This window comes from Podarcis pityusensis (genome assembly GCF_964106645.2).
Source record: "Podarcis pityusensis genome assembly, chromosome: 4".
NCBI classification, from domain to species: domain Eukaryota; kingdom Metazoa; phylum Chordata; class Lepidosauria; order Squamata; family Lacertidae; genus Podarcis; species Podarcis pityusensis.
Window position 1 is genome coordinate 21223876 of NC_138027.1, and position 142174 is coordinate 21366049.

A 142174-nucleotide genomic window follows, 5' to 3' on the forward strand; every position below is an offset into this window, starting at 1 on the left:
ATGGTGGTACGATAAAGGGGAATGTGGACCCAAGGACTCTGGAAGCAAGGTCAGTCGCTGCAGTTCGGGACCCGCTATTGTGTTCACGAGGGAGCTAATGTTCACGTAGGAATGGAAATAAATGAGCTATTGAACAGGCACCGCGCAGAAGGCGCTTATCCTTTCCCTCCCAACCCCAGGGGGGCAAGATGAAGTGGTCGCTTGGATTTGTAAACCCTGCATGAGAAATGCAACACATAGTCAAAGCATTAATTAAAGCCCTTCAACACCAGCTTCATCCCAGGCATGTCCCCAAATGCCAAACCCTTAACTTGCTTTTTAAAAAAAGATGCTCCGGTTTATACAAGGGCATGGTAGCACCTCAGTTATGGAGCACTCACTGAACATGCTTTTCTAAAAGGTCTTCTGTTGATGGACTTACATAGAATTGTAGAGTTAGAAGGGAGTCTGAGGATCATCTAGTCCAATGCAGGAATATACAGGGGTCAAGCCTGCAGCCTTGGGGTTATCAGCACCACGCTCTAACCAACTTGAACCACTTAGGTTCAGAATGGTCCTGTTGATCAGTTTTAGAAATGATTGCAAGATCTGCAGATTATATTGCATTGTGTTATATTTAATATACTGTAACCCTGATCATGTCTGGTGGACCTTCACCCCACCAACATCTGGCAGTACCTCCATGTCAACTTGACTCCTGCCACTCCACATTTTAAAAAGGAAGGCCATCTCTCTTGACGGTGTTTTGCAAATCTAACAAGTTTGGAGGCAGATTAAAATGTTACGTTCCTCGCCCATCCCACCCCCACCCACCCCCGCACAACATGAACAACATGGGAAGATGTTCATCCTACACCTGCCCAGCCATTAGTTGGAACATTGAATAATGCATCTTTAAATTAAACTATTTCAGCAACTGAACTCGGCGCTCATCATGGTGTGCGAATTCCACATAGCACAGAATAAAAAAAATTATGTCTTACTCTCAGCCCATTTTTTAATAAGTGTTTATTTCTACAGGCATGCCTGCATAAATTGCTTAATTAGGAGTATAGCAATGGGCGGTATAATGTCAAATCCTTTTTTAAAAAAGTCTAAAGTATTATGATGTACAATTACATGCATCTTTCTGAAATCCTGAAATGTCAAGTGTGCAGTCTCGCGTTCATGCCATTCGCTCATTCAAATCGGCAGTGAATTGTGGCCACACGAACTCACAGGATGGAAAGCCTCCACCAATTTGAAATGCTTACTTAACACTAAGATTAATGCCTTAAATTAAAAACATAATGGATTTTTAAAAAATTACGTATCTAACAATTTACCGCATCAGCACTGCAATCCCTTGGTGAGAAGAGGTCATAGCTCATTGGCAGAGCATCTCTTTTGCATGCAGAAGATCCCATGTTAAATCTCTGCCATGGTAGAACTAAGAGAGAGTCCTGTCTGAAACACCTGAGCACGGCCAGTCAGTGCAGAACACTGACCCAGGTGGACCAAGTCTGAATCAATACAAGGCCGCTTCCTCTGATATTAACAATAAGTACTTTAAACAACAACCCTGAGAGAACCAGGCAAGCCAGTGGTCCCGATCCAGAGCATGCTGCTACGCTTGTTTGTGGACTTGTGCAGATGCAGCGAGACTGTTCCCTGAATTTCCAATGTTCCAGGCCCCTCTCCCTCTCCACCATATTGCAAGTCCTTCCCAAACCAGGCAACTTTCTCCTTTAACAGTATAGTAGGAAGGCTGTTCTTCGTGAGGAAAGACTCATTTGTCTCCTAGCTCACATCCTACACGAGGCTCGGGAGCTGTGACAGGAAATTTGTTTGCCTGAATTTTAAAAAGTGATTTAAATGTAACGGACATTTAGCCTTTTATTTAACCAGCAGTTGGAAGACCGGTCTGGTGTGTTCTTTTCCAAATAAATATATCGGAGCATATTTATCCTAAAAGGAGCCATGCCATAGATCACTTAGGCTACTTAATGATCCTCTAACGACCCCATGTTCAGGCCACCATTAAACATCAAGTCGAGAGAGGATAGATATGCTTTATTGACGCTGCGGTTAATTGTGGTAGACTATTTCACCGCCGTTCATTACCGAGGGGCTAATTGCATCCGAAAGTATTGGTTAAGCACATGTAATCTTTCGTAGCATTTTGCTTCTAAAAACAAATTGTTTGCTTATATACGTATGTTTGTTTTGCAAGCCAGGGCAGGCCAATTATCTCGGAAGACGTTTGTCAGTGCCTGTCTTCCCCTCCTCCCTTTCCCCGTGTATTTCAATGAAGCCGTCGCTTATGCCTCTGTACTTGTACCGTACTGTTTTGTTTGTTTGCTCTCCGGCCGCCTGGCGCCTCTGATCTGACACGCACACCCCTTTTTGTTTCCCCAGGACAAGACGAGCGCCCTGAGTCTCAGCAATGTTGCGGGCGTCTTCTACATTCTGGTTGGAGGCCTGGGCCTGGCTATGCTGGTGGCTTTGATAGAGTTCTGTTACAAATCCAGGGCAGAGGCGAAGAGAATGAAGGTGGCAAAGAGTGCACAGACTTTTAATCCAACTTCCTCGCAGAATACCCAGAATTTAGCAACTTATAGAGAAGGTTACAACGTATATGGAACCGAGAGTGTTAAAATTTAGGGGTAGGACTTAGGGCCCTACTACAGTGAGTGGCTGGTGCATCATCATCTTGTCATGCGGTCTTGTGCCCTGTCTGTCCAGTGGTGGTAACTGCTTGCTTATCGAGAGAGCTTCCTCTTTTGGAAAAACAAACAAACGGTTCGGTTAATTTTGGCTGCAGATGTTTAGTATACTTTCCTATATGTTGCTAATAGACATCTGCATTGCAAGGGGTGGTTTTTTTGTGCTTTTTATTTTTAAAAAATGCATCAAGATATATATATATATAGATAGACAGAAATATATTGGATACAATGGGTTTTAAAAATATATATTTTAAAAATCTGCAGGGACGTCTACAGCCGCCCAGAGTGACTGGGGAAACCCAGCCAGATGGGCGGGGTATAAATAATAAATTATTATTATTATTATTATTATTATTTGAAATTTTAGATTTCATGGTGAACATTTATATTTCTGGAGGAAGGATGAGGCCAAGCAAGATCCTAGGCAGACATAAGAAAAGATGGCTTTTCAAAAAAAAAATCTAGGTGCTTTATATATGAAGGAGGATCAAGACTCAGGCTTGGTGCACCTGGTTTTGAGGAATTCGCTTTCTTCTGTTCTTGGATGTTCTCTGTAGATAGTCTGTTTAGTGAGTTCTGGCGCAATCCTTTCCCTACTTGTTTGGGAATACGTTCCATTGGAATACGTTTGTAACAAATTTGAGGCAGGTGATGCCTCAGGATGTGGTGACTGCCTCTTCATCGGATGGCTTTAAAAGATTAGGCAAATTCACAGAGGATAAATCTATCAAAGGCTACTGGTCAATAAGGCTGTATGCAGCCGCCAGGATCAGAGACAGCATGCCTCTGAAGACCAGCTGCTTGGGAGCAGCAACAGGAGAAGGCTAATGTCTTCATGCTGTGCTTGTACATATCCCAAGAGGCAACCGATTAATAAGGAAAATAGCAATGCTGGACTAAATGAACCTTTGCTCTGGTCCAGATGGACCATTGCTTTGATCCAGCAGGGCTTCACAATGTTTTTCTTTAAAAAAAACAAAAGCATCTCCTTAATAAATGTGGCTTACTTCTGAGTCTACATGCATATGATTGTGCTGCTAGTTAGTTTTCCTGCATTTGCAAGAAGACTTTCCCTCCAACGAGCTGAAACTGACGTGCCTTGCAGCATGCAGTTTGGAAGGCCACGGCAAAATTCTTCAGTACAGGGTGGCAAACAAAACTGCAGCTTTTGCTCATGGAAAAAGAGTGCCCTGTTTGTCACAAGCAGGAGAGCTACTCAGGGCTAAAGGAAAGAAAGTGGCTGCTCTTAGGAAAGCATACAGGTGCACTGATTGTCTTCTTTCTTATCCCCCTTCATCTTTGAGCCAGAAATATTTAGGATTGTCAAAACTGTAGTAAGGTACAAATGCTCAAATCCTACGTACACATTCAGCTGGAAATACGTTCCATTGAAGTCAATGGGGCTTACTTCTGAGTAGATGTGCATAGTAGGGTGATGATCATCAGCAGGTCCCAGGGCAGGTTACAACCATTTAAAATTCAGGATTAAAACAGTTAAAGCAAATCGCAGGAATAGGGTGGGTCCTAAAACACACACATCTCAGTAGAGTCATACCCCGGTTCCCAAACGCCTTGGGAGTTGAACGTTCCGGCTCCTGAACGCTTGAAAACTGGAAGTGATTGTTCTGGTTTTCGAACATTCTTTTGGAAGCCGGATATCCGACGGTGCTTCAGTGGCTTCCGATTGGCTGCAGGAGCTTCCTGCAGCCAATCAGAAGCTGCGCTTTGGAAGTCGAACATTTCGGAAGTCGAACGGACTTCCGGAAGGGATTCTCTTCGACTTCTGAGGTACGACTGTACACCTTAATAATACCCACAAGACCAGTAATATGGCAATTAAAAAACAAACAAACACAGAGCAAATAAAGCTTAGGTGTAAGCTTGTAAATGTTAAGCGTTTTATTTTGCCACCTCAAACTTTAAAAAGAAAGGCATTCTATTTATTATTTTTATTTTTATTCATGCAGTGCTGGCGCGCACGGCACTGCACAGCAGGCAAAGTGTGCCTGTCAAATAGCAGGCCCCTGCCCCAAGGAGAATGCAGTCAAAAGGCACAGCCGATACACAACAGAACCATACAATGCAGAACAAACACAGTATGACCAGAGATTGGCGTGTGGTCACTGTAGCTGGAAAGCACCGAGAAATAGGTGGGTTTCCAGGAGGGGGGTGAAGAAGACGTGGGAGGGGGCTTGGAGCACATGGAGTGGGAAAGTATAGATTCCCTTTCCAAAAAGGTTTCCTTGCCCATTTGTCTGTTACCTTTTGTTTCTGCCAGAAACAATTTAAGAGGGAACGTGGCTTTCAAAACCTTTCTGTGTTCTTGAAAGTTTCCTCTTTCTGTTTCTCCAGCAGCAGCTCCACTTGTGCAAGGTAAAGGTAAAAAGGGACCCCTGACCATTAGGTCCAGTCGTGACCGACTCTGGGGTTGCAGCGCTTATCTCACTTTATTGGCCGAGGGAGCCAGCATACAGCTTCCGGGTCATGTGGCCAGCATGACTAAGCCGCTTCTGGCAAACCAGAGCAGCGCACGGAAACGCCGTTTACCTTCCCACCGGAGCGGTACCTATTTATCTACTTGCACTTTGACGTGCTTTCGAATTGCTAGGTTGGCAGGAGCAGGCACCAAGCAACGGGAGCTCACCCCATTGCATGGGTTCGAACCGCCGACCTTCTGATTGGCAAGTCCTAGGCTTTGTGGTTTAACCCACAGCGCCACCCGCGTCCCATTTGTGCAAGGTGCTAAGCCATTTTTAACGCACGGCAGCAAAAAGCACACAAACTCACTTGGTGTGGGGGGGGAATTATGTGGCGAATCCCAGATATTTTTCATGAGGATTTTTACATAGAGGACACTGGGTAACGTAGTGAATGACATCCTTCATAACCATTTTACATGAAGGCTGTTCCAAAGGTAGCTTCTTAAGAGTAGTGAGACAGAAAGGCAGAGGGCAAATTGATTTTGGTCTTGCAAAACAAGCTGGCTTCTGCCCAAAATCAGACTTTTTGCAATAAGGAGAGTGACAGAGCACACTATCTAACCCTCCTGCAAACAGTTCAGAACAAATAACTCCATACAAAGACAATGTCTTCTAATCTCCCTACAAACCTCATCTAAACAATTCAGGAAGAATGCCCAATGAACAGGCTGTCCGGAAGCAACCTTTGTATCATATAACCTCTCTAATTAATGAAACAAAAAGCACTTTAAACCCCCCACCCATTGCTTCATCTATAACTAGGATTATGTAGAATTCACCTGTCCAGTAATGAATAAGGCGCCAATGGTTGGGTGGTTCCATCCTTTAGCAGAAACATTTCAGTTTCCTTAGCCTTTCCCTGGTTAGTAGCTCTCTATCTTTCCATGTTCCTTGTGATTTGGTGTTTCTGTTTTAAATGGCTTTTAATCTGTTTGCTTGTTTTCACCTTTGTACGCTTACTTTGAGATTTGTGTTGATGTAGGTGATTATAGAAACACCATAAAATGAATCTAATAAAGCTTTACTCAGGTCTCAGGCAAGAAAAGGGTGCATCTGCAGCCAGGTCCAGAGGTTCCCCTATCCCTCAAAAAGCAAAGAGATATGTCAGCCATGTTCCTTTTGTCCCACATTTTTGTCAACTATCTGTTTTTGCTATGTTCCATTTTTCAAGGTCGATTCAGGAGGCTTCCCCCAGAAGCTAAGCATTTCCCTCCAATGCGCTGCATACAAAGTCAAGGAGGGTCACTGGCCCATTTGTAGGCACCACCCAATGCAAAAAAACCCAAACCCTTATAGCTGGTGCTCTCGGGACAATCTCAGTGACTGCAGAGGGGTGGGATTGTCTTAATCCACCATAAATGTCCTGCTTTGGGCCTTTTATATGTGTGTGTGTGTGTGTGTGTGTGTGTGTGTGTTGCTCTTGTCCCATGGCATGCCACGTGTAGCCCAGATTATTGCCACGATTTCAGCAAACAAACTCATTTTATTGGAGAGTTTGGCCCTGGCCCAGCAAAACTTAGTGGTGCCAATGTCCCGTTTCAAATCAATGGGCCTTTAAAAAAAAAGAAAAAGAAATTGCAAAGAATGAGATGCTTCTTTCTAAAAGAAAGCCTGCCATGGATTTGGCATTCTGAAACCTCAAACCTCACCCCCAATAGGATTCCAGCCCTGGAGTGCAATTCTATGCATGTTTGCTCAGAAGTAAGACCCACTGAGTTCAGAGGAGGGCGTTTACTCCCAGGCAGGTCTAAACCATTTTTTTATTTAAACAGGCCTTTGAGACAGAGTTTGAATTATTAACATTATGTATATACCTTTTTTTTTTACAGCTGTTGTTTTTATTAGCCTTTTAAGTATTTGCAACTTGCCTTAATTTTAACTGAAAGGAAATCAAGGTAGAAGTGGAAAGGAAGGGAGGAAGAATTCGGCTAAAGTCAAACACTTTTAAGTCCCATTTATTTCTGTGGAGATAAGCATATATTTGGATTTTGTTTTCATTTAAATCAATGGGGCTAAAAGGGGCTTAACTTTGGCTGGATTTTCATTTAAATATACAGAAAGCCTGTAACTTTTTTTATTCAAAAAATGCAGTGAACTAGATGATATCAGCTTGACAAGACTTCAGATTTACGAGCGAATTTGTGAGAAAATTCCGAGCCTTACTGCTATCACATATACATGAAAATGGATTTGGAGGGGCGGGGAGGAACATGAGATTGATTCCTAGGAAAACTGGGCAACTGAGTAACATTTTACACTTGCCCACAGAGATTTGACTTTTACTAAATTTTAACAGAACAAGAACCTCCGGTTTGATCTCTTTTAGAGCATTGATTATTATTATTAATTTTTAAAAGAGTGTGTTAAATGCTCTTATATCTATATTATTATATAAACAGTTAACGTGATAATGCAGATGTCTACACCTAGATATTTTTGGTGTTTGCTGTGCACTGGTTTTATTGGGGAACAGAAATATTGTAACACTTCCTTTCTGCCTCCTCCCTTTCTTCTTCTCCCTCTCTCCCTTTCTGTCCTTTCTCCTGCCTCCCAGCTGACCTTTTCTGAAGCCATACGAAACAAAGCCAGATTATCCATCACAGGGAGCATGGGAGAAAACGGACGCATTCTGACTCCCGACTGCCCAAAGGCTGTACACAGTGGAACTGCAATTAGACAAAGTTCGGGATTGGCGGTAATTGCATCAGACCTACCATAAAAACCAAAAAAATATCCGAGTGCCTTAATTAAACTGTGTCAGTGACTGACGGGAATACAGCATGGACTGTAACACGACACGGGGAAATGTCATTGATGAACTTAGAAATGGGCTGAGCATGGGAAGGGCATCCTGGCATGCCAGACATCAGCAGCAGCAAATGTGTGTGCATGGTCTCAGCTCGGAAACCCAAACTCAGATTTTATATCAGGAAAAGAAAATCATAATTTAGTTTTGTTGGGGGGAGGCGGGGTTGGGACAGGAATATTAACAGTGACAAATTTCACTTGAGCGGACTTTAAAAAAACAAAACACCAACTAATAGGACTTGCCAATTTAGCGCATTAAAACTGTGAAGAATACACAAGAGGAAAAGGCTACCTTTTGGTCTTTGTCTAGGCAACGTGGAGAACCAACTGCTATAGAAGTCAATGAACATGCTTACCTGTGTTTCCCGACGATCAACATTATACAGTGGGAAGACTGTCCGGCTGTGGAAACAAGTCACTAAACTGTGATAAGAAAATAAATATGTAAATCCTGTGAAAAAATAAAAGAAAAGAAATTAATTACTTTTTTCTTTGGGGGAATAAAGAGGAATATTGAAACATGCTTGCTTTTTAACGGATGTAAATTCAGTAGAGGACAACACAATTCTTTTTTCTAACCATCTTAGGGAACAACTCATTGCAATAATTGATATAAAATGTCATCACTGTAATAAAATTCAGAGACTTTTTTTTATAAACATTGTTGGTCATCCTCATTCTGTCCCATCATTCCGTGTTCCATGGATTTGCATCTGTCTAACTACAAGAAACCAACAAATAAGTTTAGAGAACACCATCAGTCTGCAGTATAGAATCAAAAGAGACTACGGGTCACTCATGTTACTGATATTATTTATAATCTTGTTCTGTGTAAGAAACTGTGGTTTTTGTACCCACCAAAAAAGAATAAAACAACAACCGTTCTTTTAATACCTGCTGACCTGGAGTTGTTTTCTGACTATCAGGAATGCTGTTCCCAACAGGTCAATAGAGCTGAGGGCAAACTGTATTTGAGACAAATTTGCATTCTGACGCCAAGAAGTGTGGCCGGGCTTGAGTTTCTGGCCAGAGAAGCAATGGACTGTTCTTGACTTTGCTACTGGTTCACTCCAGCATAATAATCCTATGTACAGCAGGCAGGGATATATGTATCCTGTGCTTTAAAAATAAATCTCCTCTGAGGGAATCCAAATCCCGCAACAGCAAAAATGTGTGATTCTGTATCTTGCATACATTATGCAAGTTATGCTTGTGTGCTTGGTGACTCAACTATTGCATAGTCTATTCAGCTTTTTGCTTTCTGTTTTGCATAATATATTCTGCTTCTGCTTGTCATGGGGGAGGCTTTGTAAGGCACTGAAGCCCACCGCTGAGCACTGGAAACTATGTTCAGCAATTTCCCTGGCTTCTGAGATGTCATGAGGCACAGTCCACACCCTGCTGAGGATCTGGTCCCTAAACCACTTTCTTGACTTTTGGCTGCACATGTGCAGGATTTCATCATTTGCAAAGCCCCAAAATAAGGCAGGCAGTCACAAAGTAGGACTTCTAAATGGACTCTTGGTCTATTTAACCCAGTATTGTCTACACTGGCAGGCAGTAGCTCTCCAGGGTTTCAAGCACGGGTCTCTCCCAGCCTGGAGATGTCAGGGATTGAACCTGGAACCCAGGTGCTCTACGACTGAGCTGCGGCAGGCAGGTGGCAGCTACTAACAGCCAGGGACTGTTGTGAAATTTTGGATTTACGTAAAACATTCACAGTTGATGTGTGGCCCCTTGGTTGCTTCTATCCAAGACTCGGGGAAAAGAATTTTTCACTTTACTGAGCTATCTTTCTTTCTGGCCACACAGACACTGCTTATTAATGGAATGGGTTGGTTGTTTTTGTCATTTATCCCAAGACAAGCATGCATGCAAATTGGGACTGGATCCATATTTCCCCCTGCTACAGTTTGAGCTCAGCTTCCCTTGCTATCACAACCTACTTGATGGACATATTGGTCAGAGACTCCAATACTGATTTGGTAGTCTGTCTTGATTCCCTATGGTTCAGTAGGGCTACCTATCTTTTCTTTTTTAAAAAAGGACCAAAGGTACCTTGATTCAATTAAATGTGTATTCTGCAACTTATAAAAACACACACAGAGAGACTCTGTCTTAGGGAGGGAGAGGAAGATGGGTTAGTTGTCAGTCATTCAGCAATATGAGAAGCCAGATTTTGCTGGAAATTGAAAACTAGCTTCCCCTGACCCCAATCCAGGAAGGGAAATTGCACATCTAAACAACATGCACTTATGCGATGGATTTACTACTCAGTTTGTGTACATCTGCATGCACCGTTTTTGTGTTCTGTTTGTAACAGTTTCCCCCTCTTCTCACCAGCAAATCCGTAGCTTAAGTAAAGGCTGTTCTATGTCTCCTGACACAAAATGCAGGAACCACCTAATTCTCTTATTGGATTATTGGGGTAATATGAATGCCCTCTGCCCTTCCGATCCCTGCCTCCTGGTCTAGCAGAAAAAGAGCATGGGTTGAAGGGGATCCATGCCTTTCTTTCTTTTCCCTTTGTACAACCCAAGGAAGAACTGTGCTGTTAATAAATCCTGCATTGGGCTAGTAATTGATATATCCCTGCAAGAATAGTGGAATATGAAAAATGAACTCTGATGCCCAATTCAGGATCTCCCCACCCCTCTGCTTGAATTATATAGAACCAAGTTTCTTCGGAGACCCACATGGTTTTACATTTCCAATGCTAATTCTCCAAGACAACTAACAGCAAGTTCAGTCCTTACATCCAAGCCAAACCCCCCAGACATTTCTGCATGTCGTCGTTGGTACATCTCGTAACGTCCAAAGGGAAAAACTTGTGCAGACTGTAGGTCTTCATGCTGTTTGTGAAACCCTCTGCAGGTTGGAATGCTACGTTCCAGAATGCCAAAATGACAACACATTCAGCTAGCAGTACTTCTTGGAAGCTCCCAAAATTACTCCAAATTCTGTCATCCCAAAACATAAAGAAACATACAGCAGTTCTAACAAGGGACATGGAAAAACAAAACTTTGGGGCTGTGAAAAACTTTTAAAGGTGTAAGATTCCACCTCTCCAAGACCTCTTCTCCCTTCGCTTGCATGGATAGTTGTCTGGAGGCAGAACTACACCCTTACACCAAGCCAGGTTGGTCAGAGGGATGGGCTTCATTGAAGAAAAAAGCAGTTTGGGAAACAGATATGGAGAGCAGCATGATAGGTAGCACTACACAGTACAGGAGTGGAAGAACTTGATACAGGCGTGCCATTTTCAGGCTCCACGTAATAACCAACTGTTTTGGTAGCATCATTAATATATTTTTATTCAGATCACAAGATTGCAATGTCACACGAGCAAAGTCCATAGCAAGCCATCTTACAGACACAAAACTTTAGAAATTATGGTTATGATGTATTTCCATAATGGCAGTCCATTCAGGTAATTAGTTTTATTTTTACTCAACAAAATGTAAGTTTTCTTTCTTTCTCTCTCTCTCTCGCTCTCTCTCCCCACCCCACCCTCCCGTGGAAGCCCGTTCTGGAAAACATTTGTGGATGACAATAGTTCTTTCATGTTTTATTGTAAAGATGTATGAGAGTAACAAATGAGGCAGATCTTCTGCTGCTCTCAGCACAAATGCAGTGCCTCAAATGTTGTGGTATTAGCCCTCTAAGGCCACTGCTTGCAACATCTGAAAAAGCAAAACAGGACATGCTCTTATCAAAGTCTTTGGGTCAGAGAAACACTCCTCAAATCCATGCAGCTGCTGGTATGCACACATCAACAACTTTGGAATTAAAAACTGCTTCTGATGCTGCTATTTTGTGTTTCTGTACAGTGCTGCAAATTTATAACAAAAGTTGTTTCCATTTTGAGCTAAATCTTCCTCACCTTCTTAACACTGAAGGGTGAAAGGATATGCTATGAGATTCCTTGGAAAATGGGACTTTTCCATACTTTCTGTATTTGCATACTGCATTTGCAGTATAGGTCAAACATACAGTTGCTACCATTCTAGCTACTATTTGATTTTGATATAATATTAATAGTGTTCTAAAACCTCCCCGCAGAGCAGTCAAGTCCTTGTTTAGGAGACTTACAATCTGCATTAGACTGAAAAGAGATAGCAGTAGTTAGGGAATTACAAGTGCCAGGAAATATATTGCATGTACCACAGATATACTGTCCAAACTGGGGTAAAACTCTGTGGCAAATCCTTCCTTCCTGGTATAATAGTTGGGATCCTTTACCACTAGACGATCTGGGTCCATCAGCCGTTCCAGTTTGGTCCATGAGGCCATTTTTTTTCCACCTGTCAATCAGCTGAGGTTACTCCAATGAATGGGTGCTGTCAGCTGATGGGCTAAATTCAATTCTGTGTGGGCTGTGGATGCAGCCAAGGCAACAGGATTTAATCCCCCTCCACCCAGAGGGTTAAACCCTGCTCAGCTCAGCAGGAGTCAATACGAAACCTTTCCTAAATCAGAAAGCCCCTGACGCCAAAGGTTTCCCCACCCGTGCCTTATTCCATAGAGCAATTTATGGGATGTGAAATCTGTGGTCCTCCAAATGTTGCTGCACTACAACTCCCATCAGCACCACCCAGCATGTCCTGTAGTCCGGAATGATGGGAATTATAGTTCAAAAGCACAATCCCTGTTTAAAACCAGCTGCATTGGTTGCCAGTTGGTTTCTGGTTCAATTCAAGGTCCTCACCTTACTGCTTATAGCCCTAAGCAGCAGAGGAGACCCTCTTAGTAGTTCCACCTCCCTAAGAAGTTCAGGAGCAACATCCCTCTGTTAGAAGATGCAATGTGTAGCCTGGGTCCTGGGCGTGGTACAAAATAAGAGATATTATATAGTGGAGATATGGGGAAGATGAAGGAGAGTGACTCAACACAAGTGGATGAGGAAAAGATTGGGGAGGACGACTTGGGGGATAGATCTGGAGACACGCAGAGAACATCATGTCAAACATCACAAGATGCTTGTAGTTTGTCCAGCTTGTTTTATTTTCATTTTTCATTTGCTTTATTTGTATATATAATTTTGTGTATCTGTGCATTATAATATTTGTAACATATGTGTTCTGTCAAGCAATATGTATATATGGGAGATGTGATTTTGGGGTGGGTGGGGAGGAGAGGGCACAAGGCAGTCATTTCATTTCACTGCAGCAACATCCCTCCCCACAAAAGAAATGAGCAGTTTAACACATTTCAGGTCCTTATGCCACTACCTAGTTAATGACACAGACAGTGTGAAGTGGAGAAAGCTCCATGTCAGGATGTCAGGAACAAAGCCAAACTGAACGACACATTGCAGAGGCGAGACAGGTAAAACTCAAGGGCTACCATTTCCCCCCCCCCCAAAAAAAAATTTTTTTTATTGGTTTTCACAATATTATAAACAAACAAACACACAAGACAAACAAACATAAATCATAGCCTTATTGAAAATTACACTTATTAACTTTTTTAAGTGACTTCCTCGCTTCCCCTTGGTTGAATTTCATTGCATGTCCTTTTAACGGTTTTCCAAATCCCAATTCTTATGAAATTTAACTTAAACATGAACATCCTTAAATCTTCACATTATAGAATTAAACATATTAATTCATCACTTAACATAAATAAAATCCTAAACCAATTAAGTATCTGCAAGCTGTTTTCAGTTAACTTAACATATTTAACTAAATAATCATTAAATTTGATCCACTCTTCCTGATACTCCTCCTCCTTCGGGTTGCGGACTCTTCCGGTTAGGTTGGCTAGCTCCAAAAAATCAATCATCTTCATTTGCCATTCTTCTATCATTGGTAATTCTTGGGTTTTCCACTTTTTAGCTAACAAAATACGAGGAGCAGTTGTGGCATACAAAAATAATTTAACATCTTTCTTGGGCAATTCCAAACCTGTTATTCCAAGAAGAAAGGCCTCTGGTTTCTTTATAAATGTATATTTCAATATTTTTTGCAATTCATTATAAATCTTTTCAAGGGCTACCATTTTCAGTTAACTTCTAATGTTGACTCCTATATAATAATTTCCTCTCTTCCAAGGATTGCATGCTAGATTTAAACTTTTGGATAAATCCAAGCAGAGCCTGATAGAAAAAGGCTGCAAGCTGCTGCCTTGTTTCGAGCCTCTCTGGACAAGAGCTCTGTTCAGCTAAAAAGCCTGCTAGTTTAACACTACCGAGACAAGTGCTTATAATAAATAAGGTAAAAAAGTAAAGGTAAAGGACCCCTGGATGGTTAAGTCCAGTCAAAGGCAACTATGGGGTGCAGCACTCACCTCGCTTTTCAGGCCGAGGGAGCCGATGTTTGTCCGCAGACAGCTTTCTGGGTCATGTGGCCAGCATGACTAAACTGCTTCTTGTGCAGTGGGACACCATGACGGAAACCAGAGCGCACGGAAACACTGTTTGCCTTTCTGCCGTAGCAGTACCTATTTATCTACTTGCACTGGTAGGCTTTGAACTGCTAGGTTGGCAGGAGCTGGGACAGAGCAATGGGAGCTCACCCTGTCGTGGGGATTCTAATTGCCAACCTTACAATTGGCAAGCCCAACAGGCTGTAGTTTAGACCACAGCGCCACCCACATCCGCTAAATACAATAAATATAAAAAATACCACCATAGCGATATATTTGTATACAGATTTCTAGGGTGGCAGCAAGACAAGGACTGCTGTGTACGGTGCCCAGAGTTGAATTAATTTGGTTTTGGGGTAGAGGAAGTTTGCATTAAAGCAGAAGTGGACACATACATTGCCAATTGTCACGCTAAGTGAGAAGCAACATTTACCCAGGGAAAAACATTTTCTAAAACTAGGAACGGCTGTGAGGAGTTGGGATTTGCATCTGTTTAAAGTATTAATATTTTACATAGCAGTTCTTGCTTTAGAGAAATTCAGTTCCCCTAAAGGCTCTGGGATAAGTTAACCATTATGAAGGTATTGCATCAATTGGGCCTACTTTGTACTCACACAACGTTCACATCACACACTGCATATATACTGTGGGGTTGCCGTGTGTGCTACTGTATCTTTGGTTCATATATGCATGAACTCTTTCCATCCTACCCAGCATGAGTGGGTGTGCTAAATCAATATGCTGGATTCATAACTCGCTCAGGTGTAAATGTCATATTACATAGTCCTGCTCCAGATTGACATGGGTGCTTGAGATGTGAGTTTCTCCCACATTTCCTTAGACTTGAAAGGAAGCAGGCTGTCAGAATGCTGCAGACAAAATACCTCTGCTGTCAGCTATTCAAAGTCTGCTCTGTGAATAAATAGAGTGGTTCAGGCTCCAGGGCAATCTAAGACATCAGCATTCATTAGCAGCAAATATTAAAATGTAAAGACTTCTAAGATTGGCTCTCCAAGGTGATTTATTTTTCACCAAGATGAAAGGGCTTTGAAAGGGTTGATGTTTTCAGCAGGATTATAGACACCCGAGTTTTAAAACAAAAAATATAGCATAGCACATATCAGTTTAGCTCTTGGGCCCAATGTATGAAGCAAAATATTATCGGTGGTGAATTACCTCACTAAGGAGCTATTCTGACACACAGTAGTTCCATTATGTGGATAATCATCTAATGTGCTTCTAGCAGATAGTGTTTTGTGTTTTGCAACAATAAATACTGGAGACGATATGTATGCATTGCTTATATTTTTGTCCCATCCACTGGGGTTCAGGGGCTCGGGGTAGTGCAGATTCCCCCCCCCCCCCATTTTCTCTTCACATCCAAGAGATGAGGTCAAGAGATAGCAACTGGTCCAAGTTCACAAATAGAGATTCATGTTTCATGTTTCTGTTAGCAATAGGTGGGCTCCCATGTTGCAGAATGGCTCAGAGCAAACCAAGCTATTCCCCACCTCAAAAAATGGGGAAACAGCTCAACATAAGCCTATACAATCTAAATCAATTTGGACCCTGCCAAGCCAACAGACCCCACAGTCTGATGGACTTTAAAACTTATTCTGACTCGTTCTTTTCCCCTCCCACCCTCTTGCTTTGCTATTGTTCTGGTACCAAACAGGAGAAAGGAAAGAAGGAAAGTTGTTTCTCAGTTGGGCACCTGCAAGGTACAGAGAACTCCCTCCTTTTTGCTGTTTCCCACATACTATGCCAGAGCATCAATCTTGGGATATGGGTGTCTGGATGGTGGATAGCAGGAATTGTGTGATGAGTATATTAGAGAGAGAAGGAACTGCATTTTTCTCCAGCTTAGAGTCAGAGAATAATCAATGTTCACCTCTTTAAATGGTAAAAGTCCCTGAAATCAAAATTTCTGAGCCACAAAACACAAGTCTCAGCGGCATCTCAGCCTTCACTCTATCCATTACACCACACTGGCTTCCATTGATAACTGGTGGCATATAATTGCCAGTGTCCATATATGAAAATATTTGGGCATCACTGAATATCCCATCAACCATGGTAGTTATAACTACTATTAGCAAATTATTATTCATATAAGGCCTTAGTTCTTCATGGGTTCGAACTCTGTTTGCCTTCAAGTCATTGCTGGGTTTATCATGCCCTGGGAAATCCACTGCTTAATAATTTGCCTAGGGTGGTAAGAGAAAACAAGTTGCAGAGATCCATCCATCCATGCCTAGAGACAGATGTTTCCATCATTCTACTGGTAAGGATATATTCTGTTAATATAGAAATTATGATGTAAACTCACCCTGTACCACTCATTTGAAAAACAAGTACAATGGTACCTCTGGTTACATACGCTTCAGGTTACAGACTCCGCCACCCCTTGGGTTAAGAACTTTGCTTCAGGATGAGAACAAAAATCATGCTCCGGCGACATGGCAGCAGCAGGAGGCCCCATTAGCTAAAGTGGTGCTTCAGTTTAAGAACAGTTTCAGGTTAAGAACGGACCGCTGGAACGAATTAAGTACTTAACCTGAGGTACCACTGTAATGGCAATCAGCAGGCTCCAATGTAAACATCAGTGGAAATGCCCAAACTACTACAAAGGACCAGAAGCCTATGCACAAGCCTCATTGAATGGCCACTTCATGGCCAGATTATTTATCTGAACCTCCACTCCAAATGGGAGACTGTTGCAATCAGGTTGAAAATGTATGATGATCCTCAGCTAGGATTATATGGCTTGTTTGTGACAGAATGAATTGTGTTTCTATTAAATATGGATTTTCATTTGTGAAAATGATCACCTAACAGCACTCTTAACTAGAACTTTAAAACAGCTAAATTAACTTTTAGAGTGTGAAACTCTGGTAGTTCTTATTCCCTTAATCTTCTTATCCAGCAGATAACTATCCCACTGAAAAGCAGTGTTCAAACTCCTAAACAGAGGAATCAAATTAAAATTGTACTCGTTCCCCATCTCATTCTAGCTCTTCTGCTCTCCTTGATGGTGCTATCCATCAAGAGCAAGCTATCTCAGGATGGATCATAAGCCTTGTGTAATGTAATTACAGACTTTAAAGCATTGCATTACACAGCATGAAATGAATTGGCAACTCTACGCCTTATGATCCAACTGACTAATGATTGAGTAGTACAATTATAGGGTGGGGTGGGGAATGGAAACCAGGCACAGTATACCACAGCCCAGTTGCTCAAGGAAGTAAAGTGAGTTCAATGAGTAGCAAAGGCACTCAAGACAACAGTGGTAGTTCATGGAGGAGTGGTGTAATACACTGTCACACCAAGTAAAAACCGAGGGGCAGAGGAACCCTTTCACCATACCCCTATTCCAGCATGCATTGCTGGAAGGTAGAGTAACACCATCTCAGTGCACAATTGGTGAAATGTTGCCTGTGTGTGCAGCTTGTCATTCACCAATTGTGTGCCACTCCAGCAATCTTCAGCTTGTAAGGGTATGGGCACATCTTTCTCGTTGCTAATGACAGCAGCGAAGTACTACATTCCTTTAACACTACCCTGTTACCAGTGAGCAGTCATGGGTTTTTTGTTTGGATATAAACTTACCCAAAATAAACTAATGTTGGTTGCACCTACCAGAGCTCCCATCAGCACAGATCTAAGATGCCTCAGAAAAAAGAGCCCATCATCTTAAGGTTTTGAAGAGGATTGCTAAACCAATGGAATTTGTTGTCACTTGGAAAACTTGAGTTACATATGGGAACACTAGGATAAGTGGCTTCATATACTGAAGTATGACTTTATTTGGTAATACCTATGACATACAACTTTGGCTGATTAGTCCAATTCTTGTTGCCTTCACCTAGAACCCACTTTTAACCCAAATGTCTATTTGAAGACCCATTTCTTAATCTCTTGACATGATGACAGTGCGCCTGCTGTGACCCACCTTGAATCAGATTATGACCCACTAGTGGTTTCTGACTCATTAGCTGAAGGTCAGGAATACAGATGGCAGAAGCAACAGTGAAAAGCACACTGCCTCCGTCCCGCTCCTCATCCAGCTGTCAAACAAACTACACAGGTTTGCTTGTGTTTTGGTACTGGCCAAGCACCAGCCAGATGAAGTGGATGAGCTTTAATATTACCAAGACTCAAAGCCTTGATTCTTTAAAATGATTTGATTAATGGGGAATAGATTAATCTGCAACACACCCAATTGTCCTCCCACTGTAGAGTCACACACTTATTTCAGTAAGAAAAAATAACACTTTATTTGCAAAATAAAAGTAATTACATAGTGATATAAATAAACTGACATGTACAAATAATCTATGTAAATCCCACAAGATATATTTCTGCTCAAACACTTCAATGTCAAAGTGGGCCACCAAAGCTATCTACAGAAGCCAGAGGTTCTAAAGTCTGGCTTGGAAATAAATGGTGAAATCTGTGTTTTCATACATGAAGCTTCATTTATTCTTTTTTCTACTAACAAACATAGTTGAGTAGGAAAACTACTGAGAGCCTCAAAGTCTGACCTTTCAACATTTCTCTAGAGAAGAACACACCTCATTTTAAAGGCATTACTTTCATGGTTAACACTATGTAAAGCATAAGGCCTACTTTTAATCTCATTCCTTTAGATCAAATGCAAATTTGTGTTGAAAGCTCCTATGGATTTAGAATAACACTCTTAAGAAGGACAGGATACAGCTAAGCCTTGATGCTTAATGTGGAGGCAAATCTATACAACAGAGAATGCAAGAGGACATTTAACACTTCTCTTACACTGAAATGCAATTTCACACATAAGCTCCATTTACACAGGCACACTGACTTACTGAGCACCATTCCTTAGCTTCTTTTAAACTTGAACACATTAATGTTCAACTCTGGCAACAGAAAAAGAAGTACTGTCAAGATGTAAGCATCACAGTATCAAAGCAATGGAAAGCAGGATTCTCTTGGATGGTGAAATGCTTTGACAACCAGACTATCCAACACTTTTACTGAAACCAAGCTACCCTTTCAAAAAGAAAAAAGGGAGGAAGAACAAACAAAGCACAGCATTGTTAATCATGGTTTCTCCAAGTTCATTGCAGGTGCCCTTCTCTCTGAATTCGAAGGCGCTCCTTCTCCACTTGCAAACGTTCTTTTTCGATTTGCAATTTCTCTGATTCAAACTTCAAGAACTGCAGCCTCTCCTTCTCGAGCTGTAAGCGCTCCTTTTCAATTTTTAGTTTTTCAGTTTCTAGATCCAGAGGTTGCAAGGCAGGTTTTTCTGACTGGCTGGGGTCATTTTCCAGCACAGGTTTCTCAGCATGCAAAGCCTCAAGCCTCAGTTTCTCTCGCTCTATTTGTAACCTCTCCTTTTCCAGTTGAAGCCTCTCATGCTCCAGGTCAATGTGTCGTAACCGCTCTTTTTCGATCTGCAGGCGCTCCTTCTCCACTTGCAGGCGTTCTGCTTCTATATCCAGTCGCTGTTTCTCTAACTCCAGCTTCTGTTTTTCAAGGCTAATCAGCAGATGAGAATCTTCATAGGCCAGCCTAGCTTGAGCAGAGCTTAGATTGCCAAACTCTTCGATGTGAGTGAAATCAGGAAGGTCACTTTCCTTTTTAGAATCTGGCAACACTGAGGACAGAATCTCCTCTTCTTCCTCGATAGGAAACTAAGAAAATCAATTAGCAATTTAATGATGTTCTGCACTAGGTAAAGATACACCTATCAGCTGTAGGAAAGGCAAGGCAGAAACTTTATATAGCTTCTGAGAGAGGCCCTCAGACTAAGATTTTTGTGAGCCTTTGGAAGAGCACATTAAGATCTCACCTACATGTTTCATTGTTATCCAAACTTTGTGCAGATTGAGCAATGGACAGAGCAATCCTATCTTGGGGTGGGGCCCTGTGGTGTTCTGCTACTTCCTAAACCTGCTGGCCCTTTTTAGGGACAGGTCTAATGGACAAGAGGTCTGAGGATATTGCAGCTCTTTAGCTACCCTGACTTGCCCTGTTGAGGTCTCACCACTGGCATAAGACTGTTGGCATAACATCTATGCCTGCAGAGTTTTCCTCATGGGGGCTCCAATGCCATAAATGCCATCCTGCCAGCAGGCCTTTGAGTGGCACTTACACTGCTTCCAATGACCCATCAGAGGGCCTTCAGTCAGCTTTTAGTATAAGGTTACCAGATTTTTTTCAATGAACCCAGGGACACTTTTCAACTTCAATGGATTTTGTATGGGGACTGATTTGTAAATCCAGGGACTATCCCTGGGAACAGGGACGTCTGGTAACCTTATTTTAGTATTGCTCTGTAAAGGTGATTTCGCTTCAAATCTAGGAGACAACAGAGTGAGTTGTCACTAAGGATTGGAAATTATACAGTAGCTGAGCTAGGAAATCTTACAGAAGGGAAGCATACAAATAAAATATACTTACCATGCAGGAACTACTTACTTCAAAACTCTGTGGATCCTCCTCCTCTTCTTCCACTTTTATTTCTGTTAATGATCCACCTGCTTCTCTGAAGTCTGTAATATTCTGCCATTCAAAACCAGCTTCAGTTGGAAATCCAATTTTCTCATCAATATCTTCGTTGAGAGAATCATCCAAATCAGATGATGGAAGGTGAAAGCCAGCACCCACAAGCTTTATGTTGGTATTAAGTCGCTTCCGTTTCATAAGGGCCCTCCAATCGAGGTATCGCCTTTTGACTTCTGTCCCTGTCCTTTGCTCTCCTTCACCAACAGCATTAACACATTCTGCTATTTCCTCCCAAGCCTTCCGCTTCATCTCATTAATGGTTGTATTTAATTGTTTAGAAAAAAGCACTTCTCTCCTTTTTCGGATTTCTTTAAGTAGAGTTTGAGTTTCCTGAACACTAAAATTGCTTTTCCTTTTCCTTTTTAGCTGTTTCATCTTCTTCAGCTTTCAATGTACTTCTTCCTGTAGCAGACAAGAGATTAGTGATTTGCTATGTTCCTTAACAATCACCCCGCAATTCAGCTTGTTCCTGCAGTGAGATCTTGTTTCAGTAGTTCAGCTTTTCCTCTTATCTTTCATAAATGCAAAGAGCCAAGAAAGTAAATGCCATCGAGAAATATGCAAAGACTGAATTTTAACCAATGAACTAAAATCAGCTCAATTAAATAAAAATAAAAGCATCTAATAAAGGAACAAAAGGGGAGGAAACCTTAGAGGTTTAGACAAGACAACCAATTGGTAATAATATTTATTGAGATAGTATGGAAGATACTATTGGTTTCTCTTCGAAATAAGTGTTAGTGGGTGCTATTCGTAAAAAAGATATAGTACTTCAAAGACATCAGGCAATCAATTGTCTAATGTGAATCTTTGAGGTATCCAGTTTTTATTTATAGAATGCAAAAGCCACCAGATTTCACAAGATGTGGCAATGCTCACTGGCCTAGATGCCTTTAAAGGGGGATTAGTCAATATCAATGACAGGTTTATCAATGGCTTATTCACCACAACAACTAAGGGAAACTTCCAGGTAGCTTACTTTTAAATACCATTTGCTGTGGTATATAAATACCTGGTTTTGGGACAGTAGGGAAAGTCCATTGCCTTCATTACCTGGTTTTGGGCTTCCCAGAAGCACTTGGTAAAACACTGTAGAAAACAAGATGCTGGACTACATGGTTCTTTGGCTTTATCCCGAAAGGTTATTCTACTGTTCTTAACTTCCATATGCCAGTTGCAAATGTGGCAATAGCCTGCTCTGAAATGTGTACATTTGTGTGACTGTACAATTCAAGTTTGCTTCTTAAAAGCTCTTTCCCATTTTGACAATCACTGAGGAGAAAAATCTGTTTAAAAGCTAAGGACCAAATGATCTATGGGAAAAACTTTTATTTTTAAATTTATAAAACCTTTCTCCTGGTATTGTTATGCTTTCTTCCAAAAAAAATACCCATGCTTTTGATTTTTAGAAATTAAGAGAGGTTAATTCAGAAGCAGAGACAGATGCTGCATATATAGAGATGAGCTATTTCCACATCCTGTTGAAGCTTATTAGAATTCCACCCCCCGCCCCAAATGCAGCTCCTTGTATTCCATTTTCTATCATGAATTTTCTATCACAAGACCTTGGTGTCATAGTGGATAGTTCGAAGATGTTGACCTATTGTGCAGCAGCTGTGAAAAAGACAAATTCCATGCTAGGGATCATTAGGAAAGAAACTGAAAATAAAACTGCCAATGTAATGCTGTTATACAAATCTCTTGCACAAATGCATTTAGAATACTGTGCAGAGTTTTGGCTGCCTCAATCTTTTTTCTATCCATTCATGTTCTTCACTCTATCCTCTCTTTAATTGCAAAACTAAAGACTGACTTCACAGCCTTTCCTCAAAACCAAAATGTACCTTTTCCAGATCTACAACAGCCAATGAAAACTGAAAAGTCTGTACACACATTATGTAAAAGCTTTACATCTTTCCAAGGAGCTGTCCACAGCAATTCCAGCACCTCTCTCTTGGGTAGCAACAGCTAATATAGAACACAATGTTCTGTAAATATATCTGGTGTTCCTTTTCTAGTATAGTCCACCTGTCAATATTGAATGTCATCAACAAGTTTTATTTCCAACTTGTTTATGCTGCAAGATCCAACCATAATCTTCACAGTTTACCTTTATCCCACTACCAATAGTCTATTGATCAGTGTGCAAATACCAATAATTTATCCTGTACACTTACAGAGGGATGCATCAAAGAAACGTGAGAATAAACTGATGATGCCAATGAAGTCTGGCAATCCCAGATTTTAACCTTGGGTTTAGGGAAAGTGTAATTCATGGATCCATTTTGGATTGCATCTCAGATTGCCCTGGTCAAATCGGTTGAATTATTTTTTTTCCCAGACATCTAGAAGAGGGATGAGCAGTCTGTACCTCTTAGCTTCATTTAATGTGGCTGGCAAGAAGGTGGTAAATGGGGCTAACAGTGAGAGAGAAGTGTGGTACCTTGCCTACTTTGGGCTCCAGCTCCTTCACCCACATATAAACCACTCAGCCAATTACCCCCAAGGAATGTAGCCCTGAAGGTCATCAGCTGCAGGAGAACGCCTGACTGAGCAGGAAAATCTAGTGGCTCCATATGATTTCAGGAGTAGATTGTGGCAAAGGACTGCACCTTGTCCATGCACCTTCAGTGTTAACTACATCACACAGACTTCTTTGTAAACAGAACCAGGCAGGTTTTTCTTCTCTATGAGTTAATTTACTCTCCAAATGATTACAAGAGGCAGTAAGGGCTGCAGCTGATACTGTTGTGAAGAACACTGAATAACAGGTGATCAGCAATACTTTCCTATGTTGTGAATATGATCAGACAGGTGGGGAAAGCACATGATATATATTTTAAGTGCCTGAGGGGGAAGAGAAAGCACAACATCCATCCTGTATGAACTACCCTTCTTCGCCATACAATGCCTGGGCTTTGATCAGCTTATGTTCATATCATGTCCAGCACAATCCTAACCCCACTCAATAAGTCCCACTGAGATCAATTCCTGTTTCCTATGTTAGCTGACTGCATGACACTTATAAAGTGGTTTTTTTTCCTATATAAAAAAGAGATGCTGGAACTTTACCACCTTTTTTTAGGGGAAGCACCCAGCCAAAGTTGTTGAGCAACAGAGAGCCTTTGTATGACTGAAACAGGGTGCCCAGAGGAGAATGTTTTGAAAATAACTCTGGGTGCCATTGATCAGTTAGTTGCCACCTCACCATAGCCCTAATGGCCAACTTTCTCCATAAACTTGTGATGCAACCACTAAGTTTCAATCTACTTTTAAAGAACACCCTTTAAAAAAAAACCCACCTCATTGTAAGGAGAAAACAAGCACTGTGGGTGAGAGTTTGGCCCAGAACCTATTGTGCAATTTCCCATCTTGCAGCAGTTTACAAACAGGTATGTAGGAATAATTCGAAAAAAGGAATATGGGGGAGGAACAGGAAGATGAAAGAAGCAGATAAGGTATCAGAAGGCAACCCTCCCCAGCTGCCCTAGGAAATGAACTCTTGCTCTCCAGCGGGGATGTTGCTTTAGCTTTCGAGTAGGCAGTCCTTGGTGCAGCCACTGTGTTTTATACACGTCGCACACCACTCCAACGGCTCTGGTAGGAAGAATGGAGATTTAAATCCAACAAAACATCAAAAACACAACGACAAGAGAGACGGCAGCATCCCTCACCAGGAGCGGCGCGGCCCATTCTACCACCTCGGGGCTCCTTCGGGGGACGAGGGAAATGAGGGGCCGCCGCGGTTCACCTTCACACAAGACACACACACACACCCCGCCTTGAATTTGAACGTGTGGAGATGTTACGAAGCGTTGTCGGCGGCGAATATTCTCCTCGGTAGAGCGGGTGGGGCGCGGGGAGGCTGCGCACCTGGCGCCCCCCGGCCACGCCGCGCGATGGCGGAAGAGGGGAAGGAAGCCCGTGAGGGAAACAGCGGCGGCGCGTGAACGGAGGCAGGGGTGGGAGAAGGCGGAGGAAAAGAGCCGAGCTTCCCCCCCACATACACACACACCATAGCCAGGGAACTGGGATCTACCCCGGCGCTCCCTCACAGGCGGACGCGGCTCCTCCCCTTCCTTCCTTCCTCCCTCCCTCCTTCCCTCAGCAGCGCAAGAGCGACTCACCTGCGCGCACCGCTCCCCCTTCCAAACAGCCGGCCTTTTGACCCACCCCCACCCGCCTGCCGCGGCCGCCGGCGAGGCCGCCTGTCACTCACCCATCCACGCGGCGCTCCGATTGGACGGCGCCGCGCGCTCGCCACCCGCTCGCGCTCCCCAACGGTTCCAACCGCCTCCTTTCCCCAACTCGCGCAACTTTGCCCGCCACGCCCCTAGTGCCACGCCCCCACCCGCTCGCTCGCGCTCTCTCTCGCGTTCTGACCCGTCTCCCGCCTATTGGTCGCGGCGGCTGCTTGTCAACGAGCACGGCTTCCGTCATTGGTGGAGGAGGCGAAAAGAGGCGGTTCTTTTCGCGGCGCCTTCCGAGGAGAGGGAGAAAGGGCGGGTGAGGGGGCGCAGGCGAGGCGGCGCGTTGAGGAGGAGGGAGGGAAGTCGGTGGGCCTTCCCTAGGTACGGTCGCAGAGGCTAGTTCCAGATTATGAAAGGCCGGAGAGGAGTCGGTCTTCGCCCGTGTCAGTCCTCACCGAGATGGAAAGGGGCGGGCAAAAGGCGGTGGATCCCGTTTGCGATTTTTTAGGATAGCGCTGTGGAAAGGCTTGGATCACCTCAGAGCGTGCGCAAGTTGCGCACCCCTGCCCGCTGCGTTGCCGCCTACCTGAGCGGCGCAACGGGGAGGGTTGGGTGCGATCCCCACTTCTGCAGCTCCAAAGAGCTTTATAAATTATAAACATGCTTATAAATTAACAGCATTTTTTTTAAAAAAAATAATAGCTTCATGATGATTTCTTGGGTGCAAATATTTGTGTACACCACATTCGTAGTTTGCAAAGTAACCAGTTGTTGCTGGTGTTTGCATTTCCCTGCGCACATCTGCTTCCATTGCAGCACGCACACCCCATCCCATATTGGCCGATGACATTTGCCTCCTACGATCCTCCGATCCTCGGCAATGGAGAAGTCCCAAACCTTTGCAGCATGTGCCGTGTTCGGGTGTTCAGTTTGCTCGTGTGTAAACGATCACTCAATTCGGGAGAGTAGTGGCAGGGGCATGGAGGAGACAGGGAAGAGCATCTGTCTTGCAATACAGGAAGTCCCAAATTCAATCCCAGGTAGAATCTGGAGGGATTTCTTCTTGAAACTCTGGAGAGCTGCTGACAGTGAAGGAAGGTGAGGACAGGTGACCTCACCTAGGCCCGAAGTCACCCCCCACCAAAGCAGGCTCAAAGCTTCTCAAAACTTTTCAAAATCATTTTCTCAGCAGCTAAGCATCAAAAACATTCCGCTCTGCTGTAACAAAGGTAGAGAACAGTCCATTGTTTCTCAGGCCTTTCTCATGCCTTCTGGCCTTGCTAAAGAACCACATTGCAACTTACTTTCTGTCCGGGAACCATGCCAGAACAAGAGATTGAAACATCGGAACACTCTGAAACCCCTTTCCTGGGAAGGGCGCCAAGAGTCCAAAATAGTTCCAAGACAGCTTTCTGTTCATGCTCAGAGGAACTCATGGGTCAGGACTCTGGAAGGAGAAGAAAGGAGGAGGGAACTGGAATGGGTATATAAACTCTGTGCACGATTGTGAACTCGTGCATGCTTTTTGTGGCTTATCACACTTGCTCCTTCTACCAGTTAATGGATGGTAGAAATAAAAGCCTTTTCTCCGAAACTATTCCTTGAGTGTCTGTTGACTCCCACTTCCCTTTCCCAGGCGCAATATTTTTCCCACCCGAGGGCAAAGCCTCATAAGGCTACAACAGTGCTGAGCAACGTGGGCCAAAGGTCTGACTTGGCAGCTTTGCGATGTGCTGGCTGCGAGCTGGGAAGACAACATCTTGGAGCCCCCCACCCTTACTGTGGGCAAGGTAGTAGCAGCAGGCCCAGGGTTCTGCAAGTCACATCCTCCAGAAAAAGCACCAGAAAGAGGGAGGATGAACAAGTGGAGAATTCTCTGTAAAGAGCAATCACAATTTCTTCCTCTATTTCATCCTGGCCCAGCCCTCCTTACCCTGACAGCAACCTTGTACAAAGAGAAGGCAAGCAAGGGGTTGGTAGACCCACCCCCTCAGAGGGAGGAGGCAGGAAAGTCTGATTTTAACAGTATCCCAAGGGTTGAAAATGGGATGCAGGTGGTCTAAACCACAGAGCCTTGGGCTTGCCGATCAGAAGGTCGGTGGTTCGAATCCCGTTGTTCGGTCCCTGCTCTTGCCAACCTAGCAGTTCAAAAGCACGTCAAAGTGCAAGTAGATAAATAGGTACCGCTCCAGCGGGAAGGTAAACGGTGTTTCCGTGCGCTGCTCTGGTTCACCAGAAGTGGCTTAGTCTGCAGACAAACGCCAGCTCCCTTGGCCAGTAAAGCAAGATGAGTGCCGCAACCCCCGAGTCATCCGCGACTGGACTTAACGGTCAGGGGTCCCTTTACCATTGCCTAAGGGTTGAAACCACCTGGAGCAGGAACCAGCAAGCCACTCCAGTATCCCTGCCAAGAAAGCTCCATGGACAAAGGCAACAGGCATATAGAAGTTATGACGCTGGAAGATGAGCCCCTCAGGTCGGAAGGCATCCAATATGCTACTGAGTACATATTGTACAAGTAGATTCAGAGCTGATGAAGCGGCTGGGCCAAAGCCGAAAGGACGCTCAGTTGCGGATATGCCTGGAAGCGAAAGGATATTGCATAGGAACCTGGAATGTAAGAACCATGAACCTTGGTAAGTTGGATGTGGTCAAAAATGAGATGGCAAGAATAAATATTGACATCCTGGGCATCAGTGAACATCAGTGGACGGGAATGGGCGAATTCAGTTTGGATGACCATCATATCTACTACTGTGGGCAAGAATCCCGTAAAAGAAATGGAGTGGCCCTCATAGTCAACAAAAGAGTGGTGAAAGCTGTACTGGGATTCAATCTCAAAAATGAGAGAATGATCTCGATACGAGTCCAAGGCAGACCTTTTAACATCACAGTAATCCAAGTTTATGCACCAACCACTGGTGCTGAAGAAACTGAAATTGACCAATCCTATGAAGACTTACAATGCCTTATAGAAATGACACCAAAGAAGGATGTTCTTCTCATTATAGGGGATTGGAATGCTAAAGTAGGGAGTCAAGAGATAAAGGGAACAACTGGCAAGTTTGGCCTTGGAATTCAAAACGAAGCAGGGCAAAGGCTAATAGAGTTCTGCCAAGAGAACAAGCTGGTCATCACAAACACTCTTTTCCAACAACACAAGAGATGACTCTACACATGGACATCGCCAGATGGGCAGCATCGAAATCAGATTGATTATATTCTCTGCAGCCAAAGATGGAGAAGCTCTATACAGTCAGCAAAAACAAGACCTGGAGCTGACTGTGGCTCAGATCATTAGCTTCTTATAGCAAAATTCCAGCTTAAACTGAAGAAAGTAGGAAAAACCACTGGGCCAATAAGATACAATCTAAGTCAAATCCCTTATGAATACACAGTGGAAGTGAGGAACAGGTTTAAGGATTTAGATTTGGTGGCCAGAGTGCCTGAAGAACTATGGATGGAGGCAGCAACTAAAACCATCCCAATGAAAAGGAAATGCAAGAAAGCAAAGTGGCTGTCCAACGAGGCCTTACAAATAGCGGGGGAGAGAAGGCAAGCAAAATGCGAGGGAGATAGTGAAAGATACAGGAAATTGAATGCAGGTTTCAAAAAAATAGCAAGGAGAGACAAGAAGGCCTTCTTAAATGAGCAATGCAAAGAAATAGAGGAAAACAATAGAATGGGAAAAATGAGAGATCTGTTCAAGAAAATTGGAGATATGAAAGGAACATTTCGTACAAAGATTACGATAACAAAAGACAAAAGTGGAAAGGACCTAACAGAAGCGGAAGACATCAAGAAGAGGTGGCAAGAATACACAGAGGAACTATACCAGAAAGAAATGGATGTCTCGTACACCCCAGGTAGTGTGATTGCTGACCTTGAGCCAGACATCCTGGAGAGTGAAGTCAAATTGGCCTTCGAAAGCACTGCTAATAACAAGGCCAATGGAAGTGATGATATTCCAGCTGAACTATTTAAAATTTTAAAAGATGATGCTGTTAAGGTGCTACACTCAATATGCCAGCAAGTTTGGAAAACTCAGCAGTGGACAGAGGATTGGAGAAGATCAGTCTACATCCCAATCCCAAAGAAGGGCAGTGCCAAAGAATGCTCCAACTACCGCGCAATTGCACTCATTTCAAACGCTAGCAAGGTTATGCTTAAAATTCTACAAGGCAGGCTTAAGCAGTATGTGGACCGAGAACTCCCAAAAGTGCAAGCTGGATTTTGAAGGGGCAGAGGAACCAGAGACCAAATTGCAAACATGCGCTGGATTATGGAGAAAGCTAGAGAGTTCCAGAAAGACATCTACTTCTGCTTCATTGACTATGCAAAAGCCTTTGACTGTGTCGACCACAGCAAACTATGGCAAGTTCTTAAAGAAATGGGAGTGCCTGATCACCTCATCTGTCTCCTGAGAAATCTCTACGTGGGACAAGAAGCTACAGTTAGAACTGGATATGGAACAACTGACTCGTTCAAAATTGGGAAAGGAGTACGGCAAGGCTGCATATTGTCTCCCTGCTTATTTATCTTATATGCAGAATTCATCATGTGAAAGGCTGGGCTGGATGAATCCCAAGCCGGAATTATGATCGCCGGAAGAAATAACAACCTCAGATATGCAGATGACACAACCTTGATGGCAGAAAGTGAGGAGGAATTAAAGAACCTTTTAATGAGGGTGAAAGAGGAGAGCGCAAAATATGGTCTGAAGCTCAACATCAAAAAAACGAAGATCATGGCCACTGGGCCCATTACCTCCTGGCAAATAGAAGGGGAAGAAATGGAGGCAGTGAGAGATTTTACTTTCTTGGGCTCCATGATCACGGCAGATGGTGACAGCAGTCACAAAATTAAAAAACGCCTGCTCCTTGGGAGAAAGGCGATGACAAACCTAGACAGCATCTTAAAAAGCAGAGACATCACCTTGCCAACAAAGGTCCGTATAGTTAAAGCCATGGTTTTCCCAGTAGTGATGTATGGAAGTGAGAGCTGGACCATAAAGAAGGCTGATTGCCGAAGAATTGATGCTTTTGAATTATGGTGCTGGAGGAGACTCTTGAGAGTCCCATGGACTGCAAGAAGATCAAACCTATCCATTCTTAAGGAAATCAGCCCTGAGTGCTCACTGGAAGGACAGATCCTGAAGCTGAGGCTCCAATACTTTGGCCACCTCATGAGAAGAGAAGACTCCCTGGAAAAGATCCTGATGCTGGGAAAGATGGAGGGCACAAGGAGAAGGGGACGACAGAGGACGAGATGGTTGGACAGTGTTCTCGAAGCTACAAACATGAGTCTGACCAAACTGCGGGAGGCAGTGGAAGACAGGAGTGCCTGGTGTGCTCTAGTCCATGGGGTCACGAAGAGTCGAACACGGCTAAACGACTAAACAAACAAAACAAAGGGTCGAAAAGCATTTTATAAGTGATCAACACTATCACTTCACTCAATGCAGGCCAGAGATAGACGGTGAGCAAGCAGAGGGAGTGGCAGTGGCTGTCAAAGTTTCCTTATACTGGTCCTGGGCGTTAAATAGGAAGTTTTTAGAGTTCATACTTGTTTTGATGGTTCTATAGCTTTCCTAGGGTTTTAATGTAGATCTTTCACACTCCATTTGGGGCTAAGAAGTGGGAATGCCATCAGGCAACATTTCTATGACTTCCGGAGCTTATATTATTCTTTTGAACATTGATCATAACTATTTCTCACCTTAGATTTTTACACCCCAACCCCAAATACATTTTCTTGAAAGTTTTGATTACAACTGAACTTACTTTCAGGTAAGTGTTAAAACAAGAGCTTAATCATTTATTCAGAAGGAAATCTCTGCAGCATTCATTCTTCATTGTAAGGAAAATGCTAAATTTAGGTATATGGAGGTGGTTCTTCATTGTGAGATAGAGCAGAAGCTTAACATACTAGTTCGACTGCTCAGTGTTTTTATTATGCAGATTAATGAACATTCCAGCACTCACACATGTACAGACATATTTCTGTCACTTCAAGTGGCTTGTAGCACAGTTACAAATACTTTAAATATTATTTCCTTCTGCATATCAACGGCTAACCAGGGATGTCACTTCCTTCAGGGATTTTGGGGATAATTACAGTCAAATGAACAAGAGCACTCCTGTGTCAAAATAAAGCCTCCCCCCCCCCACCTTCCTGCCTCAAAATGGCAGGTGCCCAGGATCCCCCCCCCCCAAGAGTAATGAAGCTAAAGTGAACCCCAGTGACACCTGTTTCCTCTGGCAAAAAGTGAAGGCAACTGTGATTCAGATGATCCAGTAGGAAGCTCCAAGAGGTGGAGCAGAATCCAATGTGGCAGCAGGAAATTGCAGGAAGTTCAACAATTTTGCTCTGCACCCTAGAAACACCCTCACCCAACCTCAAAAACTGGGTGGAGTAAAAGTACCTCAGATGTAGAAGACTCAGAGCAGCAGCAGAAAGAGGTAGCAGCTAGTACTCTGGGAGCAGGGAGGAGTGCTTAGCAACATGTAGTGCTCAACTCTCAGGTGTGGTGGCCATTCTCTACCACTGATCAGTAGTGTTCAAGGAGGAGCAACAGGCACCGTTGCAGCAGGTGAGCTAGCTGGAAGGGACTGATCCTCTGCCTTCGTCTTCAGGGTGATAATACATGTCCCAAATTGAGGGGGTGGGCTGACGGGGACCCCTCACTTCAGGTGCCACAAGGGAGAAGGATAACAGTCCCACCTCCTCCAAGGACTGTAGATGGGGAGCTGGAATGTGCCTGAGTGCAATAATTTTGTGTGTGACAGCTCTCCAAATCACTGAGCCCTGGGTCTGCGAAGGGACTAAATATTTTGTCCCCGGGTGTGGGAATAGATTACAATTGCTAGGGTGCTGTGAGGAAAGCTATAATAATAGAACATGATTCAAACCACTTTGTGTAGATGTGCCCTTTCCTTTTCTATGTGCTACAGCAAAATCTCTTTGAATGTCAGTTATTTAGCAATCATCATTTTTTCTGCCTTATCTAACCCTTTTCCTCAGGGTAATACTAACGTTTCCGTTAACATTTTTACAGCAAGGAGAACTAGATTGACTGTTCTGATTCCAATACCTTTATAGGTAGCAGACTTGGTCATAGGTGCCGTCTCGCACTGAAGATTGCTCCAGTGGACCTGGCAGAGGAGTGTAAAAGTGAAAATAAAAACCACAATGTATAAAAACAATGCATTACATTTTGACACTGACATTTGTGATACAGTAAACTAGTGACCAGTTAACAATAGTTCAATCAGGAAAAAACTACATATATTAAATGTTCATTAGGTCATGCCATATTTTACCTTTACTGATAATACAATACCAGAATAATAGAACTGTTTTGGTGTGGTTACATTTTTAGTGCAAATAAATTCATATATATTGGCATGCAACTCCTTTCTACATTATAATGTAGGCTGGGATCCGAAGAACTGCAACACTAGTTTCTCATGTCCAGCACACCCTAGTGATTGTGTTTCTTGAACAATACATCTCCCCATGGCATACAGCAAATTACTTTTGAAACTTGAGTGGAGGGGACTTTCTAAAGCAGTTCGATATGTCATGAAGATCTTGATCTTCAAAGGTTGGAGGGAAGTAAAAATTCCACTAGACTTGCCCAAGTTCTTGGGCATGTCTAAAATACCTCTTTGGATCCCAGCCACTATCAGGTAAGACTACTAGATAATACGTACTCCTTAAAAGTGCATTTGTACAATTAATATTTTGGCCTCTAGTTTGTGTTTTGTGGTCCAGTTTTTGCAAGATGTTAAGCAAACACATCTTACAAAATGTTTACTCAGGAGTTAAGCCCCACTGAGCATGCATAGAAATGCAGCCTTAGAAAACTAGCTATATCCTTCTCTTATATCTAATGTATTGTAAGTACATGAGATGGATGACAGAAGTAGGTATGTGCAACTGGCATGCCCTTAATCAGCTTTATACAGATCATCAACCCAGTTGCAATTTAAGGAAGAATGAGGAAATGCAAAATTAGGATCCAAACAGTCATGAAAGATACTGCCTCAAAAATACAAGCTGTGCAGTATAATCCTTAACAGGTTCACTCTGGAGTAAATCTCACTGAATTCAAATGTACCTACTTCCAAGTAAATTTACACAGGCAATGAAACTTAATTTTAAATAAATATAAATTTTGGCCACCTTCCCCAATCTGGTTCCTCCAGAGATTTTGGGATCCAAACTCCCATCATCCCTAGTCAGCATGGGCAATGATCAGGGATGATGGGAGCTGTAGTCCAAAAAGATATGGAGGCATTCAAGTTGGGGAAATACAATTACACTGATCTATTATAATCCCTCTGATTTTACATCAGACTGACGAGATATAACCTGATGCAATAAGCACAAGTAAAACATTCCTATATTGCTTTGGACAAAGGAAATGAAAACATTGCTGCACACTTGCTACCACAAGCATAAGCATAAAGGTACTTTCTTGGGCTGTGTCTGTTACACAGACACAGAGAAAAGCACAGCCAACAGCATTGAAATGACAGACCAACTTAGGACCTATTAGTAACATCAACAAGCTACACCACTTGAGATACTGAATACTCAACTGAATCCACTACTATCTTTACTTAAGCCATTTTAATCTATCAGTGAGTGCAGTTTTTTGCCTACTCAAAAGTAAGTCCTATGAGTTCAATGAACATACTCCCAGGTGAACAGAGTATTGCAGCCCAAGTTAATAAAAGTTGTTTGTGAAAATTATTATGTGCAATGTTCCTATCAAAATAGTTGACATTTTATTTATTTATATCTAATAGAGAAAAATGCTAAATTAAGCTTAAAAAAAATTCAGAATTCAGTTACTTACAGCAAGCCTACACATTTTTACTCAGAAGCCCATCCCACTGAATTCAATGGGGTGTGCTCCCTGGTAAACAGTTAAGCTAACATTCAGAAATCAACTAAATTTCAGCCTATTTTACTTTACTACATATTATGGAAAACTTCAACTTTTAGCTCCATTTTTTTCTACTGGCAAAACTATGATTGATCCTGGTTACTCTTACTTTGGCCCTAAAAGTGCGTTAATCTGAAAACTTGGGCCAGGATATAAACTGCTCAATGTAATTTTTGACATTTTTTTTCTTTGACCAGTTGACCCCAAATCATACTATAAATTGCTTTTCAACATATTGTAGGGTTGACTGGGGGAAAGGGGTGAAAAACCCTCACATCATCTACATTACTCTTGAGTTCACAAAGCTTCTGATTCTAGTTGTGGTCAATCCCTTTGGGGGGGGGGGGGAATTGCTACTGAAATTTAAAAAGAGGTGTTTGAATATATTCAAACATTCAATCAAGCCCTGCTCCTTATTAAAATAAAAAGTGGCTGCAAACCATGTTAGCGTATTGGGCCTCTAATATATGTGGCTTTTTGGCAAATGAAAAGCAAACAAAACCATAAAACTTGTGCAGTTTCTTATAAGTGATATATTGGACTACACTGCTATTGCAAACAACCATGGGTCCCTATATTTATTAAACTTAATCACCTGACAATAGAACTCAGTTAGGGCTCTTGGCATGGGTGAAACCTCCTCCCATTCAGACCTACTGCTATGGTAGACTTGTACTTCGTCAGTGATTTCATCAGGAGCATAATCTCCACCAAGGATGTAAATTTTATCTTCTATTCCAACTGCTCCTGCATTAAAACCAGCACATTCAAAAGACCCTTCCCCTTTCCAGACATATGTCTCTGGGCAAAAACTATAAACCTTGTAGGTGGAAAGGTCACAGATGTACAATGTGCAGTTCACTGGAACAGCTTTGATTAAGGTGGCGTGAAAGAACTGCCCAAATTCTGCTACCAGCTCAGACCACTGATCAGTTGCAGCATTATATTTAAAGAAACAATCAAGAGATGGGTTAAAGGCATCAGTAATTTCTACTTCAGAACCAAGCACATAAATTATATTCTGACATGCACTTGCTTCTGGATAATAGATACCTCTTGGTAAGGGACTCACAGATTTCCATTCCCCAGAGAGAGGACTGTATGCCTCCACATCCAAAAGACTTTTGATATCCTTAGATGCCCTTGTCTTCCCCCCTATTACAAACAGTTGATTTAGGGTCACAACAGATGCATGCATTGTCCTTGGCTTCTTCATGGCTGATACCGATGAGAAGCTGTCCTTCACTGGACAATAACACCAAGTTTGGTCAGTGGCATCATGATACGTTTCAGCAATATGAAGTCTAATTGTCCGGAAACAGTTCCCTACACACCCGCCAGTTATAAATAGCTTTTCACCATAACTAGATAAACTTGATCCGGGCAGATCTGTTATGTGCGTCTGCATCAGTTCTTTCCATTGATCGGTTTTAATATTGTAACAAAACGTATGTCGATGTACTCCGTCTTCCTCAGTTTTGTGAACAAGTATGTACTGTTCTGTTGTTGAAGGGCGAGCGTCTGGAAACAAACCACTAAAAGTTTGCACACTTTTAATTGCCTCATTGATTATTACTAAGCAACCAGCACTTTCAAGTAGTTGTTCTTCGGAGTGCAATACTTCCTGCAACGTCTCCTCGGATAACTGATGTAACCGTATTTTTTTCATCAAGTGGGGAAGATGCTTCTGTCTTGTTTCTAAGTTATGTTTCGTCCACCAAAGGGCAGCTTTCAACACAGATTCCTCATCTGGGACGTTGAGCTCATCTGCTTCTATACATTTTAGCAGTATCTCGAAATTCATTTCCAGAAAATCATCTGACTGGAGCAGCAAGGAAAAATGGCGCTGGGCATATTTGAGGGTATGGTCAAACAACTGAGTGGACCCATAACTTTCGGAAATGGATAATAGCTGCAAACAGTTGACAAGATCAATGTTCTTAATTAGAAAGTCACTGCAAGCTTTCGAAAGAGTGGAAACTTGAAGAAAGGATGAAAGCTGAAATAACATTTCTACGTTATCGTTTGTTATCTCTGTTCTTCCAGTGTAGGCATAATCAAGAAATGCCTTCACTGCCTTGGGTGATAAATTACTAATAGTAACACTCCCATCATCTCTTTCTTTCATGTTAACTTCAAACATGGCCCTGCAGTTAAAATACAGAAGATGAACACACAATAAATCATCACTGATATCTGTTCCATCTGAATATAATGTAGAACCAAAACCACACAGCTTAAGGTGAAGGGAACTATTTTCAATAAACATCTTTTGGACATTTTAGGTAAATTATTTGTAGAGTGAATAAATGCAAAACTAATTTGACCAAACAGCGGGAGGCAGTGGAAGACAGAAGTGCCTGGCGTGCTCTGGTCCATGGGGTCACGAAGAGTCGGACACGACTAAACATCAACAACAACAATGCAGTATAAAGCACATTTAAGAAGAAGTAGGGTTTTTCTATGAGGTTTTCATTACTTTTAAATAGTTTGGCATGATAAATTCAGGCATCATTCCAATCAAGGTATGATGAGTGCATATCTTAAAACACAAATTAGATCAGTTCATAGAATAGGATCCAAACTACAGGCTTACCTAAGGCAAGTCCACTGGAATTTTTGGATTTGTTTTTTTTCTGTTAACAGCTACATCCACTCGCAGATTGAGATTGCTTAGAATCTTTAAATTCTTAAAAGCTCAGAGTGAGTAAAAGAGCATGATGTATTGCCATAGGATTTCTGTTTCTATACATCCAATTAGCCAATATGGAGCCCACCTGATGCTGTTGGGCTATAACTTCCATCACCCTTGACCAAGAAGTCAATGAGAGTTGCAGTTCCAACAACATAAGGTGGGCACAAACCAAGGTTCAATGGAAATGCAGCTCACCCTCCTGGAAGATAAGGGATACCCATATTAACAGTGTTCTTGTTTTCATATGCTGTAATTTCTATTATACCCAAAGTCTGGAATGTATTCCGGATGTATCTAGACCCGTTTTTGTTTCTGCTTCAACATCTTGTACCTGTTTTCTGTGATTGTTCTGTTTTATGCTTGAATTTGTATAATAAAATTAAAATTATTTGTACGTCTTCTCCGAGATCTTCAATACTCGACACTGTCAAACAGAGGATATGAGCCAAGCAATTTGATTTGAACTGCTATACTGTGTTGCATCAAACAACAACAAAAATACTCATTGAGAAACAGTTATTAAATATTCCTACAGATAAATAATTTTATTATCGATTAATGTAATCAATACATCCAGCAAAGGCGGTTTGCATACAGAAGTGGTATCTGTAGGTGCATGCCCTTCTGCATTGTGTTGAATTGGCTGCATATAACTTTTAAGGCAGATGGTAATGCACATCTCCACCTGAAACCTACATATGAAGTTGTACACAGTGAATGGGTTGAAGTCATGCTATCTAACAAAAACAAATAATTTTAAAATGATTTCACAGCTGACTGGATCTACTTATCTACTTTTGAAGGTCAACATAGGATGAGAATTACTTCTATGTTTTGAGTAGGGGGGTTGTGAATTGAATAGAAGAATGAATTAACTACATCACATATGTAACAGTGATTTATATATATATCTCCATGTTTATATCCATATATATCCATATCTATATCTATATATCTATGCACACAAGAACTACATCATAAATAGACTTACCTGAAAAAGTCACTACATGCTGCCAATACGCAACGGTGACATGGGATCACTTCATCTTTCACAAGTATTTTGAAGTCAAAAAAGTTGTTTTGATCTCTGAAGCTTTGCAGTACATTTAAGATTTGTTGGCCATGGCCTTCAGCCACCAAGGAGCTGGCTTTCTGCTCACGAGATGAAATTCCATTGCAAGTTGGGGTGCTAATGAAATCATATTGGTTGTCCATGGTATCTGCACTCTATTCTTATTGCTGAAGGAGATAATACAAATGTTAGACACACACCACAAAATTACTGACCAAAAATGACTTCATAGGTATGGTATGCTAGGTGTGGTGATCCAAGGAATCTTTATCCATATTGGGAAAGGTGTATAAATATTTTAAATAATAAAAATAGATAGAAATGCCTCCAAATAATACATCACAGGTTGGAATCTCATTGGTAACTTGCCACCGGGTACACTTTCAAAGCAAGTGATGAAGAAATCCATGCACAGAATGATGCTTGTATGCTGGTTTGCAGTGAATATATTTCACTGTAACCACCATGAGTTCCTAAGGCTTAAATGTTTTAAGTGACTTTGTTACTAAAAAAATAAAAATAATCTGTGGTATAAACTGTAACTATTACTGCATTGCTTTATTTGTTTTTTTGAGGGAAAACAAGGTCCCAAAGAATTATACCCAAACCTTGCTATATATATAACTGATTCATATATCCAAACAGCTAGAGTTTGCCCACTTTCTTACTTGTTTGTGTTTTGCTGGTCAATGGTAGCCATTTTGGGCAGAAACCATGGGGGGTAAGGAGAGAGATCGAACAAATCAGTTTTTCCTCTTTGGCTTTTGCTGATTGGCTGCAGCAGTTTCAGGCAAAAAGCATGGAGGGAGAAAGCCTGGATTAGAAATGTTCCCACAGGAAATGATAGAAATAATCTGCTCGTTATGCAAACTTGTTACTCTGAGTAAAGGTTGAATACCATCCTAACAAATGTATTATGATACAAGCTTTCATGGAATATACAGTATGATCACATCTTACACGGGGTTGCATTCTGGGGATAGCATGTAAAGCCAGAATACCATATGGTCAATACAACCCTTTAAAAACCAGGTAAATGGCCCATACAAAGCACCAGCATTTACCTGTGCACAATGACTGTGTTGCTTAGTCTTCCTCATCCTCTTCAGGGCTTGAGGTTGCTCCAGGAGATGATGGGCCAGACCTGAGCAACAGATTGCGAGTTGCAGGCAAAGGGGTTGGCTCTGTTTCAGCTTCAGAAGTTGATTGTGTGGGCTCACTTGCTACCGCTGCGTTTTTTGTGAGAAACATGGTGCTTGGCAACTGTTGCTGTTGTCTCTTGAGCTGTTCAAACATTTCTCGATACAGTCTCAAACTGTCTGTGATACCCTGTGTGATTTTGAGGCTTCGTTCCATAGAGGGATCAAACTCAGCGATCAAATCATTCAGGTGTTTTGCTGTTTGGAAGACTTGAGCAAACTTATGCAGATTCCAACTTGCTGGCTCATCCTGTTCATCCTCCTCCTCTTCATCATCTGTACTTGATCTTAGCAGTTCCTCCAGCTCTTCATTAGTCAACGTTCCTCCATGGCCATCAATTAACTCTTCAACTTCTTCCTCAATGAGGTCAACAAAGCCATCACCACCCACTTGTCTGGCCATCTGGACAATATGTTCCACTTCATTGTCAATGGTTGGGAAACCCTTAAAATCACCCACACATTCTTTCCACAACTTGCGCCAGCATGCATTCACCGATTCGGGCTTGATTGCATCGACTGCTTGCTTAATGTAAGTGATGCAAGTGGCCATGTTAAAGGACTTCCAGCACTCAATGACATCAGGGTTGGGATCAGTATCCATAGCGTTACGTATCCATGAGAAGGTTAGCCTTGTGTAAGTTGCCTTGAAGCACCGAATCACACCTTGGTCGAGAGGTTGGATGATGGAGGCCGTGTTGGGCGGGAGAAAGACAACTTCAACATCATTATGTGCAAAGCAGAGTGCCTCGGGGTGACCAGGAGCATTGTCCACAATCAGCAACACCTTAAAGTTCAGTTGTTTCTCTTCAAGGTACCGCTTAACTTCCGGAACAAAGCAATTGTGGAACCAATCTTGAAACGTTGCTGCAGTTACCCAAGCCTTTTTATTGGATTGCCAAAACACAGGCAGGAGATTTTTGTTCTTGCCTTTCAGGGCACAGGGGACTGCAGACCTGTACAGCAAGCCTGGCTTTATTAAGTGCCCAGCTGCACTGCCACAGAGCAACACAGTCACACGGTCGTTAGCTGCTTTGAAGCCAGGGGCTTGTTTTTCTGATTTGGAGATGTACGTCCGCTCAGGCATTTTTTTCCAGAACAGCCCCGTCTCAACAGCATTAAAAACTTGCTCAGGAAGGTATCCCTTTTCGTCTAGCAGTTCCTTTAATTGCTTGGGGTAGGCTTTTGCTGCCTCTTTGTCTGCAGGTGTAGACGCTTCACCAGTTGCGTGCACATTTTTCAGTTTGAAGCGCTTCCTAAAACTAGTAAGCCAACCGTGACTGGCTTTGAATTCCTTCACAGGCTGCCCATCCTCGGCAGAAGGTTTGAAGAGTGCATAGAGGCTGAGAGCTTTTTGCTGTAACATCACGCCATCAGTAGGCACGCGTTTGCGGTTCATGTCTTCAAGCCACAAGTTTAATGCCTTCTCAGTCTTTGCTAAAGCCTTGTCGTGCACCTGGCTTGTCACCTGAGCAGTTATTGGAGCACTTGCTGCCACAATGTCACGGATTTCTCTCTCTCGAACCTTGATGGCATGGACGCTCGATTCACTGTAACCATATTTGCGTGCCACACTAGAGACCGACATGCCATCTCTCAAACAGTCCAGCACCGCTACTTTTTCTTGCCGTGTTGGAACCAATCGTTGTTTCTTGTGTTGCACGCCAGCAGAGGGCCCTGGCTTGCGTTTGGGGGCCATGCTTTCTTAATCACCAAGGCTACTCTCAATCTCCAACTGCACCTCCACACATTCTCCAACGCTGCTCGCACTGACTCCACCTCAGCACCCTTTCCCAAGCTGTACAATGATGAGTGGGATGTCGATGAGGTTTTTTTCCCTTTCCCACCCCCCCCCGCCACGGACATAAATTTGGAAATTGCCTATGTTAAATGTGCATAAGCCGTGATCGTACTGCAACTCACTTCATCAGACGCATAAAGTACTGTCCTCATTTACAGATGCATGTGTATGTACTGGATCGGTTGTGGGTGGGTGTGATTGTAAAAGTTGAGGAGAACATGCAGAGTCACTTAGGTCAAAAGGAAGTGCAGCAAATTAATTAACAGCGGTAATGCAGAGCATGCTTGACGACACGAACACCTTGGCATCGGTAAGCCACTTAGGATCAAAGGAAGCTGCAGGCCGCTGGTAAAATCGAGCTTGCTAGAACAAGCAACAGCTCTCCAGGGTTTCAGCCAGAGGACATTCCAAGCCCTACCTGGAGATGCTGTGGACTGAACCCACGACCTTCCGAATGCAAAGCAGAAAATCTCACTGAACTACAGCCTTTCCTCTTCCACATAAAAGGGTTGGGGGGGATCCACTATAATTGAAACTCTCTGCTGCTTTTCCTGCAAAAGGCCAACAAAACTGCCCTTCGGGAAATAGCAGCACTTATTCCTAGCATCATTCAGCTTGAATATCATCGCCTTACTGTCTATAATAGCCCCGCCTTCGCAGCTGGGAGGAACGTCTGAGAACAACTAAGGGCACACGCTACGTAACAGCTTCAGTGGCTGTTCTGCGCATGCCCCGCGCGCATGCTCATCACCAGAGACGCCAATCTAAAACACGGCCCGTTCTATAGATCTTTCCCTTTTACCTCAGACAACCCAGTTCAAGCTGCCAGGCTGGCGAGTTTAACACCCCTCGTTAGGAATGCGCCGCCTATAACCCAGCGGAGGCCTTCCATTCCGTGGTTTCCCCCTCGGTGCGCGCCGCTAACCACCCACCTGCATCCAGCGCAGCCACTCGGAGACCATCCGCGACTCCCGACATCTGCAAAAGCCGACGCTGTCCTCCCATTGGCTCTTCCTGCTGCCCATCAATCGCGTCCTGTGTTATGAGTGGCGCAAGTCCGTGTCGCTAAAAAAGCGCAAAAGCCCGCCTCCTCGTAACAGCCGGTGCCGCCGACGTTGTCAAGAGCGGGGACCGCCCCCCACTCCCAAGAGTCCTGAGCTCGATGAAAACAAAGAGACACTTCAGGTTATCAATTGAAAGTGAGCGTCGGGGAGGGGGGAAGCAATGTTAATAATATAGGACAGGGCTCTATAAGGTATGTGGAGATGCAGATTCTCCCCCCGCTTCGTCCCCTATTCTATGCAATGCTGTTGTCTCGCATGCGGCTGCTGTGAAGCAGAACTCAGAATGAGCACCGCGCGCAAACTCCTTTTTCTTTCTTGTTATACCTCTATGTACTCTCCGGAGGGAGATGGTGATTGGTCTGCCGTGTTTTGCATTTGGCTCCCGATTGGCTGCTGCGTTTCCTCTCCCTCTCTAACCTCCGCGAGTCCCTCCCTCCCTCCTCTTTTTCGAACCTTCAGCAAAGCAGAGGAGAGAGTGAGCCGCGCGCACTGCGGAGCTTGCAGTTTATTGCTCCATTGCCCCTCAAGTTTTGCTGCTGCAGTTCTGCAGCGCGGACTGCTTCGCCTGATTACTCGGAAGCAAGCCCTGTTGAGTCCAACGGGGCTTCCTGCAGCCTTGCAGTCTCCTGGCTTAAAAAGTTTTGGGTGCAATCCTAAACCACGCCTATACTCTGAAGTAAGCCCCGTTGAATTCAGTGAGGCTTACTCCCAGGTAAGTGGGGTTAAGAATTGCAGCCATAGGCTAGAGCATCTCTACGCCCAGTGCCCAGCACTTCGGATGTTAGAGTCCAGCCAGCCCCGTTCCCTCCTGGAAGCAGCAGCGCTATTTCTCCCCAGGAGAGCAACGCGTTCTCCCCTCTCCTTAAAAAAAAAACCTGCCTCGATTGCTAGCAAAAGAAGGGAAACAATTTGTCTATTCGTGTACATTTTGGTGCATTGTCAGCTGCAATCTCTTTAAATAATAATAATAATAATAATAATAATAATAATTTATACCCCGCCCATCTGCTGGGTCCCCCCAGCCACTCTGGGGGGCTTCCAACAAAACACTAAAATACAATAGCCTATTAAACATTAAAAGCTTCCCTAAACAGGGCTGCCTTTAGATGTCTTCTCAAAGTTTGGTAGTTATTTTTCTCTTTGACATCTGGTGGGAGGGTGGTCCACAGGGCAGGCGCCACTACCGAGAAGGCCCTCTGCCTGTTTCCTTGTAACTTTAATGCCAAGAGGAGCAGGTTTTGAAAACTGCAAGGGGTCAGCTTGAAATCTAGTCCTTGAGAGAAGACTTTTGGGATGCATTTGCATTTAAATCCTTTCTTCCCTTTCCTCAGTAGTTCCTAATCCTAAACACACCTGATTGGAAGTAAGCCCCACTAAATTGAATGGGGCTTACAGAATTGCAAACTGGGCAGAGGAGGCATTTGTTTACTCTGGAGAAAAGACAGAGCATCGTTCTATTTATATGATTCTGATCCTGCCCCTTCCTTCAATGACCTCACATGCATTCACAACAACCCTGCGAGAGACTGAAAGATGGTCATTTACGCAACATCCTAACTTGAGTGGGGATTTGAACTCAGAACTCACTGGCCCAAGAGTTCTGTCAGCCTCCTATTTCTCTCCTCATTCTGCCACGTGTGTTCCCCTCGGGCTGACATTTTAAAACATATGTTCCGGTGTGCTGTGGCTTCCTTGGAGCGTCTTGCTATGGAAAGAGTACGTTGGGCCTTTTCCTATGGCACCTGGGTCCCTCGCCGTGAGGATTGGTTGCTGTCCATGTGCGTCGTACAGCCTGAAGAGAGAGAGCGCATCGAACAGTTTGTCTTCCGTCGCGATGCCAAGGCTGCAGTGGTATATACATATATTTATGCTCTTATTTTAAGATATACTTTGCTGAGATAAATATCTCTCATCTCCTAGTTGTTATTTTAGCATAAAGATGGTGTTTCTAGACAAAGACTTTTGCAAGTGAGAGATGCATTGAACCAATAGAGTCTGCCCAGTCTCCTATGCTGATAACTGCTATAATAATAATAATAATAATAATAATAATAATTTATTATTTATACCCCACCCATCTGGCTGAGTTTCCCCAGCCACTCTGGGCGGCTTCCAATCAAGTTTTAAAAACAATACAGCGTTAAATATTAAAAACTTCCCTGAACAGGGCTGCCTTCAGATGTCTTTTAAAGATAAGATAGCTGCTTATTTACTTCACATCTGAAGGGAGGGCATTCCACAGGGCGGGCGCCACTACCGAGAAGGCCCTCTGTCTGGTTCCCTGTAACCTCACTTCTCGCAATGAGGGAACCGCCAGAAGGCCCTTGGTGCTGGATCTCAGCGCCAAACTGCACATCAGCAAAGCGCTGGCTCCAGGGTTTGGGGCATTTGGGCCTTCATTGAGTTTCCTTAAATGGATGATTCTTTTAGCCTGCTTTTGATCTTCAATACTTGCAAAATGAAAATGACTGGATGGTGGGTCCTCTGTTGTCTATTGCCACTCTCTAGAGCAGGGGTTGGGAACTGTTTTCAGCCCCAAGGGCCACATTCGCTTATAAGCAGCTTTCTGGGGGCCGAAATCAGTGGTGACCAGGGCCAGAAGCAGATGCTGGCAGAGCAAAGAATGCTTAATTTTGCCTTCACACATAAAAGAGATCATGGAATTATAGTTGGAAGGGACCATCTAGTCCAAGCCCTTGCAACGCAGGAATCTTTTGCCCAACGTGGGGCTGGAACCCACAACTCTGAGATGGAGTCTCATGCTCTACTGACTGAGCTATCCAGTTTGCTAGTTTCTACAAAAACTGAAACACTCCTCTCTGTATCCTCCATCCAGACAAGCAGGAGCGAATATCAGAGTTCAAGGACGCATTCCAGCCTGGCAAAAATACTCAAGGAAGCAAGCCCAGTGAGGGCTTTGGCCTGGGGAAAGGGGTTTGGCCTGGAGAGCATTCTGAGGGCCAGATAGATCCCTGGAGGGCCACATTCAGCCCTTAAACTTAAGTTTCTCCAGCCCTGTCCCAGTGGCCAACCCCCACTTGGCTATATCAAAAGGATGCAGAAGAGACTAACCATCTCTTTCCATCATCATTTTTATTTTTTAAATTAAATTTGGTGGTCGATTTATCTTGCCCGGGGGCAGCACAAAGCGACTTACAACCCACCGACCAAACAGACGGGCAAACCCTCCCACAAAGGTATATTAAAATCAAGAGGAAATAGAAATACATTAAAAACACCCCACCCACTTCTAAAAGGCCACACCAATTCTTTTTTCTTTTTCCTTTCTCCTCCTGTGATGAGGCTGCATTTTAATATTTTATTTTTTCAATATTTTAATGTTGTATTTTAATCTTGTTTTCAAGTTGTATTCATTCAACTTGTTTTTATTATTGCTTGTTAGCCGCCCTGAGCCCAGCCTTGGCTGGGGAGGGCAGGGTATAAATAAAAATTATTATTATTATTATTATTAATTAAAGGCCAAAGGCCTGGTTATAAGGGTAATTTTTTGCGTAGAGATATATAATGATGGCTCCAGGGGAGCCTCATCTTGGCTGGGACCAGCTGTCATTTAGCTCCTCTCCTCCCAGAACTGCCCCTACAATGGTCTCCTGGTCGTTTTATAACTTTATTATGTAACGGAATAAAAGAGTTGAAAGGAGGAGGAGACGACGTAGATGCCAGGCTCTTCAGTGGCATCCATGCATGCCCTGTAAAGTCTAGTTCCAGCCGACGTTTTAAAATAAATGAAATGTAAATCGGCTTGAGTCACTGCAGAACTGTGTGGTATGATCCATTCTAATCAGCTCTGTAGGCAGATGTGAAAATGGGATTTCTGTTTGCTGCTTATATTATCTCCTGTGCTATAGGTGGTGCTGGTGCTCAGCGGAGAATATATGAGTGCAATCTTTCTAATACTTTTTTTAAATCATAAAAATAGCCCTGGGAGGGGTGTGTGGAGTGCAAACCCACTGCTAAATCATAGAGAGCAATGCCTATGAGTTCCTCATTAAATGCATCATTGGAAAATGTAATAAAAGTGAACCATTTCCTGACAAACTAAGGACCAGCCATTGGTTTCTCCTGCTCATGTGTATAGACAGTAAGTTCCATCATTGCTACCGTTCTATTTCAGTGTATTAATTAGAGCAGCTTTCCCAACCTTGTTCCCTCCAGATATTTCCATCATTCCCTGTCAGCATGGCTGTGGGAGTTGCAGTCCGAAGCATATGGGGGCTGGGTTGGAGGGTTTAGGATGGATGAGAGAGACATGGGTTTAAGCCAAGCCTACCTCTCAGGGTTGCTGTGAGTATAAAGTAGGACAGCCCCTGTTTCCATCTGTTTTGCAGGAAGAGTGGAATACACACACACACACACACACACACACACACACACAGTGGTACCTCGGGTTAGAAACGCTTCAGGTTACAAACTCCGCTAACCCAGAAATATTACCTCGGGTTAAGAACTTTGCTTCAGGATAAGAACAGAAATCATGTGGTGGTGGGAGGCCCCATTAGCTAAAGTGGTGCTTCAGGTTAAGAACGGACCTCCGGGGTTTCTGTTCTTATCCTGAAGCAAAGTTCTTAACCCGAGGTAATATTTCTGGGTTAGTGGAATCTGTAACCTGAAGTGTCTGTAACCTGAGGTACCACTGTGGGTGGGTGGGTGTATATATATATATATATATATATATATATATATATATACCTCTCAAATGTATATGTGTGTGTGTGCATTATTATTCTGTTCTGTTCTATTCTATTCTATATTCTATTATTATATTATAAAGTAGCTGTAATATTTGGCCCAACTTGTAGTAGTAGTAGTAGTAGTAGTAGTAATAAAATTTTATTTATATCCCGCCCTCCCCAGCCGAAGCCAGGCTCAGAGCGGCTAACAACAGTAAAAAAAACACAGTTTACATAAAATCACAATCAATTAATTGAAATCCATTATAAAATTAATTCATTCTAAAATCAATTCAGAATCAAATTAATGGCAACCATTGGGCTAGAGTTCTATGAGGATTACCAAAGGTGTGTTTTAATTCTGTTCTTAAAAGCATATATAGCATAGCTGTGCTCTATAATGAACTGTCAAAACATTTTTGAAGGCAAATGGTATCTTAATATATTCATCCCCCTCCCCCCCCCCTTTTACATAGAACAGTTACTTGCTGTGCGTTATTTGTTCATTTTGCCTCATAGGCTGGCCGGCTGCTGATAAGAAAATTAATTGCAGAGAAGCTGAAGATTCCTTGGAATGAAATAAAGTTACAAAGGACTTCAAAAGGCAAACCTGTCCTTGCAAATGACTTAAGCAGTGCCCATTCCAGCTTCAGCTTTAATGTCTCCCATCAAGGGAATTATGCTGTTCTTGCCGCCGAGCCTGACTGTCAAGCTGGCATTGACATTACGAAGACGAGCATGCCAGGTAGTGTACTATAGTCACTCTTAAAAAAATAATTAATAATTAATAATCTACAGTGTCCTAGGACAGGAAAGAGAAGCCACTTTGCTCATTTATTGCAACACACGCTGTAGAGGGATTTTTGAGGTGCCAGCAATTGGCTGAGCTTTCCTTCGTTCACAGTCTCTGACTGCCATTGGCTGAATTGTTCCAATCTTAGAAATGGAGGAATAATAATAATAATTTATATTTGTACCCCGCCCATCTGGCTGGGTTTCCCCAGCTACTCCCCACAAAGACCAAAAATACACTAAGATGTCAAACATTAAAAACTTCCCTGAACAGGGCTGCCTTCAGATGTCTCCTGAATGTCAGGTAGTTGTTTATCTCTTTGACATCTGATGGGAGAGCGTTCCACAGGGTGGGCGCCACTACTAAGAAGGCTCTCTGCCTGGTTCCCTGTAGCTTTGCTTCTCGCAGTGAGGGAACCGCCAGAAGGCCCTCAGCTCTGGACCTCAGCGTCCAGGCAGAACGATGGGGGTGGAGACGCTCCTTCAGGTATACTGGGCCGAGGCCATTTAGGTCAACACCAACACTTTGAATTGTGCTCGGAAACATACTGGGAGCCAATGTAGGTCTTTCAAGACTGGTGTTATGTGGTCTCGGCGGCCACCCCTAGTCACCAGTCTAGCTGCCGCATTCTGGATTAGTTGTAGTTTCCGGGTCACCTTCAAAGGTAGCCCCACGCAGTGCATTGCAGTAGTCCAAGCGGGAGATAACTAGAGCATGCACCACTCTGGCAAGACAGTCCACGGGCAGGTAGGGTCTCAGCCTGCGTATCAGGTGGAGTTGGTAGACAGCTGCCCGGATACAGAATTGACCTGCGCCTCCATGGACAGCTGTGAGTCCAAAATGACTCCCAGGCTGCGCACCTGGTCCTTCAGGGGCACGGTTACCCCATTCAGGATCAGGGAGTCTTCCACACCTGCCCGCCTCCTGTCCCCCCAAAACAGTACTTCTGTCTTGTCAGGATTCAACCTCAATCCATTAGCCTTGGTAAAAGGAAGCTGCCTTATACCAAGCCAGACCATCAGTTCATCTGGCTCAACATTGCCCACAACACTGTGTGGCAGTTGCTGTCCAAGGTTTCAGGAGGGAATCTTACCCAAGGAGATGCCAATGAGACCTTCGGCATGTTTCTAATTTTGTTTGATATGTTTTTATTGAATGTATGCATGTACGTATTGTTACAGAAGTTGGGCGCCACCCCCAGTGGGTTCCAGGCGCTCACCCAGGGTTTGTTCTGCTTTGGAGAATTGAAGATGTGGTGGAGATTATAGTAGCTTTAAGAAATATGATTTATTCACATATTCACACCTTCAGTCTGTGTGGAGGGAGTCCAGATCTTACAGCAGGCATCCCCAAACTCGGCCCTCCAGCTGTTTTGGGACTACAATCCCATCATCCCTGACCACTGATCCTGTTAGCTAGGGATGATGGGAGTTGTAGTCCCAAAACAGCTGGAGGGCCGAGTTTGGGGATGCCTGTCTTACAGCATGGTCATTTCAAGAGGGGCTGGTCCCCCACAGCCATGGAGTCAAAGGCATCTCTCCCACCCAGCCTGCAGCCAGCCTGCCCAAGATGGATCCCAGTCTTTGTTCGCCCCCTTCCTCTTCCCAGCACACCTTGCTCTAAAAACTCTCTTTTCTTGTCACCTCAAACACACACCCCATCACCATGGCAACCTCTGTCTGCCTAGGCCCAGTATTCCTCTCAGATGGGCCATCAACACTTTTTGTCACGTTAATACCTCTAACCTAGGTGAGGCCCTGGCTTGGAACAGAAGCTTAGCTTGTGTTTTTCCATTTGACTGCAATTTTCCCTTCAGTACTCCAAATATTCAAAATCCTGCCTTTTATAATTTCTAGGGTTTAGTCCCTAACAGTATTTATTTGCCCATTTAAGGTATTTCTACCTCACCTTTGAGCTGAAAAAGCTGGGGTGTGGCAAATATCAGTACTAAGACGGTCCCTGGCAACAGGCTTATAATCTAAAAAGACATGACAGATGAGAAAAAAAAAGAAATGGCAGTGAAAAGTAATCTCCATCACCAAGTTCTTAAAGTTCCTATAATACAGTTGTATGTACCCTGCCTTGGGCTAAGCAATTCATGTAAACAAACAACCAAACTATACCAATATGATTCTCTGGAAAATGAAAAGCTGGAGTGAAATCCCCCAATTCTGTGGAACGGTGTGTATGTGTCTTTTTCCTTCCAGAAAGGAAAGAGGCTTTATGTTCCAAAAACTAGAGTTACAAGGGATTTGTATTTTTCTTTATCTTAAGAGCAGCCACAGGGTGGCACTATTGATCTGTGGAAAATCTTTCCATCTGTTCCGATATTCCAATTGCAAAACATTAAGCACTTGCGGATGAAACCATCTGCAACATTTAAACCGCCACATTGAAAAGGGGATGCTCGTCATGATATGTGAAAACCATTTTGGCACCCAAATAACGCTATAATAACCAATCCATTTTCTCTTCTCTAAGAGCTGTATCTCTGTCAGGGAACGACTAGACATCTCTAACAGGAAATTCTCAGCACCTTTGCTATACTACAGCTCCCAGGATTCTTTGGGGCAAACCATGATAATCTAACTGGTATAGAGCAGGTATTTTTGTAGTGTAGATTTGTTCTTCAGACCAGGCAGCTTAATTACCGGTACTTAGTTTTGTCTTTACAGTGGTACCTCAGGTTAAGTACTTAATTTGTTCCGGAAGTCCGTACTTAACCTGAAACTGTTCTTAATCTGAAGCACCACTTTAGCTAATGGAGCCTCCTGCTGCCGCTGCGCTGCTGCTGCACGATTTCTGTTCTCATCCTGAAGCAAAGTTCTTAACCTGAAGCACTATTTCTGGGTTAGCGGAGTCTGTAACCTGAAGCGTATTTAACCTGAGGTACCACTGTATCTCTTTTTGGTGGGGGGTGGAGAAGTATAAGACATGCTAATTTTCCAGTGATTCTATACCGTTCTCGATGCCTCACCAACACTCAATAACTGCTTTTATTTACAGAGTGCTGGTAAGCTCCTGTGGAGATTGGTGATAATCTAGTTCCTTGCCTTATGCAAAGCTATAAGAAATCGAATCAGGAACCTAAAAATTCATTAAAAGTAAACTTTTTGGGTGAAACCCTCTAAAGCAGTATTTCCCAAATTTGGGTCTCCAGTTGTTTTTGAACTACAATTCCCATCATCCATGACCACTGGTCCTGCTAGCTAGGGATGATGGGAGTTGTAGTACCAAAACAGCTGGAGACCCAAGTTTGGGAAACACAGGTCTGAAGTAAGAGCTGCTTCATAATGTTTAAAAATCAGCAGGTACAGAAGACCACCAGGAAAGAGAAGCTTTAACTGCATTCTAAAAGGCAGGCTAAGATGGTGCAGAGATTTTTCCTGAATGGTCTGCGGCCATCAACTTCCAGCATCACCTTGAATGTTCCGGCTGCAGATGCAACACTATATCTCCCCTTCTGCAGAATTTTGGATTGCAGTCTAAAGGGATGAATGACCAAGGCCAGCTCTGATCATTAATGTCCTAGTCCCTGCCAGATTACTGTTACGTGCTGTCGGAGGGGCTGCCTTTGGTAACCTCAAAATCTGCTCTGCAAGGTTAGGTGAGATGGAGGCCCTGTGGATTTCTGTTGCAAAAGCAACTGTACGTCCCAAGCACTATTTGAGTCCTCTAAATTGTGGCGAGAGTTGAGCACGGGGGCTGCTTGCCTCCATTGAGACCAACGCAACTTAAAAGTAACTAACATGGAGAAAATAATGTAAATGGCTTTCCGGTGCTTAAATGTTGCTCCGTACAGAGAAGAGTTATCTGCATCTGTATATAATATGCATGCTGCCATTTCCATTCACTTTTTGATTAATGGGCTTTTCAAGGTTCTGCTGTGAAAAAGCTGATAATGGAAGCAGAAAGTATTTTCCTAGGGGAGAGAGAGAGAAAGAAATTTCGACTCAGCTCTAAACTGCTTGCTTATCTAGCATGCTACTGTTGTAATAGCATTGCCTAAGGAGCACAGGAAGCTGGCGTCATGCAAGCCAGTGTAAATTAAGCCGGAGTAAAGATAGGGATGCGGGTGGCACTGTGGGTTAAAACCACAGAGCCTAGGACTTGCTGATCAGAAGGTCGGCGGTTCAAATCCCCGCAACAGGGTGAGCTCCTGTTGCTCAATCCCAGCTCCTGCCCACCTAGCAGTTCAAAAGCATGTCAAGGTGCAAGTAGATAAATAGGTACCACTCCGGCAGGGAGGTAAACGGCATTTCCGTGTCTGACAGAAGCGGCTTAGTCATGCTGGCCACATGACCCGGAAGCTGTACGTCGGCTCCCTCAGCCAATAAAGCAAGTTGAGCGCCGCAACCCCAGAGTCGGCCACGACCGTCCCTAATGGGGTCCGTTTACCTTAAAGATAAACCAGAGCCAAATTCCGATCAGCAGTGAGGCTACAGCTGGATGAGCCAGCCTAAACGTGGCAGAGAGAAAGCAAGCCTTCAATATTGTGTTTGAGTTACACCACCCTTTTTGCCGGCTTAATTTATACCAGGTTGCCAGGTCATGTGACTCAGATGAACCAGTCTTAGGATCCATCTTAAGTCCTCCCCGCCATGGTCTCACCCCTGCTGCAACCCCCCCCCCCCTTTTCAATGCTTACACTGGGCTGAAGATTTGCTGGGCTCGGCTCAGCCAGCTAGGTCCTGGCTGAGCCAGGATGAGAGAGATATACCAGCCAAGGATGAGGGAGTTTCATCACTATAACCCAGCTGGATCCTAACCCATCCATCTTGCCAGATAGGATTGTTCCGTAAGTCCCTCTTTGGTGCAATTAAAGCATTTTACTTCCTAGGGCTACTGCTGCTTTTTTATCTTATTTTATTTTGCATCATGATCCCACCAGCATATTCCATCAGAGGTCTGACTGGAGTATGGTGAACTCTTCAGTCACAGCATGAGAACGTTTCCAGGTTGTTGGTTTTTTGCATTCATTTATGGGAATAATTGCATTAAGATTATTTTCTGTGAGTGGCAGGGCATACAGAATATTATTTTTAGCTGTGAAGTGTGGCATGATGGAAAGTTTCAGGCTAGTGCTTGTTATCCTGATAATATTCAGCTGAACTTAGTTGGGGCAGTGGAGCTTAAAGTGCTTTACTGTATAGATTTCGAGGGAGGCCTCCACTGATACCATGCAGAGATATTTTATATATATAGGAGTAGAGTAGAGAAAAGTGAACCTCAGGCTCAGGCTTCCCCATGGCTGCTGTTGGGAAGATGGGAATGCAGTAGTGAAACTCTATGCCTGTTGAATTTCTGCCTGTTGTGCACTTGGAAATACTGCAGGACACCTGTCAAAAGGGAGGGGGGAAATAGCAGTGTCATGCCCTATTGCTTCTCAAAACTGCTCATGAACACCACCCTACCTGTAAGAATAATGTGCTGACAGGTTCTGCAGTGATTTATAGAATTCATGGCTGCATGCTAAGGACTGATACCTGGAATGCTCTGGATGGTATTTCCTTTTCTAAGCACTTGAGACATAGATACCTTTTGTGGTGTGTGTGTTTTTAAGATGTACTTCTGAAATGTGGGCCTAGAGCAAACCAGAAACCACACATCCCTCTCTCGGTGCCTTCAAAATACTCTTCATTTTTAGCCGTCATTAACATTAATGTTATCATCCGTCCTCAGGGCTTATCCTACCCCGTCAGTTAACAGTTATCATCTATCCCTTGCCAGGGGAAATCAATTAAAAATAAGTTAAAACTAATTTTACAACTGCTGACGCAAAGCTGGATTGTCTGCTCCCTGAAATGAACACTCTAGAGAGGGAGCGAAGTTCAGATACGATTCATTCAGAAGGAAATTAGACATGAAGATTCTAGCAGCCAATTATTCTCTTCCCAGACAAATCCCGGGCATGAATACTTGAAAGTTAAGTTCTGCTGTTTCACTGGGTCTTGCTCCCAGGTACATGTGCCTAGGATTCCTCCATTTCAGAGATCTAAAGCCTTTATTTAGTGCCCCGGATGGTGATAATATTTGACTTATTCCCCCACCCCACATAAGAAAAAAAGCGTTTGTTGCTTTTCTGTTTGAGGGGAGATAAGATGAATTTTAACAGGGAGAAATGTAAAGTATTGCACTTGGGCAAAAAAAATGAGAGGCACAAATACAAGATGGGTGACACCTGGCTTGAGAGCAGTACATGTGAAAAGGATCTAGGAGTCTTGGTTGACCACAAACTTGGCATGAGCCAACAGTGTGACGCGGCAGCTAAAAAAGCCAATGCAATTCTGGGCTGCATCAATAGGAGTATAGCATCTAGATCAAGGGAAGTAATAGTGCCACTGTATTCTGCTCTGGTCAGACCTCACCTGGAGTACTGTGTCCAGTTCTGGCCACCACAGTTCAAGAAGGACACTGACAAACTGGAACGTGTCCAGAGGAGGGCAACCAAAATGGTCAAAGGCCTGGAAACGATGCCTTATGAGGAATGCTAAGGGAGCTGGGCATGTTTAGCCTGGAGAAGAGGAGGTTAAGGGGTGATATGATAGCCATGTTCAAATATATAAAAGGATGTCACATAGAGGAGGGAGAAAGGTTGTTTTCTGCTGCTCCAGAGAAGCGGACACGGAGCAATGGATCCAAACTACAAGAAAGAAGATTCCACCTAAACATTAGGAAGAACTTCCTGACAGTAAGAGCTGTTCGACAGTGGAATTTGCTGCCAAGGAGTGTGGTGGAGTCTCCTTCTTTGGAGGTCTTTAAGCAGAGGCTTGACAACCGTATGTCAGGAGTGCTCTGATGGTGTTTCCTGCTTGGCAGGGGGTTGGACTCGATGGCCCTTGTGGTCTCTTCCAACTCTATGATTCTATGATTCTATGATTCTAAGAAATTGTTGCTTTCAATTACGAACATAAGGAGTATGAGCTGCACAACAGCTTTTTTAATCTATTCATAACAGATAAAACATTAATTATGTTAATGTTGCTAATGAGATATTTAGCAGCACAGTTGCTGAAAAGAATTTTTTTCTGTCACTTCATCCCGTTTTATAAATAGGTACCTCATGCCTAGGTTTTTGTGACCCAGAAGTCTGTATCTAACCTGCAGGATAACAGATAAATATGTTTGTTTTTTTAAAAAAAGCCTCCACAGATAAATGTGTTAGCTTTTTATAAGTTTTATTTGAAATTAAAATAAAGCATTTATTATTCCCGGGAAGTTGCCTTCCCTCCCCCACTCTGTTGCCTCTGTAAAGAATGCAGTTCAGAATTTTGGCACTAGGGGGCAGGGCAGAGGGGCAGGCTGTGGTGCTGAGTCCCACTGGTGGGTCTCAGACCACTCTTTGAGAAATACTGAAATAGCCCCTAATGGACATTCCTCACTTTGAGGAAGCACATTTTCGGGATATCTTCCTTTGTTCAAACACTGCTTTCTCTGGAAATAAATATGACAGAGAAATCTAGTCTTGTTCTCTGTGAAGTATAATTGTTTAAGTGCACACTGTAAAGGAGAATGATGGTTCGTTGCTGAAAGGGTTTAACATTGGAAAATTCCATTTTAGTATATACTAAGCTACAAGACAGTTCTCTCTGAGCTTTAGTTGGATTGACCATTAGCTGTTGCTGTTCTCTGCTGGTTTACACGTAAGTGTTTAACCTTAGATCATGTGATTAAGGTATTCAATTGCAAATCTCCATTTTGAAGGAAGTTGCCTGTTAGTCTCTCTCTGGACGCCACAGAGAACAAAAGAATGTGATAACGAAGCCTCTCAAGGAGCTGCATAAATTTAGATTGAATGCAGGCTAATGCAAGCTATGGGAGAAGCAGAGATTTGATTTTTACTCTGATCATAATTACGTTATATATGTATTTAAGATGAACCTATGCTTGGATATGCATATGCCTTATGGAATTATCCGGCTGTATCGTTGATTGTTTTGTACTTGTTTTTGAAGAAGTTCTAGTTACTAAAGCTTTGAATAATAATTATGGGTCTGGACCATTTTGCTTCCAAAAGGAGTCAGCTTTTATGCATCTAGTATTAATATTTGCAATATTCTCATCCCATTTCCAAGAAAATCTATCACATTTGTAATGTAAAGATCTGCCAAAATTGTCAATATCCTTACTTTGAAACTGATGATGGCAGAACTTTGGGAGAACCTGTGGTCCTGTAGATATTGCTGGACTCCATCTCCCTCTATTCCTGACCATTGGCTATGCTCGCTGGGGTTGATGGGAGTTGGAGTCAGTCAGCATCTGGAGAGGTACATGTTTCTGCTGCAAGTTCTAATCTTTTACAAAATTTCATGGTATTTTATAGTTAATCAGATTCATTAACAAGGCAAGATGGCAAGAACTTGGCATTCCAAAGGAAAAGGTTGCTTCTGAAGTTGGCTTTTTAAATTCTCCTCTCTTTAAATGCAGTTGGTAGGATTGTAATTGCTGTTATTATTTTTTTTAAAAAGGAGAGAGATGTCTTTTTTTCCAGATAATGAGCTTGCTAATAATTTCCCAGCTGCTCAGCTTTGTAAGCTAAAACCAGAAATCTACAAGGCCTTGCTTAATAATGAGTATACAATGGTACCTTGGGTTACATACGCTTCAGATTACATACGCTTCAGGTTACAGACTCTGCTAACCCAGAAATAGTGCTTCAGGTTAAGAACTTTGCTTCAGGATGAGAATAGAAATCGTGCTCCGGCGGCGCGGCGGCAGCAGGAGGCCCCATTGGCTAAAGTGGTGCTTCAGGTTAAGAACAGTTTCAGGTTAAGAACGGACCTCCAGAACGAATTAAGTTCTTAATCCGAGGTACCACTGTATGCTATATGGTAATTTATGCACCTAATAGGTATCTGAAGCCATTTGCACATAACAAATAGGAGCCTATACAACATAAAACACTGTTGCTGTATATAGGTTTTATTATTTTTAATCTTTTTTATATGATTTTTATTACTTTTCCAATAAAGACAAATTTATAACATTATTAAACATTAAAAACTCATCACACATCATTTTTTCTTTTAGACTTCCATCAACATGCCTGATAATTTTCTGTAATTCACATTTCGTAATTTATATTGCACTATATATATCTTATCTTACCATGTTGTTTAAACAATATTTCTACCAAATCTTCTTACAGAGCTTCTTGAAAACTTACAAACGTTATATCATTATCACAAATATTTTTAATATATTCTGTAAATTTACTCCAGTCCTCAGTGAATCTTTGGTCTCGTCGGTTGCGAATCCTCCCTGTCAATCTGTCCAGTTCCGCGTAATCCATTAATTTCGATCTCCATTCTTCAATCGTAGGTATTTCTTCTTGTTTCCGTTTCTGGGCCAAAAGAGTTCTGGCTGCTGTTACTGCATACAGAAATACTTTCTGATCATTCCTTTTTATTTCACCACCTAATATTCCTAATAGAAATGCTTCTGGTTTTTTAACAAATGTATATTTCAGTATTTTCTTTATCTCATTATATATCATTTCCCAGAAGCACTTCATTTTTTTACATTCCCACCACATATGATAGAATGTCCCTTCTTTCTCCTTACATTTCCAACATTTATTACTCACCTTATACATCTTACTTAATTTAACTGGTGTTATATACCATCGATATATTATTTTCATAACATTTTCTTTAATTGTGGTACATGCCGTAAATCTCATCCCTTCCTTCCACAATTTTATCCAATCATCAAATTGAATGTTATATCCAAAGTCTTTGGCCCATTGAATCATAACTGATTTAACCTCTTCATCCTTCAAATGCCATTCTAATAATAATTTATACATCATAGATAATTTTTTAACTTCATTATTCAATACTTCTCGTTGAAACCTAGATTCTTTTTCAAAATAGCCTCTTTCTGCAACCTCTTTTCTAAACATTTCATTAATCTGAAAGTAATGCAGCCAATCGTTTACATATTCTTTCACTTCTTCATATGGTTTCATTTTCCACTTACTTCCCTCTTTCTCAATTAAACTCCCATATGTTATCCACCTCCCATTCATATTGATCTTTTTAACACTCATCACCTCTAATGGTGATAACCAGTGTGGTATTTTTGGTTCAAGTAGGTTTTTGTACCTACCCCATACCTCAATCAGAGATCCTCTAATAATATGATTTTCGAAACCTTTATGCACTTGTTTTTTTTCATACCATAAATATGCGTGCCAACCGAATCTATTATCATATCCTTCCAGCTCTAACAAATCTGTATTTTCTAATTTCATCCATTCTTTCAACCAACATGTGCACGATGCTTCATAATATAATCTCATCTCTGGCAGGGCGAAGCCTCCCCTCTCTTTTAAATCTGTTAACAACTTAAATTTTATTCTTGGCTTCTTGCCCTGCCAGATATATCTTGAAATCACTTTTTGCCACTCTTTAAATATTGCAACTCCTTTTGTCAGGGGTTCAGGAGCAGAGGCAAGGGCAAGGGAGGAAACAGAGAGCGAGGGGGAGGAGGCAGAAGAAAAGATGAGTGATGACGACGACCCGAGATCTCCGAGTCTTTCCAGTGAATCAGAAGATTCACAGAAAGGAGCACCAGTGGCCAGGGCAAGGGGGGAGCCTAGGGGGACACCCCAGGAAGATAGAGCCAGAGGGGACTCAGAGGGGAGCAGTTGGAAATCGGGACCAGCGTCACCGCCAGAGAGCAGGGAAGAGGAAGGGCGCCAGGGATCAAGCGCTGGCAGCTCACAACAGGGGGGAGGGCACGAGTCAGGAGTAGCCACACCTCCATTGGGGAGCGAAGAAACGGTCAGACGGAAGGTGGAAGGTTGGGCGCGCGTGCCAAGTTCAAATGCACAGGAAGGTGGCGCAGTAGGCAGCCCGGAAAGGGAGCCAGGTCCTAAAGCCCGCCGAAAGGAGGGAGAAGAGTCAGGGGGGTCAGCGTCAGCGTCAGAGGAATCCCGGAAGGAAGAGACCCCGGGGGGCAGAGGGACCCAGAGAAGAACAGTCAGGCGGAAAAGGTGGAGCAGGGCTAGGATATTAAGTTGGTGTACAAGGGGCGGAGACTCAGACGGAGCCCCGCCGATCTAACCATTAGACGTAGGGTTGCACGCAGCAGCTTGAGAATGGAAACTGTAACTCAATAAAGACTTTTATTTAATGATCGCTGGCTAGCGTGATCCTCTGTGAGCTCTGACACCTTTAATTATTGGAATTGCTTGGAACAATTCCGGCAGGCCCCATTAGCTAAATGCGGCAGGCCCCATTAGCTAAAGTGGTACCTCAGGTTAAGAACAGTTTCAGGTTAAGAACAGACCTCCAGAACGAATTAAGTTCTTAATCCGAGGTACCACTGTATGCTATATGGTAATTTATGCACCTAATAGGTATCTGAAGCCATTTGCACATAACAAATAGGAGCCTATACAACATAAAACACTGTTGCTGTATATAGGTTTTATTATTTGTTTTTAATCTTATATTTTGGAAATGTACATTGAGTTTGGGGGGGGGCAAGAGAGTGGGGCCCTAAACTATAGCTTGTTTAGCTTATACGTAAATCCAGCACTGTACTGAATAGAGCAGAAAGTGGGCTTAGAGGAGGTTTGTTCCCTGTGGTATGTACACACCTGTGACTTTATTTTGTCCCACAACTGCTTATCAAAAGACTTTCCCCCTCAAGCTTTAAACTGAAAGTTGGAACACGTGAAACGTTTTTTCGTGGTCAAAGTAGGATGGATTATCATTGGCAGCCATCCCTCTTCCAAATTGCTTTTTTATTTTCTGAAGGGGAAAAAGAACTGCTGAAAGCCTTAGCCTTCTATGTAAAAGGGAAACACTTTATTGAAATCTTTTGGCTTTTAGGGATAAGAAAGGTGACAATGTCATCAGCAATAAATTCCCCTTTGAATATGTGTCATCCTGTGATCTTGTGGGAAATCACTTGACCTTATGGCTATTGGCCTTTTTATTTATCCTTGTATAGAAAGCGCTTTTTAGTTGAGATCAAGGCTTCTTAAATGCTTTTTGTAAAAGCCGCCGCTCATACATTCACTGTAGCCCTTCCAAGAAGTTGCCTTTGTTGTCCTCTCCCCCCCCCCCCGGTTTACAGCTCTCAGTTAAAAGTGTCTCAACTTGGATGAAAAAGCATTATATATCAATTTGTGCCTTTAAAATATGACCTTCTGTCTCTCTTCCCGTCTCACTTGAAACAGGCATATCCAAGTGTGTTTGAATGCAGCACTTAAGGTTAAAAAATGCTGCTGGAAATATAAATGAGGGTCAGTTGAAAATTTGTACATTGTATTATAGTGCAACATTTCAGAGCTAAACATTTCAAAGCACCATTCACAGAATTAGACCACAACACCAGGCAAAGGGTTAAAACCCCTCAGTGATCTAGATAAGGTGCACCAGCAATTCATTAATTTTTTTAAAAAAACCATTCTCACAATCCCTTTTTAAAACAATAAGTTTTATTAGGCTTTCTAGAGAAAAATACAAAGGTTAATATCAAATCTCGTTTCCCATTTTTATCTGAACTAAGACTTTGATCTAAATTCCGTTTTAAAAAAACAAGCATGAAAAGGGGGGACAAAGGAGTAGAAAAAGAGAAAGAAAAAGAAAAAAGAGTAGCAAAGAGGTTAAAAGAGAAAGATAGAAAAATAAAATTCAGAAAATAAAGAACTTAAAATCCTTCATTTGTCCTCTATATCTAAACGATATGCGCTTTGTCCAATCCAACAAAGCCACTTTCTGCAAACAAACATCTTCAATCATCTAACCCAAATATCATTATTCCTTTTTTCTTTCTCATGCAAAAACTCCATGAGAGGTTTCCGTTCTTTAACAAACGTTAACAATGACTTTTCTGTAATTAAAGGTGTCAATTTCGTGAACTTGCCAAATTACTAAGGAGCAACGCAATTCCATTTAGGTGGGAATTCCCCCAAGGAATATCTTTTACCTTTAGAGGGAGAAAGGTCAAAATCAGAACATTGGAAGAGAGAGACAAATTTCTGTCTACACACGGAGAGGACCTTCAAAAAGGAATTGAACTACCTTCTGGGCCTGGGGCAACGCCAGCACCAACACCAGCACCTGGGGAACCTGAAGATCCAGTGAAGATACCACCCCTGGAGAAATAACCAGATCAATTCAGGATGTCTCTGCAACTGTTGAGTTGGAATATTAATGGTTGTAAGATTCCGGAAAAAAGGAAGAAAATATTTCATATATTAAAAAAAGAACAATTGGACATTATTTGTTTACAAGAAACCCATGTGACGAGGCTCCACAGAAAAGTATTAATAAATAAAAGACTGGGCCAGGAATTCGTATCGTCGGACAAAGTTAAGAAGAGAGGCGTGGTGATATATGCGAAAGAGAGCCTGTCACCTAAATTTTTATTTAAAGATGAACATGGAAGAATTTTGGCAATTGAGATACAACATCAAGGAGAGAAATTGTTGATATTAGGAATTTATGCACCTAATGAAGGGAAATCGGAATTTTACAAGAAGCTGCAGGAGACAATGCTGGATTATCTGGACTACAACAACATCATAATGATGGGAGATATGAATGGGGTCGTATCAACTAACATGGACAAGTCACAAAGTCAAAATGTTACAAAAGACGGCAGACTACCTAAAACCTTTTTTGAAATGACAGACAATATGGATTTGAGTGACATTTGGAGGACAAAGAACCCACTAGGAAGAGAGGGAACATTCTTTTCTGAAGCCCAACTGACCTGGACAAGAATCGACCAAATATGGATTTCTAGAGGCCTGGCACCTAAGGTCAGAAAAGTGGAAATCTGCCCAAAGACCTGTTCCGATCATAATGCAGTAAAGATGGATATGACACTACTACCAACTGGATCCTTTAGATGGAAGATGAATGACAATTTGTTTAGAGATCAGGAAATTACCAAGAAGGCCCAAAAAGTTTTGAAGGATTACTTTGAGATAAATATGAATACTACGGTGGAAAAAAGAATCGTCTGGGACGCAAGTAAAGCTGTAATGAGGGGATTCTTGATACAACAGAATGCAGTAAAGAAAAGAACACAAAATGAGAAAAAAGATAAGATCTTGGATAAAATAAAAGAATTAGAGAAGAAGTTAAGAGTGAATCCGAAGTCACAGCCAACTCTGAGAGAAATTAAACTTTATCAAACACAATATTCTAAACTGATAAACCAGGAAATCGAATGGAAGGTTAAACTAATGAAACAAAAAACGTTTGAGTCGGCGAATAAATGTGGAAAACTGCTAGCTTGGCAGTTGAAGAGAAGACAAAGATTAAATACGGTTACAAACTTAGAGATTGAAGGAAAAAACATTCAGAATCCAATGGACATCAGAAAGTGTTTCCAGAGATACTTCAAAAAACTATACACCCAAGGGCCGCAAGACGAAGTTGAGATTAAACAATTTTTGGCAAAAAATGGACTATCCAAATTGTCACAAGAAAATAGGACAATCCTGAATTCTAAAATAACACGACAGGAGATTGAACAAGCCATTCAGAACATGCAACTTGGCAAATCTCCAGGGCCAGATGGGCTGACCTCCAAGTACTATAAGACATTAAAAGACTATTTGATACAACCGTTGATGGAGGTCAGCAATGAAATTATGGAGGGGAATAGGGCACCGGAGTCGTGGAAGGAAGCGTTTATCACATTAATACCAAAGTCGGAAGCTGAAAAGACACAACTTAAGAACTACCGTCCCATCTCCCTTCTAAATGTGGATTACAAAATATTTGCAGACATTTTGGCAAGCAGATTTAAAAAAGTTTTGAATGAAGTAATCCATAAGGACCAGGCTGGCTTTCTCCCAGGTAGACATTTGTTTGCTAATACAAGGAACATTATTGACATTTTGGAACTTTTGCAAACAGATATAAATACAAAAGCAGTTTTAATTTTTATAGATGCGGAGAAGGCCTTTGACAATATCTCCTGGAAATTTATGATGGGAAATTTAAAAGAGATGGGAGTGGGACGGGGTTTTGAGAATGGGATTGAGGCGATATATTCAGAACAGAAAGCTAAATTGATAGTTAATAATGTGGTTACAGAAGAGTTTAAAATTGAAAAAGGGACACGACAAGGTTGCCCTATCTCCCCTTTGTTATTCATTTCGGTTCTGGAAGTGCTATTGAACATGATTAGAGGGGATCGGTTGGTGGAAGGAATTCAGGTCGGACAGAAACAATACAAATTAAAAGCTTTTGCAGATGACCTGGTTTTGACCCTGCAGAAGCCAGAGCCTAGTACGAAAAGAGTATTACAACTGATTAATGACTTTGGTCGGGTGGCTGGATTTAAATTAAATAAACAGAAAACTAAGGTTTTGGGAAAAAAATTGACTGATACAGAGTCAGAACGGTTTCAGAATGAGACGGAACTTAATGTGGTTAAAAAAGTAAAATACCTAGGGGTAAACATAACAGCAAAAAACCTAAGTCTATTTAAGGATAATTATGAAAAATGTTGGGTAGAAATTAAGAGAGACTTAGATAGTTGGTCAAAATTGAAACTTTCTTTGTTAGGCCGAATTGCTGCTATCAAGATGAATGTATTGCCAAGGATGTTGTTTTTATTTCAAACACTTCAGGTTTTGGACAAGACGGAGTGCTTTCAGAAGTGGCAGAGAGATATTTCTAAGTTTGTCTGGCAGGGCAAAAAGCCCAGAATTAAGTTTAAGATATTAACTGATGCAAAACAAAGAGGGGGCTTTGCCCTGCCAGACTTAAAGTTGTATTATGAAGCCGCAGCGTTCTGCTGGCTAAGAGACTTGCTACTTCTTGAAGACACTGATGTGTTGGACTTGGAAGGGTTTAACAATGCTTTCGGATGGCATGCATATTTGTGGTATGACAAGGTTAAAGCAAATAAGGCCTTTAAGAACCATATTGTCAGAAAATCACTGTTTAATGTCTGGCAAAATATAAAGACTTGCTGGAAAATAAAACCCCAAGGTGGCTTTCACCTTTGGAAGCTAAGGCCCGAAAAAGACCCAATATGGAGGCCAAATGGCCAAAATATTGGGAAATTCTAGAAAAAGATGGAGACAATTGGAAACTGCAGAGTTTGGAGAAAATGAAGGATAAAGTGCGAGATTGGTTACATTACGCTCAGATTAAAGAAGTTTTTAAAAATGACAAGAAATTAGGGTTCCAGGTGGAGAAATCGAAAATAGAAACAGAATTGTTAGAACCTAAGAGTAAGGTACTTTCAAGGATGTATAACTTGCTGTTAAAATGGAACACACAAGACGAAATGGTTAAATCGGCTATGATAAGGTGGGCGCAGGACATTGGGCATAACATTATGTTTGAGGACTGGGAAAGGTTGTGGAGTACTGGATTGAAATTTACTGCATGTAACGCTTTGAAAGAAAATGTAATGAAAATGATATATAGATGGTATATGACCCCAGTCAAACTTGCAAAAATTTACCACCTGACTGATAATAAGTGTTGGAAATGCAAAGAGTGTGAAGGAACATTCTTCCACCTCTGGTGGACTTGCCCTAAAGTGAAGGCGTTCTGGGAAATGATTTATAATGAACTGAAAAAGGTATTTAAATATACCTTCACTAAGAAACCAGAGGCCTTTCTTTTGGGTATTGTCGGCCAAGGGGTGGTAAAGAAGGACCAGACATTTTTTATGTATGCAACAACAGCAGCAAGGATACTACTTGCAAAGCATTGGAAAACTCAAGATCTACCCACACTGGAAGAATGGCAGATGCAACTGATAGACTACATGGAACTGGCCGAGATGACCGGCAGAATTCGAGACCTGGGAGAAGAGAGGACTGAGGAGGATTGGAAGAAATTTAAGAACTATTTACAAAAACATTGCAATTTGAGTGAATGCTAAACAGGACGCTAGATCAATATAACTGAGCACCACTAAACTTAGATGATTTTAAGAAAATAAGTGAGATTGAGAAAATATAACTCTTTTTGAGGAGTAGAAGATTATGAAACATAGAAGGGATATAAGATTGCAAATAAGATAATAAATTGCTGACAAAATGCTATAACGATGAAAGTGGGAGCGGGAGATGTGAGGAAGTCCAAAGAAAATGTGAAATTATGTCAAGATATATGTTACATTGTTTATTATGTGTATTGTTATTGTAAAACCCAATAAATTTCTATAAAAAAATAAAATAAAGGTGTCAATTTCGCCGTCTCTGCTAAGTTCATTCGTTTTAACAGCCGTTCTTCCTTTGTTGCTAATAATGAGCCCTTCCATCTTTGTGCATATAAAAGTCTCACAGCCATAATCATATATTGTAACAAAGTTCCATAGTCCTTTTCTAACTGTATATCCATAATCCTCAGCAGGAAGAGTTCTGGCTTCAGTTGAAAATTCCATCCTCACTGACCTTGGCTCTCCAGATTAACGTGCAATTGACCATATGTGTAATACTCTGAATTGCCCCATTCCTTCAGTATGTTTGATGTTGCCCTTGCCTGAATTTGCAACTCCTCACCTAAGACAAGGATCGGAAACCTGTGACCTTTCAGATGTTATTAGATTACAACAGGGGTCAGCAACATTTTTCAGCTGTGGGCCGGTCCACCGTCCTTCAGACCATGTGGGGGTTCGGACTATATTTTTTTTTTGGGGGGGTGAACGAATTCCTATGCCCCAGAAATAACCCAGAGATGCATTTCAATTGAAAGCACACATTCTACTCATGTAAAAAAACCAGGCAGGCCCCACAAATAACCCAGAGATGCATTTTAAATAAAAGGACACATTCTACTCATGTAAAAACATGCTGATTCCTGAACCGTCCACAGGCCGGATTGAGAAGGCGATTGGGCCGCATCCGGCCCCTGGGCCTTAGGTTGCCTACTCCTTGATTACAACTCCTATCATCTTTGGTGGTTGGCTTTGCTGGCTGGGGGGCTGTTGGGATTCGAAATCTAGCAGCATTAGGGCAGCCACGGTTGGCTTAAATTGTCTTTTTCTCCTCAATCTCCGTGGAAACACAACGAGCTGCCAGAGAGGGACAGAGCACAGAAGGTTCAGTCTCCACCATCTCTATTTTATATGATTTTTATTGGTTTTACATATAATCACCCCTCTTATTTTATCTCTTTGGCTCAACTGAGCCTAACGACTTCATTCCCTCCTGTCTGATGGTTTACAAAATTAAACTTTACATTTTTACATTCCACTTTACATTTCCTATCCTTGTTATATCATTACCTAAAATATTATATTACTCAGCCTGAATAGGTAGCAACTTCATCTTGCAAATCTTCAGATAAGCCTGCTAATGATGATAATTGCTTGCAGTTGTCTTTCAAATATCATATAAATTTGTTCCAGATCCCCACCATCTCTAGACAGGGTTGGGACAGTCTCCCTTTCGAAAATCCTGGAGAGCTACTGCCACTCTGTGTAGACAGTAAAGTGGTACCTCGTTTTACAGCCGCTTCAGGTTACAGACTCCACTAACCCAGAAATAGTACCTTGGGTTAAGAACTTTGCTTCAGGATGAGAACAGAAATTGTGTTCTGGTGGTGCGGCAGCAGTGGGAGGCCCCATTAGCTAAAGTGGTGCTTCAGGTTAAGAACAGTTTCAGGTTAAGAACGGACCTCCAGAACGAATTAAGTTCTTAACCTGAGGTACCACTGTACCTAAATGAACCAATGGTCTGGTTCAGAATAATCCCCACAGTCCCTAACAATCTCCCCCCCCCCCCGTCATTTTGCTTTCTAATTGCAGGGAGCGGATCAATTCCGGACTTCTTTCGAATTATGAAGCGGCAGTTTACAGAGGAAGAGTGGAGAGCAATCAAGTCCATGAACAGCGAATGGCTTCAGTTGGATATGTTTCATAGGCACTGGGTAACTGACCATTTTTATTTTTAACCGTTCATCCGTAGTCCAGTCAACACAGCCCCTCTTCAAATATTTGAGTGGCTTTGTTTTGAATAACTTTAATTGAATCGTTTATATATTTGCTTTGAAAGCCTACAAAGAAGAATCGGAGGAGGGTTTTGTTTGGCCTGCGTTTTGTAAAACAATTGTGTTTAAATGTATCAAATGTACAAAATGCCATAATGTTAATATATAACATAGAATGCACAATACAAATCTTAAATACTATAATGCACTATAATCATATTTCATACATCATTTCAATATTTGCTGCTATCATTAACAATCAGTCTTTATGTACCATCTCCTAAAATATATTTAATTAGTGGGGTGACATATTTTTCACTACTTCCAACACATCCATGGATTACATTTATCTTTCAGATTTCACACACCTCCTAATTTTAAATTACCGATCTCAACTTTAAAAAAATGTACCAAAGTGCATCGAAAGTAGTATTTTAGGATGAAATACATTTAGAAATGTGTTCACCAAGTTAAAATACTATTTTGTGATAAAATATGTATTTTCATATGTATTTCTTTTTTAAAAATTTTTTTAATTAACTTTCTTAAATTTCTTCATCAACTACATAAGTTTCATACAATATTTTTCACAATAATGGTCATAATACATGCATATCATAAATGAAGACACAAACATTATTCATACAAATACCCACTTATTAAACTGTCAGTAAATATTAAATATTTTATAATTCATTAATCTGCTCTTTTGAAATTCTCATTATTACATTAAATATTAAATAAGAGAATATGAATTCCCTCCATCTTCCATTATTCCTCCTTTCTTACATATTGCTCTGCTAATTTCCAGTCTTCCCATTTTCCTCTGTATCCCTCCACTTCTTTAATGTGATTGTTCATGTAATAATTGACATTTCTTCCCCTGTTTTTCTAGTTACTTTTTTTCCAAACACAGCTTACATTTTTCTTCAACATTTTAGCATTCACAATCCTTGTCAGGGTTGAATTATACAGTATCTTGAGTCCAGATTTATTTGCAATTCGGGGGGGGGGGGGGGGAATTCACATAGTTTGGGAGACATAATAGAAAATATTCAGTTATTATCTCCTTAATTTTTTCATTTATAACTATTAGCACCGTCCTCCAATATTGCTTCACCCTTGCACACTCGCACCATGAATGGATACAGTCTCTCTTAATGTTATTACAGAACCACCATTTCTTCCTGTAGGCAGGAATAATTCTTCAATTATTTGCTTTGTACAACATTGAAGCATTTCCCCTCTCATCTCTTCCCTGCCAAACAATTGATGGGCAGGTGGATTCCCCAATCCTGTTACAAGTCGCCTTGCACTTTCTCGTCCCAAGAAAAGGCCCATGTATTGAGGTTTCTGGCTGGGGTTCCATTCCGATGTCATATAACCCCTGTTTTATTTATTACTTCTTCTTATTTATTTATTTATCGGGTTTATATACCGCCATCCATCATAAAATCTCAGGGCGGTTCACAGAATAAAATACAGGATGAAAACAAGCAAATAAGTAGAACAAGACAACAAAACAATAACACACTCACCCCTTCCCACTGACACATTCAAAAGGCAGTAGAATATTAATCAGGTTTGGTTGAGGAAGAACGTTTTCACCTGGTGACTAACACACACACACACACACACACACATATTGTGTGTGTGTGTGTGTGTGTGTGTATATATATATATATATATATATATATATATATATATTATATATATAAAGGCACCCGGCGAACCTCCCTGGGGAGAGCATTCCACAGATGGGGAGCCACTGCAGAAAAGGCCTCAGACTATGAATGCAGAGTCTCGGACAGTTTATATGGGGAGAGGCTTTTTTTTCTAAAAAAATGTTTAGGGGTCCTCTTATTTTGACTTGAGAAAATCAAAATTTTATAGTTCAGTTTGGGAAAAGTAAATATAGTAAATGGACAAAAGGCCGCCATCGGGGGTAGCAATGGAACTGACAAGTCCCTGTGCTGGGGAAGAAACGATTTTTTTTTAAAAAAAAAATTCGTTTATTCTCCCATTAGATTCACAAAATGTTTAGGGGTATGTGTACCCCTGCACACGCACACCCCAGGAAAAAAGCACTGGGGAGAGGCATTGTGGTCCTGAGCTACACTGCTTGCCAGTTCATTTCCCGATTAAATTTGAGGTGTAAATTGGTGTTTAAAGCCCTAAGCATCTCTGGCTTGAAATATGTGAACAATCACCTCCTTCGCTACAAACCCTCTTGAATGCTGATATCGGCAGAGGTGACACTCTTGGTAGCTTTTCCGCACTCAGAGGTTTGGCCCAGGAGAGTGGCCTTCTCTCTGGTGGCCCCTAAGCTGTGGAACTCCCTCCCTACAGAGATGTGATTGGCATCTTCATTATACAGCTTCATTTTGATAGTAGAAGTGAATATTTTTAGAACCCATTTTATTTTCACGATTGCAAATTGTTTTAAACAGTTCTTAATGTTATGCTTTAACATTGTAACACCTGCCCTTGCACCCTTATAGTGAGGGGCAGGTAATTAATAAATAAATAAGAATAACATTTGATCAGTTAAATCATTCATTAAGCATAGAGAATGGCTTGATGGCACAATTCCACTGAAGCTAAACAAGGAAGATGCTTTGCAAGGTGCTATGGTGGGAGACTGCCTAAGAGCCATATATAAGCCACTTTGAGTTACTTGTAGGAAGAATAAACAGATAATCAATGAATTGAATGATCAGCTAAAACCTTCAGGTTTCGTGACCAGTTCTTATTAATGCAGTGGGCATTTTGACAACTCGGGTATCTGCAAGAAGTTTTCTGTGTTGTCCCATGCTTACTCCTGCCAATTGTACTCGCAAGATATAACCATGGAAATTCTCTATACATAACAGGCAGAAGAAAAAGACCTGGGATTTGGCCCTGGTTTAATCGTGTATAGGTGTGGAAGAATTTTAAATGTAAGTGGGGGACACACAATATAGAGTCTTGTGGTTCCTATTAGGCGGAGATTCAGAAAGCCACTCTGCATATAGTGATTGGAACCATACATGGGTTGACCACCTGCATTTTGATTTTTTCTTTCTTTTAGGCGCTAAAAGAGAGCTTTATAAAAGCCATTGGTGTTGGGATAGGTTTTGACCTTCAGAGGATTGAGTTTAATGTATCCCCACTGCAACTGGAAGTGGGGAAAACGTATAACGAGACAGTTATGCTCTTGGATGGCGAAGAAGAGAAGGAATGGAGTTTTGAGGTGAGGCTGCAACCTACAAACTTCTCCCTAAAGTTATACTATATACTGTCTTGAAATACCATAAGATGTTGGTGTAACGCTTAGATTGCCTACTCGTGAGCTCCTGCTTTCTTGAGATCCCTATTTGTGAGGGTGCAGGGGTAGGAGAAGAAAAGGAGCTTGCCTAGTCGGTGTTAGAATTCCTTCTCCGTGACTGAAGTCATGGGATTGTTGTCTATCACATGACGGTATATGTTTTGACTCCACAGAGTGGGAAGTGATGAAGACAGGATGTTTGTGTTACTGTGTTCCGTGAAGTGGGACTATTGTCCTTTGTTCTTTTTCTCTTTGCTGTCTGATGCTAGAGACAGAGGGAGCCATGTTGCAGTGCCCCGTGTGTGTTTATATGCAAATAAAGTAGATTAGCCAAAATGCTGTGTTACTGAGGTCTATCATGCGAACTGCGCAGACTCTGCAGATCCCTAAGTGTGCGGATGTCTGTTGGCATTGGTCGCTGTGATGTATGGGCTGAAGAAAGCTTATGAAGCTCCCGAACGATTGACTAGGAGGTAGAGAACATGCCAGTCGGGCATGTGTCTCTGCCAGAGTCCTACTCGAGTGTAGGCTGAACTCCTGACAGTCGGTTGCATGGACAGTGTTTCTGGGTCCCCTCGAAAATCCATTGGCCCGCAGGAGACCATCGTTTGTGCCTGATTGATTTTAAGGGCAGAGGGCAGACTCGAGGCAGAACTTCCTCCCTCAGGGAGATTTTTGTGTGCATTTTTTGGTGCCACCCTCTCCACCCACCAAAACCTCTCCCCTCCCCCCCCCCGCTTGGTATTTGTGCTGTGTCTCAAGGAGCAATCAAAACGACATTCACGTTTTGCCTTTAATGGCCAAATTTGCCCATGGCTTTCAGGAGCGATTGTGCTGTTGCTTTGTTGAACTCTCATAAAGAAATTTGCTGGTGTTTGCAGAGAAGAAGGAAAAAACCCACTTTGTCGACTAGCAATGCCGCACAACCTTATAATGCACCCAGTTGGAGCACCCATAAAGCTTTTAACGTCTGCAGTCTGGGGAGACCTCATGCCAATAGTGGCAGTAACTAACATTTAGACTCCTGTGTTTGCTTTTCGAAATGGGAAATGATGTTAATATTAAGTCACTGAGAAATAACCTCTTAACTTCACTTTGGGGAACTCAGTTTCTGCTTTGATAATATATGAAAGAGGGGGATGGGATCTAGTAGGTAAAAAAGAGACTTCTTTTTTTACCACCCACAGCGAACAGAGTAGAAATTGTCAAAGCACTGGTCTTCAAGCTGATGAGTTAGGACCTCACAGTAGGTCATGCGCTGACAACTAATGGCTCCATTGCTGTTTTCTTTGTTTTCTGTTTCCTTTAAAATAGGGAGAAAGACAATCCAAATGATGGGGTGGAAGAGGGTTAAAGGGTAACCAAAGGGTAGGCTACTCTTCTGTGGTTGTGTAGAAGACAATGCATTAACAGCTGTGACTTTTTTCAGCACCGCTTGACAGATTTGCAGCTACCAAAATCCTCATTTCTGTGGACAGAGGGGCCTGGTGGAGTGGATTTTGCCCCAAGACAGGAGGTTCCACACCCCTTATTAGTTGCTGCAAATATGCTCTAGAGCAGATCCACCTTTGCAATATTGCACACGTGGAACAGGAAGTGTTACACAAGAGGGTTGACAGGCCAACGGGTTAATTTACCTAGGCTGTCACATCACTGGACTTCCTGAAACATGGAGCAACAATGGGGAAATGTAGGCAGTTTTTCCTGTCCGTACTATCTAATCTTTTACTCTCCTACATTTGCTTGCTATTGGTGTTGGTAGTTATTCGGTACACTTTCCCCCCTTTTGCCATCTAGGAAACACGGCTAGATGATTGTCACCATGTTGCAGTTGCTCTGGGGAAACCAGGAGCCTTTGGAGAGAAGCCTGCTGCGGTAAGATGTTCGGGTAATTTTCAGTATCAAGCAGAATTGTTAGTAGTTTTGTGATATTTTGTCTTCTGCCTTGAGATGGCTCTATGCTAAATAGCTGTTGAATTTTTAAATACACAATAGCACTCTTGACTGGAATACAATTCCAAGCAGCTGTTAATAAAAACCTAGAGTAGAAAATACCGTCCACCTGTATTCAGTTCCTAGAATAAAGTAGAATACTTGGGATATGATATTGGAGATCATCTAGCCCAATCTGCTGCTCAGTCCAACAGTTCCTGGACCTGCTCCGCTCTGCCACCAGAAAACTCCATGGTGGGGCTCTCTGCTGGCTGCTGCTAGTAAAGAACTTGCTGGCAACATTTCCTCCCCCCTTCATTTTGGTGGGTGGAAGGGGGAGCTTCACAATAATATGAGAGCCTTATGGACCAGCCCAGTGGCCTGTCAGGGTTTCAGTCCCCGGCTTGATCACACAGTAAGCGTAGCTGATTAAAAAGGATGATTTTAATGTCAAAACAACAGATAGCTCCGGAGAGCTTAACACAGCTTCCGCCATCATCAATCAAGATGACCCTTCTGAAGATACCTTCCGGTTACAGAAGATATTGAACTTTCTCACTTTGCTTGCTTTGTTTCCGGTCTAACAGCCCTCCCCTTAGCCGACACTTAGGAGGGATTGGATCAGCTCCAATCTGTTCCCATTCTGACAAACTGCTTCCTTCTCTGTTCGTGCCAGTTTGCCCCTCCCAAGAGCGTTGTCTGGCTTCCTGCCAGCTCTCAGCCATTCCCTTATCTACTGGCATTCCAAGGAATGGGGGAGTTGGTACTGTTGTTGTTGTTTAGTTGTTTAGTTATGTCTGACTCTTCGTGACCCCATGAACCAGAGCACGCCAGGCACTCCTGTCTTCCACTGCCTCCTGCAGTTTGGTCAAACTTATGCTGGTAGCTTCGAGAACACTATCCAACCATCTCGTCCTCTGTCGTCCCCTTCTCCTTGTGTCTTCTCTTCTCTTGATGTGGCCAAAGTACTGGAGCCTCAGCTTCAGGATCTGTCCTTCCAGTGAGCACTCAGGGCTGATTTCCTTAAGAATGGATAGGTTTGATCTTCTTGCAGTCCATGGAACTCTCAAGAGTCTCCTCCAGCACCATAATTCAAAAGCATCAATTCTTCAGCCATCAGCCTTCTTGATGGTCCAGCTCTCACTTCCATACATCACTACTGGGAAAACCATAGCTTTAACTATACGGACCTTTGGCACTTTGGAGTTGGCACTAGCCGATGCTCATTGTGCCTGGCAGTTAACCCTCTCTGTTCCTGGCTGATTTCTTCAATTGTCTGCAAACCTTCCCTGAGAGCTGGCTGCAAGCCATCACTGGGAGCTGGCTCATTCATGACATGGCCCTTCTAACCCAGCATCCTGTTCTCCCCGAGGCTCGCCAGATCTTGCGGTGAAGTGATGCTGGTGTCACTCTACAGATGTCTAGCAGGAAGTGGCGTAACCCAGCAGGTCTGGGCAGAGGGACACCTCCTCCCAACCAACCCCACTCGCCCCAGCCTGATGTGAAGGGTGTTTGCATTGTGCTGTTAATAGTAAACACATAAAAAACAACAGAAAAGGGAGACTTAAAAATCGATATCCCACAGCTGACTTGCGTGGTTTTTAAAAAAACTAGCAATCAAATGCAAAGTTGCTAGAAAGGCTATGGTGCAGTTTGGGAAAAATGCAAACTTTGATGAATAGTACCTTAATAGGACTATTACGCATGGCATGCGGGTGGCGCTGTGGGTTAAACCACAGAGCCTAGGACTTGCCGATCAGAAGGTCGGCGGTCCGAATCCCTGCGACGGGGTGAGCTCCCATTCCTCGGTCCCTGCTCCTGCCAACCTAGCAGTTTGAAAACACGTCAAAGTGCAAGTAGATAAATAGGTACCAATCTGGCGGGAAGGTAAATGGCGTTTCCGTGCGCTGCTCTGGTTCGCCAGAAGTGGCTTAGTCATGCTGGCCACAAGACCCGGAAGCTGTACATCGGCTCCCTTGGCCAGTAAAGCGAGATGAGCGCTGCAACCCCAGCGTCATCCGCGACTGGACCTAATGGTCAGGGGTCCCTTTACCTTTCCCTTTACCATAAAAATATTATACTAAGTTTCAGAAGAATTTGGTTAGAAACCTAGAAAAGGTGAGATCCAACGTGGCCCGAGTGGGCGTCTGCTTATGTAATGGGGTGCTTCTTTCCTCTTCTACCTCCGTGTGCCTCCAAAATATGCTCCAGAGGGCTGGGGAACCACCCAAAGCAGATTTTGGTGGTGCATGGGGGACTGGAACAAGGAAGAGAGAAACCAGAAGTTCTGTTATGTAAAACAGATTTCTGTTGCACAAGCAAGTGGGCATCATTGGATGTTGGCCAATGTGAAAATATTAAAGCGGTTAAAGAACCGGGGGGGGGGGGGGGTAGCAAAAGCAGAATCAATTAACAATTATTTCAAATCAAATCAACTGAAGCAATTAATGTATAAATATCTGCTTTTCACAAAATCTATTAAAGGGAGCCATGAATCACAAATGTTTCCATATGCTTTCTCCCTCACACAACTGAATGTTCTCAGTTATTTTGGGCATTTCTTGATGTGATCACACAACAGCATGGATTCCGTTTTCTTCTCTCTCACTGAATCAGCATGCATATGCATTGGTGCATACATTATTATTATTATTATACTATTATTTAAATAATTAATATACTACCTTTAATCTAAAGAAGAAATACCAAGGCGGTTCACAATTGAATAAAAGCCAATAGCAAAATAACAAGAATAAACCCAGTTACAAAAATAAGACTACATTAAAACATCCATAATTAAAATATATAAAACTAAATCCGTTAAAACAGACATAGTAAATGCTTGTCTAAACTGGTGTGTCTTCAAGAGCTGGCGGAATGCCAATATTGATGGAGCTTCCCATATTTCAGCATATAAGATGGAGTGATGGACAGTTTTGTACCGAACAGTACAGAAAACTGCACGTGGCAGTTTCAGGCAGGGAAGAATGTGGGGCAAAGCAGACTGACGAAATGATAATGGACCAAAATGGGGAAAGTCTGATCCCCTTCACCATGGTCCTTCAGATTCCAGAACCTTGGGGTTTTGCTCAAATGTGAACATACTGGGTTGCCTTTCAAAATTAGAATTAGATCTATCTTTCTCTGCCTCTCCCGTCTGTAAAATAGGTGTGTGTGTGTTTTAATGTTACAAACAGGGAAAAATAATTACAACCTTGTTCTTCAATCATGGAAATACTGATCTGCATTTCTGTGAATTGAATTACCCTCCCCTTCTACTTCTCAGGTACTTTCTTCTGCTGCGACCCAGACTACATTTACAACACTGACTTTTGATGATTTAGTTGCCTCTGCTGTGCCTCTTGCACCTGAAGACCCTGCCTGCTGGGATAGCTTTTGTGCTAAGCAGGAATCGCCAACACGCCAGGGTTCCAATCCAAGATAAGAGAGGCTGCGTTTGCAAGAAGAGAAGCTGAAAGCACTCACAAAGGCCGCACACTGTTCTCCTTTCCAGCAGTTAATTTGTATGTTTGGTGGTCTGGGTGGTGGGAATGCTAAAATTGCCTTTTGTGTTCTAGTTTTTTGGCTGTTCCGTATCAAATGATTACATTTTTCATTGACCTTTTCCAGGAAGACTGGATTCAGAAGAGGAAAAACTGTTGGGTTTTCTGCTCTCTGGCTGAGTTCATATTATTATCAGCTGCTGAATCTTTGTATTTCATTTCTGCAAATACAATCAAGAGAGGGAAAGAAAGGAATGATGTTGGCCGACTTTTAAAATATTACATCAATCCTGATTTAAATGTTGTATTTTCCTATAGTGGAAGAGTTGGCGCATTTCTGTCTTTCCTCAAGTACCTTGTGTAATGTTTATCAGGAGGACTTCACGTGTGTGTCTCTTTATGCAATAACCTGATTAATGCAGTAGCACCACTACACCACCATTTGAAGACACAAATCATACAAACAGAACAATTATCCATTCAGCAGTACCTAAGAAGCCCCTGTGTAGTCATGGTAAGGACAAGGGCACATGGCCACCATCCCACCAAAGGGGAGGGCACACTTGTCCAGTAAAACATGAACCAGGTCTTTATTGTTTATTTTCCTGATAAGCCATTTGCCATTTCTGATTCCTAAAGTACTTGCAACGAGTAAGCCTGCAAAGTTAAAATGTGCATATGTAGAGTATTTGGCAAGAGATGCCTTGGTCAATGGAATAAAGCGGTACTAGGACAAAGGTCCAAATCGTTAAAGCTATGGTTTTCCCAGTAATGATGTATGGAAGTGAGAGCTGGACCATCAAGAAGGCTGATCGCCGAAGAATTGATGCTTTTGAATTAGGGTGCTGGAGGAGACTCTTGAGAGTCCCATGGACTGCAAGAAGATCAAACCTATCCATTCTTAAGGAAATCAGCCCTGAGTGCTCACTGGAAGGACAGATCATGAAGCTGAGGCTCCAATACTTTAGCCACCTCTTGAGAAGAGAAGACTCCCTGGAAAAGACCCTGATGTTAGGAAAGATGGAGGGCACAAGGAGAAGGGGACGACAGAGGAGGAGATGGTTGGATAGTGTTGTTGAAGCTACCAGCATGAGTTTGACCACTGCGGGAGGCAGTGGAAGACAGGAGTGCCTGACGTACTCTGGTCCATGGGGTCATGAAGAGTCGGACACGACTAAACGACTGAACAACAACAAAGTGTGGAGACCCTACAAATTTTAAAAGGGCAAGGGAACGACCACCTAAGTGATAGGTGGATGATCTAAAACTAACAGCAGGGTTTTATGTGGAACACTACTAAACCTTAGGTTACGTAAATACAGTCGTGGTAACGGCACACACAACGTAACAGCCCCTTTTTGACTATGTAACTTCTATTTCAAACACAATTCAACATACAATATCTCACAACGTGTAATTCCATAGATCAACACATCATGCAAACAGAACATATCAAGAAAATTAAAGTCCAATGGATGGTCAGGACATAAAGTCCATTCGGTTCCTAAACTGGCATACTGGTAATAACCACAATATGGTATTCTTATCTTATGATGTTCCACGTATTGCTGCTTTGAGGATTCTAACGTTCATTGTATGTAAATATCGGATCAGCTAGAAAACTTGAAGGTATGGCACATGTAGATATTGGATCAGATGGAAAATTTGAAGGTATGGCACGGCAAGGATTCCGGAATAATACCTTGTTTCGTCCAACCGGGCTTCGTCAGCCATGCATACTCTAAATTAAACAAACATGATATAACATGATCCTTATGCAAACTAAGTAACATAACATACTAATTAAACAACAAGTTTACATACCATATTCTTGTATGATGGAAACATGGAACAGAATAAATTCAGTTAATCCAATCACTGGCCAATGTTCCTTTTTAGACAGAGAGGCAGTATAGATTCTAACACAGGTGGCTACAATTTCTGTAAATGTTAATGAAAGAGACCATATTTTCATGTTTAAAGAAATTAATGATGTACCTTTAAGAATTAACACATAATGACTCGTGGATGTGAGATGCTGTAGAAGATTTTCTTGCATCTTCAGTTGCTACATGGCCGCTACCGCACTGACGATGAGAAAACAAGCGGGGAAAAGATAGTAAACCTTCATTCTTAGTGCATGGCAATGGTAAAAATGTCACCGATCACCAAGAAAATAAGGGGTCTCTAGTGGCACTAAGAAGCTGAAATAAACACAAGGAGATAACAATGGTGGTGATACATAAATTATGAATGGAATAGGCAGGTTCTGCTCAAAGTTTGGATATATGAATAGCAATTCATATCCAAAGTTTGGATACGTGAATAGCAAGAGTTTTCTGCACTAGAACCCCTGAACAGAAGCTGGGTTTACAAAAAATAAAATAAAAAATAGTTCTGCAATGCAGTACTTGAGCAGAAAGTGTAGCCTCACATGCTTATTTTGGCTTATAATGGACTGTATTTTTCCTGGTGCATTTTAACAACGATCAACATTTGTTCAAAGGTTTCGCCTCAGTGAACTGAAAATAGCACTCTCAAGGTAGCTATCCATATTGTATAGAATGCATTCTTTAATCATACGGTGTAAATATGAAAGCAAGGGGAGAAAATGTTCTCCAGTAACATTTGGTTCCCTGGAGTTGTTTTATTTCAAGGTTGTAGGCAGTGCTGCTCTTGTCTGGGCTTGAAGTGGCACCCTGGAAGTCTCCAGTTCTGGCAACGCCAAGCCCGAGTTGGGTGGAAGTGCATGCAGCAAGCAGCAGTGGCTGGTGCAGTAGAGCTGCCCTCCTAAACACTGGCATCAAAGTAGTTTATCTGGTCAAGGCTAAGTGGACACACTGGCAGAGCCAATCCAGCACTCCCACTGGTTCATCCACATAGCTGGATCTTTCCCGATCCAGGTAAGTTACAGTCAAACTAGCGACATTCCACCGCATCAGCTGCTACTGGCAGTTAGAGCAAATACTAAGCAGGAAGAGTCTGACCAGGTCCTATACCTGACACCTCCAGTTAAAAGGATCAGATACATGATGTGGATGTTGGGATGCGTCCTGGGAGACAGGGGCAATTGGCAGTCCCCCAGCTGGCTCCAGCCCACCAGCCGGCAGCTAGGCGAACTCCGGTTCTCGGAACAACATCAAAACTGCGACTCAAGCCTCAGAAACCTTTAGAGACTGAGCACACAAGCCAGCAGAGATAAGAACCTTTTGCAACGGAAGAGCGGGCAGAGGCATATGTAAGCATATTTATAAGCATTTTATTCAGCATCAGGACAAAGGAAAAACATGTCTGCTCCCCTTCGTGTTCAAGCATAAGCGAAAGCTGTACACAATGGAAGTTCCCAGCAGGCTGTGCTGGAAGTAAACAGACATGTGACATACAACAATCCACACATCTGTTTTAAGGTGGAACGGAACATCATAATCCTAACATCCTCCCCCTTTCTGTGTAACCTGTTTAACCTGTGGTTCAACCCAATTGCAACCGCTGTACATAAACCTTAAGTTGTTCTCTGTCAACAACCTTAGACAACAGATCTGCAGGAATTTCATTTCCTGGCATGTAGGACACGAAGTTCCCAGCAGGCTGTGCTGGAAGTAAACAGACATGTGACATACAACAATCCACACATCTGTTTTAGGGTGGAACGGAACATCATAATCCTAATGAAGGAATGGGTTTCTGTGCAGTCAGTTTGAAACTGACCCCAAATCCCCAAGAGTTGGTGACCTTCTTACCCCAAGATAAGAGTGCCGGAACAGGAATACCCTTGTATGGTCAAGAGTACAGGAAGAGGAACACCCTTTTATGGTTAAAAGTACCAGAGCAGGAACATCTGTGATGTCAACCTGCGTGTATAAGCTGACGTAGCTGGATTCCTGGGGAAGGGGGGAGAGGGTGCCTGGAGGATATATACTGCATGAAATTTTTCATTTCTTTGGACTTGCTGTGAACTGACCACGCAAGTGCCTTCTGCTATCCGGAGAGCAGAATAAACTCTCTGAATCAACCTTGGTGTCATTTGACTTCCTTTCTCCCTCCCGGGAGCAACGCAGACCCCACCAGTCGGTAAAGTCTAATAAGGCTACACTAACAGTGGAAAGCCCCTTCAGAGCCACAAAGTAGACCATCCTTCTCCAACCTGCTGCCCTTCATATGTTGTTGGACTCCCAAATCCCATCAGCCACAGCCAGCAAGGTCAATGGTTAGGGTTGATGGGGGTTGTGGTCCATCAACATCTGAAGAGGCATCATGTTTGGAAGGCTGGAGTCGACAATACTGGGCTAAATGGGCAAATAGCCTGAGCTTGAATGTGGCAGCAACTGTCTGGTCTTTTTGGCTTCAGCGCCCTGGACAGATCATAAAGAACAGATGATTTGTTCAGCAAGTCCAATTGAATTTACCAGGTAGGTTAGGCTGAGAGGTGGTGGCTGGTCCAATGACACCTAGTGAACTACATGGCTTGAGTGAGGATTTGAACACAGGCCTCTCAGGTCTTAGTCCAACACTCTAACCGTCACACCAAACTGGCTTTCATGAGAATGTCTTGCCAGGATTTCAAGTTAGCTATTTTTGTTTTCATTATTGCTGCCATGGTTATTGGAAAATCCTTAAGAAGTCCCTCTCCTGCTTCACACAATGAAGGCACTCGTTTAAAAGCACAAAGCGCTCAAGTTTTAAATCTTGCATTGTACTCTAGAGCAGCTAAGCTGGATGATTCAATAACTCTAAATTCAAGACTGCACAAAGGTACAACAGCCCTCATGAGATCTCTCAGTTTTACAATTCAGTGGAACCTCATTTATTCACAGTGAAGCATCACGCTTCTCTGAGGAAGCGACTTTTAGCACATGCCGCTAATTGACTTCATACCCTTAATGGCACCACATTGATTACCCAATACTAAGGGATGAAAAACATTGGAACTTCTATGGAAAGAGGTGGAAAAATTTCTTTATGGAATATTTGAAAACTCATTAGCTTTCCTCAACTTTTTAGTGGAACTGAACCATAGCACTAGTTTGAGCAGGGGAATCCTGGGGTTCTGTTGCAGCTGCTTTCTATGTTTGATAGAATATAATAGCACTGTATGTGGATTCATCTCTCAGACAGTGAGAGATTTTACTTTTTTGGGCTCCATGATCACTGCAGATGGTGACAGCAGTCACGAAATTAAAAGATGCCTGCTCCTTGGGAGAAAGGCGATGGCAAACCTAGACAGCATCTTAAAAAGTAGAGACATCACCTTGCCAACAAAGGTCCGTATAGTTAAAGCCATGGTTTTCCCAGTAGTGATGTATGAAAGTGAGAGCTGGACCATCAAGAAGGCTGATCGCCGAAGAATTGATGCTTTTGAATTAGGGGGCTGGAGGAAACTCTTGAGAGTCCCATGGACTGCAAGAAGATCAAACGTATCCATTCTTAAGGAAATCAGCCCTGAGTGCTCACTGGAAGGACAGATCGTGAAGCTGAGGCTCCAATACTTTGGCCACCTCATGAGAAGAGAAGACTCCCTGGAAAAGACCCTGATGTTGGGAAAGATGGAAGGCACAAGGAGAAGGGGACGACAGAGGATGAAATGGTTGAACAGTGTTGTTGAAGCTACCAGCATGAGTTTGACCAAACTGCGGGAGGCAGTGGAAGACAGGAGTGCCTGGCGTGCTCTGGTCCATGGGGTCACGAAGAGTCGGACACGACTAAACGACTAAACAACAACAACAATGTGGATTCAGGACTTACTTCTGAGTAATAACTAGGTCTTTATTCAGGCAATAAGACAGAAGCAACAAAGATGTCCCAACAAATTTTCCCACCCCTCCCACCAGCTTTAAAGATGTTATTGTGAGTTGTCACCCACCACAAAGTAATGTTGGAATTAGTCTTTAGGAAGTTTTGTTGCAATGTGAGCTGGGAGATGGGGTAGGGGTTAGAATTTATCTGCAAACATTTGCCTCCTGGCTTTTAATGCAATATATGGTAGTGAGAACCACAAATATAACTGCTAATATTCTCATTTGCATTTAGATAAACATTATAAATACTGTTTAGGTAATAAGGGTTCTCAGGCTTCCTAAATGGATGCTAATGGTAAAAACAAATTTCAGCTTACCTGAAATTAGCTGTTTATTTCTATGCATGATTAACTTGCTGACAGACATTTTGTCATTTCAATTACCATTCCAGCCACGCTTGGAAACGTAATATCACAACAGCACAATTCATGTGGAGCAGATTAAAGAAAAGGAAGGATTGTAAAAATTTCACTTGATCTTCATCTTTTCTGATTGCGTAGTCAGAGTAAAGAGGAGGAAGCTAAAAGCCAGGACCACCCACTCGACTGGTTGTAAGAAGGCAAGAAGAACAGAGCCTGACTTTCCCATCACCTGTTGTTGTTGTTTAGTCGTTTAGTCATGTCCGACTCTTCGTGACCCCATGGACCAGAGCACACCAGGCACTCCTGTCTTCCACTGCCTCCCGCAGTTTGGTCAAACTCATGCTGGTAGCTTCGAGAACAGTATCCAACCATCTCCTCCTCTGTCGTCCCCTTCTCCTTGTGCCCTCCATCTTTCCCAGCATCAGGGTCTTTTCCAGGAAGTCTTCTCATGAGGTGGCCAAAGTATTAGAGCCTCAGCTTCAGGATCTGTCCTTCCAGTGAGCACTCAGGGCTGATTTCCTTAGGAACCGGCAAGCCACTCCAGTATCCCTGCCAAGAAAACTCCATGGACAAAGACAACAGGCATCACCTGTTACCTGTTTTTAAAAAGAAGTAACTCTGGATATACTCAGAATTGAACCTGGACAATCTGTTTACAAAGGATGTGCATTACCACTAAGCTGCAGTCCTTTAGCTTGAGCTATGGTGCCTCTCCTGGCTGAGCTCTTTGGGCAGAACTGACACCCAAGGTTAGCATCTAGCCTTGAGTGAACCCAGCATCTATTGCATGGGTAGGCAAACTAAGACCCAGGGGCCGGATCTGGCCCAATCACCTTCTAAATCTGGCCCGCAGATGGTCCGGGAATCAGCATGTTTTTACATGAGTAGAATGTCCTTTTATTTAAAATGCATCTCTGGGTTATTTGTGGGGCCTGCCTGGTGTTTTTACGTGAGTAGAATGTGTGCTTTTATTTAAAATGCATCTCTGGGTTATTTGTGGGACATAGGAATTCGTTCATTCCCCCCCCCCAATATAGTCCAGCCCCCCACAAGGTATGAGGGACAGTGGACCGGTCTCCTGCTGAAAAGGTTTGTTGACCCCTGATCTATTGCTTCACCTGACAAGAATCCATTGAGCAGCATTTATTAGAACTAGTTAGTGAGTATTGCAGCTGTTTTTCATTTATCGGAATGGTAATTGGCTATGGCAAAAGAAAAGTATTTTCTGAGCCAAGTGAAAGTTTATTCATATACGGATGATATTTCTCAGATAACCCTCCCCTCAACAACAACAACAAAAATCACTAGTGATCACTTTTTGGTATAGTCATTATAATAAAGAACACCTTGTAAATTTAGAGAGACACATGAATGCAGCATCGGTTTCCAAAAAATGAATTTCTAAAATATCAAAGAACATATTCACCCATAATTGTAAGTGGCAGATGACTCCATATATACAGCTGAAGCTCAGTCTCTTCCATATTACCCTGAAACAATTTTTACTGCAGAATCCATGACACAGTGGAAATGAGCTAGCAGCTCTGATAAGCTATGAAAATCAGTCTCTTATAAATGAAAGCTTTGCCATTAGATGAAATGAGTGGAGGTTAGGCTCCAACTCAATTTTGCTCAGCTTTAATGAAGTTTATAACTGAATTTTCATCCACTGGCAAAATGACTTTCTCTGAGAAAACAGACCAGAAATCTGAAGAAGAACCATGTTAGTTTTTTGAAACAAAAACTATGTAGTTCTGCAATATGCTCCTTTGTTGAGCACATTTCTATCACGTCAAGTGCATGGAATGGCCAGTGAAGATATGTATTGTGTGTTGCCTTAGGACTTGCAGAATCAACTTTTTTCTTTTTCTTTTGTTTTGTTGAAAAGCGGCTCCATACAGAGAGCACTGCAACAATCTAATCCAGACTGTCACTAGTTTGAAGGATGGATTCAAGTGCACATCGTAAATCTAGGTTTGCACAATGAAAGTGGAATAAAATGCTTTGTAGCCCTTTGCAACAAATCCACCTTAAAAAACTAACAGGTGTTTTTGCAGTTAGGAAAGTGACAGGGAAATGAAAAGTGTGGGATGAACGAATATGAATGGGAAGACATAAGCATTCTACAAGCAAATCAATGTAAGTATTTATTGAATGTACATTGCTGGAAATTCAGACAGGAATGTTCTATACAGATTGGAAATAGTCTAGCCTCCATGGAAGCTTTTGTGGAAGCAAATCAGCCTGCAAAATGAGGGGGCTGTCTGGAGGAGCCCATGATATGAGATGCCATAAATAGGGATGGAGGAGAAATTTGATTCTGTTTGCATTTAAAAGTGAATCTTTCCATTTTGCATTTTCTGAAACAATATGCAAACTGAAACACAGCTGTCCTTCAAAACTCACACTTACCTGAATTTTGCAATGCCATTCTCCAACCAATCATTTTTTACAAAAATGCATATATTGGAGAAAGTGTCCATAAAAATGAGTGTATTCACGAAAATGTGCCAAAATTCATTGTACTGGGAGAAATTGCTTTCAAAAATGTGTACACTAGTCAAATCCTTATACAAAAATGTGGTTAACAGGAGAAATTTGCAGTGAAGTGCTGGTGAATTTGCATGAGGGTTCTTTTTAACAAAAATAAAGAAAATGACAAGTTGTTGCAGAAGTATGGAGAACTAAATTTAAGATGTGGAAAATGAGAAACAGAGAAACACCCCTACCCATAAATTAGTGTGCTAATCCTTGCTTCTTCATGAGCTAATTCAGGAAAGATGATGGCTAACTCATCCCATCAGATTAAAAGTCAAAAGGAAGCTAATTCAAGTTGTAGCTGGACACCTTCCAAAGAACTCTTCTAACCAAGCTGGCTCTAGATGTCTTGGCAATTAACTGAGCTTCTCCATATCACCAGCAAGCTCAAGAGAGGATTTAGATGCTGGGCAAGTCTGAGTCTTGCGAAAGGACACTGTATCCTTGCTTTCAGCTAGGAATGCTACAAGCCAATCATCTTGTGAAGATGGATGCTTGCCAGCTATGTTGTCCTGAGATAACTGCCATCCTCCTATTGAATGGCTACTTCTAGGAAGTCAACGCAATGATGGGTGTGAAAAGGGCAGTTGAAAACAAATTGTAGAATATGATTAAAAGTAATGCCTAATTTACCCAACCAAATTGAATTTGCTGACTTGTAAACAGGATTTGCATAATCCAATATAGGGGAAAAATTGCCTGTGAGGGTAGAATACTTCCTGGCTTTCTAACATCGTCAGCTTGTAAGAAACAATTTTCACATCGTAAAATGAAATGTAATGACAAACCACACGCAAAACAAAACAAGGGGGGAAAAAACCTCCAAATGAAACTATTTGCTTGCAAACAAAGAAAGGAAAATAAATCCAGCTATAGCAGCACAACAGTTCAAGGCTACATGTCCATGCATCAGTTTTCTTCCTGAACATTACTTACGTATAGGAAAATAATGATTTTTAGTAAGGAAAATGCATGGAATAACAAAATGACAAAAATAACGAAAAATATTGCACACCTCGATCTCGCAGTCTTGGCAGGCTCAACAAACAGATACAGCCCTCTCCTCTTCTGCCTGCTTTATTTTTTACATTCATACTAGTTGTCGGCTTAAAAAAAGCCCCATACTTGCCTGTGCTCCGGTAAATGGCAGGTTGTTAAAACTCTACAAATGCACAAATCCTATGCACGCGAAGCTGATGCAAAGCTCAAGTGAGCTTAATGGCTGAGTGAGAATTTGAACCCTAGCCTCCTAGGCCTTAGTTCAACACTCTAATCACTATGATACACTGTCCCTTCGTAAAAAGCAGAACAGAAAAAGAATCCTTAATGGGGGCGGGGGAGTGGTCAGTGGAATTTTGCAGCTAAGATAAGCAGAAGGAACAGCCTCATTTTCTCACAGCTTTTGTTTTTATTTTTTGTCTTCTTGCTTGTGAACTGCCTGGGTTCTTGCAGGGCAGAGGGGCATGTGGTTGTTTTTTTAAATGGACATGTTGCATTCCGCCTCGTAAAAATGCTCACAGTTTCCCATGGAAATCAAGCAATTTCCTTTTCAAATAAACGCCAAAATATAAGACTGCTGCAAGTGAATGAAAACTGACATTTCAGTTAATTCCGTTTGAAGCTGCCAAGCATTTGCTCATTCCATGGAAACGGCCTACAGACCCGTCGTTCATCAACTTGTAAGGAGATGACAGCACCTTATGCCAGAGTAACATATTACCTTTGATTGTTGAGATCAGGTGGTCTGTGAGGTTTGAGCTTCAGGTTTTTTGTTGGGTTTTTTTTAGGGTGGAGAAAGAAGGTGACGAAAAGACAGACATACTTCTTTCTAGAACTTCCCTCTGTTGTTTGAAGCATTTCTTCCCTACCTCATAAGCCTTTGTTTCTGATCACACTTCATCTAATTTAGTCCTATTCATCGTAGATGTTTTTCATTTATATTGCGAGCCTCTTTAGGGACTGAAATGGCCAAAGATAGGATCTGCCCATGCTATGCCCACCTGGTGGAAACACTAGCTCACATGGCCCTTAAATGTAAAAAGTATTATGATCTCCGCCAACAATTTCTAGACCATCTATGTATTCCAACATGGAAACCAGAGACAGAGGTTATACACTTCTTATTACAGGGGAGAGACCAGGAGCTCACCAAGACAGTAGCTAAGTTCCTCTATTTGATTTTTTGTCACCGAAGTACGCTACAGGATCCTGCCCTTGCTGGAGACCCACAGAGACGAAATAGATTGCTCGCCTCTTCTTCCCTTTGGCAAATGACTGTACTGTTGAAACGGTGACGAGATCGCACTGAATGTATTCTGAATGTTTCTATGTGATGCCAATAAAGGTTTGATGCTGCTGCTGCTGCTGAAATGGCCAAACAAAATGTTGTGTTAGTTTTGTACGCAGGATGTTTTGTTTTTTAAACACAAATTGCCAGTGTGGGGTGGCCTGATCCAGATCGGAATCCTAGCATGAGGGTTAAGAGGAGTTGTTGTTTTCAACCCTTTGCCCCCTGATATGGATCATAAAGGGTGGTTTGTGCCTCTACAAAACACCCATTCACTTCAATAGGGATTCTTTGCAAAGTGCAGGGGCAATTCACAGGATAAAAAGTTTTTAGTGCATCATGAGCGTAGCCAGGATTTATGTTGGGTCAGAGGCAGGACATCCATCTTTCATATTCCAGAACCAAGCTACCTGCAACACGATTGGTCAGATCGCGGAAGCCACACCTATCGCTCAATCGGTATCATCCATGTGACCTCAGCAAGCATTTCAATTCTGATTGTTTCTGCTTTTAGTTAAGTATTTTAAATTATTTACTTAATTGGAGGGGTAGCTGCCCCTCTGCCCCCTGGCTACACCCATACTCGGCACAGAGCGAAAGGGGGGGGGGGGAGAACCAGAGAGAGAGAGGACCATTCAATGAATCTCATGTGAATCAGGCCTCCACACTGGCAGTTTGTGTTTTAAGAAACCCGACACTTAAGGGCACAGAGATGCATCTAATGAACCATATAGTTTGTCCCTCTTTCTGTCCAGCCCATTGCCAAGACGGAATATCTGTTTCTTTTTTTCCTGGAAACTGCATGCAGTTTGTTCTGGTTTTGCTCTGTTTCCATGGTTAAAACACACACACACTCCTCCAAAAGTTTCAAAATCATCACTTCACCTGCATTGATGTGACTTTTGTTGTAAATATTGGGTGAGGAAACTAAGAGGCTGGAAAGGAAGAAGTAAAACAAAAATCAAAAATGTCCAAGTGCCTATTATGTTGCTTTGGGTCATGTTAGGTTGGGGCCCACAGCTGAATGGGGAAGCACATGCCCTCCAACATGATGGGGGGGGGGGACTGGGATGCCATCTTTCAGGGCCACATGACCCACAGAAGATTGCATACCCCCCCAAAAAAAAACTGCTTTGCTTATAGAAGATCACAGGTTCAAGTATTAGTATTTGCACTTAAAAGGATCAGGTGAGACCGCTGGGCATTTTAGATTGCTGCTGTCAATCAAAGCAAAGCATTTATTTTCTTGTTTCTTTCACCACAGAACCCAAGGCAATGTACATGACATTCCCAGGAGGAGCAATTCTGAAGGAGTTTGGAGAGTGGTCTGTGTCCCATGGTGGTCCTAAGAACTGCTAGACAACAGTGGACTAGATGGCCAAATAACCTAAACTGGTATAAGGCAGCTTTCTATCCACTTCTCACCTTGCGTGTCTCATTCATTTCCTCTGTTCCTTCTGAAAATTTGTGTTTACATATTAAATCTAAGGCCATGGGAAAGCATGATTAATTTACCCCGAGTTAATTTACAATGTTAACTTTTCCTTCCAAGTTTCCACCTTCCCCTCACACCTCTTTTGATGTTAATCTTCCTATTCAAGAGATCAAGGGATATTTCTCCTTGCCGATTCTCTGTATTTATCTCCGGTTGCATTTTGCAAATGCGTTGGGCACACATGGCAGAAGCCCGCTGTGCCTTTTGTTGGCTTAGAGAATTAGCCTGCAAAGTCCGCGCCTGTGTAATTCGTTGTGTAAATTAGATAGCGATGGTGGGAAATAGCTTTTTGTAGCGTTGCACAACTTCTGTAGCTGGATTAATTTGATTAAGTAGTTGTTTGCGGATGGAAACAAATGCAATCGCAATTGGAATAAACCTGGCAGGAGCATGAACAGTTCATCAAACCTAAATAAAGGCCCCCTAGATAAATCTCTTTGGTGAATTCTAGAAGAGTAACTATGTTAGTCGATACCAGCTGCAAAAAGACAATAATGTAGTGGCATCCAGTGGTGGCTAGTACCCATTGGGTCTGGCTGTTAAATATAATCATTTAATGTACATTGGAATGGAAAATAAATATATAATGTGCCTGCTGTGTTGTAGTGTTGAAGCATGACTGGAAATTTCCATTGAAGCTGAAGAAGAGCCTAACAGGTTAATCATTCATGGAGCTGTATCATGGGACTGTATCTCTGCTGGCTCTGTCACATGAAAGAGATTGTATTACAGGTCTACACACATGCTAATCCATAGGCCTCCATCTTGGGTGGGGCAAGAAATTTGTGCTAAAAGACTCTAAAAATTTGTGCTGAAACACTCAAATTTCCACGAAAAACCACATGTTGCCGTGAAAGTGTGGAGAAGAAGAAGAGGAAGAGTTTGGATTTGATATCTTGCTTTATCACTACCCGAAGGAGTCTCAAAGCGGCTAACATTCTCCTTTCCCTTCCTCCCCCACAACAAACACTCTGTGAGGTGAGTGGGGCTGAGAGACTTCAAAGAAGTGTGACTGGCCCAAGGTCACCCAGCAGCTGCATGTGGAGGAGCGGAGATGCGAACCTGGTTCCCCAGATTACCAGTCTACTGCTCTTAACCACTACACCACACCATACAACACAATATAAGAGTAGAAAAAGCAAGAAACAGAAAGAAATGGAAACTGAAAGATATGTCCATCTCTAATTAGAACCCACGTTTGTCCCATCCTGGCACAACACTCCGGCTACAGGCTAGCTTAGCAGACAGAGGTTGGGCCAGGTGGCACACCCACCTGGCCCAACCTCTGCCAGGTGGCACACCCAGATCTGTCTTCCACCAGAGAGGGAGAGCTACCAGGCTCAGGAGGAACAGCTGAGGGCTGTCGTGGCTGCCCTCCCCCCTGGCACCAACTGCTTGAGGCAGTTGCTTCACCCTGATTAATGGTAGGGCTGGCCTCGGCTTTTATAGTTCTTGAGCGAATAGTGCTCATCAGCTGCGCCAATCAAGAATATTTCCCATGCGCTCAGCCAGCACAGAGACGCTTGTATTCTTGTCACTGGGGAGGGTCTGTTTGGCTGACCTTGACATTCTTGGTGGTGGTGAGGTGCGGGGGGAGAGAGTTGTGGGGGACGTGCTGACAGAAAACAGGCTGGCTCTGAGATAATGTGCTGTCTCCAGAGGAAGATCGAGTTCATCAGTAATCTTTACAAGTTGCCGTTTTGTTTACCCTGGAAAATAGCCTTGGAGAGGGGTCTGAGTGCCTCAGTCATTCTCTTGGCCACTGAGCTGTGTGAGAGATTATATGTTGAGGGAGCGTGGGACCAGCAAGTGACAGGACGCATTAAAACAAGAGGGGAAGTGTGAGGGGTGGGGGTGCTTCTCTCTCTCTCTCTCTCTCTCTCTCTCTCTCCAAGCATTCAAGGGCAAGTCTGTCTGCCAGATGGAATACCAAGAGCAAACTGAAAGGAGTCAGTCCTTTCAGCATCCTTGGGTTTCTTCCTGTTTCCGACACACACACACTGCTGTCTAATCCCACCTTATGCCTCTTAGGAACATAGGAAACTGCCTTCTCCCAAGTCAGACCCAAAGGTCCATCAATCTCAGTGCTATCAACATTGACTGGCAGTGGGTCTCCAGGGTTTCAAATTTCCCCAGTCCTCCCCAGAGAAGCTGGGCACTGAGCCTGCAACCTTAGATATGCAAAGCAGATACTCTGCAACCGAGCCGGGGCCCTTCCCTGTCCTTCTGCTCTTCTCGAGTCTCTCTCCATCTCTGATCCAGGATGCTGGGGTGATCCTTGCTCCAACAGCTGGCCTGGGAAAGGAGATTTCTCCAGCTCTGGTGCTTGCTCAGTGGTCTGCATTGCGCAGGAAAAAGGGAGGCAATAATGGCCACACCCTTCCTCTCTCCTTAGATCAGAAGAGGGGAAACATTTTCAGCCTGAGGGCCGTATCCCCTCCTGGGCAACTTCCCAGGGGCCACAGAGGCAGAGGGACATTCTTCCAGGGGCCAGAGGTGGGCAAAGACAAAGGGGAAAGTGGGCAGAGTAACGTCTGTGAATTCTGCCTTTGTACTGTAGGCCACAGTCACAGCAGTCACAAAATTAAAAGACGCTTCTTGGGAGAAAAGCAATGACAAACCTAGACAGCATCTTAAAAAGCAGAGACATCACCTTGCCAACAAAGGTCCGTATAGTTAAAGCCATGGTTTTCCCTGTAGTGATGTATGGAAGTGAGAGCTGGACCATAAAGAAGGCTGATCGCCAAAGAATTGATGGTTTTGAATTCTGGTGCTGGAGGAGACTCTTGAGAGTCCCATGGACTGCAAGAAGATCAAACCTCTCCATTCTGAAGCAAATCAGCCCTGAGTGCTCACTGGAAGGACAGATCCTGAAGCTGAAACTCCAATACTTTGGCCACCTCATGAGAAGAGAAGACTCCCTGGAAAAGACCCTGATGTTGGGAAAGATGGAGGGCACAAGGAGAAGGGGACGACAGAGGATGAGATGGTTGGACAGTGTTCTTGAAGCTACGAACATGAGTTTGACCAAACTGCGGGAGGCAGTGGAAGACAGGAATGCCTGGCGTGCTCTGGTCCATGGGGTCACGAAGAGTCGGACTCAACTAAACGACTAAACAACAACAACAACACTGTAGGCCAGTTCCTACAGACGTTTGCAGATACCCCTCTTGATACTCCAGGCAACCAAGAGGCATTATAGGAATTCAAGGACACGGGCAAAAATGTGTCCCAAGGACCAGACCGAGAGGTCTGAAGGGGTGTAACTGCCCCACTCCCAGCCAGAAGTTCTTCATCCCTCTCCAGGACAGGAAGTTGTGTGTGTTCCCAGAACAGGGGTGGGGAAACTTCAGGCTCACGGCTCAAATGAAGCCCTCCAGCCCTCTTGGTCTGGTCCTTGGGACTCTCCCCAGGCCACACCCTCAGCCTTGCTTCACATCCTTCTTGAGTGTAGGGTCAAGAAGTCCTTGTCATGGACTGGCTGGATGCAGAAGTGTGGTGGGAGGCACCAGCTGGAAAACAAAACCCCAAGGGAACCCCCAGGGGAAGAAGGCTCAGAGCCAGGAGATTCCTGGTGAGATGACGATGAGTGGTCAGAGGGAGAAGAGGGAGCAGACTGGGAGGCGGAGACATCAGAGGCTGAAGAGGTAACAGAGCTTAGTGAGCAAGAAGAGGCTGGAGCAGAGAGCAGTCCAGGCTCAAAGGTAGGAGTGGAAGCTGGAGAAGGGGTTTGGGGCAAGAGGCAGAGATCAGGCAGCCTGCTGAAGAAGCCAGGGTGTCTAGCCCTCCTGCTGTGACCAGCTCCCCTCCCCACAGTATCCCAGAACCTGCAGAGGTATAAAGAGGGTGGAGAAAAGGCAGGCAAGATGGAGAAGTCTCAAATTCCTTGAGAAAGAACCAGGTGAGGAGGAGACTTAGAGAGCGGTGGGACTTTCAGTCCTCGCAACTGCCGCACTAGGGCAAGAACAGCTTGGGAAGAGTTGCTGTGCTCACTAGGCCTGAGCTGTTTTGTTTCTTTGAATAAAGAGTTAACTTCGGTGATGCCTTGTGAGTGATGGCTGACTTGCTTCCAATACCTGCCCTATTCTGATAATGATGCTTGCCTGGTTGGAAGCTAGAGAAGCGTGTGGAAGTGTGCATAGAAACTGGACTACTGTACAGAGATAAAATTCAAATCCATTGCTCCACCCACCTTTGCCTCTGGTCCTGCCTGCCAGTGGCCTGTGGTTCCGAGAAGGGACTGATGCCCCCAGGCTGGAAAAGGTTCCCGATACCTGCCCCAGAGACTTGAAGAGAGAGTAAGAGAACCATCATTTCCCATTTCCCACACGCACATTCCCATAAACCACGGCTCCCCAAGTTTACAAAACAACCAGGTCACAGACCAATGAATGGCAAAAGCAATAAATTAGCAACAGAATGCATATATATCATATGTAAGGTACAATAAAAGGAAAAGAAACAAGACAAAACTATGTTATGGAATGAGTAATCGATTCTAAAGCTGTATAGAAACAGATGTAGTAATAAGTAATAGGCAGTCTAAATACTGTGTATCAGTTAAATGAAATGATAAACAAAATCTATACATCAAAATCTTTAAATCTATACATCAGTTGAATAATAGACAGTCCAACTGAATGACAAAAACTCTAGAATGTATTTTTGTTTCATTACTTCTTGGGAAGCTACTGTACTATACCACCAAGTACAGTTATTTATTTCACCGAGACATAGTTTTTATTGTTTTGCACCCTCTTATTGTACTTCATATATGATATATGTATTTCAGGGACTGGGCAGAGGAGGAATGGTGGAGACCACCTCCCCAGCCTGACCCTTCCAGAGAAGAGGAAGAAAGTTTAAATTTACAACAGGGGTCACAGCTCAGACGCAGATGAGGGGGAAATTTGGGAAATAATGGGAGAGGAAGAAGAGGAAGAGGAAGAACTGGGGGGGGGGTGCGACAGCTGATGGACACAGTGTCTTTAGAAAGCATTCCAGACCCCCCCCCCCAAGAACCTGGCAAGCCTTGAAAGTAGGAGAGCAAAGAGCTCAAAGACAGAGGGCACCCGTAGAAGAGACAATGTGAATGACGAATGAGGAAGTGGAAGAGATGGGGAGTGGAGATTCATTCGGGACAATGCCATTATTCAAGAGGCTGGGTTCTATAGCCTCTCTCTGTAAATACTGAATAAAAAGCAGACGGTAAAAACATTCCTTGTCCTTGTATGTTCCTGGGCAACCGGCCATGGGAGACGCTGGCAGCAGCCTGACACTCAGTTGTTATTATTCCTGCCACTCCTTGGTCCATGACCTGGTTATTTTGTATGTCTTTTTAAGGGACCTCTCCTTTGGTTTACCATCTTAGCCAAACTATGTCTTCCCGGCAACCTTCTAAAGCAGTATAGGGGGAACCAGCAGAAACAGAAAGAAGGTTGGGTGCCCTCTGAGCCCCATGTAATTAGTGCACTGCTGCAGCCTCCAGGCAACCCATAAGAATGAAGGGGTAATTGGATGGGCCAAATCATAATTGTACAATCCCGCCCCACCCTGTTCATCTACCCTGGTCGTGGGACTTGCATTATGAGCTGAGGCCTGGGTTTCCAGGAGAGCATTTTGTGCAGTGTGTTGGAGTTCACTCCCATGAATGCTCATATAAAATTCTTATTCCTCTTTGGCATGTCAAAACAATTCATTGTTAAAAGACAATTGGAGTGATTTCTCAAGTGATCTTGGACTGATGTTTGGAGTTTGATGCGGAGAGAAAGGGAGGCGGACCCATGTGTTTTCATATGAGAGAGCAGTCAGAAATAAAGGCGTTGTTCGGTGAAGATTCCGACCCCTGAGAGAAGGCATCTTGAACTCACTCACTTTCTGAATGTATGAATAATGGCATACAAGAAACATCTGCCTCAATCCATTAGGAGATGCAAATGGGAGGAATTAAGCTCTAATTTATGCACAATTTATGCACAATATCACGATAGGCAAGTTGGAGAGTTCACCTCTCCCTGGTTTCCTTTCCACACTTATTTGCATTCTTTTAATCATGGGTAGCGTGAGCAGTTGGTCTAAAAAATATTCTCAAAAATTTATAACTTCACTGGACCAGTCTCCTTCCATTTTAAATGCTAAATAGCACCCTCTTGCTGTTATATCTCTGTGCTTCAAGGACTCCTCTATGCTAGGCATGCTTTTATTGAGGATAACGGCATGTGCCCCTAAGGTAGTCTGGTACACAGTGTGAAATTGAAACTTCGGGGGAATAAGAATGAGTGCGGAAAGAGGACTGGGGAAAGTTATTTTTGGAAAGGTAATTCATTCCCTCTTCTTCTAAGTGCCTTGGAAAGAATGATGGGCAGCTTCCAGTATTTCTTTCTACTATCGTATTTTGCATTAAGCTGAAGATCTCCCCATCCTTTCCTCTTCTTTTTCAGACCATGTTTCACGGCAGCGAAATAGAAACACTTTTAGCAAAGCTGGGATCTATTGCTTTGCTTCCGGGAGGAAGAGATGGTTAAGAACATAAGATGATAAGAAGAGCTTGCTGGATCAGGCCAATGCTCCCTTCAAGTCCAGCATCTTGTTCTCACAGTTGCCACAGTTTTGGGAAACTGGCAAACGTGGTTGGACCTGGCTAGTTGTCAACTGATTTGCTTGCTTGAGTTGCCGATATGGCTGTCTTGAAGGAGCTGCAACTCTTTTCTTAGACCAGGATGTGATGCTTAGTAGAGAGTCCAGGTGTTTGTGATTTCCAGGGTCAATGCTAAGCCCAGGAAGGGGCAAATCCATCCTTTTTGGTTTCTCTCCAGTTTTCATTTTCCCAGTCTTAACTTCTCATCTCCACATCAGTTTGTGGTTTTTTTCTATTTATTTATTTTAAAAGTTTCCTTATGAAAATTCATCAGTGAATTTCTCCTTAAAGTGGCAGATGCCATGGCTGCATGGGAGAGCTCACTTGACCTTCCAACAGCAACATCTGGAGTGCAAAAAGTTTATTCGCACCTGGTCCCAATGCACCTTTAATGTGGAGAAAGCGGAGTTGTCTCCACTCCGCTTTATATAAAGCTTGTTAATAGTATTTGCCAGTTTTGCAGACAGCTCCAGATGCATTTGACCTTAACATAATGAATTTCTATCTCCAGGTAAATAGGATTTTTGTCTTTAATTTATACTTGTCCAGATTTAGGAATACTTCTTGGCTGGGCCAGATGGTAAAATGTCACTGATTTCTTTTGCAAAGCACCACTAGACAATGCTTTGTGTTGTGTTTACTAGGGAAACATCTGCCTTTGCTTTTATTTACGGCCTTTAAAGATGGCGGAATTCCTCATCAGCTCTAACTTCCTAAGGCAGCCCTTTCTAAGGATCATCCTACTACCCCAGAGAGTAGTGAGAAAGAGACAGAGAGAAGGACAACATGAGGGGAAGGAGAGGAAAAGGCTTAAATCTAGCCCAGAAGCTGGCCACCAGGTTGGATGGCTTTAGCAGAGGATTAGACAGGAGGACAAGACCACCAGAGCCACAGTGACTATGTGCTGCCTCCACAGTCTGAGGCATTATGCGTCTGAACACCAAATGCTGGGAATCAGAGGTGGGCAGAGCAGGTGTAGGGAACCTTGCTCAGGGGCAGACTTTGGTAATCTTTCTTAATATGGCACCCTTTTACAAGGCCACAATTTGGCAACCCCAAGTGGATCTTCTCAATTTTGCACCCCCCCAATTTCATGCCCCATGTGAGGAAACTGTCCACACCACCCTAAATCTAGTGGTACCTTCCTTGCTGGGGCTGCTGGGAGCACTATCTGGTGGGCCAAAGATTCCATATCCTGCAATACCGCATAATTATATAAAGAATATTGTTGTAGCCATCTGATGTTTTGGACTACAACTCCCACCACCCCTCATTTTTGCTGGCTGTGGCTGATGGGAGCAGGAGTCCACAACATCGGGAAGTCAGCACATTGGCTATCCATGCAATGCATTATGCCATTAAATTAAATTGCATTATGCAAATAAATGCTTCCTTCCTCAACCAACTTGCCCACTTCTCCAACTCTGGACAAGTTTGTGGGGTTTAAAACATATCTAATAGTGCAGATCTGTACTAACCAATCTGATATTAACATCTTTATTTTCCCATTGATCCCCATACTGCCATTCCGAATTTTTGTAGGGCCTGGGGAACGACATTTATGCCCTTTCTGTGAATATTATCTTCCCATTCTTCCCATTCTGTGAATTGTATTTTTCCATTCTTAACATTAAGCTTCTCGGCTGCATAGGATGTGATGGAAGGCTTGTGGCACCTAAAATCCTCAGCTTAAAGGATAATATTCCATTAAAAATGAAATCTAGATCCAGGACACTGAGGGCATCGTTATGCTTCCGCTTTGTAGACAGACAGGCAGACGGGGAAAAAAAAATCCTTCGGGCTGAGATAATGTTCAGTTGGACGTAAAAATATAGCAGCTGGTTACCCGAGAGAAACTTGTGATGAACTATAGTGCCATGGGGGTATTATTTCTATTAACCATCATGTCTTGTTCCTGCCCTGGGCTTTCATAACATATAATAGAACATAGAGAGGGCAGAGCTGGAGTTAAATTACCTTTTAGCCTCTCTGTGGATAGCAAAGTGCTAATCCACATATATATGGGATGGAGGAATGAGAAGAAAGTGGGGAGCACTTCAGGGGGCTGCAGGGGATTTCAATCAGTCATTCTGAGTGTGACTTCAGAAAGGTCTAACAAGTTGCTCGAAGACCTGAGGCACTGAAGGAGGATGCGGAGGACAGGAGAAAAGCATAGAATCGTAGAGTTGTGGAGTTGGAAGGGACACTGAAGGTCATCTAGTTCACCCCGCCGCAACGCAGGAATCTTTTGCCCGATGTGGGGCTCAAACCCACAACCATGAGATTAAGAGTCTTATGAGCTATCCCAGATTATCTCACCTATGCATTGAATGTGAGATGTGATCTGAGTCGTGGCATTGCAAGAACCCACAATGATATGATACTAAGAGTTAAGAAAGGTGAAGGACCCCTGGATGGTTAAGTCCAGTCAAAGGTGACTATGGGCTGCGACACTCATCTCTCTTCAGGCCAAGGGAGCTGGTGTTCGTCCACAGGCAGCATTCCCAGTCATGTGGCCAGCATGACTAAACTGCTTCTGGCGCAGCAGGACACCGTGACGGAAACTAGAGCGCACGGAAATGCCATTTACCTTCTTGCCGCAGCTGTACCTATTTATCTACTTGCATTGGCATGCTTTCGAACTGCTAGGTTGGCAGGAGCTGGGACAGAGCAATGGGAGCTCTCTCTGTTGTGGAGATTCAAACTGCCAACCTTCTGATCGGCAAGCCCAAGAGGCTCTGTGGTTTGGACCATAGCACCACCCGTGTCCCTTCAGAGGATCTATACCACCATCATGACTAAAAGTCATCCTTTAAATAAATTTTAAAATGCCCCAAACCAGTAAGCCTCTCCTCATAAGGAATGTGTTTCAACCCATAATCTCAAGGGCCTTCTGAGTGGCTGCTCCCAGACTTTGAAACTCCCACGCTGGAGAAGCTAGACTGGCTCCCTCCTTGTTGCCCTGCCAGCATGTGAAGACTTTCTTGTTCCAACAGACCTACTTATCTTCTTGAATTGGCATGCTTTAGAACTGCTAGGTTGGCAGGACCTGGGACAGAGTAATGGGAGCTCACCCTGCCACAGGGATTTGAACTGCCAACCTTCTGATCGGCAAGCCCAAGAGGCTCAGTGGTTTAAACCACAGCACCATCCACTTCCCTATGGTACTAGCCCTACATGGATGCTCCGGTGCAAAGAAGAAGCTCAACCATCTAGTCCTGGACTCCCCAGTCTGACGAGAACAGCCATGGATGCTCACTGACAACAGTAGCGAAAGGGGCTGCAAAAGGGGGTGGAGCAATGGATGTGACTCTTACCTTTGTACATACAAAAGTCATACAAAAGTCAGAATCAATCCAGTCAAGCACAGGGTGTTGTATGTGGAGAGTCAGGGTCAGACAGAGGGAACCAGAGGTTCCACATCCTTGCAGTCGAGGGTCCATTTTAAACCACTGACCTCAGATGTCTTCTTGTGGAGAATGTCCTATCCAGGTCTAGATTTGGGCATGGATATATGCCAGCTGCTGCAGCCGAGCTCTGTTTATCTATGCATTCCATCACGTACACACAGATAAGCTTGGGTTTGTTTTTAAGTACAAAGTTATTGGAGTCTCGTGGTAGCAGGAGAAAACTAAATTGGGAGAGAAGCTTAGCTCAAGAGACTGGCTGAGCCTCCAAAGAGCAGAGGTCGGCATCCGAGAACAAAATGAAATATGATTAAAGCTCAGGATGTCGGGTAGATGATAAAAACTTCATATTTTATTGGCAACTTTGGGCAGCTTTCCCACAAAGGGATTTTTAGATGCTTGCGTTACAGGAACTCTCAGAAGTATTAATAAAACATCAAAACTTGCAGAGGGGTGAGAAGAGACCAGGAAAATAGGGAGGCACAAAACCTCTCCAGCAAACACCAAACATGTCATGAGCGCTGGAAGAGTTTTCCTAACAGCCGGGCTCTGATAAAAGCAACTTTCTTCTATTGGGTGAAAAAGTAAGGAAAGGTAGACCATCTGCTCTGCACGCAGAAACACCCAGAGATGTAGTATTTCTCCAAAGCGTTCCCAAAGCCACCTGCCTGTCTATTCATCTCCATACTACTGCAGATGCAGTCCTGGCCTTGGGTGGAAGAAGATATTTGTCAGTTTTCCAGATTTTGCTCCTTTCCCACAATCTCTAGAAGTTCAAACTCCCAGTGGGGAGGAGTTAAAGTGTCAGAGTCTTGCTGAAGCGTCAGGGATGGGCAGAGGAGCACAAGAGTTGGAGCAGGTGTGGGCAGAGGATGCAGGTAGGCTTAACATACCCAACTCCCTCATAGGTCTTAGTTTCCTTGATCATCTTGGTTGCCCTCCTCTGCACATGTTCCAGCTGGTCAATTTCCTTCTTAAATTGTGGTGCCCAGAACTGGACACAGTACAGTGGTACCTCGGGTTACATACGCTTCAGGTTACAGACTCTACTAACCCATAAATATTACCTCGGGTTAAGAACTTTGCTTCAGGATGAGAACAGAAATCGTGCTCCAGCGGCAGCAGGAGGCCCCATTAGCTAAAGTGGTGCTTCAGGTTAAGAACACTTTCAGGTTAAGAACAGACCTCCAGAACGAATTAAATACTTAACCCGAGGTACCACTGTACTCCAAATCTGGTCTGACTAAGGCAGAATAGAGTGGGACTATGGACACTAAAATTCTGTAGATTCAACCTAGTATAACGTTAGCTTTCTTGCTGCTGCTTCACACTACTGACTCGGGTTAAGCTTGTCCCCTACACCAGGGGTCAGCAACCTTTTTCAACAGGGGGCCAGTCCACCGTCCCTCAGACCATGTGGTGGGCCGGACTATATTTTGAAGGGAAAAAATGAACGAATTCCTATGCCTCACAAATAACCCAGAGATGCATTTTAAATGAAGGCACACATTCTACTCAGGTAAAAACATGCTGAGTCCCAGACCATCCGCCGGCCGGATTGAGAAGGCAATTGGGCCACATCCAGCCCCTGGGCCTTAGTTTGCCTACTCCTGCTTTAAAGCCTTTTCACATGTTCTACTGGCAATCCATGTGTCCCCCATCTTATATCTGTGCAGCTGGAAGTCTTTCTCTGAGTGACCCAGAGTTGGGCTGTCCTGCTGCATGTATGCCCTGGAGTTCAGGGATACTTTGAATTGTGACTAGGAATGAATAAAAAAGAGTTGCCACAGCACATAAATGGGAAAAGACAAAAGTATTTAAAGTAAAGCCCTTAGAAGAACTTACAGTAACTCTTCAAAGAGGGAGTGTTTGCAGCCTAGGAGAAAGTACATCTTAAAATTTTAATCTGACCTTTAATGTATCTTTGAACGGTATTATTATACATAATTTCTCATTCTCTGCTACCCTTAATACTTCAGCAGCAGCATGTTGCTGTCAGAAGACATCTCCCTTTTTAGCATAGCTTGGAAGTTCAGTGGAACCGTAACATTACTAATGTAAAGTGTGCTGTGTTTTTTGAAGGTTTTTTTTTTACTATTGCTATACTATAAGTTTGAATTCTAGAATTGCTTCAGAATTAATTAATTAGTTTTCCTCCAAGAGCTTTGAAGATGAAGCACTCCTCATTCGAGCCAAACATCATTGCTTCAGTCTTTCCTTTGTTTTATCGTACGTGTTTTCCTTCTGAAAACTGGAAGAGAGGCAACTGCTGCGATTTGTGCCCGTTGGGTTGGAACAGTGGATGCGAAAAGGCAATAGTGGTGCTGTTTGAGATGTAGAGGCAGCATCCATTTCCTCCACAGCCATTCATAAGTAAACCCTAGTGATGTTCCTTCTGACAGTCAAACAGTATAGTTGAAATCCTCTACACTTACTTAAGAGTAAACCCCAGTGAGCTCCATGTGCATGAAGAGATTCAAATAAGGCTGTGTTTCATATGGAAAGGACAAAGGGAATCTAGGAATGAAAAGCACACACACAGAGAGAGGGGGGGTATATGGTTGAGCCTTTATTTTTTAATAAGAGGCTCTTTTAATTTTCCCCAGTCATTGCCTTTTCTCTTTTCTCTCTTCTCTCTCTTCCTCTCTGTCTTTTAAACCCCTTTCTCCTTCTGTGGATAAGTTGGGGCTTTTTATGTAGAAGGGCATTCATTTGCTTATTGGTCTTCTACTCCCAAAAGCCATTTTTATTTTAAATGTTTTATTCAAAAACCCAGATCAACACTTTTGTATTGTCATATAGTTCAGACATCTTAGTGCTGTTTCATTATTGAATATATATATATATATATATATATATATATATATATGCTGGGGAAACCAGATGGGTGGGGTATAAGTAAATTATTATTATTATTATTATTATTATTATTATTATTTATTGCAAATGGGAAGAAAAGAAAAGCAACACTTCTCTGAAGTCTCTCAGCCCCACTCACCTCACAGAGTGTTTGTTGTGGGGGAGGAAGGGAAAGGAGATTGTTAGCCGCTTTGAGACTCCTGAAGGGGAGTGAAAGGCGGGATATCAAATCCAAACTCTTCTTCTTCTTCTTCTTCTTCTTCAACACATTTTATCAGATGTGACTACACACACTCAACCCCCCCTACCCCATCTATGAGAAACTACACTATCATAATTAAAGACAGCACACACGAACACACACTGCAAACTAGTAGAGAAGTTGCATTGAAACAAAACCAATAATAATAACAATCAGTGTTTTTTTTCTGGGGGTATTATGGGCACCTGCTTTTCTAGAAGAAAAGCCCTGATAACAATAAAAGTAATAACCAAGATAGAAGGCACCACAGAAAGAAAAAGAGAGAGAATAAAAGAGAAAGGGGAGAGAGGATAAAGAATGAACAATTGCAAAGGCAAGAAAAAGAGGGTGTGTGTGTTTGTTTGTATGTGTGTAGTGCAGAAGAAAGGTATTCAGAGTCAGTTGAAAATAGATGAGGGGGAGTGAGAATGTTATGTCCACCCTTTCATTCCAATAGCATATTTTTTTGAGGTTCACTAAAATAATTACCCTTTACAAAGTACAATTCCCAGAATTGTTTTAAAGCACCCTTAACAAATTACAGTTCCAAGGATTGTTGCTAACCACCCTTAAGCTACAATTCTCTAGACTGTTGTTAAGCACCCTTAACAAACTATGATTTGGGGGGCGGGCGGACCATTTCCTGGTTTGCTTCAAGGAAGCAAAATGTCTAGGGCCAACCCTGCATCTGAAGAATTTTAAATGGGAAGTCAGCTTTCTCAAGGTTGTGTGTGTTTTGCACATCCCTAAGTTTATTTTATTTTATAAAATTTATACACCGCTTGATTGTAAAAGAAACCCTCTCAATCCAGTTTACAAAAGATAAAATAGTAAACTCAAGCAAAATTTCAATCCTACTTTAAAACATTTTATTTTTATTATTATTACCCTGCCCATCTGGCTGGGTTTTCCCCAGCCACTCTGGGTAGCTTACAGCATATGATGAAACATAATAAAACATCAGACATTAAGAACTTCCCTAAACAGGGCTGCCTTTAGATGTCTTCTAAAAGTTATGTAGTTCTTTATCTCTTTGACATCTGATGGGAGGGTGTTTCACAGGGAGGGCACCACTACTAAGAAGGCCCTCTGCCTGGTTCAATGGAACTTCACTTCTCGCAGTGAGGGAACCAGCAGAAGGCCCTCCAAGGAGAACCTCAGGCTGAATGATGGGGGTGGAGACGCTCCTTCAGGTATAGTGAAATACTGAAATAGATTTAAATTATCTCAACCTTCTAAGTGTCTGGGTAGGCTTGTCCAAACAGTAATGTTTTCAGCAGGCACCAAACAGATTGCATTGAAAAAGAAATCTAGTCGCAGATGTTGAGGTCCCTCTTGAGGTGAAAAAACCTAAGAAATTTCAAGGGGGACTGGAAGAAGTTTAAAAAAATCTCTAGAGTTTTTGTGTGTGTGTGTTTTGCTTTTGCATATCTCTAGTGCTGATTCAAATCCTCATGAAATTCTAATGGATAATTCAAGTAATCAGAGAAAACGCCTTCAGTGGACTTGGCTTTTGAGAGGTGACATGGAGCGAATAGGTCATTTGTCATGTCATAGGCCAGAAATCAAAGGAATGTTGACACTTGCTAAGGAACTGGCACTCCACCAGAGATCATTAGTGAATGTAACCTTTCAGCATTCGACACAGTCCACAGGTTTTGATTTTAAAGCTGTGGCGCTTGCTGTTTGCAGAGGTAGCCTTCCTAAAAATGCACCCGCATGTTTAAAAGATGTGAACTTACAAGTTATCAAGTGACTTGCCCTTGGAAGGGTTCTTTGGGGATTCAAGAATACTGCATTTGCCCACAATCTGCACAGATTCCAGGCTGCCTGTGTTGCAGACTGTGTATTGATTCAGAAACTACAAATTAGGTTGGCTTTCAGGGTGAACTGAATCAATTTTTTCCCCATCCTTAGTGAGGCCGATAGAAGTTGGGGAAAAGGGCATGTGAAAGCAGCCAATCAGAGAAGGCAACCTACAGGAGCCAATTGCAGAAGGGTGCTCCTCTGCGTGAATTGCCCTTGTGGAATCGGGAGGAAAGCCTAGTGACTACCTGCCCCCATTTAAGGAACTGGAACAGACAAGTATCTTCATCCCAGCTGTGTCCTCATATTGTGAACCTGGCCTGTTCAAGCATATGGAAGTCCCAAAGCCTTTCTTTTGGCAACACGAATAATCACGAAGGAACCTTTGATGGTCTGCTTTTTATCCTTTTGATTCTGAAATGCATGGCTCATTACGACTGTCTGCAGGTTGAACCTGTTCAAAGACAGGCTTCAGCACTTGAAAAGCTGCCAAACCTCCCTTTTATGTGGGCACCTTTCTCCCCAATTCTCTATGAACATCCCTCCTTTTAAAAGTTTCATCATTCGAAGTTCCACCTGGCCTTTAGGCATATTATATCAGTTAAGGATAATTTTCTCTGGAAGCTGCAAAAGACACACACATTGCCATAAAACCCCTCTTTATTATTCACTGATTATCTTGAGAGTACCAAGCTACCTTTCTCATTCTGATCTGTGGTGTTTCTGAGTTACTCCTAACCATACGAAGTGTGTGTTTTCTATCTTTTAAAAGCCCAATTCCTTCAGGCTTGGGATTTGGCTGTGCCTCTTAAAGTCCCTTTTTTGACACAAGGGGTGAAAGAAAGGCAAACAGATCAATAGTACTGACTATGGGCATGTTGCCTTGTTAAACTGAAAGGCAGATGCTATTTTTAGTTGCCTAGAACATCGCATCTGTGTTGTATTATGCATATGGTTGTGAAGACTGACACCAATTGACAGAGCTGTGTGTGACAGTGTGGAACTTTTTCTGAATAGGAAACAGAGCTGTTCGGAAGTTTTCAGTTTGCTTTACATAAGGGAAGGGGGAAATGTCAGTTTGGCTGGGATTAACATTCCACATTAAAATATGTTATCTGGTCGGCTGAAACAGGTGAGGGTAGCCAATGGGTCTCAATCATTGGTGAGTTAGGGACATGCTCTGCATGTGAAGACAGACTCTGGCAGATTGAGCAGATGAGACCAATAGTGGGTCCAACAGTCAAGAAGGCAGTTTCTTCCATATGGAAATGAGAGGCAGGTGGGACTCATCAACCTGGGAAGGTAGCCCATCTAGGAGAAGGAAAACTCTGAGCCTAAACCTCCGCTGCCTTGCAGATACACTCACTCATGAGAAAGGTTTCAGGAATAAACCTCGAGGAGAAATCAGTACCTGCTGTCTTGTGGGACATCTTCAGGAAAAGAAAAGGCTAAGGACTAAATCCTACACGAATCTGGAGTGGTGTCCCTAAGGCAGTTGGATGGTGCCTTCTATGCCTCCTTCTGGCAACTCCTACAGCCAAACTGGTACCAAATGTATTGCCCTGCTTTCCTTTGGACCACATCAGCAAGGCCAATAGGGAGGTGGGCCCTGTCATCTGGGAAGCATAAGACCTCCATAAACACTGCCCAGGCTTGAGGAGGTCACTTCAGTGCTGTAAACGCAGCAAAAACAATGCGAAAGGCAGCAGTTACGAGTTATAAGCTCAACCTGATTGACATAAAGTATGAGCACTACAGGTTGCCTCTGTTGGTGGAAGAGATAACTGTGCCTCACTGGTCATCTACTGCCTGGGAATTGCAAATCTGTGAGGGGTAAACTACAGTGCCCAGAATTCTTTGAGGGAAAGAATGTGCTTCAAATGTGCTTTTAAGATTTGGTGTGTACACAACCTAGGCCTCCCAATTCCAAATCTAGCATGCTAACTATGCATGCTATGGTTTCCAAACTATATGGCAAAGGATACTATTACGAGACCTTTCCAAATAGCCAGTGTCTTGTTTTCTCCCATGTTTCCATAAAACCTGTGCTATGGATACTCAATGCTTGACGCAGTATCATCTTGCCTAGGAAGTTGCCTCACAGTTGACAGCCAATGAACAGGAATTGAGGGTAGGGAAATTCACAGCATAGCTATATCACAACACACCTTGAATCACCTTAGGTGGTTTTTTTCTGGTGGAGGGAGGAGGGAAGGAGAGAGAGGTTTCAAGAAATGTTTTGTAGACCAGATTGATCCCTGGGTTAATGGTTAATTAAAAAGACATTCCTGCATTATCTGGATTAGAAGATGCAATTTACTTCTTAGCACCCTTGTAAATCAGGCTACTTATAGAGGTATTAAAATATAGATTTATGTACTTAATTTGATCTCTTTTGTCCCAATATTGTGTGGCATTTCCAAATGAGCTCTTTCTAGCGTAGTGTCAGGGTACTCAGATGATGGGACTAAAATACTGGAAAGCGGGCATGGAATCTATTTGCATAAAGGTTAAAGTTGCAATCCTTGATAAGCTTACTCATGATTAAGTCCCATTGATTTTTTTTTTTTGGCAACGTCTATAAGATGAGGTCAATGGGATTCATGCCGGAGTAACTGTGTTTAACACTAAGGTTGTTTTTTCTCAGGGACAGATCAGTAGGGTCTCAACACCAAATCAATATGACAAAAGGCAGCTTACTTAAAATCAAAATGGATAATGTTGAAACGATGAAGTTAACATAAGGGTTATGAATTCAAAGTGTGTATTCCATTAATTAAAGCATTCAAAGGGTTCACATTGATTTAGATATCTTTTTAGGTTTTGATTACTGCAACACTAGGAATCATTAAATTTAAGCGATTTCTGTGTTATACCAGAGAGCAGAAATGCTTTGATCTTCACAGCCTCAGCATTCTTGATCTATCTTAACTGCTTGTCCCAATGACCCCTGGCTCATGTAGCTCCACAGGATCCCATTCTCATCCTCAACAATACTGTTTAACAGTATACTGCTTGGAGATTTGGAGAGTTGCGACACCCAACTCTGTCTCTCCTTTCTATCTGACTCTAAGGGGAATCCTCTGGAGGCCGCAGATTATCAACCAAGATCAGTGAGCGACTGAATGTGGGCAAACAACATGATACTTAATTTGGACAAGGTGGAAGTCCTGTTGGTGGGAGGACTCACCAATCAAGAAATAAGCACTATGCCTGTCCTGGATTTCACTCCTCCTTAAAGAATAAGGTTCATGGTTTGGACCTCCTGAGTACGTTAACTGTGGTTTGAATTATTTTGCACCAGTTCTGTTGGCATACTGGCAGTGGCCTTTGGTGGAGGTCTTGCCACGGTCATATCTTGGGACAATCACTAGTATGCTTTCATCACAGACCAGCTGTCATGTGTTCTACATGGAGCAGCTTTTGAAATATGTCCGAAAACTTGCATTGGTGGTCACCTGCTTTAGGAAATTAAAAATGAAATAAATGCAGCAGCTAGGCCAGGCATAGGCAAACTCGGCCCTCCAGATGTTTTGGGACTACAACTCCCATCATCCCTAGCTAACAGGACCAGTGGTCAGGGATGATGGGAGTTGTAGTCCCAAAACATCTGGAGGGCTGAGTTTGCCTATGCCTGAGCTAGGCTGTTGATGACAGCCCCTTTATTTGATCATATCACTCCAGTATTCTACTGGTTCTTCATTTGCTTCCAGGCTAAATTCAAGCTTGCAAAAATTTAATTTCCTTATAATGAGCTAAGCCCCAGTTTTGTTGTTGTTGCTGTTGATGTGGCCATTTCATACATTGAGTCTAATCTGGCATTAATTTCTTTCAACTGACCTTCCATGGGTGCCATTGATTCTTTCCACATATTCACGAGCAGTGTCCTCATTGTCCCTAGTTGTGCTGCAAATGCTTTTTGAAGATTGTTGCCCCTTTCTCTTGGCACTTTTGCAGATATCAGCAGGGAATGTGCCATATTGGAAGAGCTGTGCTACAGCTTGGTCATGCCTTTTGCTTCGTAAAACATTGTAAGATCTTCAGTCTTCATTCATCCTGCATTTGCTGTCATTCCCTCCCACCCGGCCTTTATTTTAAGGCACGGGGTGGAAGATTTGCATATTCCTAACGGAGCTCTGGATTCAAATAGCTATTTTTCAGCACCCTGGCATTTTGCCTGTGAGTTTAGCAGCAGTCTGAGATGTGTTGATGTTGAAGACATGGAGCCTTCATGAGGGAAAAGTCTGGAAGGATTTTCATTTATCACTTTATTTGCCAGAGAAATCATGTTTAAAGAGGTTTACAACAAAGAACTCAGGAAGGCCTTTGAAAACCTCACAGCTGACTTTCAGTGTGGAGTATACCACACTACTTAAATCGAAGGCAAAACAGTAATAGGATCCCAGTATTCTTCTTCCAGTTTTTGGTTAGCTAGTTTCAACGACTCATCAACATGCTGTGCTAGCTTGGTGATCCTAATTATCTGCAATTGCTATTAAGAATTGCTTCAATTGTATTAAGGATTCGGTTTTCCATCAAGCTGTTCTCGCTGCACTGATAGTTCAGTAATTATTGCAGATAATTTGTAGGCATTTAATAAACAAACAATTTGAAATAAATTGAAAAGGAAAAGTCAATTTGGCTCAGAAAAATTGGTCTTTTTAATGTAGCACACTTTGGGGTTTGTTTGTGCTGGGGCAGGAGAGATATTTCAGTCTAGACTTGTTTTCCACAAAAATGCTGGGCTGTCTTTTAAACTGCAAAGGTTTATTTGTATTTTGCCGTTGTCCCCCGCCCCCATGCTGTAAACATCAATCTTTCCTTTGTCAAAGAACTACAATATTCTTATAAACTGGTGCTTACTGGGAATGAAAAGAACATAGATTGCCAGTCTGAAATTATGCCCAAATAACCTCGATTCAAATACCTATTTGTCACAATACTCATGGTGTGTGTTGACAGCCAACATTCATATTCTCTCATGGTAAGCATTTGAAGAATATTATTTAGTATATTATATTCTAGGGTATGCTTTTGCTGAGAGTCCCCCCCCCCCCCTCCTGGTTACTCCAAGGGCACTCTGTGATAAATAACAGTGAAGATCAGACCTGGCAGTATCTTGTCATCTCCAAAAACAGAACTCTCTTTATAGGTAAGAAATATTAGGAGGTGGCATCCTTGGGGGGGGGGGATGCATTGTGTGAATGCTAATGTAATTTCAGGTGGACTTAAATCACCAGCGAATGGAGTATGATGGGACCTTGAACATATATAGCCTGTTCCAACTAAATAGCGCCAAAGAGGAACAGGCTGAAATGGGGTGGCTTAGCATATTCATTCCATAACTTTTCCAGCACTCATTTATTGGTTGCCAGATTCTAATACTGACACCCCTCTATCCTGGCCTTTGACACCTAAGGTGTATATTTGCAGAACCCACCCCTATATCTTGTGAGTGCATATTTTTGCAATAGTGCATTAAAAAAAAATCTTTTTAAAATGCACTATTGCATTTTTAATTTGTTGTTGCATTTTTGATTTGCTGCAGCCTACCCTGAGATGGGTGAACAGTGAGGGGCAGGCAACATGTCGAAACAATTAAAACTAATAGTCGGCTCACAGGGATGAAGTCTTCCATTCTTACCCTACCCCCGGCAACCCTCCATGCCCCATCTCATATTGTTCAGGAAAGGCTTTCATGTTCAGGAGAGGTACAAGTACTGGAGGAGACTGGAGACGTTCCGTTCCTTGTGTTTACTTATCTTAGGATCAAAGGCAATTATCTGTGCTATGGGTTGAATATATGGTAGCCAAATGCCAAAAATATAAGGAGCTCTTGCACCTTTAATAAGTTTCTCTTCTAACAACTATTAAAGGTGCAGGTGCCCTGTTGATGGAAGGCAGATCCATCTGAGCCTTTGATCAACAGAAAGAAGAGGGAGTCAATATTTGCTGATACCTCCTCCCTCCTCCAGCCCCCTTGCACCCTCCAAAATCTGCTGGAGGGACCGTTTGGAACAGTGTGGGCAGTGCTGCAATGCCAAGGGGTGTTCTTTACTTCTTACTTCTTTATTTCTAGCTCAAGCAACTTCGGGGAGCGGGTAAGAGATTAAGCAGCAACACCATGTGAAGCAAATAACATTCCAAAGTAAACCCATTACAATCAAACGAAAATTAACAAATCCAGCAGTCATTAAAATAAACACAACCTAAGACAGCACAAACATGATTTAATCCACCCTAAGCCTAATTAAAAAGCCACGTCTTCACAAGGTGTTTGAAAGAACACAAGGATTCGGCAAAAAAACGCCTTGCTCTCATCCCATGGTTAGAAGACTGCTGGATCAGAGAGCCTTCTGCTAATGGAAGGGACACTATGGGATATAACGAGTGCTTTTTCTTTCAGGGGGTACCCAAGGGAACGCAGTACCGGTACCTCTCTTTTGTTGTTGTTAAAAAGTGTGGCACTTACTCTAACAACTTCATGGTGAGTACTGGCACCTATTTTTCTAGAAAAACCCGCACTGAATATAATACTTCAGGGGCTGCCAAACTTTTTAGGCCTGCACTTTCTTTCAGATTTTAGAGTGAGCGCATCACTCACTCTGGTCACTTCTTTCCCTGGATCAGCCCCATCCCTGAGAGACAGAAAGAGAGAAAGCACACACATCACTTTTTCAAGAAAGTCAAATCCCATAGAATTCACCTGAGCCTTGGAAAGCACAGAGAGCTGAAAAAGGAAGTGGGAAAGAATGCCACCTTTCCAACTTCCTCCTTCAGTTCAATATTCTTTCCAAGAAAGAGGCAACCACCTTCACCTGCCTCATGCCCATGGAAGCAGTGGAGGGCTGCTCAGTGGTTTTTATGGGTGCCAGGAAAAAACTTCAAGGGTGCACCTGTGGGTACCATGTTGGCAAACCCTGCTAGATACAATGGAGATACCTGTTCCTTACATGCAGGATGTTTCCCCGGTAACTGCAGAGTGGAGCTGACCTTCCCATTCTGAGTGGAACGGTCAGAAAGTGGTTCCCAAATGCCTTTAGCTGAATGCTCTTTGAATTACATTATCAGGCTTTCCCATTGTGAGGTGGCTTCTAAATGTGTTTAACCATATGCAGTTAGGGCCCCCCTTCAATCCGAGCACAATTCAAAGTGTTGGTGCTGACCTTTAAAGCCCTAAATGGCCTCAGTCCTGTATACCTGAAGGAGCGTCTCCACCCCCCTTGTTCAGCCTGGACACTGAGATCCAGCGCCAAGGGCCTTCTGGCGGTTCCCTCATTGCGAGAAGTGAGATTACAGGGAACCAGAAAGGGTCTTCTAGGTAGTGGTGCCCGCCCTGTGGAACGCCTTCCCATCAGATGTCAAGGCAATAAGCAGCTATCTTATTTTTAAAAGACATCTGTTTAGGGAAGTTTTTAATATTTAATGCTGTATTGTTTTTAACACTCAATTGGGAGCCGTCCAGAGTGGCTGGGGAAACTCAGCCAGATGGGCAGGGTATAAATAATAAATAATAAATTATTATTATTATATATTATTATTATTATTCCTGCTCTCCATGGTACTGAGACATTTATTACAAGTTGGGTACAGATTAACTGGGTTCTGTTTTCCAAAATGCTAGTTCTTTTGGAAAGAACTAGCCACTCACAGGCCAGAGGTTCAGAAAAAGAGGAAGAGCTTCACACAGTATAATTGTTCACTCAGTGAATTCATTAACAAACAAGAACACGTCTCAGTTCTCTCTCCAAAACTCACCTTTTTTGACGAAGCATTCAGCTTAAACCCACATCTCCCAGGGAAACTACAGCTAGGTCTGGGTAAATGCAACTGTAAGGTTAGAATTTCTTCTATTAGAATTCCTCAGCAGCAGTTATTATTCAATAATAACTATTATTAGAATTCCTCAGCAGCAGTTATTATTCAACAGGAGTTAAGGAGATGGGAAGGGGGTGGGGATCAGCTTTGAGCCGGAGGAAGGTGAGAAGGCAAGCAACAGGGCTACTCTTTAAACCTCCTAGCTATGTAGGAGCTGATTATCCACAAGGAAACCTCACATAGCTGGAAATATTCCAACCACATGGGGAGGCTAGGTCAGTAAAACTCCAGTCAGGTTTGCAGTGTGGATGGTCCAGCCCTGCCCAGAACCAGAGGCTGGGGTCTCCTCAGAGAAGTAGGAGGAGAGCCCCCAGCAGCCTTGGGGAGCCATTTGACCCAGATCACCCTGTGTCAGGCTTCAGGGAATCTGACTCCCCTCCCACATGGCAGGCTGCCAGTAATGGAAAGACAAGAAGCTCTTACCAAGGTATTTTATTCAATATTCACACAGAGAGAGACACAGAAATGTCATCTCTTGGATAATGGTGTTGCTCTAAGTAATCTCCTCCCCCTTTCCCTCTCAGTCATCAGCAGCAGCACCCGGTTTATGGTGGCTGTGTAAGGCCATTTGCCTATTTACTTTCTGCTCTACCACTTTCACTGCTCATCGGGTCCTAGGAAAAGGAGGGTCTGGAATGGTTTCTAGTGATAGCGTGTCAGCCAGCTGCTCCGGCTCTGCTGCTCTCCCCTCCTCTTCTCCCATTATCTCCCAGCTTTGTCCCTCTTCTGTCTCACAGCCATGACCTTCTGCAAACCACTGTTGTAAATCTATACTGTCTTCCTCTTCTCTGGGAGGTGCAGGAGGGGGGCAGTCTCCACCATTCCTTCAGTCCAGTCCCCAACACCCTGTCTTAGGACCAGAGGTGTCCACACCATGTGCCTGGTTTCTTGGCCATCTCTCAGACCTCTGCTCCCCACAGTAACCAGCCCAATGTGTCAGTGGCAAGATCAGAAGCAGGACCTGAGCACAACAGCATTCTCCCCACTTGTTATTCCCAGCAGGTGGCCTTCAGAGGCATACTGCCTCCAACACTGCGGGCATAACATCATTGACACGGCGAGGAGCCCTAGATAGCCTTATCCTTCACAAATATCTTGTTTTAAAGCCATCCGAGTTGGCAGCTGTGGCGTTCTTACGGAGCCCCCAGTCGTCTCACGGACTATTGACCCGTACACCACTAATCCGCTGCCACCAACCAGGTCCTCCCCAGTAAATCACTTAGTCTCAGTCAGGTTCTTAAGTTAACAATGAAGATTGTAGTTTATTGCAAACACAAATAAACTTTAAATGCATTCGAAACGCTGTTACCCTTTTCCCTCTTAGTCTTGTTTTATTCTGTATCTAACTTTTCTACCTCCCCTCACACAAAAACCAACTGCACCAACTGTCTCTCTGTTTCCATCTGTCTGCCAACTGCTTTCCCAACCAACCAACCAAACCTCGGGTTAAACCCTTTTATAAACAGGTAGGCTCCGCCTCTGGCTTTCCTATTGGTCTGCCTATTAACTCTTTCTTTTCCCCTGCACAGACATTTTCAAAAGAATGGACAAACGCCACAGCAGCCATTACTACCTGTTTTGCAATCAAGTTCTACAGCGAAACTAGAGGCATGGCATAAGTTTTGCGTCTTGTAGGTCCACAGTGCATGCAAAATTCAGCACATGCCCATCAACTGCTAGAGCTGGACTGCTTTCCAACAGAAGCCACACTCTGATGGGGCAAAGTCCTGTGACTCACCAAACATGCGTTCATTTGAAATGTTGCTCTTGTCCACCTCTTCACTTCTCCACCCCCCATTAATGCCTATGGTTCCTCTGCCAGCCCACATTTTTGCAAAGCCAGTTTTCCTGCTGAGCTGCATGCTTCGCTGCTTGCCGGCAGTGAGTCTGAGATCACTGCCAGAGATTAAAGTCACCACCTTTTTAATATCTGGGAGAGGTATTTTGCGAACACTTAATAATTTATTTGTTTTAATATTTCTTTCCTCCTGAGGTTTGGGCAATGGGGACTCGAATTAATGAAAGCATCTGTCTTCACAGATGCGGCGAGAAAGAGAGAGAGAGAGAACTGGAAAATAGTACAAATGAAAGCTATAAATATCCTCTAAGCAAAGTGTTCTCCCTCCCCTCGACTCTGATGGCTTGGAAAACAAATTGCAGTATTTAATTCAAGTTGAAATGGGCAGGGCGAAGAAATACAATTTGTTTGTCCTACATGTGGCTTTTCTGAGAAAGCCAGCATGCGTTAGAAAAGACATGTTTGCCACTGTTACATATTTCATTAGCCCAGCCTTCTCCCACCTAGTACTGCCTTCTGGGTGTTGCTGGACTACAACTCCCATCATCCCTGACCATTGGCCATGCTGGATCCTGATGGGACTTACCATCCAAAGCATCTCTGGAGGTCAACAAGTTGGGGAATCCCACATTAGGCCAATGCCAGAGAATGATGCAAGCACATGGTTGGTTCTACTTGTGGCACAGTAGAGTTGTCTCTAGCATATTCCCATGCACATCTGTTTTTTCTTCAGTGGGTACTGAGTCCCTAGGGTGTCCATTTGTTCTAAGAGCCCCACAGGATCACACTCCTTGTGTTTTTCAAAGGGAGTCTCATTGAGGCTAAGGTCTGGACCCTGGTGACTCCCAACAGGACCACTGGAGCAGCAGTAAACGCAGGAACGTAAGAAGCTGCCTTATTCTGAATCAGATTTGTTGGCCCATCTCGTTCAGTATTGTCTACACAGACTGGCAACAGCTCTCCAGGGTTTGAGACTAGGGACATTCCCAGCCCTGTTTGGAGATGCTTCAGAGATGTTCTGCTACTGGACCATGGCTCTTCCGTAGCTCAGTGATGATGGGATATATGCAAATATCTGTCTGGAAGCAGCCACAGTCACCTTGTAAGATATGCCATGTGTGTGTGTCATTGTGCATATTAAGGGCTGGCAATCTGTAAAACGGATTGGCCAGAAAAGTTCTTCATTAACAAGATCTCTGGCAAGGGTGAAAAAGCGAAAATGTATGATGTTTTCCTTCTCGGTTACTGTTTAGTAACAGGCTGGAAAATATGTGGGGAAAGGGTTTGCATTTAAATAGGGAATCTGCAAGGTCCTGTGATGCAAAATGAATCTGTGTTCTGTCCTTGAAATGTGACTTGCTTTCCTGAAACAATTACGTTTTTTCTACAGTAATCTTAGGTATGAAGGGAGATATTCCTCATCCCACATGTTAGAGTACATAATACAAAAATGGAGAAACAAAGAGATGATGGTGGTCACGATGATGATGATAGAATAATGGAATCGTGGAATCATGGAATTGTAGAGTTGTAAGGGATCCTGAGGGTCATCTAGTCCAACCCCTGCAATGCAGTAATAACACAGCTAATAATAATAACATCCAGCATCATATGAGTCAGGCTATTTGTCCACCCAGTCCATCGTTCCCCAACCTGGTGCTATAAAGATTTTCGGACTTCAGCTCTCATCAGCCAGCTGAGGCTAATGGGTTTTGTAGTCCAAAACATCTGGATGGCACTAGGTTAGATCTAGTCCACTATTGTCTGTTAGAAAATTCAAGTCTAGGTCCCCATAAACTCTACATTGACGCGGGTGGCACTGTGGTCTAAACCACTGAGCCTCTTGGGCTTGCCTATCAGAAGGTCGGTGGTTCAAATTCCAGCGACGGAGTGAGCTCCCGTTGCTCTATCCCAGCTCCTGCCAACCTAGCAGTTTGAAAGCACACCAGTGCAAGTAGATAAATAGGTACCATTGCGGTGGGAAGGTAAACGGCATTTCTGTGCGCTCTGACTTCTGTCACGGTGTTCCGTTGTGCCAGAAGCAGTTTAGTCATGACCCAGAAAGCTGTCTGTGGACAAACGCCGGCTCCCTCGGTCTGAAAGCGAGAGCAGCGCAGCAACCCCATAGTCTCCTTTGACTGAACTTAACCGTCCAGGGGTCCTTTACCTATACCTTTACATTGACTATAGCCCTGGAGGTTATTAACTACCAGAGCAAGAAATATATAATCTTAAAAGTGAGCTAAGCAATCCACCTCCATTTCTACTACGTCCTGGCAACATTTTCATTCATGCTTTCCACTGTCAATAGTTGAGCAAACCACATGATCAGAGACAACTAGGCAAATGTGGGTCTGGTTTCTCAATGAATTTTTTTCTTCTTGAAGCAATTGAAGTTTTGCATTGCCTTTGTCAATGAATTTGCCATGTTTGGCATGTAATCTTGATCATTAATATTATTCCACTAGACTGGAGAAGGCCTTTACACTGTGAATAATGCCTTGTCAAATAGCCACAGCTGTGTTTACTGTCCGATACATTTTACGAATGAAAGGGAAATAGCACAGACACTTACTCAGAAGTGGGCAGCCAGCATCATTCATAGCAAGGTTAACAGCTTATAACAGGCAAAGTGCCATTATGGTTGTCAAGTCTCAGGGAGCAAGCCTCAGAGCAGGGTGAGGCTGGGTAGATCATTTAGGTATGCGGGTCAAAGCTGGAATTAGGAGATCAGTGGAAGAGTCAGGCTGGAAGGCTATGGATAAGAAGTAGAACCGAATCATGGATAGCTCAGTTGGTTAGAGCATGGTGCTGATATTGCCAAGTTTGCAGCTGTGTGGTACAGCTGCATATTCCTGCATTGGAGGAGGCTGATCCAGATTATCCTGAGGTTCCCTTCCAACTCTATGATCTGGTGAGTCAACAGCAGATTCCTAGAAGGAACAGAATCATAGCATCGTAGAATTGTAGCGTTAGAAGGGATTCCAAGAGTCATCAAGTCCAACCCTCTGCAATGCAGGAGTCTCAGCTATTTGAGAGTTATTGGTAGAGCTTGGGTGGGGGAGAAATTTGGTTCAGTTCACATTTAAAGGCAAAACCAACACAACCTTCAAAATCCACACTTTTCTGAATTTTGCAGAAAATGAATATACAGTGGCACCTTGGGTTAAGTACTTCATTTGTTCCAGAGGTCCGTTCTTAACCTGAAACTGTTCTTAACCTGAAGCACCACTTTAACTAATGGGGCCTCCCACTGCGCCACCAGAGTACGATTTCTGTTCTCATCCTGAAGCAAAGTTCTTAACCTGAGGTACTATTTCTGGGTTAGCGGAGTCTGTAACCTGAAGCATATGTAACCTGAAGCGTGTGTAACCCGAGGCACCACTGTACAATGTTAACGTGTGTATGCAAAGGCATGCACTAGTGAAAAGAATATGTTAAAATGCATTACGGTGTGGGAGGTACTTTGCAAAAATGTATATATAAGGAAAAAGTGAATACAAACATGTGTATATCAGGAGAATGCTGATGAATATTCAAGAGGACTTTTTAAAGAATTGCAGGTTGATGTGGAAATGTGGAGATTTTGAAAATGAGAAACTGAAATTGACAGATTCACCCATTCCTAGATACTGACAGAATCTGGACAGTGCACAATTTTACTGGCTAAACCTGATTAGCACAATCATACAGCCCTGCCCTTTCCTAGCTTGTCCCTATAGGATTACTCAATTTCTCCAGTCTTCCTTTCAAGTGTGTGCCAAGAAATCATGCCTCACTTCTGCTAGGTCTGTATATAGAGGCTGCTGCCACAGGGAATACACAGGTTGCAGAAAGCTGGCTGTCACCATTCCAGCAGCAATTTACACTCTGGCAGACCGCATTTCCTCACCATTGTCACATTGGAGCAAGCTTAGTGTCATCCAATAGGATTTACAGTGACTTTGGCACAATTGGCACAATGTAAATGGCTTGGGATTTTCAATCAGAGTCGCAAGGCAGCCTTTCTGTTCCGTTTTATGTGGTAGTCTTGAAGAGACCTGTTATCTTTTTAAAGACTAGTTTAGGGAAAGCTGAAGATTCTCTTTTTAAATTTATTTTTAATGCTTTTATTAACTTATTATACGAACACCAACACAGACGTCACTCACAAGACAAGCATACAAAAAGATATAGCTACACACATAGAACAAACAATACACATACACCCCTATTTTAATTCTTATTCATTTCTATTTGACTTCCTTCCCCCTCAATGCTGGTCCAGTTGTATACTGTCATTCCTTGTGTTGCGTCGGCTTCATGTTGCGTCTATTCGCATTACGTCCCGCGGCAACCCGGAAGTACTAGAACGGGTTATTTCCGGGTTTCACCACTTGCACATGCGCAGAAGCATTAAACCATGCTTTGCACATGTGCAGAAGTGCCAAATCGCGCCACACGCCTGCACAGACACAACGCTTCGAGTTACGGGCATTTCCCATTACAGACAGGTCTCCGGAATGGATCCTGTCCATAACACGAGGTACCACTGTATTTAATAAACTGTTTCTTTCTCAATTCCTCTTCTCTATTTTCCCTCTATAACTTACATTTTTACATCATATCTTATTTTGTGGAAATTAGTCCCAACAAGTCCAAGTATTAATTTGAGGGCACTGCTTTTTCAAGTATTCACTGTATTTTCCCCATTCTTTTTGAAATTTTCGTTTGGATTGGTCTCTAATTGCCTCTGTAGTTTAGCCAATTCTAAATAATCAAATAACTTATCTTGACATTCTTTTTGTTGTTGCTGGGATTGTTTCATTTTTCCATTTTTTGGCAATTAGAATTCTTGCTGCTGCTGTCGCATAAAGAAAAATTCTCTTATTTTCCTTTGCAATATCTGGTTCTAATATTCCCAATAAAAAGGCTTTTGTCTTTAAAAAAACATTTGTTTGAATATTTTCTAGGCAGAGCTGAAAATTCTCAATGAATGGATGAGATCTTGAAGTTGGGAGATATGTTATGCCTGATATCATTAAAATAATTAGGGCATATCTGTGAGGTTCTGCACGTCTTCTTTTTCCTCCATGACTGGTGGTGCAGCCCACTTTTGGGATGGATGGATGGATGACAGCAACAAAGGAAGCTGCCTTCTGCTGAGTCAGACCATTGCAGACCATTGCTCCATCTAGCTCAGTATTATCTACACATTGTTTGTAAGGGAGCGAGCGGTGCTGTGGTCTAAACCACTGAGCCTCTTGGGCTTGCTGATTGGAAGGTCAGCGGTTCGAATCCGTTGCTCTGTCCCAGCTCCTGCCAACCTAACAGTTTGAAAGCATGCCAGTGCGAGTAGATAAATAGGTACAGTCATACCTCGGGTTACAGATGCTTCAGCTTGCGTTTTTTTGGGTTACAGACCGCCGAAACCCGGAAGTACCTGAATGGGTTACTTCCAGGTTTCGGCAGTCACGCATGCGCAGAAGTGCTAAATCGTGCTTTGCACATGCGCAGAAGCGCCAAATCGCAACCTGCGCGTGCGCAGACGCGCCACTGCGGGTTGCGAATGCTGCGGGTTGCGAAGGTGCATCCTGCACGGATCATGTTCACAACCCAAGCGTCCACTGTACTGCTGTGGCAAGAAGGTAAATGGCATACACCACGGTGTTCTGTTGTGCCAGAAGTGGGTTAGTCATGCTGGTCACATGACCCAGAAAGCTGTCTGCGAACAAACGGTGGCTTCCTCGGCCTGAAAGCGAGATGAGCATCGCACCCCATAGTTGCCTTTGACTGGACTTAACTGTCCAGGGGTCCTTTACTTTTTTACCTTACACACTGATTGACAGCAGCAGTCCAGGATTTCAGACACGGTTTTCTCACAGCCCTACCAGGAGATCCTGGGGACTGAACCTGGGACCTTCTGTGTGCAAAGCAGATGCTCTACTACTGAGCTATGGCTTTTCTCCTCAATTCCACACAGATTTTGCCATTAGGGTCAAGGTGAAGGTGGGAAACCATTTTTCTTGCCCTTCTGCCTGTTCTGCAGAAATCAGAATGGAATTTGTGCTAAATGGAACCAGCTTCCTGCCACCAGAAGAGGATTCTGAGATAAAAATCTGTGTCACATCTTTATCGACATTTTCAAGTAAATCCCCCCCCCCCCCCAAACTCACAAAACAACATGGTTCTCATCTCTTTAATGTTAAGGAAAGGGAGTTTGCTATCATTCTAACTTCAAACAGTGTACACAAACCCTGGGAACATCACAAAATGTGGAATATGTCAAAAGGACAGGGCATGCAACTCCCCCAAGATCTATCTTCCAACATAAATTCATATCCAGATGGCCGGACGTGGAGATGTTTCCCTGCTAAGATGTTTGCACATCTACCCAGAATGGGGCAGTGTTATCTAAGGCAACACATTAATTCTCACTCTCCTCTTGCTTGCAGTCCTGAAAAGCTATGCAGCTTAGAGAGAGAATCTCATGATAAGCTGGGGAGGGAGGTCTTTCGATGCAGAGAACCACTTGTTTGAAAGTGGTGCTTTACAGAACCCAGGGATCCTCTGTGTGTGTACCCCTAAAATACACATCAAGCTTCTCTCCAATGTGTCAGGTCTCTTAGAGAATAGGTTTGGTGCATAGGAGCCATTGCCACAGAGCTGTGGATGCCTCGGCCCCCACAATATTTTTAGGCAGGGAGCTGAAATATAATCGGAGTCGAGTGTAAATTTCATGTTCTTTATTCAGCTCGTAGAAGCAATGAATGAAACTTTCCCCAAAACATCTAGCTATGTATACATTACTTACACAATGGCCCCCGTGTGATTGGCTAATTCCGGGCTGCTCCTGTAGGCCAATCAAGTTGTGGATTCACTTCCTCCAGAAGCCTGATTGGCTGCTCCTGCAAGCCAATCAGGTTGCGGATTCACTTCTACCTGAAGCTGGATTGGGTGGCTCCTGCAGACCAATCAGACTGCTGCATTCTGGATCCTATTGTTCTAGGATTCAGCTCAGTACATAACAGGAGCCAAGCCCCCCCCCCCCATATTGAGGGGGCAGAAGAGGCCCCCTCCTGAAGATGTGCATTCCACTGCCTACCCGTCACACATGGGGGAAAGTTGCTAAAATCTCTCCACACATAATCAAACCTTTACACACACACACACACACACACACACACGCCAAAAACAAATTGTGGGCTAAAAGTTCTCCACAAATGTTCAACAGCTGTGTGTGCCTGCACTTTTTTTAAAAAAAAAATCAAGATATTGCTTCTGTTTCCCAAACAGTTTTCATGTCCAACTGTTCGAAAAATGTGGAGCTGTAGCATTCGAAGTGTTTGTCTAAACTAGGACAAAGTGTGCTGAAAATGACTGAAACAGATTCAAAAGGTAGTACTACAGAGTGAGGTGTTTTCTTCCTGTCCTTAAGACAAGATTTTTAAAAGATAGGTTTTTTATTTTTTAAAAAAACCTCCCTAAGTACATACATTATGGTATATGTGTATAATATTATTCTTTATGGAGCTCAATTTGGCGTTCAAAATTACCTCCTTTCTCAACATTGTGTTGTAAATATATCATATTTTGAGCATGGCTGAGTCACATTTTACATTTTTAACAAACCTACATTTTAGATGCTGTTTTGCCAGATTTAAACACAGCCTCCATTGAGGCATCTGTTGCAGCCATCTGCTGCAGACAAGTGATTTGGGAGTCTCATTCGTAACCCAAGCTTTACAGAGGCTGGTCTCTCAATGAAGGCAGCAATACTCTTTGTTTGTACCTCTGGGACCGCAATGAATGACTGGGGCAAATTACTGGCCATGAGAAAGTCCAGGACGAGACTGGGATTTTGTGGGGTGTGAAATGTCTCCCCTTGGAGAAGGGCCCTCTCCTCCCACCCCAAATATACCTAAAATAAGTTTGTTCGGTGTCAGATTGATTACTTTTAAGTTGTGATGGAACACACTCCTGGAAAACAAGCCAGTTGACTTTCTCCATCTTCTGGCATTGTGCTGAGATGCAAAGGGGGGGAAACTGGAAGAAGGGAAGTGTCACACATGCAGTGAGAAAGATGTTCAGGACACCCTGAAGCACGGCTCAAAAGGAGGTTCCAGTGTTGTTGTTTGTGAACCAGACTGAGATGTTGAGAGGTCTTCTCCACTCTGCCCTGCCATAGCTCTGAAGAAGGAAGAGTTGGACGTGGAATGCTGAGCAACAGTGCTGCCGCTGGAGAAATGGAAAGTTGGTTTGCCTGGGGTGAGGGTGGGAAATCCTTCGTCCAGGATCTCCAGGGAGAGGGAAGGAACTAAGTGCAGTGGAAGATGAGGTGAAAAGGGGAACATTGTGGCTGAGAAGGCAATGAGGAAAGAAGGGAATCGAGAAATTCTCACACAGGTCCTGTGTTCTCAGTTGGCTAGTTTCTGTTAAGTATAATGGCTTAACTGACATTGAAATGGAACAAGCCTGTATGTGTATTGCCAAAGATTTAAGTGGAAAATTCTGCTGGGGAATATTGAAGCTAAGAAGAGCTTAGTTCTCTGCTAGTTCTCACATGGTGTTTAACTTTAGATCATGTGAGAGAGGTATCAATTGCAAAACACCATTTTGGGGAGTTGAGGTTTGAGTTTTTCTCTGGAAGCCACAGAGAAATAAAGGATGTGCTAATGAGGTCTCCCCTGAAGAGAAAGCAGCTCCAGGCTAATGAAGGCTGCATGGAGAGATTTCTGATTTTAGGTCTGTTTGGAGTTATTTCAAATTAGTAAGAAGATGGAACCTGTGCTGGACGTGCACATGATGTCATACAACTGTTTGGATGTACCATTCATTTCTCTTTTTTGTATTTGTTTTTGGAACAAGTCCTGTTATTAAAGCTTTTGAATCATATTGATGGGTCTGGACACTTTTTATTCCAAGAGGAGTTAGTTTTTTATGCATCCTATTGCTTTAAGCTTTTCAATATTAATATCTACAATAGTTTCTACACACATGCCTCTATCTTCCATCAATCCAAGCAAGCAAGCATCATTATCAGAGTTCACTGTGATACATTTCCATCAAGCAAGGAACACTCAAGAATGGTATGAAGCCAAACCATATGGCCTTGGGAGCAAGTGTATGGCAGGGGATAAGGGATAGTCCCAAGGGCCGGACAGAGGGGAGCTTCCTTGCCATTGGTTCCTCAACCCCAGCCTTAAAAGGAAGGCTGAATTGGAATACATATCATCTGTAAAAAAATAATATGCACATCTAATTTCCATGATTTGCTCTGAAGCCATCCTATCAGGCTCAAAGCTGATGTAGCATTTGACCCCAAGTTCAACTGTCTAACCATTAGTTTGAATCGATCTGATATGCATGCTTGGCATCATTCCACCCAATTGAATATATATGGTAATAATGGCAGAAAAGTCTTGTTTGGTTTATTTTTTACATGGGACAAGCGTCTGGTCTTATTTCATTTTCAGGCTCTAGGGCTTCACACACATTAAAAGCAAATTATATATTGCATTACAGCCTCATAATCCAGATAGACCTTAATGAAACCAAGTGATACGAAGAGAAGTCACAAGGTTTGGCTGGTCTAATACCCAAAGTTCAATGCAATCTAATTCTTTTTTTTTAAAAAAAGGTGCATATTCAGATTGATTGCCTCTAATGACTGAATCTTCTGTTTTAATTGCAAGTGTCAGAAGCAATTCATCAATAGAGAAGATATTAATCGCAGTATTAAAAAGCAATATTGCTTATGATCACTAAGAGGAATTTGCATTCTCTCTGCCCCCCCCCCTTTGGCCTTCGAAAACCTGAAGGATGTCTCAGTTGTGATTAATTTAGGATTGCGTCGTTACAAATAGGGAATCTAGAAATGTTAAAGGAACAAACACACACCCCTGAAGAAGTGTGCATGCACACAAAAGCCTATACCCAGAACAAACTTAGTTGGTCTCTAAGGTGCTACTGGACAATTTTTAAATTTTTAAATTTATTTTGACTGCGTCAGACCAACATGGCTACCTACCTGAATCTGGGTTGCCATATGTCCTCTTTTCCCAGGACACATCCTTTTTTTCATGGGTAGAGAGTCGTCATAGCGATTCATAGTTAAAAGTAGAAGTTGGCAAATGTATCCTCTCTTTTTTGCAATTCAAAATACGGCAACCCTATTTTCAAGTGCCAGAATAAAAAAACAAAAACCTGACGATGTGTCAGAAATTCCTATCACTTCCCCAACTTTCAAAGCCTGCTCCCAGTTAAAGGGCAATGCAATTGCTTCTTTTATTGTTGGAGAAAAATTGCGTATCTTGCAGATCCTACGTCTTAGCTAGCTGCTGAATATCAGAAGCAAAGGAAGTATAAAAAGCCCAGATGTGAGACAAAATATTCAGATAACCAGCCATGTCTTTCCTTGGATTATGGATTCTGGTTGATAAGGATTTTGAGCGATGCCATTTTGATGCTTCAGAAGTAGGGGCCAGGAGAACCTTCTGAGGGGGGAACAACCAAAGAGCAACAAGATATACACTTCATGAATCTTTTGAAGCTTTTGGATCTTTGCAAACAGGCTATCAGGTGGCATGAGGATTAGCTTGCACGTTTTAAAAAGGAAAGCAGGTAGTTTTCTGGGGAGGAACACACACACATTATTGCGGGGTGGGAAAACCTCACAATGGCTACATTTTTAAAGCATATAATACCAAAAGATTAAAAAATATTATTAACTAAAAGAGCTCACCCTGCAATAACATAAAAAGGGCATAACCTACTCCACCCAAGTAAAAGATTAACGTCACTTAAAAGTGTCAGTAGAAATAACTACTGTGGTACCTCGGGTTACAGACGCTTCAGGTTACAGACGCTTCAGGTTACAGACTGCGCTAACCCAGAAATAGTACCTCAGGTTAAGAACTTTGCTTCAGGATGAGAACAGAAATCACACAGCGGCGGCAGCGGGAGGCCCCATTAGCTAAAGTGGTGCTTCAGGTTAAGAACAGTTTCAGGTTAAGAACGGACCTCAAGAACAAATTAAGTTCTTAAAACGAGGTACCACTGTAATAGCTCAGAAGGCAGAGCACGAGACTCTTAACCTCAGGGTCATGGGTTTGAGCCTCGCGTTGCGCAAAAGATCCCTGCATTGCAGGGGTTTAGACTAGATGACCCTCATGGTCCCTTTCAATTCTACAACTCTACAATTAAAATGCATATATGAGTGAACATAACATACTTAAATGTATTCTATTCCGTAAATTGCTTGGGGGGGGGGGAGAAGAAGTTTATAATGCAAAACTGCATAGAGTAACCAAGGGGGAGTGGTGAGAGGGTTGACAAGCAGAGCAAGGAAGGGACAGAGGGGCACCCCACCCCCGCTATCCAGTATGTTAAATACAGTGGCATCTCGGGTTACATACGCTTCAGGTTACAGACACTTCAGGTTACAGACTCCGCTAACCCAGAAATAATGCTTCAGGTTAAGAACTTTGCTTCAGGATGAGAACAGAAATCGTGCAGCGGCGGCATGGCGGCAGCGGGAGGCCCCATTAGCTAAAGTGGTGCTTCAGGTTAAGAACAGTTTCAGGTTAAGAACAGACCTCCAGAATGAATTAAGTACTTAACCCGAGGTACCACTGTATGCAGGTAAGTGATCAACATCATATTCAATGCAAAATTTCAAAAGCTCTTCGATACAGTCAAGAATAAAAAAATGCATTCATTGGATTGTATCCATTGCAGCTTTAATGGGGTTTCCACCATCTCCCCACCCTCCTGCACCCCCCCCCATGTGTTCTGGGCTTTCCCCAAGCACTCTAGAGCAGATTTGGGGTAGGTGCAGGGAGGGCCCACGGGGGGGGGGGGGTCTGACTGCACAGTTTCTTGTGCTGATGGGAAGGTGATGTAACACTGCACTGGATGCAAGCCATCATATTTCTTCATTCAATTATCACTTGCCTCTACCATTAACGTCCCCCAGAGACTCTGGAAGCTGAGTAGGTCACCCACTTTACATGGGACAAAATAATTTGGAAACCTCAAGTGCCATGAGGTGATGGAAGCTAAGACAGCTAAAATTGCTATGCCTGAAAATGTCGGTTGTTAAGTCACCGAAAGCAGCCGTTTTAGGTGAGGAAGTCTATGCCTCTGCTTATTTGGTTGATTGGCTTGTGGGGGAAACATTGTCACGCTGCATTCATCCAGTTCCCTAGAATTGTTCACGGCTGAGGAAGTTTTTGCATGACCCTTATGTCACTGTAATATATTGTGGGCTGACAAAAGACACCTTTTCATTTTTGGAAGATAGCTGCGCCCTCTGACACTGAAGAGCTCACCCATCTATTGAGAGCAGATGTCTGTGCTATTTTAAAATGTCAGCTACAGGAGCACCAGGCATTAATAAACTAACCAAGCATCAAGGACAGGAGAAAAGGCCTTTAGTGGAATTCTGCAAATTCAGCTGGATTAAGTTCATGCCAGGGAAAGGGCTATAGAACTGCACACTTCACTGGTGAGGAGCCAGGGACTAGGGGTGAAATATACTCGGAGTCGAGAGTGGATTTCATGCTCTTTATTCAGCTCATAGTGGTAAGGAGGAATGAATGTTCCCCCAAAATATCTGCTTTATATACATTATTTACACAATGGGCTGCATGTGATTGGCTAATTCCGGGATTCTCCCGTAGGCCAATCAGGTTGTGGATTCACTTCCATCTGGAGCTGGATTGGGTGGCTCCTGCGGACCAATCATACGGCTGCGTTGTTCTAGGACCAATCAGACTGCTGCATTTTGGATCCTATTCAACTCAGTACACAACAAGGGGAAATCCCAAGGTCTATGTAGAGAGGCCTGGAGACGCATTTTGTCTTAGGGCCTGAGTTTCCCACTCTTACAGATTGGGTGGGATTACCCATGTGACTAATGTGACCCAAAGGAAAATAGTGCTGCTATGTTTGTTTCCAAAGTGAATATTCTAGAATCTTTGGGGAGAAGTGTACCAAAACGATTGCTTCTTCCCTCAGAAACGGAAAGTGAAGGATGTTCATATGAACATTGGAAGCTGCCTTTCCACCAACTCAGACCATTGGTTCATTGAGCTCAGTATCACCCACTATCAGAGACTGGCAAGACACTGGCGAATGTGCCTCGGGGGGAAAGGGGCTGGAGTCTGACTCAGATTTGTGGCAAGAGTCGGAGCCAAGGGAAGCTGCAGAGCTGGAGGGTTGAGCACAGGATTGGTTGGAAGTAGAGAAAGAGGAGCAAGCACATCAGGTCTCTCCTGCACCACTGTCTCCCAGAACCAGGAGGGGACTGAAGAGGGAAGAGCAGCTGCAACTTCCACGCAGGCGTAGTTTCTGGCTGCATGTGCGCAGCCCCTAGGGGGGAAGGTTCGTAAACTAGTAGAGAAGAGTATGGCCCCCTGTTGCCCCATGGACTGCAGACTTTGGAAAAGCAGCCTAGATGCTAGACTGGTATGCATGGGTATTTGCTGCTGTAGAAATGACTAAGTGCCAGAGGCTCTGCTATGTGCATTTCTTTGGCTAGGGAGCACCCTTGACACTCACACTGACTGGCAGCAGCTCTCCAGGGTTTCAGATAGAGATCTCTCTCAGCTCTACCTGGAGATGCGAGAGATTGAACCTGAGACCTTCTCCACTGAGCTACACCCTTTGCCAGTTCAATGTCTGACGGCTCTGGTAGGCCAATGATATCTCTCTCCAAAGGAGATTCCGACTAAACATTCAGAAAAACCTTCTGACAGTAAGAGCTGTTCAGCAGTGGAACAGAGGTGGTGGACTCTCCTTCCCTGGAGGTTTTTAAGCAGAGGTTGGATGGCCACCTGTCATGGATGCTTTAGCTGAGATTCCTGCAATTCAGGGGGTTGGACTGGATGACCCTCCTTCCAACTCTAAGATTCTATGATGGGTTCAACAAGGAGAGCTACAGTTAGAGAACAAAGCCACCCACCTTAGACAGTCCTGAGTGATTCTCCTGAAAACAGTTCCAGCACACCTGTTATGGGAGTGGAAACCACAAGCCCACAAAATTTATACTCCCGTTCCTGGGAGCAGGCCCCACCAAGTTCATTGGAGTTCTTCCTGGCTAGTCATGTGGAAGATTGCACTGCTAGGCAATAATAATGCATCTAAGTGGATAGATTTAAAGAGAAAAGGAGGAAGTACAGTGTTTGAACGACCTCTAACGCCATTGTCCGATTTTACCACCAGAAGGGCGGCAAACACCTTCCAGCAGCAATTCAAATATTTAATGCCAAAGTTGTCCCTAAATTATTATATGGATGCGAAGTATGGACTACAGCAATATCAGGCAACTTGGATCGCCCACTTCATATGTTTCTGAGATCTCTTTCCGGCGTCCCGAGATGTGTCTCAGGTGCAGCCCTACGACTCGAGTTTGCGCAGCCTTCAATTGTTAGACGAGCATGGAGTCGAGCCATTTCCTACACCTTCCACCTATTAGCATCGGATGCTCGAATTAGAGGTGGCTTTTCCAATCTGATCCTAAGAGATATTCATAATTCCCCTTGGAAAACTACAATTAACCTCAAATTCCGCTCTCTTCTCAATTTGAATTGTAAAACTGTTCTTAACTTAGAGTGTATCAGCCCGGTGGCCCTACCCCCAATTAAAAAGAAACTACAGCAACTTGACTTCTCTAACACAGCTTCTTGTGCAAGAGGACCGTGTTCAGGCCTAGCCCTAGCTATTCCACCCCCTGAAGGGATCCCTCTATACTGCTTCACAATTTCTTCGGAGGCTAAGCGAAGGGCCTTTACCTGTGCCCGTCTCAACTGTTTTCCTACAGCAGTTCTGTCGGGTCGTTATTCCAGAGTTCCCATCGCAAACAGAACATGCTCCTGTAATGACACGGCCCTGGAGACTATGGAACATGTAATGCTCTTCTGTCCCAACTGGACAGATGAAAGATCTCGGTTTTTAACTCCCCTCGTGAATAAGTTCCATCTCCCAATCCAGCCTTGGATAGTGTCCCTCTTTTTGCAGGATTCTGATTGTTGGATTACCGAGATGACAGCTAACTTCCTGCTTAGTGTGATGAAGAGGAAAGCGGCACTAACTTCTTCCTTAACACCACAGCTGCAGTCGATACGCCGCACAACCGAACGAAGTTCCAAGTAGCCTTATTGTACAAGGACAATCGAGTTAGGACTAATCTGAGGAGCTGAAGGACCCTTCAACGGTCCTCCTCCAGCCTCAGCAGTTTTTGTTTTTTCCCCCTCTTTCTTTAAGTATTCGCCCAGGACGATATCTACCTCTACCTCCCCACCCCCATTTTATGTTGTTATTTCAATGTATATCATGCTATGGCCACACGGCTAATGCAATAAAAATCTATTATTATAGTGTTTGAATGGGATAAACTTGCATTTGTCACTTTTAAGGAAAGTTCACTAGGATATAACATAGCTGGAAGTTAATAGCAGCCTGTTAGTCAAAGTGCCAAACTTTTCTCTTTGCATTAGATTCATGTCTGCTGGATACACTGGAATTAAATAGGCAATATAAAAAAGGCAATACAGTGGTACCTCAGGTTAAGAACTTACCGTAATTCGTTCTGGAGGTCCGTTCTTAACCTGAAACTGTTCTTAACCTGAGGTACCACTTCAGCTAATGGGGCCTCCTGCTGCCGCCACACGATTTCTGTTCTCATCCTGAGGTAAAGTTCTTAACCCGAGGTACTATTTTTGGGTTAGTGGAGTCTGTAACCTGAAGCGTCTGTAACCTGAGGTACCACTGTATTGTCAATTTAGCCATTGATTGCTTTTCTCCAGTTTTTCTAACACACTCTCCTCCTTTTAACATAATAGTGGTTAATATATGCATGTGTTGCAGCTGCAGGAGCATAACCTTGGTGAGCTCTCTTGTACCAGCCTGGTTTTCGCTGCATTAATTTGGACCCTGTCCCATTGACAAACCTTTCCCCTACAGACGGATCTGTCAAATTTGCCATCCTGCAAATGTTTGTCATGGCGAGAGAAAAAGGCAAATGAGTGGAAGGAAATTAATCCAAAAACTAATCTCTAAGCTTTTCAACAAGCAAAGCAGAAAATTATAAAAGTAATCTGAGATTGATACTGGAAATGCAAATGCACTCCATGAATGCTCAGAACTGAGTGGGGAATTATAATGACCATAGCCTAATTCTGCCTGCCATTATTAATAATGGTGAGCTGCTGCTGCATTGTTGTGGTTAGGAGTGTCAGGTTAGAACCCGGGAAACCAAGGTTCAAATCCCCACTCGACTGGGAAGCTCCCTGTGTGGCCCAGGGCCTGTCACTGCCTCTCAGCCTAACCTGCCTCATGGTGGCTGTGACAAAATGGCATGATGTGGGGTGGGTGTCCTGGATTTGGGACAGAAAAATCCCAAGCCTATGCATCTCCTGGACTGCTTTGTGAGCAATAGCAGTGAGCAGGGTGGATGCTGGGGCTGCAGGCAGAGGCAGCATGGAGGTCCTTGCAGGGTGAGCACAACAGCTGAGCCGATACAACACTCCCTCTTGGTAACCGGCAGCGACCCTGACACTGAGAAGCCACAAAGGCAGTGCAGCTCTGCCCAACTGACCACTATGGCTTGTAAGGAAGAAGGCAGGAGGGTACTGGCTGAGGCCAGACTGAGCCTGCTGGGGTGGAACACCTAGGCCGCATTTGCGCCCTATATTTCAAGCACTGTGATGCCGCTTAGAACAGTCATGGCTTCCCATGAAGGATTCTGAGAGCTGTTAAAGGCGCCAAGAGTGATTAGGAGACCCCTATTCCCCTCACAGAGCAAAAATTCCCAGAATGGTTTAACAATCCAAACCTCTTCACAGGGAACTCTGAGAATTGTAGCTATGTAAGGGGAATAGCTATGGTCTTCCCAGTAGTGATGTATGGAAGTGAGAGCTGGACCATCAAGAAGGCTGATCGCCGAAGAATTGATGCTTTTGAATTATGGTGCTGGAAGAGACTCTTGAGAGTCCCATGGACTGCAAGAAGATCAAACCTATCCATTCTGAAGGAAATCAGCCCTGAGTGCTCACTGGAAGGACAGATCGTGAAGCTGAGGCTCCAATACTTTGGCCACCTCATGAGAAGAGAAGACTCCCAGAGAGGGAGCCATGTTGCAGTGCTCCGTGTGTGTTTATATGTAAATAAAGTAGATTAGCCAAAATGCTGAGTTGCTGAGGTCTGTTAAGTGCATGATGCACAAACTCTGCGGATCCCTAAGTGTGCCAGTGTCGGTTGGCATCGGTCACTGTCATGTTCGAGCTGAAGAAAGCTTATGAAGCTCCCAAACGGTCAACCAGGAGGGAGAGAACATGCCAGTCTGGCATGTGTCTCTGCCAGGGTCCTACTTGAGTGTAGGCTGAACTCTTGACACTTTGCAACCTCAGCAAACCAGAACGCCCAGAATTCTTTGGGGGAGGGGGTCATGAATGAATAATAGTTCTTTAAATGTGTGGGGTGACTGTGCCCCTAGTGGACTAACCTCTGTTGAGGCTGGACTGCATCCTTGCTAGTTATGAAACATATACAACAATGGTTCTCTCTCACCCACTAAGGAAGATGTACTCTTGTTTTAAGGCGTGCAACTTACTTGTAACTTACTGCGGCAGAGGACGAGACCTAAATGGTACATGCTCCTATTCCAAATGAGCCACTGGGGAGGTGAAAAATGCGAGCAAGAAATTTTTTTTCTGGCCTGAGTGCTCACAGTTATTATTTCTGGGATAACTTGAGTTAAAAGGCTGGGTCAAAGCAAAAGAACTTGTATTCCCGGGACAGAGACTCAAAACAATTATAACTGCAGCCTTCCTTAGAAACTGCTAAATGAAACACATTGGTTTTTATTGTCTACCGCATTCTCCCGTCTCAGACCTTCATCAGCCGGGCACACCTTTCTGTGCACCAGACTGACAGTTAAAGATTGAGAAATCATAGGCAGTCAAAACTTTCCAACCAGAAATATGGTTGTTACAGGAGGGAACATAATTAAAGTCTGTTAAATCAGGCCAATCCAGTTCTCACAGGGGCTGATCAGATGCCTGTGGGAAGCTTTGAAGCAAGACCTGAGCTCAAGAGCACTTAGGGCTTATCCACACTAATAGTAATAGTAATAATATTTTTATTATTTATACCCCACCCACCTTGCTGGGCTTCCCCAGCCACACTGGGTGGCTTCCAACACATATAAAAACATAATATAACATCAAACATTAAAAAGCTTCCTGATACAGGGCTCCCTTCAGATGTCTTCCAAAAGTTGTGTAGTTCTTGATCTCCTTGACATCTGATGGGAGGGCGTCCCACAGGGTGGTGCCACTACCGAGAAGGCCCTCTGCCTGGTTCCCTGTAACTTCATGTCTCGCAGTGAGGGAAGGCCTCTCCTCTTCCCAGAGTGGAGGGGTTGTGAGCGGGAATCGCTTCCTGCACTCGCAGGGGGGCATGGCTGGGTCCCCTGCGTCACTGGAGTCCTGGGCCCACAGCTGGCTGAGGGGTGTCATTTAGCCGCATTTAAACGGCTGCAGGTCCATGAGCTCTTCCTTGTTTTGTTCCTGCTTCCTCAGACAGGAGTCAAGTATAGTCTGTTCAGATCCAATGCCTAAGCCAACACCACTCACATCCTGTAACCAATAAAGTTGTGGCCTTTTTTAGCCCATTAACCTAAATACTTGTGTCCATGTGTCTTATTTCATCACAAAGCGGGGAGCGGGGCCTCGACTCACAACCTCAGAGCTGGATCTCGGTGGGAGCGAGTTCCATAGTTCAACTAGGCACTGCATGAAGAAGTATTTGCTTTTATCACTCCTGAATGCTATTGTATTGTACCAAATATTGTAAGTTAAAGGTAAAGGGACCCCTGACCATTAGGTCCAGTCGCGACCGACTCTGGGGTTGCGACGCTCATCTCGCTTTATTGGCCGAGGGAGCCGGCGTACAGCTTCCGGGTCATGTGGCCAGCATGACTAAGCCGCTTCTGGCGAACCAGAGCAGCACACGGAAACGCCGTTTACCTTCCCGCCGGAGCGGTACCTATTTATCTACTTGCACTTTGACGTGCTTTCGAACTGCTAGGTGGGCAGGAGCTGGGACCGAGCAACGGGAGCTCACCCCGTCACGGGGATTCGAACCGCCGACCTTCTGATCGGCAAGTCCTAGGCTCTGTGGTTTAACCCACAGCGCCACCCGTGTGGCTTTAAAAGAGCATTAGACAAATTCATGGACAAGAAAGCTATCAGTGGCTCCTAGCCATGATGGCTATGCTGTGCCTCCAGAGTTGGAAGCAGTAATGTTTCTGAATACTAGTTGCTGGAAGCCACAGGAGGGGAGAGGTCCTGCTTGAAGATTTCCCAAAGGCATCTGGTTGGCCATCTAGCCATCTTGCCATGGGGTGTGCGTGTGTGGAATAGCTGAGCCATTAGTCTGTTGCAGCAGGTTCCTTTTATGTCATTATGGGAGCTGTATGTTCCTTTCTTACATTCCCATTTTCCACCTGTTATGCTGGCCAAGGTATTTGTCTCTTCCAAAATGTGTTACTTTGCATACACTACAGCGCTCAGAGATTAAAACCCATTTGGTGTTATCATTATTACCTTCTTTCCCCTTACAGACTAGTACCATCTCTTTGCAAAATGGGACAGGGGATCCTATCTTGCTCCATGCACTGTTTCTGTTCCTCTATTCACTGTGCTATCTCAGCACTGCACAAATTAAGGAGCAGCAAGCAAGGAGGCCAGAACAAAAGTGGATGATTTCTGGTGCAGAGGGTTTACAAAGATAGATAGATAGATATCTCCATGCATTGTCTTCCACGGCATTCAGTCGAGCTGGAGGCAGAGAAAGACTAGCTAAAATGCACCCGGAGAACAAAATCATAAATGCCACACTGATTCCTGACATTGGGCAGCTACAAATCTAAGGCAACCTTTCAGGTTGAACGCATTGAGCTCTCGGTAGCAAAGCTGCCATTTCACATTTAATCTATTCTGCGCAAACTAACTGAAATGATAAGTATAATCTGCAGAGCCAACAGCTCAGACATTGATGTTTCAGATTAATGTGAGCAGACAAGATGGTGTGCAAAATCTAAGTCATAAAAAAGAGCTGCACCAGTTTAGCAGGAGGTGGGGTGGGCAATGGGAGGAAAACATGCACAGGTACCTGTTAATAATAATAATAATAATAATAATAATAATAATAATAATAATAATAAATTTTTACATGGGAATTATTATTATTCTCTAAATTCATATACCACTTTTCAGCCAAAGAACCCAGGGCAGTTCCCAAAGGAAAGATACAAACTGAGAATACAAAATACATAATAAAACAAAACTAATAACTCCCCTCCCACAAACACATTTTAAAACCATAGAATGTCAATCAGCCTAACACCTGGTTGAAGAGAAATGTTTTCTACTGGGGCTTAAAGATAAGTAATGAAGGTACCAAGAGAGCCTCCCTGGGGAGAGCATTCTACAAATAGGGAGCCACCACAGAGAAGGCCCTGTTCTTGTGTTGCCACAACATAGGAAACTGCTTTATACCTAGTCAGACCATTGGTCCACCCAGCTCAGTATTATCCACACTGAGTAGTAGCAGCTCTCCAGAGTTTAAGGCAGGGGTTGAAGGCAGGGGTTGAACCAGCTGATCAACTGACTGTTAGTGGCTGCCAATCTTTCAGCCCAATCTTTCTACCTAACGTCTGACATTGCGTATGATATCAGATGTAAGGCAGGAGAAATGGCCTGATGGACCAAACTGGTAAGGTTGTTGGCCTTAATTAGGCCCACAAACCAGAGGTTCCCCACAGCTGCCATACACAGTGTAATCCCTGGAGGCCAGCAAAACATGGTCTGAAAGCTCACTATGCAACAGGCTTGTTGAAACTCAGTGGGTCTTGGTCTGTTTGATGCCTGGGACTATGTATGTTGCTCTGCGTTCTACAGAACAAAATGGGATTGGCATCTGTCTGTCTCAAGAGAAAATGGAGTACACCTCTTGGGGGTGAAGTCAAACTGCTGCATTAGCAATACCAATGTGGCATTCCCAGGGCAAAAGCCTGGCCTGTGCGCATGGAGGTCCTGGGCTGCCCAGATGACAAGACCCAACAAAAGCAGAGCAATATGTTTGGGACTAGGGTGGCTGCAGGAGTTCCTGGTAGGAGGCGTACAAGGCGTCACTCCACTCCCGACTCCACTCCGGATTTGTGTAGGGTTTACTTAGCCTTTTCTTCTCCTGAAGATATGTCACAAGGCAATGGAGGTTTAGAATCAGTTCTCCTTCTCCTAGATGGGCTATCTTCCCAGGTTGAGCCCCATCTGAGCCTCGAAGAATAAAGGCAGGCTGGAGATGAAATAAGCATTTTTATAAACCCACCACTGTGACAGCTATTCCATTCAACCGCTATCTGCATCTCATCTCAGCTATTGGAAGGCTGACCCAATCTTTCTCTTCTGAAAGAAAATTACATGAAAATGATGTATAGATGGTATATAACACCAGTACAGATAGCAAAAATGTATAAAACTGGGTCAAACATCTGTTGGAAATGTAAAGAAAAGGAAGGGACCTTTTACCATATGTGGTAGGAATGCAGAGATTTTTTTTTTTTTAAAAAAGGGAAATGATATATAATGAGTTGAAGAAGATGTTTAAAATAACATTTATAAAAAAAACCAGAAGCATTTTTGTTAGAGATAGTAGGACAAGACCTGCCAAGGAAAAGAAAGAACTTATTTATGTATGCTACAACAGTGGCAAGAGTCTTGATAGCACAAGGATGGAAGAATGAGGAAACCCCGACAAAAGAACAGTGGCAAGAGAAGTTGATGAACTATGCAGAACTGGCAAAATTGACATGCAAATTATGAGACAAGGACAACTGTGACTTTAAAGAAGAATGGGAACCTTTTACAAACTATTTAAAAAGACAACAAAATGAACTGGAGTCCTTGGCAGGTTTTGAATAAACATACACAAATTTATTGAGGGTTAACATAGTAGATAGATGATATAAGGATGAATACAATTTTATAATATACAGAAGTTAACATTGGTTGAGAAATCAGAAAGAGGAGGTGAGGGAAGTCATAGGGGGGAGGAAGGGAGGGTTTGTTGGAGAGGTGGGAGGGGAAAATGGGGGGGAATAATGAAGATGATTTGTTTTGATAATTTGTTATGTTGAAATTGTTAATAAAAATTTATATATATAAAAAAGGAAGGCCGACCCAATCTCAATTTGCAGTGTGTGTGTGTGTGTGTGTGTGTGTGTGTGTGTGTGTTTCTGTCTGGATTCTTTTTTGGGGAAAGAGGTATTGATGTTCAGGCTTTTACTGAATTTCCCCCTTCAGATATCTTTTAATAATAATAATAATAATAAATTTTATTTATATCCCGCCCTCCCCAGCCGAAGCCGGGCTCAGGGCGGCTAACAACAATCAAATAATCAAAAAATCAAATAATCACACAATCTAAAAATATTTCATTATAAAAATTAATTAAATCAAATTGATGGCAACCAATTAAGCAAAGTTCTGTGCAGGTTGCCAGAGGAGGGAGTCAGGCTGCGCCCTGATCAAAGGCCTGGCGGAACAACTCTGTCTTGCAGGCCCTGCGGAAAGATGTCAAGTCCCGCAGGGCCCTAGTCTCTTGTGACAGAGCATTCCACCAGATTGGAGCCGCAGCCGAGAAGGCCCTGGCTCTAGTTGAGGCCAGCCTAACCTCTCTGAGGCCTGGGACCTTGAGGATGTTATTATTTGCAGACCGTAGGTTTCTCTGTGGGGCATACCAGGAGAGGCGGTCCCGTAGGTACGAGGGTCCTAGGCCGTATAGGGCTTTAAAGGTTAAAACCAGCACCTTAAACCTGATCCTGTACTCCACCGGGAGCCAGTGCAGCTGGTATAGTACCGGATGAATGTGATCTCGCAGCGAAGACCCCATAAGGAGTCTCGCCGCGGCATTCTGCACCCGCTGGAGTTTCTGGGTCAGTCTCAAGGGCAGCCCCACGTAGAGCGAGTTACAATAATCCAGTCTGGAGGTGACCGTCGCATGGATCACAGTGGCTAGGTCAGGGCGAGAGAGATAAGGGGCCAACTGCTTAGCTTGGCGGAGATGAAAAAATGCCGCCTTTGTTATAGCTGTAATCTGCGCCTCCATAGAAAGGGAGGTATCGAAGATTACACCCAAACTCTTAACGGACGGTGCTGGCACTAATTGCACCCCCGCAAGAGATGGGAGTTGCCCCCTCAATCCCATATCGTCCCGACCCAGCCAGAGGACCTCTGTCTTCGAAGGATTTAACTTCAACCGGCTCCCACGTAACCATCCAGCCACAGCTTCCAGACATCTGGTCAGTGTGTCTGGGGCCGAGTCAGGATGGCCATCCATCAACAGATAGAGTTGGGTGTCATCAGCATACTGATGGCAACCCAGCCCAAAACTCCGGACAAGCTGGGCGAGGGGGCGCATAAAGATGTTAAAAAGCATCGGAGAGAGAATCGCACCCTGAGGCACTCCACACACCAAGGAGTGGCGCGATGACAATTCCCCCCCAAGCGCCACCCTCTGTCCCCGACCAGAGAGAAACGAGCGCAGCCATTGAAGGACTGTGCCCTGGATCCCCACGTCGGCAAGGCGGTGGTCCAGGAGTTCGTGATCGACCATGTCAAAGGCTGCTGACAGATCTAGAAGAATCAGCAGCCCCGACCCACCTCGATCCAGCTGCCTGCGGAGATCATCTGTTAGGGCGACCAGAGCCGTCTCGGTCCCATGACCAGCGCGGAAGCCGGACTGGAATGGATCCAAAGCAGATGTTTCATCCAGAAACCTACCAAGCTGTTCAGCAACCGCTCTCTCAATCACCTTACCCAGGAATGGAAGATTCGAGACCGGGCGGTAATTGGATAGATCTGAGGGATCTAATGATGTTTTCTTTAAGAGCGGACGCACCACTGCCTCCTTCAGTTCCCCTGGGAATGTCCCGGTGCCAAGGGACAAATTGATAATATCCCCCAGGGGGGCCCGCACCTCGTCTGGACACGCTCTAATCAGCCATGACGGGCACGGGTCAAGAGGACAGGTGGTGGGCTTTCCAGCTTGGAGGAATCTGTCCACATCGGCTGGAGATATCCGGTCAAAGTGGTCCAATACTGGACCCGAGGACAGTCGAGGGGCCTCCAGTTCCTTTATTGTGTCCAAATTGGCAGGGAGGTCATGGCGGAGCAACAGGACCTTTTCCGCAAAAAAGCTCACAAATGCCTCACAGCTGTGTGTCAGATTGTTATTTAAATTTGGCTGTCCTTCAAGGGACGTTAAAGACCGAATTATACTAAATAATTGCGCCGGGCGAGAGCTAGCGGATGCAATGGAGGCCGAGAAGTAAGACTTCTTAGCGGCCTTCACTGCCATCTCATAGGTTTTCATAAAAACCCTATAAGATGTTCTTGAGGCTCCGTCACGGGCACCCCGCCATACTCGCTCTAGCCGTCTGAGGTCCCGCTTCATTTTCCGAAGCTCCTCGGTAAACCAGGGAGCCCGGTTTCTGCGGGGTCGCAGAGGGCGCTTAGGTGCGATCTCATCGATGGCTGCCAGGAGCTGGGTATTCCAGCCCTCAACAAGCTCAGTCAATGAGTCGCCAGGGGGAGCAAGGTCCCGCAAGGCTTGACGGAATCTATCAGGGTCCATCAGCCTCTGCGGGCGAGCCCAAATCGGCTCGCCACCTAAGCAGGGTGGGGGTGGAAAGTCAATCCTGGCTTTCAGAGCGTAGTGATCAGACCATGGCACCTTCATCGAAGGAGACATGATCACATCTATACCGGCGCCAAAGATCAAATCCAGCGTGTGGCCTGCTTGATGTGTGGGGCCCGAAACAAACTGGGAGAGCCCTAGTGTCGCCATGGAAGACACCAGGTCCAGAGCCTGTGAGGAGGGAGTGGCATCAGCGTGGAAGTTGAAGTCTCCCAATACCAATAGGTTAGGGAACTCCAAGGCCCAGCCGGCCACTGCCTCCAGCAGGCCTGACAGGGTGGCTGATGGTGCGCTAGGTGGCCGGTACACCAGCCAGACAGCCAAGCTCTCCTCGGAGCCCCACACTAGGCCAACACATTCAATGCCGGGGATCGATGGCGAAGGTAGAGCCCTGAAAGAACAATCTTCCCGGATTAATACTGCCACCCCTCCCCCCCGGCCCACAGTCCGTGACTGGTGGAGGACGGAGAAACCCGGGGGCGCCATCTCTCGTAAGGTAACAGTTACCCCTTCGCGCACCCAGGTCTCCGTCACACAAGCCAGGTCGACCCCCTGCGAGGTGAAGAAATCTCGCAGGGTAGCGGTTTTGTTGCCTATAGACCTGGCATTGCACAGCACCAGTGAAGGAGGTGAGTACTCCTTGCTCACCCTACCCTCGTCTCTCGGGATGGGGCGCAGATTGGAAGGGGTACGAGCATATCCGTATCTCGATCCCCTTCGCCTATAACATCTGCCCCCACCGCCATACCTCCCTCGCCCCTCCACGGTAGCAATCCCAAGCCTCATACTAACCTCCATTTACCAAATAGAAAGCAAAACAACCTAAAACAATTATGCCCAAACAAAACCAATCCCCACCCCACTCAATGTTCAACCCCAAAAACAAAACAAGACGAAAGAAACAAAAATACATAGATAAAAACCACCATTCATGGTGGTACAACAAAGTAAACAATAAAAGCACCTTTAAAACACCTTAAAATATACATATAATATTATAAGAACAACAACCCCCATTTAAGGTGCTGCAAATTAAAAGCAATTAAAACATTTAAAACCATTTTGTCCATTGCTGCCGGTAGCTGCTCAGTCCTCTAAACTGTAATGGTAGTGCAGACCCCGCCCCCTAGGCCGGATGGAGTTGGCCGAAAAGGGAGCGGTCCTCCCAACACTCACGCGAGGAGCAGCAGTCGTGTCCCGGAGGCCTCTCTCAGGCCTCTTATGCTGTGGCGATGAGTGCAGGCCCCGCCCCCTAGGCCGGATGGAGTTGGCCGAAAAGGGAGCGGTCCTCCCAACACTCACGCGAGCAACAGCAGTCGTGTCCCGGAGGCCTCTCTCAGGCCTCTTATGCTGTGGCGATGAGTGCAGGCCCCGCCCCCTAGGCCGGATGGAGTTGGCCGAAAAGGGAGCGGTCCTCCCAACACTCACGCGAGCAACAGCAGTCGTGTCCCGGAGGCCTCTCTCAGGCCTCTTATGCTGTGGCGATGAGTGCAGGCCCCGCCCCCTAGGCCGGATGGAGTTGGCAGAAAAGGGAGCGGTCTTCCCAGCACTCACAAAGCAGCAACAGCAGTCGTGTCCCGGAGGCCTCTCTCAGGCCTCTTATGCTGTGGCGATGAGTGTAGGCCCCGCCCCCTAGGCCGGATGGAGTTGGCAGAAAAGGGAGCGGTCTTCCCAGCACTCACAAAGCAGCAACAGCAGTCGTGTCCCGGAGGCCTCTCTCAGGCCTCTTATGCTGTGGCGATGAGTGCAGGCCCCGCTCCCTAGGCCGGATGGAGTTGGCAGAAAAGGGAGCGGTCTTCCCAGCACTCACAAAGCAGCAACAGCAGTCGTGTCCCGGAGGCCTCTCTCAGGCCTCTTATGCTGTGGCGATGAGTGCAGGCCCCGCCCCCTAGGCCGGATGGAGTTGGCCGAAAAGGGAGCGGTCCTCCCAACACTCACGCGAGGAGCAGCAGTCGCTTTTCGGTTTTAAAGTGGTCTTAACTGTGTCAGACACGCCACATTGTATTGATAACGATAGTATATTAAATAACAAAAGAGGAATGTCAGCAGAATGATTATATTTTGAAGCTGCACAGTGCCAGGGAGAAAGAGCTAAGTTGCAATCCAACAAAAGAAACCAGTTTGTATGCCAGGCAACCGGAAACACAGTATGACAGCTTAGAAACAAAGCTATATTGCTTTCCTCTCGATTGCGTACTTAGAGCTATATTGCTTTCGTCCGTTCCGATTGTGTACTTTACAAAAAAGGGAGCAGGAGCAGGAGCAAACAAATTGAAATATTGGGTTCTCAAAGGGAGGAGGGGGTGAAAAAACGAATTGCATTGATGACCTGTCTGCAGAAGTTGCATCACGAACAGATCTGGATGATCCCTCTTTGAATGCTGTGAGGTCCTTCTGAGGAAAAATGTCAAATTGCTGCTGCTGGAATCAATAAGCTTTCTCTTCAGGGAGCAGGAAAGTGAGCTAAACTGTCAGCGGTGGTAGAAACAGAAACTCTGAAAGGGAGAAGCAGAGGAGCCAGAACCAAAATGAGAAATGAGAAAGACAAGCAAGATTTTCTCAAGGCCAGTTCTACCATTAGGCAGAAGGAGGCAGCTGCCTCAGGTGGTGTGTGCTAAGGGTATGGAGCAAAGAATGGCAGCAAGGTGTTATAGGATCTTGTGCAGCCTGCCCTGCAATGCAGAAGCTAGGCTGCAAAATGCAAAATTCAGTCATCTTTTATGCATGGAATGGGAGGGAAGTTGCCATCTTGTCCTTTGCCTCAGGCTGCAAAAAAGTGTTGGGTTGGCCCAGGACCTGCAATGAAGTGTTATGCTGTATCCCCACCCTGGTTAGAGTAGGCATGTGTCTCACTGTACATAGAACAGTCCTCTATTTGAAGGACTATGAAAGGGCAGTCCTCTGCTTGAAGGTGCCCTCTATTTGAAGAGCTCAGTTACGATGCTGAGAGTAACCACCCGTTTCCTTCGAGTTAATAAGACGATGTCGCTTCATTCTTTTGGAAAGCATCTATATAGCACTATTACTCCCAGCCCTGATTATCCTGCGGTTGAGACAATGAGCAAATCACTGCACATTTGTTTTCAACACCTGTCTCCGCCAGTGCAGTTTCCAATGCAGAGATGCTTTTTCATATGTGGCAGCTGAGCTGTTCCTTTCGCCGTTGCTCCAAGGGTCTGGTTATTGAGTGTTGATGAACTGCACGCAATCAGAGACCCGCAACGCCAATGAAGTACTTTCTTGAGCTCAACTAATAATAACCTGGAATAGGAAGGCAGGAAGCCGCCTTATATCAAGTATAGCTCTGTGCTGCCTACCCTGACTTTCAGCAGTTCTCCTGAGTTTCAGATGGAGGTATCTCCAAGCCCTATCTGGAGATGCCAGGAATTGAATCTGGGAACTTCGGAATGCCAAGCTGGTGTTCTACCCCTGAGCCCCCCAACCCAAGGATCTAAAACTTGAGAAAGCACATGAACCATTCATTTCAAACGCTGAAATATATATTTCTTAACATCAGTATCTTTGCAGTCTTCGAGGCTACAAACCTCTTTTAAAAATGAGATATATATAAAAAAAGCTTTGTAAGAAATTCCACACTTACCTAAGTGCAGTATGAGAATCAGCCCAGTGAACAGCAGCTGTGGAAAGGGCAAATTCCATGCTAGGAGGAGAAGTGAAAACAGAACTGCCAATATCACCATGCCATTATACAAATCTATAGAGCAAACACACTCGGAAGACTGTGTACAGTTCTGGTTGCCTCACCTCAGAAAGGACATTTTAGAGCTCGGAAAGGTTCGGCAAAGGGCAATCAACATAATCAAGAGAAAAGGTTTCAGCATTTGGGGGTTTTGCAGAGCAGAGAAAAGGCGAATAATAGGAGATATGGCAGAGGTGTACAGAATTACACATTGTGCAGAGAAAGCAGATAGAGAAAAGCTTCTCTCCTTCTCTCACAAAGCTAGAACTCGTGGACATCCACAAGATTGGAAGATTCAGGATGGAGGAAAAAAAGTACAGTGTACAGGTCAAGATGGTGGAGTATGTAGAGATGGCCAAGATGACGGGGAAGATCCGGAATCAGTGTGATGAACTGTTTCAAAAGGACTGGAACAAATTTATATTTTACATGAAAGAAAATTGTAAACATCTGAAAACATTTGTAGGCTTGAACTGAAATGTTTTGTAATGTAAATATAAGGAACTGATTTACCGATAGCAAGGTGAAATATTACAATAAGCTAGAAGGTAAACAAGTCATTATAGAAATGTGAAGAATAGAGAAAGATGTGTGGAAGTCAGAAAGAGGGAGGGAAGGAGGTTGATGCTCTTATAGAGTAATGCATTAAGTTAAAGAATTATGTAACAAAATGTGAATATGATAAAAGTAGAAAATTTAATAAAAATTATTTTTTTAAGAAAAAAGAAAGTACAATGTATAGGTAAACTGTGGAACTCGCTGTCACAAGAGGTATCGATGTCTGCCAACTTGAGTAGCTTTAAAAACAGGACTAGAAAAATTCATGGAGAACAAGGCTACCAGTAGATACTAGTCACGATGGCTGTGCACGGCCTCTATTGTCAGAAGAAATATGCCTCAGAATCCCAGCCGACAATCACAGTTGGGGAGAGAATTGTGCTAAGGCCTGCTTTAGGGCTACCTACAGCCTTGGTGCCCACTGCGAGAATAGGTTGCTGGACTAGATGGGTCGTTAGCCTGATTCAGAAGGCGCTTCTCATCTTCTTAATCACAAATGCACAAAGCCCTGGGTGTAATCCACATCCACCACGAGAGGAAATGCCCCCGACTGGTTTTCACGGCTGTATTATTGCATCAATGAACGAACCAGAAAGCCAATCTGTTCGCATTGACTTCCTACCCAGCAGTTCACAGAAAATTGGCTTGATATTTTCGTGGAGGGGGGATATATATCTGATTCAGCGTTCATTTGAAGAGAACACCTTAGAAGGTATAACTGCAGAAACCTTTCCTCCTTCGTCTTGCTCTTGCTTTCATTCTCCCCACCCTCCTGAGCAACCTGTATCTGAGAAAGTGATTTTCCTGTTCAGTGCAATCAATCTTAGGCATTTTATTCCTTATTTTTCTCATCTGATAGCTGTCTTCTGGTACCCAACTGCCCCCTCTGTTTCAATTCCAGCCTTTCCATGCCTTATGGGTTTTGTTTTCAATCTCTATGCTTCTTTCATTCCAGGTTTCTGTCAACTCCAAACCTTCCTTCTGTCTTTCTGGTTGTCACAGAGCTCCGTTATTTGATTT

The 142174-nt window shown here is 43.4% G+C and overlaps 5 protein-coding genes and 1 long non-coding RNA gene across 16 annotated transcripts in view; 3 read left to right on the forward strand and 3 right to left on the reverse strand.

Moving 5' to 3' along the window:
* GRIA4 (glutamate ionotropic receptor AMPA type subunit 4) overlaps positions 1-8178 on the forward strand; it is a 214051-nt gene extending 205873 nt beyond the window's left edge. Inside the window, exons 14-16 of one of the 5 annotated variants that reach the window (XM_081001902.1) lie at positions 1-49; positions 2398-2532; positions 7743-8178. The exon at positions 1-49 is cut by the window's left edge and continues 66 nt beyond it. In XM_081001902.1, the coding sequence (XP_080858028.1) occupies positions 1-49; positions 2398-2532; positions 7743-7907 (349 nt within the window). In that variant the 3' untranslated portion in view covers positions 7908-8178. Of the gene's footprint in view, positions 50-2397; positions 2669-7742 lie in introns of those variants that run through there. The other 4 variants (XR_013985100.1, XM_081001903.1, XM_081001904.1 and 1 more) reach the window with 4 other exon arrangements.
* A 10436-nt stretch (positions 8179-18614) lies between these two features.
* Positions 18615-25235, reverse strand: MSANTD4 (Myb/SANT DNA binding domain containing 4 with coiled-coils). Of its 4 annotated transcripts, none has more exons than XM_081003955.1 (3): positions 25134-25235; positions 20828-21316; positions 18615-20040 (listed from the first exon to the last, which is right to left on the reverse strand). In XM_081003955.1, the coding sequence occupies exons 2-3, from the start codon at positions 21287-21289 to the stop codon at positions 19465-19467; spliced, it is 1038 nt and encodes a 345-aa protein (XP_080860081.1). In that variant the 5' UTR covers positions 21290-21316; positions 25134-25235; the 3' UTR covers positions 18615-19464. The 4 variants fall into 4 exon arrangements, with proteins under 4 accessions (XP_080860081.1, XP_080860080.1, XP_080860082.1 ...); XM_081003954.1 differs by having other exon boundaries at positions 25042-25137; XM_081003956.1 differs by lacking the exon at positions 25134-25235 and adding an exon at positions 24930-24997.
* A 5800-nt stretch (positions 25236-31035) lies between these two features.
* On the reverse strand, positions 31036-42090 carry KBTBD3 (kelch repeat and BTB domain containing 3). Of its 3 annotated transcripts, none has more exons than XM_081002139.1 (3): positions 41760-42090; positions 37747-37994; positions 31036-36207 (listed from the first exon to the last, which is right to left on the reverse strand). In XM_081002139.1, the coding sequence occupies exons 2-3, from the start codon at positions 37968-37970 to the stop codon at positions 34602-34604; spliced, it is 1830 nt and encodes a 609-aa protein (XP_080858265.1). In that variant the 5' UTR covers positions 37971-37994; positions 41760-42090; the 3' UTR covers positions 31036-34601. The 3 variants fall into 3 exon arrangements, with proteins under 3 accessions (XP_080858265.1, XP_080858266.1, XP_080858267.1); XM_081002140.1 differs by lacking the exon at positions 41760-42090 and adding an exon at positions 38892-39023; XM_081002141.1 differs by lacking the exon at positions 41760-42090 and adding an exon at positions 38496-38861.
* On the reverse strand, positions 38914-40725 carry LOC308476356 (tigger transposable element-derived protein 1-like; the record flags this gene model as incomplete). The annotated part of the gene is made up of 1 exon (XM_081003903.1): positions 38914-40725. The coding sequence occupies one exon, from the start codon at positions 40723-40725 to the stop codon at positions 38914-38916; it is 1812 nt and encodes a 603-aa protein (XP_080860029.1).
* Positions 42091-42204: 114 nt separating the features above from the next.
* AASDHPPT (aminoadipate-semialdehyde dehydrogenase-phosphopantetheinyl transferase) lies at positions 42205-75366 on the forward strand. 2 transcript variants are annotated; one of them, XM_081002255.1, is made up of 6 exons: positions 42205-42603; positions 47102-47327; positions 66126-66247; positions 69378-69539; positions 71412-71489; positions 74833-75366. In XM_081002255.1, the coding sequence occupies exons 1-6, from the start codon at positions 42220-42222 to the stop codon at positions 74989-74991; spliced, it is 1131 nt and encodes a 376-aa protein (XP_080858381.1). In that variant the 5' UTR covers positions 42205-42219; the 3' UTR covers positions 74992-75366. The 2 variants fall into 2 exon arrangements, with proteins under 2 accessions (XP_080858381.1, XP_080858382.1); XM_081002256.1 differs by having other exon boundaries at positions 42462-43742.
* A 790-nt stretch (positions 75367-76156) lies between these two features.
* Positions 76157-77471, forward strand: LOC308475426. The gene is made up of 2 exons (XR_013985180.1): positions 76157-76678; positions 76721-77471. It is a non-coding gene; the product is annotated as an uncharacterized lncRNA (long non-coding RNA).
* The last annotated feature ends 64703 nt before the right edge of the window (positions 77472-142174 follow it).

Coding starts and splice junctions, on each gene's coding strand:
- KBTBD3 (XM_081002139.1), bottom strand. CDS start 37,970: ATGGACAACCAATATGATTTCATTAGCACCCCAACTTGCAATGGAATT. Junction 36,208..37,746: donor GCATGTAGTGACTTTTTCAG/GTAAGTCTATTT, acceptor TTTTAACTGCAG/GGCCATGTTTGAAGTTAACA.
- MSANTD4 (XM_081003955.1), bottom strand. CDS start 21,289: ATGAAACAGCTAAAAAGGAAAAGGAAAAGCAATTTTAGTGTTCAGGAA. Junction 20,041..20,827: donor AGGATCCACAGAGTTTTGAA/GTAAGTAGTTCC, acceptor TGATTTTCTTAG/TTTCCTATCGAGGAAGAAGA.
- AASDHPPT (XM_081002255.1), top strand. CDS start 42,220: ATGTACTCTCCGGAGGGAGATGGTGATTGGTCTGCCGTGTTTTGCATT. Junction 42,604..47,101: donor TCAGTGAGGCTTACTCCCAG/GTAAGTGGGGTT, acceptor TTTGCCTCATAG/GCTGGCCGGCTGCTGATAAG. Junction 66,248..69,377: donor ATATGTTTCATAGGCACTGG/GTAACTGACCAT, acceptor TCTTTCTTTTAG/GCGCTAAAAGAGAGCTTTAT.